At 34.3% G+C, this 138,948-nt stretch overlaps 3 protein-coding genes across 7 annotated transcripts in view; 2 read left to right on the forward strand and 1 right to left on the reverse strand.

Moving 5' to 3' along the window:
- LOC136811661 (uncharacterized) overlaps nt 1-833 on the forward strand; it is a 9,479-nt gene extending 8,646 nt beyond the window's left edge. For both annotated transcript variants that reach the window (XM_067068285.1, XM_067068283.1), the window contains 2 exons: nt 1-18; nt 265-833. The exon at nt 1-18 is cut by the window's left edge and continues 142 nt beyond it. In XM_067068285.1, the coding sequence (XP_066924386.1) occupies nt 1-18; nt 265-641 (395 nt within the window). In that variant the 3' untranslated portion in view covers nt 642-833. The remainder of the gene's footprint in view (nt 19-264) is intronic.
- Nucleotides 834-53,654: 52,821 nt separating this feature from the next.
- LOC136811657 (craniofacial development protein 2-like) lies at nt 53,655-54,379 on the reverse strand. The gene is made up of 2 exons (XM_067068280.1): nt 54,242-54,379; nt 53,655-54,152 (listed from the first exon to the last, which is right to left on the reverse strand). Exons 1-2 carry the CDS (start codon nt 54,377-54,379, stop codon nt 53,655-53,657), a joined length of 636 nt encoding a protein of 211 aa, XP_066924381.1.
- A 4,170-nt stretch (nt 54,380-58,549) lies between these two features.
- Nucleotides 58,550-106,269, forward strand: LOC136811662 (titin homolog). Of its 4 annotated transcripts, none has more exons than XM_067068286.1 (51): nt 58,550-58,694; nt 58,937-58,996; nt 59,239-59,307; nt 59,600-59,653; nt 60,318-60,386; nt 60,679-60,732; nt 61,395-61,463; nt 61,659-61,706; nt 62,208-62,255; nt 63,361-63,405; nt 64,690-64,758; nt 65,051-65,104; nt 65,766-65,834; nt 66,030-66,077; nt 66,447-66,494; nt 66,659-66,679; nt 66,967-67,029; nt 67,223-67,458; nt 68,675-69,296; nt 69,985-70,072; nt 70,726-71,247; nt 71,428-71,483; nt 74,698-74,982; nt 75,413-75,448; nt 76,428-76,487; nt 77,911-78,219; nt 79,200-79,250; nt 81,917-81,982; nt 82,937-83,080; nt 83,339-83,473; nt 84,703-84,867; nt 86,118-86,279; nt 87,331-87,471; nt 88,239-88,658; nt 88,929-89,069; nt 90,242-90,661; nt 90,931-91,071; nt 92,243-92,662; nt 93,456-93,692; nt 94,197-94,433; nt 94,944-95,180; nt 95,686-95,922; nt 96,428-96,664; nt 97,169-97,405; nt 97,911-98,147; nt 98,444-98,503; nt 99,554-99,600; nt 99,785-99,863; nt 100,037-100,202; nt 100,569-100,761; nt 105,017-106,269. In XM_067068286.1, exons 1-51 carry the CDS (start codon nt 58,574-58,576, stop codon nt 105,095-105,097), a joined length of 7,914 nt encoding a protein of 2,637 aa, XP_066924387.1. In that variant the 5' UTR covers nt 58,550-58,573; the 3' UTR covers nt 105,098-106,269. The 4 variants fall into 4 exon arrangements, with proteins under 4 accessions (XP_066924387.1, XP_066924388.1, XP_066924389.1 ...); XM_067068287.1 differs by having other exon boundaries at nt 83,354-83,473; nt 105,017-106,268; XM_067068288.1 differs by lacking the exon at nt 84,703-84,867 and having other exon boundaries at nt 105,017-106,268.
- Nucleotides 106,270-138,948: the final 32,679 nt, after the last annotated feature.

Consider the following 138,948-nt stretch of genomic DNA (forward strand, 5'->3'; position numbering starts at 1 on the left):
GCCCAGATGATGATAACGGTAAGTCTCAATCATTGTTACTTTTTTTACGACAAAGGACACCTTTGTGTAGCAACATTTGCACTTCGCATTTGCTCTAGCAGGCCAATTATACGCTTAATCTCGCAATTATACTGTTGTATTTGATGATTCATATTTAGCACATTTCGTTCTTACGTTTCTCATCACCTCTTTAATTTTGATCCAAGGTCGATCCCTAGTAACAACAATCGTTTACGTTTTTCTAGCTATTTACTATTTCTTTAGATTCAACCGTATCCTTGGAGCCGAAAGCAAAGAAAAAACGTTCAACTACAACGTCGAAGGAATGGCACGCTTGCAAGAAAACAAATCTCCTTAATGGTACACAGCTGAGACTTCTGTGCTTTGTCCACAGTAAGGTGATTATGGACTCGAGCCTACCACTCGTCCGTACTGAATATTCTGAATTGAATAAAAAGTATATTGAAGTGTACAACTTCAAAATGATTGATCAAATTTTTCTTACTGATGATCGACCTTGGGACAAAATCAAAGAAGTAATCAGAAACATCAGAACGAAATATGAAAAGGATCCTGATGGATTCAAAGACTTTATGTTGGAGGGAAAGGCGATGTGGCGGAAAAGCTTCACTGTTGAATGATTACGATGGCCAAAAGACTTTTTTGAAACTTAGTTGACATTTTTTCATTATGTTACAAACTTAGAGATTATTCTTTTATTTTTTCATTTCTTTTATTCTTGTATTCGTTTAGAAGGTCACACATTTTCAATCTAAGCTATAGCTGTGGAAAATATTATAAGAAAAATGAACTTTAAGAATGTGCTGTATTCCAGAAAAATAACAGGTTACCAATTAATATCCCAAATTTGGAGTACCTTTTATCCCGAATTTCAGGTTTTAAACTTTTTCGTAGCGGCTTTTCGGCGGAGCTTTTTTTGAACAATAAACAATGGTAATCTCTAGTCTATAATGAGCAAATATTTAGTCTAGAATCAATATTCGATAGAAAATATTGATAATCAATAGTAAGAAAAAATCGGAAAGAGGGTATTATATCCCGAACTCTTGGATACATTTAATCCCGAATTTAAGGTTTAAATTTATTCCGCCAACGACACCTACTTTATTGAAAAAAGAATGAGACTATCTAGTCTATAGTGAGCGGATATTTAGTCTAGGATCAATAGAATCAATAGGATCAATAGAAAATATTGATAAATAATCAATAGAAAAATTTAGAACGAAGGTACTCTATCCCGATCGAAAAAATTATTGAGGATCCCGAACTCAGGTTTAACTTTTGAACCTACTTTATTGAAAAAAGAATGAGACTATCTAGTCTATAGTGAGCGGATATTTAGTCTAGGATCAATAATCAATAGAAAATATTGATAACTAATCAATAGAAAAATTTAGAACGAAGGTACTCTATCCCGATCGAAAAAACTATTGAGGATCCCGAACTCAGGTTTAACTTTTGAACCTGGATAATTTTCGCTGCGAAGTAGCCTCGGGCATTTATTTTTAAAAATTTGGTGTAAAAGTGCTACTCTATTGATCAATACTAGTCTAGGACACTTTAAGCCTCGGGATATAGGTGGGTTAAAAAATGAAAAAGACTTAGCAATTTTTGAAAAAAAAATAGGGAGAAACACTATCCCCTCTTAAACCTGAACAGGGCGCTGAGAATCCCGAAAAACTTCTGGGATAATTCATACTCCAAAAAAATTTTTAAACCTGAGAACTTATAAATTTTTTCGAAAAAAAATAATCGGGAAAATCGGGATATAACACACCCTTTAGGGTGTCTATTATCCCAAATTCGGGACGCAATGGGATACACACCACTCTAAAATGTTCAAATCGGGATACGGTATAACTTCATTCGACACATAGTATAACTAATCGGGATATGATAGAGTTGACCAGAAATTTTCGGGATAGACCCTAACAATTTTTGGACGATTAGGGACATAGCAATATCCAAAATTTTCATTTGGGATAATCGCACCCCAGGTTTGGGATATAATATAACTATTTTTTTTAGAACCATAGCCCTAACCCTAACCCTAACCCTAACCCTAACCCTAACCCTAACCCTAACCCTAACCCTAACCCTAACCCTAACCCTAACCCTAACCCTAACCCTAACCCTAACCCTAACCCTAACCCTAACCCTAACCCTAACCCTAAACCCTAACCCTAACCCTAACCCTAACCCTAACCCTAACCTAACCCTAACCCTAACCCTAACCCTAACCCTAACCCTAACCCTAACCCTAACCCTAACCCTAATTATCTTTCTGACCCTCAAATGCGATATAATGCCAAATTGTCCATTTCATTTTTCCTTTTATTGAAAGTAGCTATAGCATCGCACTGTAGATCGTGGTATATTAGTTTGTATGAAAGGAATTTCAAGTTGTTTTTTCTCATATTCAATTTATTATTATCCCTTAATTTATGTTATAATAGACAAAAACCAAAATAATTTGTTCATTTTGGAATAAAACTTTCTAATTGCTCTAGAACTGTTCTTTTTTTATTTTCTTAGTTTTTAAAAAGGGAATCCCTTTAATTCAAAATTTTCATAAGTTCCAGATTTCCCTTTAAATGAGGATCAAGTGTAGTTGTTCCAAGCAATACTAAAGCAGCTTTATTTCCTCGTAACATTTCTTTTTTAGGGTTTTACAGCATAGTGGTTTCTGAAAATTTTCATAAAATTCAGGGTTTCCCCATGTATTTTCAAACCGCAATGTTATGCCTACTCTTTTTCCCCATGATTTCTAAGGGTATTTCTTAAATTAGCGAGACAATACCTACTACTGCTAAATAGTGACTACTTTTGCGATTTTCTGCCAACATCTCTCTATACAATGACTACTTTTTCGATGATATGCCTACTACTTGCTATACAATGACTATTTAGATATATGAGATGTGATACATACTTTTGCTAAAAATTTATGCAAAGGGTTTAGATTCACTATATCCTTCCAAAGACTTATTAGTATATTTCAATGGTGCTGAGTCAATTTAGAGGGGTTAGAAGTCACTGGGATACGTAGTTTGTTCAGAAAACGTGTATTTTAACCTCCAGAGCCGGCCAGGCTTACCCAATAAGAAATCTTTGAAAAACTCATCTCAAATCAGCTAAACGACCTTCTAGAATCTTTTTTCTCGGATGGACTCTGTGGTTTTCGCAAAAAGTATAGCACACAGAGTGCTTTACTAAACATGCTGCGAAAATGGTAGAACTCCTTGTCTAAATCGGAAAAGATTAGAGCGATTCTGATGGATCTGTCTAAAGCCTTTGACTGTTTACCTCATGATCTTCTGATCGCTAAACTACATGTATATGGAATGGATTATAGTAGCCTCACCTTCATGCAAAGTTATTTAAACAATATAAAGCATAGGGTCAGGGTTGGTTCATCATTCAGTAATTGGCTACCTTTACTATATGGTGTACCTCAAGGATCTGTTTTAGGCCTTATTCTCTTCAATATTTTTGTCAATGATTTGTTTTTCTTTGTAAATTAAGACGACCTTGGTAACTTCGCTGATGACAATGCTCTGCACAAATGTGCTTTATCACTAGATGAAGTCGTTGAAGCTCTAATCCTCGATTTAGATATTATTCTAGCTTGGTTTAGACACAACTCCCTTGTTGCTAACCCAGAGAAGTTTCAGGTGTTTTTTCCAGATACAAAAAAATGCAAATATAGAAATCGATGTAGGGAATATACTATTGAAGTCTTCTGAGAATGTGAAACTACTTGGAGTGTCTATTGACAGCAGCCTCACTTTTTATCCTCATGTGCAGGACATATGTAATAAAGCTGCTCAGAAGACTAAAACAATTTTTAGATTTAGATCCTATTTGAACCAAAAACAAGCAGATTTTTTAGTTAACAGTTTTATCTTGTCTGCTTTTAAATACTGTCCTCTCATCTGGAAGTTTTGTAGCAAATTGGCTCACAGTCCTTTGCGTGAAACTCATTGCAGGGCCCTTAGGGCCAAGCTTAATTCCTTCAATCTTAACTATAACGAACTTTTGAAGAATGCTAAATGTGAGTCAATTCATACCCAAAACCTTCAGCTTATGCTTGTGGAAGTTTATTGAATTCATCCAAAGTGCCACGGATGAAGCTGAAAATAAAAATGAGGACAAAAATTCCAATAAACGTCCTCAACTTAGGGAGCGTCTCCAAATATTGTTTCAATTTTTTCGTTTCAAATTGTTTCATGAAACGAATTAAAACGAAGCTCAAACGAAGTTCAAACGAAGCTCAAACGAAATGCATAATTAGCTCTAATTTAGAGATAATTATCTAATATTATCTCTAACTTTTTTCTTTTTCGTTTCATTTCGTTTAGAGAAATTTCTCAATTAAAATTTTGTGAAACGGATAGGACAAAGAGTTCATGTTTAATTTCACAAAAGCATATACTTTATTTTCAACAGAAAGATTTGGTTGAAGATCAATCCAAATTAAAGTCTGCTTTCGTATTTTATGATGTAGACTTTTCTGAAATATGTTTTTCTTATTGTTCGGGGCTATCTTAACAGGGATATAATTAATGAAACAATTTTAACAGGTCTTGACGGTGTTACCGACTCAATTTGTAATTAATTACCAACTCAGGTGTAATTAACTACGGTATTCCCGTATGAATTATATTGAAGTAATTTGCAAAGTGTTTCGGGTTGTTATGTCGGAAAGTATGATCTTCTTGATCCTCCTTTCGCAGCCTTCTATCATAATTTTTATTTTTTATCAGAACCAGGTTTAAAAGAATTCTTAAATCGAGGCCAAAAGATATTAGAAAACTTGTTAAGCTTGAAAGCAAGAAACTTCAGAAACTGAATCCCTTTAAACATCGAAAAAAATATTACGCATTTTGAGGAAGTAAGAACTATCTATTGTTGCAGTAACAAAATCAGACTATTGCTAAAAGTTCTAAAAAGCTTTGTATGACATGGAAATTATATGAAATTCAGAGAAAAAATTTATTTCGTTTCGCTATTCGTTTCAAAATATTCTCTTTTTTTCAGTTCAATTATCTTGTTTTTTTAAGTAATTAAAGTTAATCAGACATCATTATCTGAAACAAAGTCGAAACGAAGTCAAAACGAAAGCTAAACGAAACATAAACGAAGCATTCGTTTCATTTTCGTTTAAAAATGAAACAATATTTGGAGACGCTCCCTTAGGAGAGGCGCTCAAATTAAACTTCACACCCTAAGAACACAGTTTGTTTGAATTCTTTTGATTTCCGAGCTGGTCAAGCTTGGAATAGACTACCTTTGGAATACAATAATATTGACTCCTTAGAAGAGTTTATAAATAAAATCGCCAAAGCAAAAATCTATTGTTCATGCAAACTGTGTTCCATATTTTAATGTTTTTAAATTTTAATTATTTACTATCTAGTAAATATTCGAGGGTAATGTTGGATATAAATTGTACATGTAACTATTTTTCATTGCCAACGTAAAATAAAGAACAAATGAAATACATTCTTTGAATCGTTCGACTGCAATATTCTTCTGATGGCCTTTGCGGTGGATGAGAAAACTTTTGGCCAAAAAAGAAATGTTTTCCTTTTTCATTTTGAGGGAATTTGACTAAAGTCTGTTTCAAAAAGTGTGCAGTTCTATTGGTCTTCATGAGAAAAAAGTCTACGTAGTTAGACGAGCTCCCATGAGCCTGGTCTCACCCATGCTAACTAAAAAGGTATGGGTATGGTTTGGTTTGGGTATGTTGGAAGACTTGTAAGTCTTCCTCAAGGAATGCTTCTATTTTGAAGCCTGGCGCCCTTGCCCCGCAGAGCCAACACACTAGGGTTTTATAAGACAGTCAGTTAGATCGTACTGTTTAATAAAACTAGTGAAGACGTAATGTTAACCTGTACATAATAACTTTGTTTTACCTGTATATATGAATGAACTGAGAACTGTGTATATAAATGATGTATCATATTTTAACTAAACTATTTCTGATGGTTTATAAGCCTTTGCGGTGGATGAGAAAACCTTTGGCTAAAAAAGAAATATTTTCCTTTTTCATTTTGAGGGAATTTGACTAAAGTCTGTTTCAAAAAGTGTGCAGTTCTATTGGTTTTCATGAGAAAAAAGTCTACGTAGTTAGACGAACTCCCATGAGCCTGGTCTCACCCATGCTAACTAAAAAGGTATGGGTATGGTTTGGTTTGGGTATGCAGGAAGACTTTTAATTCTTCCTCAAGGAATGCTTCTATTTTGAAGCCTGGCGCCCTTGTCCCGCAGAGCCAACACACTAGGGTTTTATAAGACAGTCAGTTAGATCGTACTGTTTAATAAAACTAGTGAAGACGTAATGTTAACCTGTACATAATAACTTTGTTTTACCTGTATATATTAATGAACTGAGAACTGTATATATAAATGATGTATCATATTTTAACTAAACTATTTCAACACTTTTCCCATAGGTGTAGTTGGAACATCTCATAGCCCAGTTAAGGCAGTCCAAATAAGAGAAGGAAAACTCGGATATAACCAGTTTTTAAATCTCACTCTGTTGCAGGTAGAGTGATAGGGGCCACTAGGCAGTTAGCATCTAATAGTTAATCTGGTTTTTGTCCCTCTTCTGCTTAGTTCTTGAATTAAGGAGATATCTCTCGAGTTAGTTTAGTACTGCCCCACCCATGAGAAAATGGGTATGTAGCCGTTGCGCAGCACATACTATTTTAGCAATTGAAAAGATAATGGATTCTACACCAAACAGCACCAGGGTCCGGGTTCAATCGGTAGTCCTTCAGGACACGCCCTTGATCCCCGGACAAGCCCCTGATTTTATCGATCATTTTTCTCTCTTTGATACCATAACGGGATCCAATGATGGAGAGATCTTCACCCCCAGTTCCTTGGGGAGGATTTCTTCTGACAAGAAAGAACCTGATCACCCAAAACAAAACAAATTACTGAGATGTACCAATCTCTTGAAAATTAGTACTTTCAATGTTCTAACCTTGAATTGACCTACACAAATAAAGGAGCTCGTGCGTTCAATGTCTAAAAATTCCATAGACATGATTGCAATCCAAGAACATCGCATTTTTCACCCTGCTGATAACCTTATGTATTCTTCAAACTCTACTTTTCAACTTATTACATCTTCAGCAACCAAAAACTCTGTTAATGCTACGGTGGGAGGAGTAGGTCTTCTTCTTTCTTCCAAAGCTAAAAGTAACTTGATTAAGGTAGAATCTATCACGCCTAGAATTTTGATTGCTGAGTTCTCAAGCAATCCAGTTTTATCAGTTATTTGTGTCTATAGTCCACACAATAGCGCCCCCAAAGAGGAAGTTGAGGAATTCTATTTGGAACTTAAAAATGTAATCGACGATAGACCAAGACATAATTTCATAAGCATTGCGGGTGACTTTAATGCGCAGCTTGCATGTCCCGATGTCTCTTTCTCCTTTAATAAGCACACTAATCGCAATGGCGAATACCTCTTAGATCTGATTGATGAATACGGCCTTTTCTCCTCAAATAACTATTTCATGAAATGTGCCAATCACCTTTGGACATTCCAATATCCAAATGGCCATAAAGCTTAAATTGACTATATTCTCTTTCGTAAAAAATGGAGGAATAGTATTAAAGACTCTAGGGCATATTCCTCATTCTCCACTGTTAGCTCTGATCATCGTATTGTTTCCTCAAATATCAAATTGAGCCTTCGTGCATCAAAACACACACAACAAGCCACACCCTCTGAAGAAAATCGATTGGAAGGAATCTTCTCTCAATCCTGAAATCCGTAACAGATTTACTGTCGAAGTATATAACCGCTTTTCTCATCTTTTCATTGAGGATCTAAATAAAGACAACATTGAAGATGCTTATTCCAGTTTGATTGAAACCACTGAAAAATAGCTCTCGAGCAGCTTCCTAGGGAAAGAAAAGAAAACATCTCAAACTCGAAAGACATCCCGTCTGTCATTGCAGCAAGAGAAAATCTCAAACTTGCAGCATCTCTATACAACAATGTCCCTACGCGCAGGCGAAAGGCAAATTTAGATTCTTGTAAAGCTAAACTTGACGAGGCCTACCTAGAAGCCGAAATATCCTTTATAAACGGCAAGATAAACTCCATGTCTGAATACTTCTCGCATAACTCTCATCGAAATGCATGGAGCCTAGTCAGAGAGCTTAGTGGAAAAAATTCGAAACCCCCTATTCAATTAAAAGGCGGATCCACTGCGAAACGTCTAGATAATTGGCTCAATCATTTTAAAAATCTTCTTGGCAAAAAGCCAATTCTCTCTGAAAATAATTCTCTACCCAGGGAACAAATATCTCCGCATTTGGACATTCCTCTTTCTCCTTTCACTTTCAAAGAATTAACAAAGGTCCTTTCCCAAACTAAATCTTGTAAAGCTTTCGGTCCAGATAACATCCCACCTATTATCTGGAAAGACGAAATCTTCCACAGTTTCCTTCTTAATCTCTGTAATATCGCGTTCGAAGAAAATGTTTGCACAAATCATTGGCTAAAATCTCATATCATTCCTGTTCCGAAAAAGGGAGACCTCACTCTTGCTACTAACTATCGTGGTATATCTCTTCTTCCAATAGCAGCCAAGATTTACAACAAACTTTTATTCAATAGGATTAGGTCTAAAGTCGAACCCATTCTTCGTAAAAACCAAAATGGTTTTCGTAGTGGGCGCTCCACACTAACACAAATCCTATCCCTTCGTCGCATACTTGAAGAAGCCAGGAATTTCAATCTCGACGCTATACTTGTATTTGTTGACTTTAAAAAAGCTTTCGATTCAGTTGATCGAGATAAAATGTTTGATATCCTCTCACTATATGGCATTCCCTTGAAAATCATTAATGCCATCAAGCTTCTTTATACAGACACCAAATCTTCTATCCAGACTACAGACGGCGAGACTGATACTTTTCCCATCTTAGCAGGTATCTTGCAAGGTGATACCCTCGCCCCGTTTCTTTTTATTTTAGTTGTAGATTACATCATGCGTGTTTCTGTTGATAAAATTTCATAATGTGGTTTTCTACTTGAACATAAACTTGGGCCTCGTAGTCCAGCGACTTATCTCACTGATACAGACTTTGCTGATGATATAGCTCTAACCAGTTCTAAGCTTTCAGACGCTCAAAAATTACTAAATGCACTAGAATCGGCTGCAAATTCCATAGGCTTACATCTTAACGAATCAAAAACCGAGTTTTTCAGTCTCAATCCCATTGATCCTTCCGAAAGTATCAGAACTGTTGCAGGAATCAAATTAAAGGAATTAGACGATTACAAATACTTAGGCTCCTATATTTCGTCATCTGAAAAAGATTTTAAGATTCGCAAAGCACTTGCCTGGAGTGGGTGTAACAAACTACACAAAATTTGGACATCTTCTCTTCTTGACTCTAACCTTAAGATTAAATTTTTAGAATCCACCATAGAGCCTATCCTTCTTTATGGTTCGGAAACGTGGTCCTTCACACGTAGATTAGAAAAACAACTCGATGGAACATACACACGCCTTCTAAGAAGAGTTAAAAATCTTTCCTGGCGCGATCATCCCACTAAAAACACCATCTATGGTTCGATTAAGCCTATCTCAAACATCTTAAAGGCTAGACGTGTTCAGTTTGCTGGTCATTGCCTTCGTGCATCCACAGAAGTCATCTCCTCTCTCTTACTCTGGAAACCCAAGTGGCTGGTTCAAAGATCGAGAAAGTTAACTTTTACTGACGCAGTTAGCAGGGACACTGGACTTCTTTATAGTGACCTGGAGACTGCCATGCGCGACCGCGATTGTTGGCGCCAGGGGGTGGAATCCATAATGTCGACCGCGGTCGAAAGATGATGATGATGAACTAAAAAGACTGCATGACTTTTTGACACAGATTTTAATTGTCTTTTAAACATTTACATTAAGTATCATTTATCATAGCTTTACTTTTCTTTTAAAGATAAATAACTTTTCGAAATGTATGTTATAAATATTTTCCCTCGCCTCTCATATTTCACCGTAACTTATCCTCAGAGACTCACCCTTGGCCCTCCTGATGTGAACTTGCCCGTTCCATCTTCTGAGGTGTCCATTTTGGGTTTTAAGACACGTAGGGTTGCTCGTTCTACAGACTTTGGTAACTCTTCTTGAAAATCGATAGTTAAAAGCTCGCCAACAGTCAGCGAAAGAGAGGTACCTTTCTCGGTTTTGCATTGAGTTCTATGTGCTAAAAATTCGTCTTGACAAGCAAAAGACATTTTACATTTACAAACCAATCTTTAATTGTCAATTAATGAATGCCGAACTTTGAAAAGTACCACTTGCGTTGGAAGGAATTTTTGAAAGCAATAGGGACATTCCAAATGCTTTTTCCCCTCAAATTTCATAACCAAGCACCCCAAGCAAAATGAATGTTGCCAGCCTTCAATCATCATCGGATGTTTAATGACTCTTTCGCACAATTCGCATTTACACAAGGGTAGAGAAGGGTTGTATTCAGTATCAAAGTCTGAGATGTTCAAATTATCAATGTCGTTCCGTTGAGGGGAGATTCTAGCTCTTAGTTGCTCTGTTACTTCTCTAGTCCAAACGAAATCTGACGATCCATTGAGTGAATGCTTGTGGCATGTGAAAGATGTCTTTTTTGACTTTCTCCCTCCTTTTCCTCCTTGAATTGCCTTCAAACAAACGAGGCAGTTGCCACTGTGCTCTACCTATTTGAAAACGCTCGTTACAGAGTGAGTTTGTTTTTGTCACTATATTGTTCATATTATGATAGCAACGATGACAAAAGTTTGGTGGGTGGACATCTGTTTTGTCATTTTCAATATTGATCCAAAAAGCCAATTGCAGCTTGTAATTATTTTTGACAAAAATTTTACCTCCTCTTTTTAAAATTTCTCCACAGACCCTACATAGTTTGTTGAGATTCACAATATGGGGATTGTTTGAGGCCATGTTATTTGAGCCGAGACTTGAACATGCTTCCTTACTTAGTTCTTAGTCTCGTAGCTCGTGTCTACCATTTGTTTACAATCTTTTCCCGCCAGTTTTTGAGTAGCAACATGACGTAAGGTTTCAACAAAGTTGACATACAAAGAAACTAAGAATAGGGAAAGGTGGTAAATTTTGTTGGGATAATATATTTTTTCTACAAGGTATGTATTATTTAATGCTTTTACGTATATTTTTTCTTGTTTTTTTTCCAATTTTTATTGTTTTCACTGAAAACTATAACTTTTTAATGGGAAAAGATCGAACTCGGCTTTGTTTATGTGACCCAGTCCACTGAAAGCCGATCGACCAAAAAGGGGAAGTGACAGCGGTGTCGACCATATAATAGGCTGTCTTTGAAAAGCTGTTTCTTTTAATTAAATGATAACTACGCCCTAATTCTTTTTGCATTCACTCATTCAATCCTTTAGAAATGCAAAAAAAGTTTATGTGTTAGCATCAAAAACTTGCAAACAACAAAAATTTTAGAGATTTTTGGACCCTACTTTTCAATTTTTGCTTTTTTCAGGCAATGGAGGTTATGTTCAAAGTTTGAGAGAACTACTGAACATATGGATCTAATTTTTTTTGTGGTTGAATTTCAACCCATTCTGAATGCATTTCAATAAAAAATTTTAGTTGAATTTGATATATATACTCGTTTTTAGGCAAATGAATTAGGTTGGGTCATGGAGTTCGAAAACGAAATTGCTTTTTCGAATGCTTGTTTTCGGGATGTAAACACGCGCATGCGCATTCTCAATAGTCACGCATATTGCCCAGATCAAAAGCCCGTGAGCTTAAGCAATGCGTTTGTGCTTTGAGCATGCCCATGCAATCTCAAGTTGTCCGGTCAAAGTCCCGAGCTGTTAACTGAACCTAAAATAGCCGTAAGTTCGTGGGCACGGACGGTTAGTTTCGCGTCGCCGCGAAAGAAAATATTGATAATTAATAAAGAAAGAAAATTAGCTGTTGGGGCACCCGGACGAGCTTCCGGCGGGGCCTGCGGACTTGATCCGAGTCTGACCACATTAGAGGAACGGAGAACAAGCCGTCCGATTAGTTCGAAGGTTCTCGGGGGTTTGCTGGGAGCTTGTCGGGAGCCCGACTTTGAGCGACGTCGATATCGGCCGAAATCGGCTTTTTCGGTGATTTTGACGGTCTGGGTGGGCCCGCAACCGGACCTCAAAGGCTGGAGACAGTGGGGGGCAACGTATGGCACACGTTTCAGCCCAACAGAACATTAAGGAAGGCTTCTGGGCTTCAAGCGTGCCCTTGCGATTCATAATTTTAAAAAATCGAAAATTGCGCTTTGCCGGGCCGTTTTGGCAGTTTTCCGGGACTCCCGGGATGCCCAGTTGCGCCGCGTCAGACGCGGGCACACTTCTGCTTTGCATCTGGATAGGTCCCAGCCTTAAGTAAAGTGTTTTGGTTTCAAGTACCGTGGCTGAAAAGGACCTTCTGTTTACAATACAATGTGCGATCATCTTTGGCACCTGGCATTTGTGTTTGTCTATTTGGCATCGCTTCTGGCACCCGGTAGTTTTGTTAATCAACACGATTTAAACTCTGGCAACTCGCAACAGTTTTCTCTCTCAGCTGTCTCAGCTCTGCTTTGCCGATGACCATGAATGTTTCCTGTCAAGGAACATTGCTCTTGCCCCAAGTAGTGTCGTCTTCCGAGAAGCAGTCTTTCTAATGAATGATGATGATGATAAGTAATGATAATGTTGATATGAATGCTACTGCATCCGAGCAAACCGTTGCCCCATACCGTGCGGTGGTGGTGTAAAAAATGTGAAATCCGCACATTCGTAACAAACAAAATCTGAATATTGCCGCTTGGAGCGTTCAATCCACCAATGATTACCTGAATTCGGGTCGAACTGAAAGAGCTACCGCAATTAACTCTAGAGATGAATTTGGATTGACAACATTACACAACTCGTAACAAGCATTGAAAGATAATTGACCATGATCTCATCCAATTTTCAAGTTTATCTCATCTTTAAGGTTATTTTTGAAGTGCAGGTGATTCAAGCTGAGATTAAAGAAGAACTAACTCTTAAAATGGCTCTTCCTCTACCCATTTGTTTTTGAAATCAGCTCTAATAGCAGTATTTATTACATATAACAAACAAAATCGTTTATTTTTTCATTCTGAAAATGTTTAAAATATTTCCTGTCAGGAAATGGAATGTACTTGCCTATGGAGAGTCTCGATCCTTTTCATAACGTGGTCTTGTAGGTCAAATATAAATGACCAAGCAGTGTCTTTTGCTTTAAACGCACCACTACTTGTCTTTTCTAGGAACGAGTGCATCACGATACACCAATCGTCGCCACTGAGTTCTTTGATGCAGCAGCAATACCATGTGCAGCCAAGAGTCTAAAAATGATTTGGAGGAATTTTTTAGAATTTTTTTTATAAATAGAAATACATAACCAGGGTAGGATTTAAGCTTTAAAACCAAACACACCTATGCTTAAGGGAAAAAATACCTTCCCATGTACAATTTTCCCATGAGATTTTTAGTTTAGCCTTTAGTGCAGTCATTTCTTCTGGACTTATCGAAACGAATTTGTGATCTGCTATTTCTGAGATGTCCTTTTTCTCAGCCTTGGTTAGAGATTTGATTAGCAAACCAATTTGTTTGCTCGCTTTTGAGCCAGTTGAAAATTCAATGTTTTTTGCAAGGGACTTGTTTCTTCTTCGTCAGAGAAACTTTGTTGTTAATACAAATAGGAAAGCTAAAAAATCTTTCTTCAGCAAAAATGACCCGAAGCAATCTCCCAAAGGCTTTTGGGATACCTTCAAACCTTTGTTCTCAAACAAAGTCAATTTTTCTGGAGAGAGAATTCAGCTCGTTGAAGGTTGAGGTATTTTATCCAAAGATCTGGATATTGCCGAATCTTTCAATGATCATTATAACACTGTTACTGACAGATTGGACGTTCCACGTTGGAACTCTGTTACAGGTGAGAGCTCTGATAGTGTCAACTCCGCCATAATTAAATACTCTGATCACCCAAGTATTGTCAAAATTCTTGAAAGAAGACGCGATGTTGATAAATTTGAGCTCTCTCCAGTAACATATTCAGATATGCTAAAAGCCATCAAGCATCTGAATGAATCTAAGTCAGTCAGTGGTAGCATTCCTACTAAGATCATAAAGTTAGCCAAATTTGTTTGTGCTCCAACTTTGACATCGTGCTTCAATCATTCTCTTCAAACTCAGAATTTTCCTGACAGCTTGAAGCTGGCTGATATAATTCCAGTCCATAAGAAAAATAGTAAACATGACAAGGATAACTACAGGCCTGTCAGTCTCCTCCCATATCCTGCTAAAATCTTTGAAGAACTCATCTCAAATCAGCTAAACGACTTTCTAGAATCTTTTTTCTTCGATCGACTCTGTGGTTTTCGGAAAAAGTATAGCACACAGAGTGCTTTACTAAACATGCTGCGAAAATGGTAGAACTCCTTGTCTAGATCCGAAAAGATTGGAGCGATTCTGATGGATCTGTCTAAAGCCTTTGACTGTTTACCTCATGATCTTCTGATCGCTAAACTACATGCATATGGAATGGATTATAGTAGCCTTAACTTCATGCAAAGTTATTTAAACAATAGAAAGCATAGGGTCAGGGTTGGTTCATCATTCAGTAATTGGCTACCTTTACTATATGGTGTACCTCAAGGATCTGTTTTAGGCCCTATTCTCTTCAATATTTTTGTCAATGATTTGTTTTCCTTTGTAAATGAAGACGACCTCTGTAACTTCGCTGATGACAATACTCTGCACAAATGTGCTTCATCACTAGATGAAGTCGTTGAAGCTCTTATTCTCGATTTAGATATTATTCTAGTTTGGTTTAGACACAACTCCCTTGTTGCTAACCCAGAGAAATTTCAGGTGTTTTTTCCAGGTACAAAAAATGCAAATATAGAAATCGATGTAGGGAATATACTATTGAAGTCTTCTGAGAATGTGAAACTACTTGGAGTATCTATTGACAGCAGCCTCACTTTTTATCCTCATGTGCAGGACATATGTAATAAAGCTTCTCAGAAGACTAAAACAATTCTTAGATTTAGATCCTATTTGAACCAAGAACAAGCAGATTTTTTAGTTAACAGTTTTATCTTGTCTGCTTTTAAATACTGTCCTCTCATCTGGATGTTTTGTAGCAAATTGGCTCACAATCCTTTGCGTGAAACTCATTGCAGGGCCCTTAGGGCCAAGCTTAATTCCTTCAATCTTAACTATAACGAACTTTTGAAGAATGCTAAATGTGAGTCAATTCATACCCAAAACCTTCAGCTTATGCTTGTGGAAATTTATAAGAGCGTCAATAATATCGGCAATAAATTAGGCCATAATCAATTTGAATTCATCCAAAGTGCCACGGATGAAGCTGAAAATAAAAATGAGGACAAAAATTCCAATAAACGTCCTCAGCTTAGGAGAGGCGCTCAAACTAAACTTCCACACCCTAAGAACACAGTTTGTTTGAATTCTTTTGATTTCCGAGCTGGTCAAGCTTGGAATAGACTACCTTTGACTCCTTAGAAGAGTCTAAAAATAAAATCGCCAAAGCAAAAATCTATTGTTCATGCAAACTGTGTTCCATATTTTAATGTTTTTAAATTTTAATTATTTACTATCTAGTAAATATTCGCGTATATGTTGGATTTAATTAGTACATGTAACTTTTTTTCATTGCCAACGTAAAATAAAGAACAAATAAAATAAATTCTTTGAATCGTTCGACTGCAATATTCTTCTAATGGTTTATAAGCCTTTGCGGTGGATGAGAAAACTTTTGGCTAAAAGAGAAATATGTTCCTTTTTCATTTTAAGGGAAATTGACTAAAGTCTGTTTCAAAAAGTGTGCAATTCTATTGGTTTTCATGAGAAACATGCTAACTAAAAAGACTGCATAACTTTATGACACAGATTTTAATTGTCTTTTAAACATTTACATTAAGTATCATTTATCATAGCTTTACTTTCCTTACAAAGATAAATAACTTCTGGAAATGTATGTTATAAATATTTTCCCTCGCCTCTCACATTTTACCGTAATTTATCCTCAGAGACTCACCCTTGGTCCTCCTGATGTGAACTCGGCCGTTCCATCTTCTGAGGTGTCCATTTTGGGTTTTAAGACACGTAGGGTTGTTCGCTATACAGACTTTGGTAAATCACGGTACCACCGTGCACGGCCCCTGGGGGTCCCGGCCGGGTGTCCGGGGAGTCCGGCCGGTGCCCACCGGTCAGAGGGGATGTGAGGGTACAGACCTGCACCATTGGGGGTCCTTCAAAGTTCTTCAAAGTATCGTCAAAAGCCGGCAAAAATCGTTCTGGCTCGCTCCGTGGATCGATTTCGGGGCCTCCCGTACACCGAACGGGGGTCCCCAAACGGTCCCCCGGACCTGGGCCGAAAAGGGTGGCACACATGCTTTGCATATTGACCGGTTTGGATGTCTGGGAGGTCCCGGGGGTCTCGCTCTAAAGGGATTTCCGCATGCCCAAAAATCGCCATTTTGACCCGTTGGACGGCCCTGTCCGGGTCAGGACCGGGCCACCGGGGGTCGTACGGGTTTAGACTGATGCCCTGCGTCCATCCCAGCCCATCAGAACATTAAGGAAGGCCTTCCAACTTCAGGCGTGCCTTTAAGACCGGAGATTTAGAAAGTTGACATTAACGGTTTTCCGGATTCGTTCCGGACTTTTGCCGGGCCTTCGGAAGGCCCAGATTGGCTGGAATGGTCGAAAGCACCCTTCTGCTTTGCTCTCAGACCGTTTTCAACGTTAAGAAAGGCTTACAGGACTTTTGGGGGCCTCCAGACCGAGCTATGGTTACGGTACTCTTAAAAAGGGCATTTCCGGACTTTCCTGAGCCGGGAAAAGCCGTTATAATGCCCCAAACGACCCAAATCGTCGGTCTTTATGCCCGGACATCTTTTTTACTTTTTGAGTTCATTATAACAAGCCTTGGGGGCCTTGCAGGAGCCCCCAAAGCTTGCAGAAAGTTGAGAGTTCCGGAGGCTTGCCGGGGAGTTCCGGAGGGGTCTTAAAAGTCCGGAACACCTGGAAGGGGTCGGTCCACACCCAAGGAAGGTGTGGTCCAAATATGAAGCATAACGGACTAGTGGTTGGTGAACTACGGTCGATAGACCGTCCGGCTACTCTGGCTCTGCGATGTAGCCGCGGACATTTATCCTGTGAAAAGTATCTAGGTTAGTGCTCAATACTAGGCTAGAATAAATTCAGTCGGGTTGAACTAATTTTCCGTAAGCAAAATATACAAAGCATGCTGAGCCCGACTGGTAAAATGCGGTAAAAATGGTAGACGTTTACAGCGACATAAACGTGACAGGAATCGAAGATGTCGATGTGCTTGCTATGCATTGATTTGGTCGAAGGAAACTGGATTTTCTTAGTCAGAAAGAAAGTACAAGACTTTATTTTTATGTGATAGCCTTTTTTTGGAAAGTAGGCTTCTGTTTGAGTACCAAATTTTCTACTTTTTGCAAACAAAGACCATACAAAATACTTCAATGATGTGGCTGAATAGTTAATCAGAAATTTTTTTTTCTGTGACCCGTAACTTTTCTTATTCTTGCATTCAGTTCATGAAACTTTATACTGACCTTCATTTTAATATGTATTAACAGCATTTGAAGTTTGGAATAGAACGTAGAAGTATTTTTTACACTGCGGCCGGAAAACTTTATAATTTTTGTCTTATTGGAAATTTTTTTTTCCGTCACCCGTAACTTTTCTTATAGTTGCATTCAGTTCATGAAACTTTATACTGACCTTCATTTTAATATGTATTAACAGCATTTGAAGTTTGGAATAGAACGTAAAAGTATTTTTTACACAGCAGCCCAAGAACTTTATAATTTTTGTCTTATCAGAAAAATTTTTTTCTGTGACCCGTAACTTTTCTTATACTTGCATTCAGTTCATGAAACTTTATATTGACCTTCATTTTAATATGTATTAACAGCATTTGAAGTTTGGAATAGAACTTAGAAGTATTTTTTACACTGCGGCCAGAAAACTTTATAATTTTTGTCTTATCAGAAATTATTTTTTCCGTCACCCGTAACTTTTCTTATACTTGCATTTAGTTCATGAAACTTTATACTGACCTTCATTTTAATATGTATTAACAGCATTTGAAGTTTGGAATAGAACGTAAAAGTATTTTTTACACAGCGGACCGTAAACTTTTCAATTTTTGTCGTTTCGCAAGAAAATTTCTGGTTTACGCATAACTTTTTTTCTACTTGTAATTACATCATGAAAATATATATGCAGCTTCATTTTGATAAGTACTAGCTACTTGTTAAATTTGAAGTGGAACGTTTAAGTATTTTTTGCAAAGCAGACCGTAAACTTTTCAATTTTTGTCGTTTCGCAAGAAAATTTCTGGTTTACGCATAACTTTTTTTCTACTTGTAATTACATTATGAAAATATATATGCAGCTTCATTTTGATAAGTACTAGCTACTTATTAAATTTGAAGTGGAACGTTTAAGTATTTTTTGCAAAGCAGACCGTAAACTTTTCAATTTTTGTCGTTTCGCAAGAAAATTTCTGGTTTACGCATAACTTTTTTTCTACTTGTAATTACATCATGAAAATATATATGCAGCTTCATTTTGATAAGTACTAGCTACTTGTTAAATTTGAAGTGGAACGTTTAAGTATTTTTTGCAAAGCAGACCGTAAACTTTTCAATTTTTGTCGTTTCGCAAGAAAATTTCTGGTTTACGCATAACTTTTTTTCTACTTGTAATTACATTATGAAAATATATATGCAGCTTCATTTTGATAAGTACTAGCTACTTATTAAATTTGAAGTGGAACGTTTAAGTATTTTTTGCAAAGCAGACCGTAAACTTTTCAATTTTTGTCGTTTCGCAAGAAAATTTCTGGTTTACGCATAACTTTTTTTCTACTTGTAATTACATCATGAAAATATATATGCAGCTTCATTTTGATAAGTACTAGCTACTTGTTAAATTTGAAGTGGAACGTTTAAGTATTTTTTGCAAAGCAGACCGTAAACTTTATAATTTTTGTCTTATCAGAAATTATTTTTTCCGTCACCCGTAACTTTTCTTATACTTGCATTTAGTTCATGAAACTTTATACTGACCTTCATTTTAATATGTATTAACAGCATTTGAAGTTTGGAATAGAACGTAAAAGTATTTTTTACACAGCGGACCGTAAACTTTTCAATTTTTGTCGTTTCGCAAGAAAATTTCTGGTTTACGCATAACTTTTTTTCTACTTGTAATTACATCATGAAAATATATATGCAGCTTCATTTTGATAAGTACTAGCTACTTGTTAAATTTGAAGTGGAACGTTTAAGTATTTTTTGCAAAGCAGACCGTAAACTTTTCAATTTTTGTCGTTTCGCAAGAAAATTTCTGGTTTACGCATAACTTTTTTTCTACTTGTAATTACATTATGAAAATATATATGCAGCTTCATTTTGATAAGTACTAGCTACTTATTAAATTTGAAGTGGAACGTTTAAGTATTTTTTGCAAAGCAGACCGTAAACTTTTCAATTTTTGTCGTTTCGCAAGAAAATTTCTGGTTTACGCATAACTTTTTTTCTACTTGTAATTACATCATGAAAATATATATGCAGCTTCATTTTGATAAGTACTAGCTACTTGTTAAATTTGAAGTGGAACGTTTAAGTATTTTTTGCAAAGCAGACCGTAAACTTTTCAATTTTTGTCGTTTCGCAAGAAAATTTCTGGTTTACGCATAACTTTTTTTCTACTTGTAATTACATTATGAAAATATATATGCAGCTTCATTTTGATAAGTACTAGCTACTTATTAAATTTGAAGTGGAACGTTTAAGTATTTTTTGCAAAGCAGACCGTAAACTTTTCAATTTTTGTCGTTTCGCAAGAAAATTTCTGGTTTACGCATAACTTTTTTCTACTTGTAATTACATCATGAAAATATATATGCAGCTTCATTTTGATAAGTACTAGCTACTTGTTAAATTTGAAGTGGAACGTTTAAGTATTTTTTGCAAAGCAGACCGTAAACTTTTCAATTTTTGTCGTTTCGCAAGAAAATTTCTGGTTTACGCATAACTTTTTTTCTACTTGTAATTACATTATGAAAATATATATGCAGCTTCATTTTGATAAGTACTAGCTACTTATTAAATTTGAAGTGGAACGTTTAAGTATTTTTTGCAAAGCAGACCGTAAACTTTTCAATTTTTGTCGTTTCGCAAGAAAATTTCTGGTTTACGCATAACTTTTTTTCTACTTGTAATTACATCATGAAAATATATATGCAGCTTCATTTTGATAAGTACTAGCTACTTGTTAAATTTGAAGTGGAACGTTTAAGTATTTTTTGCAAAGCAGACCGTAAACTTTATAATTTTTGTCTTATCAGAAATTATTTTTTCCGTCACCCGTAACTTTTCTTATACTTGCATTTAGTTCATGAAACTTTATACTGACCTTCATTTTAATATGTATTAACAGCATTTGAAGTTTGGAATAGAACGTAAAAGTATTTTTTACACAGCGGACCGTAAACTTTTCAATTTTTGTCGTTTCGCAAGAAAATTTCTGGTTTACGCATAACTTTTTTTCTACTTGTAATTACATCATGAAAATATATATGCAGCTTCATTTTGATAAGTACTAGCTACTTGTTAAATTTGAAGTGGAACGTTTAAGTATTTTTTGCAAAGCAGACCGTAAACTTTTCAATTTTTGTCGTTTCGCAAGAAAATTTCTGGTTTACGCATAACTTTTTTTCTACTTGTAATTACATTATGAAAATATATATGCAGCTTCATTTTGATAAGTACTAGCTACTTATTAAATTTGAAGTGGAACGTTTAAGTATTTTTTGCAAAGCAGACCGTAAACTTTTCAATTTTTGTCGTTTCGCAAGAAAATTTCTGGTTTACGCATAACTTTTTTTCTACTTGTAATTACATCATGAAAATATATATGCAGCTTCATTTTGATAAGTACTAGCTACTTGTTAAATTTGAAGTGGAACGTTTAAGTATTTTTTGCAAAGCAGACCGAAACTTTTCAATTTTTGTCGTTTCGCAAGAAAATTTCTGGTTTACGCATAACTTTTTTTCTACTTGTAATTACATTATGAAAATATATATGCAGCTTCATTTTGATAAGTACTAGCTACTTATTAAATTTGAAGTGGAACGTTTAAGTATTTTTTGCAAAGCAGACCGTAAACTTTTCAATTTTTGTCGTTTCGCAAGAAAATTTCTGGTTTACGCATAACTTTTTTTCTACTTGTAATTACATCATGAAAATATATATGCAGCTTCATTTTGATAAGTACTAGCTACTTGTTAAATTTGAAGTGGAACGTTTAAGTATTTTTTGCAAAGCAGACCGTAAACTTTTCAATTTTTGTCGTTTCGCAAGAAAATTTCTGGTTTACGCATAACTTTTTTTCTACTTGTAATTACATCATGAAAATATATATGCAGCTTCATTTTGATAAGTACTAGCTACTTGTTAAATTTGAAGTGGAACGTTTAAGTATTTTTTGCAAAGCAGACCGTAAACTTTTCAATTTTTGTCGTTTCGCAAGAAAATTTCTGGTTTACGCATAACTTTTTTTCTACTTGTAATTACATTATGAAAATATATATGCAGCTTCATTTTGATAAGTACTAGCTACTTATTAAATTTGAAGTGGAACGTTTAAGTATTTTTTGCAAAGCAGACCGTAAACTTTTCAATTTTTGTCGTTTCGCAAGAAAATTTCTGGTTTACGCATAACTTTTTTCTACTTGTAATTACATCATGAAAATATATATGCAGCTTCATTTTGATAAGTACTAGCTACTTGTTAAATTTGAAGTGGAACGTTTAAGTATTTTTTGCAAAGCAGACCGTAAACTTTTCAATTTTTGTCGTTTCGCAAGAAAATTTCTGGTTTACGCATAATTTTTGTGAATGATGATCTTCTTTGCAGGGTTAGACTCAGTATTTTTCACAATAGAGGGTTGGCCAGCTTTTTTCTGCGGCTTATAGAAGGCTTGTCGTAACTGAAAATTATTTTTGTTTATAACTTTTGATGTAAATCATATTAGGTCCTAATTTTTCACATTTAACTTCATATTATTACTGTCTAGAAGTGTGTAAAGTTTTAAGATTAGGGAGTCAGTATTTTTCACTATAGAGGGCCGGCCAACTTTTTTCTGCGGCTTATTGAAGGCTTGTCGTAACTGAAAATTATTTTTGTTTATAAATTTTGATCTAAATCATATTAGGTCCTAATTTTTTACATTTAACTTCATCTTGTTACTATCTAGAAGTGTGTAAAGTTTTAAAATCAGGGAGTCAGTATTTTCCTTCTTTTGCAGATATAAAAGACATTTTAAATTATAGAAAATTCATTCATAAAAACTATGTGCCCACGGCAACCTCTCAAGCTTTTTTCTTCTCGTCCTGTCCACCCTGCTGTCAATAATGAAACTGTTGTCAATGTTCCTGCTCCTTTTAATGTTCCTGCTACTGTCAATGTTCCTGCTCCTGTCAATGTTCCTGCTCCTGTTGTCCCGTTGTCTTCTTCCGATCCATCTTTGTCATGGCCTTTTAGTTCAATTTATTGTTGTTTTGTGTTGTGTGCAATTCTCTTCTTTGTTTTTCTTGCTCCTTTTAATGTTCCTGCTACTGTCAATGTTCCTGCTCCTGTCAATGTTCCTGCTCCTGTTGTCCCGTTGTCTTCTTCCGATCCATCTTTGTCATGGCCTTTTAGTTCAATTTATTGTTGTTTTGTGTTGTGTGCAATTCTCTTCTTTGTTTTTCTTTTTTTGGCTTTAATACGCTCACGTCATTAAATAATTATGCAATACATTTTGTTTTGTTTATGTATCTCTCTTTTTTTTTTTTTTTTTTTTTTTTTTAATTTATTTGATGTGTTTGCTTTTGTATTTGTCCCCATTTTGTATGTATTTTGATGAACTTACGGAAGTGTGTTATCAAAAAAGTTTTTTGCAATTCATTGTTTCTCCACTATTACTTTTCTTCTATCTTTATTTGGATTAGGTTTTTCTTTCACATACCACTATTTAAATTCCCTTTAACTTTTTGCTAAATTACCCTCTGTTTCGGAATGATTAAAAAATAAAAAATACCAAAAAAATCGTAAATACACACAATTAACAAAAATATTCTTAACTTTTTTCGTTTTTATCAGTTTGAGTTATTTATATATCAATACTTTTCTTTTTCTAAAATGACAGATATTACATATCTTCACTATATATATCTCGTCTACATTTTTTAACTGTAAATAATCTAGATTTTTATTGCATATTTATATATATTATGTAAGTATTCTTCTCACACTACTCAAAATAATAACTTTTTTACATTCTTATGCAGTCTTATGTGTCAAAAAATGGCCTGTCAGTCAAAAGACTTTGCGTTAATTAGTGGGCGAATTAACGACCCGCACTGCTTTATTTTGGTTAAAGATGTTCATTTATGGAAGTTGTGTCTCATTTTCTCTTTTCTCTTTTCCTCTTCGGCCGCCCAGATACGGGATTCCGCACTGGCTTGCTTCGAGTTCTAGTAATGACTTTTTTATATTATACTTCTTGATGAGACCTAGGTTCCAGGTCGTCTAACTGATGACCAAGCATCTCTGTCTTGCCAAATATTGAACAATTCGTCCTTTGTTAGACCAGCCTCTTCTAATATTATCGACTTGAAGGTTGCGAAGGGTCTTTCTCTGTTCCTTTTTGAATCTGGGGACCACATATTGTAATCACACATATTGTAATCGGTAGTCACTACTTCGATGTTTTAGGTTTAGAAACTAGGAGAAAAAGATATGACTTTAAAAAATTTCTGTTTTTTTATTTTTTAGATTTAGAAATGGAAAAATGAAAAAAAAATATTCGATTATCGATATGTCTCAAATAGTTGACAAATGGCCTAAGTTGAAAGATGGACATTTCTCCACAAGCGGGACGACAGGGACTGTAGTGAATTTACGCCAAAACAAAGTGTACGTAGCACATGTTGGTGATTCTGCAGCTGTACATTGTCACGATTTAAAACTTTTTTCAACTTTGTATGGAATTTTAAAAGGCGTCCAGGTAGAAATAATGAGTTTGCTAAACAAGAAGCCGAAAGATTTACACGAAAAATAAAGAAAGATAAGAAAAAGCAAACAAAAAGAAAACACAAATCAAAGAAACAAGATCTATCGAATATACATTATTACCGGATAAATGAAAGGTATGTAACGGTTTACCTACTGACCTTCGAAAAATTAAATGCAAAGAAAAGGGTAAAACTTACCAACAATAGCTTATTATTCTTTCTTCGTCTTGGATACTGTTCTCGTTCTGTTGATAATGGCCCTTTGTGGAAACAATTTTTCAGGTGTCTAAAGGCTGTAGAGTTTTGTTCCAGCATGCCACCAAAAATTCATGTTATTAATTTTATATATATAGGTTCTCAAAGAAAGTTGACTTTTCCGAATCTACAAAATTGTCGCTGATAGAAAAAGTGAAAGAAAGACTAATGAAGGAGTTTGGGAGTATGATCCCGTGAAGGTAAGGGATAAGGTCTTGCTTTCATCCTTTTCGTTTTCACTTTCATGTCATCCTTGCATAATCTAATTTCTAATTTTATCTTGTCACTTCCGTTCTAGTTTTCAGTTTGTTTGTTTATTTTTATTTTTTTTATTTATTTGTCATCTTTCGCAGTGAACTGGATGAGACGGTGACTGAGTTGCTCAAAAAGAATAGTCCTTATTCCATGGCAGGTCACTTTAAATTTAAAATCTTGTTATTATTGTTATTACAGCAATACGTTACCCCTAAAGGACACAAGAAGCTGTACACGACATGTCCTTACCGAGGTTGCCCTACTGGGTTCTATGGAGTAAATATTGCTATTTACCTCACGAGCAAGCACCACTTGTGGGATAAGGAAATGGCTCAGATGGAGCAAAAATATCGCAACAGGTACTTCATTTTAATTTAATCGAAAACAGACACAGGTGGTATCGAGATAACTGTAATTTCTATTACAAATGTACTAATAACATTGGCGCCTCAGAAGTGAGCTCAGCGCTAATATTTATATTTATACAAAGAAAGAATGTAATCTCGATCTCCTTTGTAGGATAAATATTTCATATTACTGTATAAGATCATTTTTTTTCAAGATATATTTCATTCTTTACACAGGATGTACAATTGGTGCACGCGATTAAAGGCCTATGGTAGCTCAAGACCGAAGTTCTGCCGGAGCACACCACCGTCTTTATACTCATTTACGAAGCAAATACATAAAATCAAGGACGCAGCCCAGATTAACATTGAAACCCAAAGCCCCAAAGCACGATGAAGGATTTCCTCAACTTTCGTGATTCATTTCCAAGTATGAAACACAACACGTAAGTGTATGAATTTTCTTCATTTTCTGTTTCGCAGAATTTGTAAATAAACTTTTAAGAGTGCAGATGGGCTTGGTTTAGCTATTATTACTTTTTTTCCTTTTTCCAATGGAAAGTATTGAGTTAGTAACTGACCTAATATATTCATTGATCTTATTGGAAAGAAACACATTTTGTATTTTTAATCTTTATATAGGTTACCACCAACTCTATCTTCAATCGAAACAAGTACGTCTAGGCGTAGATCAATTTCAACGGCAAACGAACATACGTCAAGTCCAAAGAAAAGAAAGACTGGGTATGTCATAATTTAAGGGTCACTGCTTTCTTCTTATACAGTTCATTTAAATCTTTATCGACGGTAACATCAAGTTCGCGGTCATATCATGAACAAAAAAGCACGTCTCCATCTCCAAGATGTGGTTCAGCCTCACCAGAGTAAACGAAACATGGAATGGAAAATAAAAAACACATTCCGAATAAGTGCATCTTCTCAAGTTTAAAATTCAAATTATCACTTAAGAGCAGATGCACCTAAGATTCAGAAGGCCTCCATATAAAGTGGAATTAGGGGGGTCCTCAGATTTTGATGAAATTTGGCACATATGCGAGGAACCTTGAGCTGATCACATCCAGAAAATTTCAGCGTTCTAGCACCAGCGGTTCGAAAGTTATGCCCAATTTCGTAAAAGTCTATTTTACTGACCGGTAATTTACAGACCAGAATTAAAATTGCTATAACTCCTTCAATATTTATCCAATTGAGCTGAAATTTTGCACACATGAAGAACTTATGGATTACTTTCAGGTAAAGTCAAAAAAAAATTTTTCGAGACCACTGATGTTCCGCCATTATGGATTTTCGTTTGAAAATTCTAAAATCTTTGCGCAACTCGTGCCCAATTTCCCAAAAAAGGGGTTGTCAGAATTTTAAGTGTCATATATCATATGAAAGCTCAGACTGTCTTCTTTCAAGACAAAAAAGAATTAGGATGGAACTCTCATCTTAACTAAAGAAAATTTGATTTGAAGTGGGGTCACTTTTTTACCAAAAAATTCAAAATTTCCCTAGCAACCGTCTATGAATTCCTTAGTAACCAAGGTAAATATTAATTCAAATGATCTGATTCATTCATAGGAACATTTTCTTATGTGTCTTTGAGCATCAACAGATGTAAACACCCTACAAGTAATCATCAAGGTCAATTTATTTTCTATTTTCAACCAGAACTAGCAAATTTTCCCTAGCAACAAGCAAAAATTCCTTAGAAACCGCTAGAAATCCCCCTTTTAATGTTTTAATTTTTGCCTGTAGGTCCTATGATAAATCTTTTTGAGAGTGTACATGATGCATCCAAACATTTTTCAACCAATATCAAAGTTTTATTTTAAAATTTCCTTCAAAATATGCAAATTCTCTCAATCCTGAGGCAAAGAGATGGAGAGAAAAAAGTATTTAAAAAGTGGAATGAAGGAGTGAATGTATAGAAATAATGGTTTTTGGATACTATAGTTCTTGTCAAAATTAAAGAAGAATGGCTAATGAAATAATATCTATGTGATTGTTTTCGTTTTTCATCGATTGTTGACTTTGGTCAGTTGTGTGTTCTCTTCAATCATTGCGTTTGGCTCAAACCTGAAAATATAAAGTGCTGAAGTGCTTCGGTAAGATAGGTGTCGGGTGTTGGATTGGCACATGCTTTTTTCAATTTTTCTGCTTGGCCTGGTGCAATTGATTCAAACACGGTGTCAATGGCTGATAAACTTTTTCTGACAAGCATTTTCTGGTTCTTTTCATCCAAGTCATCAAAGTCTTTATGTAGTTGAAATCTCAATGGCTCCCATTCACTTGACATGCTACTCATGGATCGCTTGAAGATTTCTTTTTCGGAATATTGAGGCTCAGGTTCATAATCACTGTCAGCAGGTTCTGGTTCTGTTGAAACAATAGATGCATTTACGTGGTCAGGCTGATTGTCATCCATTGAGATTAAGGAAACATCCATCTCATTTGTGTCATGCATTTCAAGACATAGACAACACCTATGACCTAGGTCTATTTTGTTTTGTTCCATTAAAGAGGGGTGGCATTTGACTGGACAACTACTGCACCATTTGGAACCAACTTGAATGACTGTTTTCTCTCCAGCACTAGAAAAGAGGAGGTGGCACTGTGCTGCTGCTGAAATTGGTATTTTGCGCATATTCTTTGCTTTCAATTTGGAATTCTTGTGGCTGGGATATTGGCATGTCACTCACAGGATAAAAATCGTTAAATCACACTCGTGTGAAAACTGATTTCCAAGGGTGGGATTTGGTGATTACCACCCTAGGTGTTGACACCTTATTGAATCAATTATCAAACTAAACGCTCAATCTGCAATCACAATCTGGCTTGATTATTCTTAAATTTGAATTGTTTTAGTTTGATACTCAATTTAACATGGTGTAAACACTAAGGGTGTTATTTACGATTTCACACCTGTGTGAAAAACAAACCGAATCCCACCCTGTGAAATCAGTTTTCACACGAGTGTGATTTAACGATTTTTCCTGTGACTTCAGGTTTCCATCCTAATCTAAATTTTAATCGGTGCTTTGGGCATATTAGCGCCTCATCTGGGATTGTAAATTGAAGACGATGCATGATAAGCCATTGTTCATTGGTGTTTGGGCAGTGAAAGATTGTTTCATCTGAGAATCCCAATGATGAAAGATGGGTGGTAGGATCCTGACGACACTCACCAAAGTTTACAGGAAGAGAATTACTATCATTAGATCCAAACCAAGTCAAACCACATTCTTCATTAATAATCTCTCGCCAACAAAGCAACTCAACTTTTTTTTCTTAGATTGTGCCATCTACAGGGTGACCCCAAAAAAGTGAATTTTGACTTCAAGAAAAACCTAGAGAAGTACTGAACCAAATTTTGAAATAATATATGCTGAAATTAATTTTACCTTTCCTATTTACACTTTTTTGGGGTCACCCAGTAGAATTTTATATTATTTTTAGAATAGTTTAAAACATATTTTATCAAAATTGATCAAAAACCATTACAGCCACTTTTATATTTCAAATGAACAAAAAAATTTTGATAGTGCTTCTTCAAACTTTTTCTTCAAATGAGCCTTCATAGAAGTAACATTTATATATTTAAAAAATGAGAAAAATAAATAAAAACACTTATATTTACATAATGGACAGGCTTTGGAGTGGGATTAATAAAGGAATCATGTTGAATTGTGAGTAAAATAAATAGTTAAGCATTCCCAAAGTGAGGACAAGATTTTGGGATACCTTTCTCTCTAATTTTCTATCCTTGATACTTCAGTATACTTTTCCTCCTTTTTCACTTTTTTTACCAAGGAAAAAGATGAAATAGGTAAATAAAATAATAAAACAATAAATTACCTCTTTGGTTGCCTAGGACTGTCATTTGTTGCTAAGGAAAATTTGCTAATTCAGGTGGAAAATAGAAAAAAAATGACCTTGATGATTACTTGAAGGGTGTTTACATCTGTTGATGCTCAAAGGCACATAAGAAAATGTTCCTATGAATGAATCAGATCATTTGAATTAATATTTACCTTGGTTACTAAGGAATTCATACACGGTTGCTAGGGAAATTTTGAATTTTTCAGTAAAAAAGTGACCCCACTTCAAATCAAATTTTCTTTAGTTAGGATGAGAGTTCCATCCTAATTCTTTTTTTGTCTTGAAAGAAGACAGTCTGAGCTTTCAAATGATATATGACACTCAAAATTCTGACAACCCCTTTTTTGGGAAATTGGGCACGAGTTGCGCAAAGATTTTAGAATTTTCAAAACGAAAATCCATAATGGCGGAACATCAGTGGTCTCGAAAAATTTTTTTTTGACTTTACCTGAAAGTAATCCATAAGTTCTTCATGTGTGAAAAATTTCGGCTCAATTGGATAAATATTGAAGGAGTTATAGCAGTTTTAATTCTGGTCTGTAAATTACCGGTCAGTAAAATAGATTTTTATAAAATTGGGCATAACTTTCGAACCGCTGTTGCTAGAGCGCTGAAATTTTCTGGATGTGATCAGCTCAAGGTTCCTCACATATGTGCCAAATTTCATCAAAATCTGAGGACCCCCCTAATTCCATATTTCTGATCCTTAGCTGCATCTGCTCTTAAAATTTTTTCTGGAAGATTTGAATTTTAAAGTTGAAAAGATGCACTTATTCGGAATTTGCTTTTTGTTTTATATCTTGAATTTTTTTTGGCTGCAAAAAGGATTTTGGTTGTATCTGTTAAAAGTCAACTTTGTTTCTATACTTCTAGACTTTTTTCTGTATTGGTTCTTGTTTTATATCACATTTTCAACTCTGTACCAAAATTGATTCCATTATTTTTCAGTCAGTTAAGGCCGGTCTCCACTTGCGCGCGCTTCAGTCGCTCTCCTTCGAGCAAAGTTTCCACGCGATTGGTCAAAAGAAAAATGAAGCAACTCCATTAGTGCGATATGACGTAACGATCGCGCGCTTGAAAAAAAAGTTGAAATACATTCAACTTTTTTCCAAGCGCGCGCTGCGTTTTTATGACGTAATCTTTTCTCCAAGCAAAAATGAGTGAAGCCAAAGTTGCGATCGCAGCGCGCGCAAGTGGAGACCGGCCTTTACAGATATTACAATTTTATTCATAATATTGCAAAAAAAAATTTTGAGTTTGACCGGTTCCACCATTATGAAATTTTGGATTTTTAGGAAATGTTTTTTCCCGACACTAAATACATACCTATTTGTGAGTAATTACAGAAAACAGAAGTCAAAAAGCTTATTTTTTCAAAGTTCTATGCCTTTTTGAAAATACAGCCTTATTTTCCTCGATTTCGATCAATTTTTCGGCATTTTTGAATTTGTGTGTTACGTCATCACCCGAATAAAGGGAAATTTGAAAAGAAAAATAATGCAAACTTCTTTCCCTTTATACAAAGTCTCTATGTACCAAATTTCATGCAAAAACTCCAAACCAGTCTTGAGTTATGGGGCAACTCCAGACCCCTAATACCCCGGGGCGGATAGGGTTAAAGAACTTGATGGTTCCTACTGCTTCTTTTTACATGATGATTTTATTATCAACTTGCGAAGTAAAATTTGAGGAAAATTTTCTTTTTATTAAAAACATTTTTGATGTAAAGACAAACAAATTATTTTTCATACTCTCTGTTAGGTGCAGATTAGTATGGAAAATGAATCAAGAGAAACTGGAGAAAAGTCGTAAAATCACATACACATCATTGAAGTTTTCATCATGTCAGAAACGAGATGACTCACTAGATTAACTGCAAAACATCATCTTCAAATAAATTGGGAATTTATCATAGCTTGTATCACCAGATTTATATCTGGTTACATTTCGAGAGATACTTTTACCATTATCGAGTAAATAGGAGGGTGATGAAAATGCAATTGAAAGATGATTGTAACGCAGGTGTAAGGTAAATTTACATTTTGATGTTATGCGATTACTCATTATCTTTGTTTTTGTCTTTCATGTCTGTTTGAACGTTCAGTATTCATCATTTTCAACCTTTGCTCAACCCTATTTACTTTTTGTACTGGGGCTTAACGTTTGACCAGCTGAACTGAAATCTTCGAGATTATAACCAGGTTGTGATCTGACTTTTGTCTTTTATTTTGTACAGCATAGGAAAAATATGTTTAAGTCAATTTCATACCGTTAGGTAGATCTTTTATTTTTCCAACTGAAAAATATGAAATTTTTTTTTAGATTAAAATTAGTATGCCTAAAATTCAAGATTTTCCGCTTTAATAATGTTTTTTAATGTCTTCATAATCAATTGATTAAACATATCAAAAGAAAAAACGATTCAATTAGTTAACAAGGTTTTTACATAAGGATTTCAGATTATTTTACATTCTGATGTTAATTTTTCCTTTTTATGAAACAGTTTGCAAGGCTTATGAAAGCAAACTCCATATTTCAAGATCATTTGTCCTGCTGATGTTGGTCGTAAAATTGGTTTCATTTTGTGTTATGTTTCAGTTCATGGCATATGAAAAAGGTAAATAAAAAAGCTTCTGCAGAAAATGAATGTTGAGTACAAATATTGGAAAATGGTTCCGTGCAATTTCCTATGTAGTCTAGGGGCTAGCTCAGGTCCCGTCGGGGTTTTTATGTATAGTTATTTTGATACCTTGGAATTGATAGTAGGGGTCTGTAGGAGTAAAAAAAAAAACATAGGTGAGCATTTTTGGCGGAATTTAGCTTTCACCGCCTGCTGGAGCCCCCCTAGCCAAACGTAAAATATTTTTGGCTACATACATAAGCTTATTATACATCAATCGATCAGAAATTTCACGCTGATTAAGAAAAAGGTCAGAAAGATGGTCTGAAAATTTTACAATCTCGAGATACGAAGCACTTTCGTTTTCACACGCCTGTAACTTTAAAACACGAATAGGTACATACCTGAAATTTTCTGCAGATCTAGATCTAAACAGCGCAGTGCTGTTTTAAAATAAAATGTTCTGAATATTTTATCCTGACTATGAAATCCATATTGGCGGCGTCAATCGTGGGCTTGATTTAATGAAGTGGAACGGGAAATCTTTTTTACATTAGTAGGGTGTGGCTTCAAAATCCAAAGTCTGAAAATTCAAGATGTAGCATTTTTTAAATGAAATTTAAGCTATTGTAAGACATTTTGCACAATTTAAAAGGTCAGAAGTCCAAAATTGGTTGACCCCCCCTGGGGGTACTTTTATCAAAAATACATCCTCAAACAATGATATAATAAAACAAAGATATTTAACTAAAGTCTGTTCAGATATATTAATTGGCAGTGGAAGCAAGAATGTCTGTAACTTTTCATAGTCAAATACAAATGCAGACAAATGAGAAAACTTTTTTTGTTCGTTTTAAAGAATCTGATGGTTCACAGAAAAGTGCTACCAAGAGGTATTTCGGGTCCCATATCTCACGAAAGTTATCTGCTTGCCTTGAAACTTCACAGCCTTCTTTACCTAAGAGTATTCTACCCTTAGTACAAAAATGAACGTTATAGCATTAATAGAAAAAAGCTCAATTCTTTTAATCGCAAATTTAACCGCTAAATATTACAAATATTTCAACGAAGAATACATTCAAATGTAGCACTCTTGATTCTTTAAAACAAGCAAAAAATATTTCACAATTGTATTTGACTATCAATAGATACAGGCGTTCTTGCTTCCACTGCCAATTATATCTGAACAGACTTTAGTTGACTATATCTTGACTTTATACCGTGTTTATTATATACAGTGCCTTAAAGTCGGGGTTTAAAAAGAAAGAAATAAGGGGTTATTGATTTATTATTTTGGCACATGTCACTTACCGGAAATCTTTATTTAGCGCCACCCTCAAATAAGTGCCTACCTACATTCAGGATTTTGAAATAAATGCCGGCCTTTATTAAGCCCTCTAATAAGTGCCACATTTAGAATAAAGACTAAATGAGAATTAAATACCTTAACTCGAACAAGGGAAATGTAACAGATCATTGGATTCTATTTGCACAGTACAAAACCACGGTAGGACCCCAAATTTCCAAGTGAGAAATGCCTCCTATGAATCAATGAATCAATCTAATTTTTAGAAGAGGTTAAAACTTCAGAATCTTCAAATCTTAATTCTCAAAATAAGCGCCGCCCTCTTAAAGTGCCGCACCTAAAATCACGAAAGTTAAATGCGTCGCTTATTTGAGGACATACCGTAATATATCTGTTAATTATTACTTTTATTTTGATTATTTTTAGAACAAAATGTTGTGCATGTTATTACTATTGATGTAATTTTCATAATGGAATTCATCTTGCGGCTTCCCTGTCAAGGTTTGTTCATTTTGTTTGGAGATGTATATGATGGATTTTTTTTGGTTTTTATTCAATTTATTTCATTTATTATATCTTCAAGATAAACAACGAATCAAAGGGGAAACAGATAATCTTCGCACTAGATAATGTAAGGGGAACTTACAAAAAGCTGTTTTTTATTCAATATAAGATGTCTTTTTGAACAAAATGTTCAAGATGCTCTTTATCTTTTCTGTCTCTTCTTTCCTTTGTATCTTGTAAAATTTTTCGGACACGGTTGCATAATGTTGTCTTTATCTATTGTCTATTCGTTTTTCTTTGTCAGGAAAATACTTAATTGTTTCTATATATTTTTTTTCTACATTTTTTGTCGTTGAGTTTTTCTTTTTACAAATTCTTGGTTCAATGCCACTTTTCAGAATGTTCGTCAGCGGTTATTTTCGGCCTCAGATATTTAATGAACCTTTTTAATTGAGCGAACAAGTCTTTTCCAAGTAGCATCTTCTTTTCTCCATACAACAAACTTGTTTTGTAGTTGAAGTTAGGGTCAAGGCATCAAATTCCAAATCTTTTGTGGCTTTTTCCACATCCTTAATCGACATGTTAATTAGGTTGGATGCACGGGCTGCATTTTCCATTGTTATCACGATCATCAAGTGATTTCTCGCAGCTATTGCATATTTTTGAGAGAACTGGCTGCAATTATCTTCGTTGATTTTGTTCAAAACATCAGTAACATCTCGAACCGGCCGACTTTTTCCGTATACATCCATATCAGAAGGTGTAATAATCCTGCTTGATTGCATAAATCTGAAGTTAAAAATGAAAGATTGTTTGACTTTCACTTCATTGAGCACCCTAAAAAATTACGTCTGCCGAAAACAAGAAATAAATTATACAGTAAAACGTTTTTCAACAATAGCATCAAAATTTGAAATGATCTACCAAATGATGACCTTCATCAAATCAAATCTCTTGTTACCTTTAAATTGTTAACTTTTAAAAGTTAAAGCTCATTTCTTTGGTAATTAATTAATTATTCATTCATTGTTATCGTTCCTGTTACTTTTCATGCTGTGTTTTAAAAAAACTCACTTTCTCATCGGTGAAACCCTTGATACTCTTTAAAAACTTTCGAAGTGGCTCATCTTAGATATTTGAAAGACTTTGATTTTCATTCAGTGACTACCTTAACCTTTCAAAGCCGCTGTCTTTTTTTGAAAAAGGCCAAAAAGTTCATCATTTTTTTCTGGAAATTTATTCTTTCAAAGGCGATTTCTCGACCAGGACAAACTATTCAGATATCAACTTTGGTATTGTTGGAAAGCCCTTTCTCTCAGCTACAAAAAATAGCAGATTTTTTTTCTCTGAATCGCAAGTGGTCAGGAGTTATGACCAGAAGACTGTGTATCGGTAAAATGGCCTTTTCAAAACGTATATATACGTATTCTGGCTTCTAAGGGTTAAGGGAATAAATTAAGGCAAGAATAAATTATAATTATCAAACGCAAGACGGGGAAGTAAGTACAAAAATGAAAATACAAAAATTAGCATCAAAACGTCATTAAGTATCAGCATGTCATCAAGTGTGGATATTCTAGTTCATGTTTTGTCAAAATTCCTTACAATATAATCACAAGAAAAAGCGGAAAGAATCGATACGTAATAATTAATGGTCGAAAAAGTATTCTTCATATTTGACAAGAATAATAGAAAATCTTCGAGAAAAATGATCTGAGGAAAAAATCATTTGTTTTCTTCAAAGGAAAAAAAGTAAAGAAAATATACATCTGTTTTAAAATGAAACAGAGGCGCGGTTGTTAAAAAATGATGCGTAAAATATGTGAAATATTGACTATTTTCCGTACTGGCACAATCTTTCTTAAGGTTTCCCTTGCTTTTGCAATGTTCTATATTTGTCTTTAAGACTAACGTTGGTTCTTGAATCGTGAAATTCATAATGCTGGGCAATCTTAGCCCATTTACCAACACCGTAACGTTTTAGACCTTTTAACAGATTCTTAACTTCTCTCTTAGAAAAACGAACTCGAGATTTACGAGTTTTTTTTCCCCATGATTTTCCTTGGTTTAACAATCTGAATTTGTCCTTCAAACTGTTATTTGTCCTAGACGGATGAAAGTTGTACTCTTCTAGGATTTTTGACCAGTTACCAGCCCCGTGTACCTTAACACCATCCAGCAATTGTTGTTCTTCGCTTTTGGTGAATCGAATTCTTCTTGTAAGATCGATACTTGAGTTTTGAATTGAATTATCGATACTTTGAGCAGTTGTGACATCAGATTGACCTAATTAAGAAACAATTAAATTTTGATTACTACGACAAACTGCCTAAAAAACTTCCTCAACCGGCCTACCACTATTTTGGGGACAAAAGGCTCACAAAGGGTAGTGTATGCAAAATTTCAACTGAAAAGCAGTGATTAAGATACCGTATTAAATTCAAAGGGCGGTGGTATAGAACTTTGGACTCAAAATGCATTTGAGTTATTTTATGGGTCCCATCTTTTTGATATTGTATTCGACAAATTTATTCAAACCTTCCGCAAAACCTGTCTATTCTAAGACAAGAAATTTAACAAGGAAGAAAAAACTATTTTTAGACTTATCGAGCTTACTATCTTTCTTAGAGGTTTTTGTGGTTGTTTCTGAACATTTTTTGAAAGATACGTCACTCTTTGATGACTTTGATGACTTTGATGATGATGATTTTTCATCATTCTGAACAGGTTTCTTGTTCGTATCTTTTGAAAGATCATCCAATGTACGTTTTCTACTGAAAAAAACACGATAATAATAGCTAAAGTGTTACTTTTTCAAGCCTGAGAAACGAGTTCTTTCTAATACTCAATTAAAAACCTCCTCGTGGGAAATCTACTGCTATTGGAAAGATTACAACATATATGAACGAAAATTTATACCTAGGGATACTCATTGTAGAACCACTGGAATTTGTGGAGTTTTCGTCAGCAGATGATTTTTTCTTGGAACTTCCGAAGGGAAACTGGCCTTTAAACACAACATCTTGGATAAGACTATTAGAGAGAATTTAAATGACAAGTATGTTACAAATAACCATAAAATGTTCCCATCTTTTCGATATTGTATTCAATAAATTTGTTCAAGCATACCTCAAAACCTGTCTCTGCTAAGATAAGAAATTTAAGAAGGAAGAAAAGACTTTTTTTAAACTTACTATCGGGCTTACTATCTTTCTTAGATGTTTTGGTGGTTGTTTTTGGACATTTTTTTAACTTTGGAGATACGTCACTCGTTGATGACTTTGATGATGATGATTTTTCATCATTCTGAACAGGTTTATTGTTCGTATCTTTTGAAAGATCATCCAATGTACGTTTTCTACTGAAAAAACACGATAATAATAGCTAAAGTGTTACTTTTTCAAGCCTGAGAAACGAGTTCTTTCTAATACTCAATTAAAAACCTCCTCGTGGAAAATTTACTGCTATTGGAAAGATTACAACATATATGAAAGAAGATATATACCTAGGGATACTCATTGTAGAAACACTGGAATTTGTGGAGTTTTCGTCAGCAGATGATTTTTTCTTGCAACTTCCGAAGGGAAACTGGCCTTTAAACACAACATCTTGGATAAGACTATTAGAGAAATTTAAATGAAAAGTATGTTACAAATAACCATAAAATGTTTCCATCTTTTTGATATTGTATTCAATAAATTTATTCAAGCATACCTCAAAACCTATCTCTGCTAAGATAAGAAATTTAACAAGGAAGAAAAAAATTTTTTTTTAACTTACTATCGGGCTTACTATCTTTCTTAGATGTTTAGGTGGTTGTTTCTGGACATTTTTTTAACTTTGGAGATACGTCACTCGTTGATGACTTTGATGATGATGATTTTTCATCATTCTGAACAGGTTTCTTGTTCGTATCTTTTGAAAGATCATCCAATGTACGTTTTCTACTGAAAAAAACACGATAATAGTAGCTAAAGTGTTACTTTTTCAAGCCTGAGAAACGATTTCTTTCTAATACTCAATTAAAAACCTCCTCGTGGGAAATTTACTGCTATTGGAAAGATTACAACATATATGAAAGAAAATTTATACCTAGGGATACTCATTGTAGAACCACTGGAATTTGTGGAGTTTTCGTCAGCAGATGATTTTTTCTTGGAACTTCCGAAGGGAAACTGGCCTTTAAACACAACATCTTGGATAAGACTATTAGAGAGAATTTAAATGACAAGTATGTTACAAATAACCATAAAATGTTCCCATCTTTTTGATATTGTATTCAATAAATTTATTCAAGCATACCTCAAAACCTGTCTCTGCTAAGATAAGAAATTTAACAAGGAAGAAAAAACTTTTTTTAAACTTACTATCGGGCTTACTATCTTTCTTAGGTGTTTTGGTGGTTGTTTCTGGACATTTTTTTAACTTTGGAGATACGTCACTCGTTGATGACTTTGATGATGATGATTTTTCATCATTCTGAACAGGTTTCTTGTTCGTATCTTTTGAAAGATCATCCAATGTACGTTTTCTACTGAAAAAACGATAAAAACAGGCCATTCCAATATTTATGCGTGAAACTATGAGTGCCTCCTCATCGCTACCCTCATGCGGGGGCAATTACGACAAATTCGATTTTCAATTAACGTATGTTTCTGGCTGAAATTGCTAGATATATGCCGGAAAACGGGTTATTTAGCATTTTCTCAAGACTTCATCATTAATAGACCGTATTGCATTTAGATAAAAACGATGCATTGTGGGATTGCTATGGGAGTATTATAATAAAATTTCGAGGTTTCTATTCTAATACTCCGATAACAATCCCAGAATGCATCGCTTTTTCTAAATGCAATAAGGTCTATTCCGTCTGATTTTTTGCACAAAGATGTGTATTAGCGATGGCCAAGACATGGCCGAGTCCAACTTTTTAAGAAAAACTTTTTTCTGGCCGAAAATGACAGGAATTTGCCGCAAAAGGCTGTTTTGGCAAATTTTTATTGGGCTTTTTTTTTTTCTTTTTTTTCACATAAAATATACAATAGCAATTTTTAATGTTTTCAAATCATGAATTTTTTGCTCTATTATTTCACTCGCTCTTTCATTTGTTTTCTCGATTAATTGTGCAGACAATATGTCTGGAAAAGAGCGTGCAACAGAATTTTTATAAATGAAAACCCCCGAAAAACCTCATAATTCATCGCACTTTTTAATTTTTCAGAGATTTCCCAACTTATTGCCATAATTCCAAACTCAGTTAAAGAAAGTGTTGAGACATAATGTCACAGAGAATTGGTTTCAAAAGATCTAAAAATGTTCCGATCAATGTTTCTCCAGTTTAAGCTTGCGTGGCTTCACCATCGTCTCCAATTCCGTAAGCCTGTGTCGCCTCTCCGCCGTAAGCTTGGGTAGAAGCACCGGAGTATGCCTGCGAGACTCTTGATATTCTGAGGTGTGCCTCTGAGCCGAATCTCAGCCATATACTTACCCTTTCTAAACTGGCCCGGTAATGAAAATGAGTGTAAACAGGCCCGATATGTACTGTTTTGATCTTTCTCGATTAAAATTTGTGATACATAAATATCGGGCCATTTCCTACATTGTTATAGATAAGTTATTTTAAACTCTCCAAAGCTCGTTGATCCATGTTATAAATGTTGAGATAAAATAAACAATATTCTTAAAGATATGACGTTTTAAAGGTGGCCCGGTAAGTCATGGTTTACATATATTTACATGGTTTTTCATACTCCATATTGGCGTCATCATTGATATGACAAAAATGATACAAAATAACTTAAAATGACTGCGTAAAATTAGTTGTCAAGAGACAATAGACTCACGAAAAATCATCACCGTCAACATTCATGCAGAGCTGAATCACTCACCTGTTCATTCAAATCAATATCAACGCATGCTGCTCAGGCAGAAAAAACGTGTCAACTACAAGGAGCTGAGTTCATCCAAAGACGAAATGGATACTCCTCATCATGCACCGCACAACACCTCAGTAAATGAAGAACGCATTGCCATCGAAGTAATGTGTGACGAGATTCCAGATCTCATCAACGAACATTAATTCGAAAACGTACAACTAGAGGACCTCAGATCGTTACCGGCAAAATTCGAATTAATGCGTAAATCAATCCGTACCAAATCACGCAGAATCGTGTCATCGGGAGAAGCCTTATCGGACGATCTCCAACTTACAATCAAGACAGACCTGGATCAAATCACCAAATACATACAGGACTCTAAAGAATACAACTCCAAAATCACTGTCACCAAGGAAAAGAAACGAGTCGACGAGTTCATCGCGCACAAAGAACAAACACTGGAATTCAATATGCAATGGGCCAAAGGAGCCATCGATGAACTGGAACTGAAGTTTAAAAGGATCCCTGCTGATTCAGAATCAATCGTCTTCCTGAATTGGCGAAAAGAGATACCGTCAAACGAAACAAAGCTCAACAAGATTTCACATTCCTACAAGGAATGCCTCCAAACATCTACCACTAATGTACTGATCAAAACCACAATCAAACAACTTGGTGAGAGATATTTCAAATTAGACATTTTACGTCAAAATTTTATGAACAACTTGAGCATTGAAATAAGTAATCGTAAACTAGACGTACACGCAGAATTCAAACGAAATAAACTGAACATTCATCTTGACAAATTCACTGGATATGATTCCAAATCAGACTATTACACCTTTCGTTCTGATTTCGAAAAAGTTCATCTAACATCAACTCCTAGGAGCTATCTACCAGATCTGTTAGTCAACAATTACCTTGCTGATCCAGCATATACCATGGTCAAAAACCTTGAGTCGATTGACGAAATTTGGAAACACCTCGAACAAGCGCTCGGTGACACCAGGATGATGCTCAAGAAAAATATCAATCAATTCAAATCCCTTGAAATTTCAAAGAAAAATCCAGAGAAACTCGTATCTGATATCGGAAATCTCATCAGCATGATGCAAGAAATGGCAGCTCTAGCTAAAAAACATGATATCGAGGAACACCTTTATTATGGAGACACCCTCACTCACATTCAAAATCTTCTTGGTGATGGCAGAACGACGCGATTCCTTTCAGAAACCTATGAAGAAGACTTCACACCCAAAGAAACTTTTCGAATCGCAAGAATCGCATCAAAAGTATTCAGTCCGAAAACACGTCTTGGTTTCCGAGGAGCACAAGGAGGAGCCTGCCAATGTCGAGTTGCTCGAGAAATTCGAAGAGAGGTTCTTCAGAAATCCAGATCTTCCAAGCTTTACGAAAAACATCAGTTTATCATTTCACACTGAATCGTTCCAAACCGTTGAAGAAGATGGAGACAGAGGTATCTATATGCTCCAATAAATTCAAATCAATCAAAACAAGCTCCTCATTTTCTTTGATAATGGTTGTAGTGACTTTGTTGTCAGCCAAAAAGCAATCAAGCCACTTGGATCAAATGCAATCAAAGCGTCGTCAAAACCAGTCATTCTTGGTGGTGTTGGAAACAAACAGTATTACAAAATCAACACTTGGCCGTTATATCGTCAAGCTTCCACTGAGCAATGTAGAAATGGTTTCGTTTACCGGACCCTGCATCCCAAAAATCACATCAACATTTCCAACTTTTTCACTCATCGAAGCTCACAAAGACATTGACTAATCGTATTATTCACTTCAATCGAAGTTCCAAACTTTGTCAGTTTATTTCCGTGCACAAAACCGACTGACTCATTTTTAGGCCTGGCTGAAATGACGTAAAGTGAAGATATTTGATTTGTGATTGGTGCGTTATGTAAATTTAGCATATCATATTTCCTGTGCAGATAAACATAAAATTCAAGACTCTTCTAGTGCAATTACAATGTCCTTTCAACGTATGATTATAACCTATGCGGAATATTTTTTTCTTCGTCGGTCATGTTACAAAATATGTAGTTGTCTGAAAAAAATTCTGAATACTGTGCATTTACAATCACCAATTTAGCAAATATTGATGGACTGCGATGCGATGGACATTTTTTCGGCTAAAAGATCTCAAACAGGCTAACACGAAATTAATTGAGGTTTATACTGGTAGTCTTAACTTCATTTGTATTCTTGTAATTAGGAGATTTAGGAGAGTTCATCAGTCATATTTTGGAGGGATCCTATAAGATAAACCCAAAATTAAAAACGTACCTCCTACTTTCTGGTTTCCTTCCAATGGAATTTCCTTCGTGTTTTCCAAGCTATCACTTTGGAGCGCCAAAAACGCTAAATTTCTGGTTTTCTTCGCTGCTTTTTGTTGTTGTTATTCTAAGCTATGACTTTGTAGCGCCAAAAACGCTAAATTTCTATTCGCGTGGTCGATCTAGCTTAAAATCTCACCTGCAAGGCGATCTCTTAGATGTCGCCACTAGGTTACATCGTCCCGCTTTTTTCGTGAAGCAACAAAGCTCCCTTCAGGAGCAATAACTATATCTAATAAGTTCTACTTTTCTCTGGTAAAGAGTACTCTGTGCATTTATCCTTCTTTTATGTTACAGAATTGGAAATTGGAAATGGTGCTTCAATCTTTCTTTTACTAACATATTTGTGATTGACAAAGAAAACCATGAGAACTCTTAAAATCTTCATTAAATAAACCTGACGTAACCAAAGGTGTTTAGAAAACAAATAATATCACAGTCGCATCCATTTTATGATTGGTACCATTACAATTATGTGATTGTTGAAGAACGAAAATAAATATTCAAACCAAAACAGAAATCGAATCTTAAAAATAACATACGAATGTAACTCGATTCGTAACACCCTGAGATTTCAATACAAAACTATTCAGCTCATCCATAACCACCTTTGCAGCGTCTGGACGACCAATTACCAGAAGTGCAGTATACAACTGTTCATTCGTAGGGTTTCCCCCCGTAACATAGTCATCCAAAAACGCCTCTACAGGATCTTTCGAGGATTCAAGTTTCTTTATGAAAGCGTATATAACCAAGCTTATCCGTGATGTGCATGCAATTTGAACCCAAGTAATCCGTACCTTTATCTTTGAAGATCCAATTTCCAAAGTCAGAATCACTGAATATCAATGAAATTGGACCAGCAATTTCATTTTATTTTAAACTTTTCTCTTGACACTTACCTTGTTTACACATAAAAATACCAAAAAATGCAACTGTGTTCATCAAAACTCGTCACGGAATTTAAGAATATGGTAAAACAAGCTATATAAACAGAGATAATAAAATAATATTTTTGGAAAAGCTGAAATTTTTTTTTGAAAATCTCCAAGGTTTTGATGTTATGCTATGTGAGAAAATTTTTGTAAAAATAGATCACCATTCCTCGACTAGTTGTTCAAAGAACTTGGGTCTGCATTGAGTTTGATGGCGTTGGAAATGTTCATGACGTGCAAATAAGATGGGCAAATTGTTGGCAAAATATAAGATAAGAGAAAAAAGAATAAGAGAAACAATGGAATTGTTTTTTTGTTATTTTGTCTTATTTATAGCGTGATTGCTGTTTTTAATGATTTTTTGAAATTTCGACATTGAAAAAAAGTTAGTTTTTTGGAAATAACTTTCGAACTGCTTTTTCAAATTTAATGTATAATAGTTCAAAATTCAAGTTAGAGCATCCTCTATACGATAAAAAAATAATGAACAAAAAATATAAATCCTGAAACTCACAATATCTCAACAAAGTTGTATACTTTTTTTTGGTGCACCCGGTATTTTATTTTATTTAAGGGCTCTGACCATTGGGAATTTTTATTTACCATGCATAATATATCAGTTTCTGCCTGATATAACCAGCAAAACTACGACATGTTATACATGTTCTGTTAGACCATTATTCAAGATTCTGAAAATTTAAACTTTATGTAGAAGAAATATCTGTCGGCTTACCCTGGAGTGACATTGTTTATCATATAGATTCGAATATGATCTCATTCAATCAGGGGTAAACTCTGAAGGGGGGCTGACCATAACGGCCGACGGAACCGCGCCGATAGAGTATGAAAAGTGGACTCTGTTAAATATGATTTTTGATAAAATTATGACTCTGTAGAACGAAAAATCTTTCCCAATTTGTAGTAATGTAAACTTGACATGTTTTATGTGTAACTCTTTCTAAAATCCATGAATCTAAAACTTGGTCCTCGTTTGATGCCATGTTGAATCTTTTTCGCGCGCTTTACTGAACTTTTTTTGAAGTTGCTGTAACTTTGTTTGTCTTTGAAATTTCTCTTGTGAACCTTTCTTTCTGCCAAAGATCTGGTAACCCTATATCATGCATCAACTTGACTCACCACGTGAGACATGTAAGACAATATTATATCATAAAACTCTTCAGTGTCCAAATACTCAAGTTTTAGTATTATATCACTATCATAAGAAAGCGTAGAACTTCTTTATTCCACAGTTTTTTTTCTTTGTGTTTTTTCAACATCTTCCGTCAAGACGCTTGTGTCGTATTTTCTTAGTTGCAAAGGTACTAGAACACCCCAAATGTTCAAAGAAATGATTTATGATTTCAAAGGGTGTAAAGGTTGGAGGTATTTTTCAGGTTTTGACCCACTACATTTGGGTTAAAACATAGTACTTATGTTGCCTTAGCTTCTTTCTTCTTTCTTAATTTTTTTCACAAAGGGAGGGGCGAGAAGCACTTCACATTTTTTTGGGAACCTGTGAAAACGTTGTCAATTTAACAAACAATGGATGAGCTTCAAAGTAAATTTCAATTTTCAACCGTGATTGTTTTTCATTATTGCGCCTCTTTTGATCGGTGTTTGTTCCGTCTACAGCTTCCTTCATTACATCTTTTGGTTTATTTTCAATATTGAAATATGATTCACTTGTATTTTCATTTCCTATTACTCCTTACCATCTGAGGTTTTTGTTTGGGTAGATCTTTAGCTGCATTCTTGTATGTCTTTTAACATTACATTCGGCTAAAGTAATAAAATCCAATAGTAATAGCGACCGTCTTTCAGCCAAATTGTGGGGTTTGAGCGTCGTTTTGAATCATGCGATCCATAAATCTCACTGCTACTTTCTTATTACGTTGATACCGTTCTTGGCATATTGAACATCGAAATTCTGCATCTTTTTCATCCAATGGTCGTCATCTTTCTTTTACTAACATATTTGTGATTGACAAAGAAAACCACGAGAACTTTTAAAATCTTCATTAAATAAACTTGACGTAACCAAAGGTGTTTAGAAAACAAATAATATCACATTCGCATCCATTTTATGATCGGTACCATTACAATTATTTGATTGTTGGAGAACGAAAATAAATATTCAAATTAAAACAGAAATCGAATCTTAAAAATAATATACAAATGTGACTCGATTCGTAACACCCTGGGATTTCAATACAAAACTATTCAGCTCACCCATAACCACCTTTGCAGCGTCTGGACTACGAATTACCAGAAGTGCAGTATACAACTGTTCCTTCGTAGGGTTTCCTTCCGTAACATAGTCATCCAAAAACGCCTCTACAGGATCTTTCGAGGATTCAAGTTTCTTTATGAAAGCGTATATAACCAAGCTTATCCGTGAGGTGCATGCAATTTGAACCCAAGTAATCCGTATCTTTATCTTTGAAGATCCAATTTCCTAAGTCAGAATCACTGAGTATCAATGAAATTGGACCAGCAATTTCATTTTATTTTATTTTATTTTATTTAAGGGCTCTGACCATTGGGAATTTTTATATTTACCATGCATAATATATCAGTTTCTGCCTGATATAACCAGCAAAACGACGACATGTTATACATGTTCTGTTAGACTATTATTCAAGATTCTGAAAATTTAAACTTTGTGAAGAAGAAATGTCTGTCGGCTTACCCTGGAGTGACATTGTTTATCATATTGATTCGAATATGATCTCATTCAATCAGGGGTAAACTCTGAAGGGGGACTGACCATAACGGCCGACGGAACCGCGCCGATGGAGTATGAAAAGTGGACTCTGTTAAATATGATTTTTTTATAAAATTAGGACGCTGTAGAACGAAAAATCTTTCCCAATTTCACCCTCAAAGGTGACAATGGTCGAACGTGCGCAACGTACGGGCCTCAACTTCAGTATTTTTTAAATGATTTGTAGGCCCGGTTATAACATTGATATTCCAAGTTGAGTCGAAATTTTCAGCCGAATCTGAACGACTCTTGACATCTCCAGACTGCCCTGAAGTTGAAGCTCTCTGTTTAAGTCTTAGTATTAAGTATAAGTTTAAGTCTCTGCGAAATACCTGGGGAGGAAAGTTAAAATTTTAAGAAAGTGAAAAGAACATCTCTAGATATTCACTCAAGGATGTAAGTATGCAATTACTTCAGTTTAAAGAATTATTTTACAAGATTTTTCAAGTCTGACTGAAGATTGTTGTTGTCTTCATTTTCTGTTGATGATAAAATCTAAAGGAAAATTTCTTTGTCAATGTATTTTAACTTTATTAGAATAAAATAGACCATAGGTCATGGAATTTACATCGTTTCTTTTAATTTACTTTCGTGGACACAAAAAAATTTCATAGAGTCCGACAGCATTTTACCCCTCCCTATTTAGGGCTAAAATTCCCCGTCTGGCCTCCCCATGTACATTTTTTGAACTTTAGAGATACGCAACTCCTTGGGTGTCGAACAACTATACATTGTCGAACAAGTGATGTGTCGAACAAGTGGGGTGTCGATCAATTGGACGCCCATTTGTTCGACAACCCACTTGTTCGACAATTTTACGAATCGCCTTTAAAATGACCCCATGGCGCATTGGAATCTATTGAAATTCGAATGATCTGACCAAAAATATTCAATTTATTTACTTTCCCATATCGATATATATCTGGCTAAACATGAGTAACATGATTCAATGTAAACTTGACATGGTTTATGCGCAACTCTTTCTAAAACCCATGAATTTAAAACTTGGTCCTCGTTTGACGCCATGTTGACTCTTTTTCGCGCGCTAAATTAACTGGCGCTCGCTTTGCTGAACTTTTTTAGAAGTTGCTGTAACTTTGTTTGTCTTTGAAATTTCTCTTGTGAAACTTTGTTTCTGCCAAAGATCTGGTAACCCTATATCATGCATCAACTTGACTCACCACGTGAGACATGTAAGACAATATTATATCACTATCATAAGAAAGCGTAGAACTTCTTTATTCGACAGTTTTTTTCTTTGTGTTTTTCAACATCTTCCGTCAAGACGCTTGTTTCGTATTTTCGTGGTTGCAGAGGTACTAGAACACCCCAAATGTTCAAAGAAATGATGTATGATTTTAAAGGGTGTAAAGGTTGGAGGTATTTTTCAGGTTTTGACCCACTACATTTGGGTTAAAACACAGTATTTATGTTGCCTTCGCTTCTTTCTTCTTTCTTAATTTTTTTCACAAAGGGAGGGGCGAGAAGCACTTCACATTTTTTGGGGGACCTGTGTAAACGTTGTCAATTTAACAAACAGTGGATTAGCTTCAAAGTAAATTTCAATTTTCAACCGTGATTGTTTTTCATTATTGCGCCTCTTTTGATCGGTATTTGCTCCGTCTACAGCTTCCTTCATTACATCTTTTGGTGGCTTTTCAATATTGAAATATGATTCACTTGTATTTTCATTTCTTATTGCTCCTTACCATTTGAGGGTTTCAATAGTAATAGCGACCGTCTTTCAGCCAATTTTTGGGGTTTGAGCGTCGTTTTGAATCATGCGGTCCATAAATCTCACTGCTATTTTCTTATTACGTTGATACCGTTCTTGGAATATTGAGCATCGAAATTCTGCATTTTTTTCATCCAATCATCGTCATCTTTCTTAGAGGTTTTTATCATTGTTTCTGTGCATTTTTTGGAGTTTTGAGTTATGCCAGGCTTTGATGATTGATTAGGTATGAATCTTTCCTCGTTTTGAACGGGTTTCTTGTTTGTTTCTTTTGAAGAAACATGATTGAATGGAATTCATAATGGTACAATCTTGGTCAAAACAAATTGGCAAAATAACGCAAGTAGTTAAGGCTTTGAAGGCAAAAACTAAGGAAATTAAGAAAAGTGAAAACTAGATAATTCGTGAGACAGACTTGTACCCCTTTATTTAGTTTAGTATTAACCGTTTCAAGGCTCTCGTGGGAAATAAGCCCGTGGCAACCTGGAACGTGATTACTTACAAAAAATAACGTATCTACGAAATTATAAACCTTGATAAAAACACTACTTTCCATAAAAAAATTACTCTACTTCCCTTTAAAATTTACCCTACTTTTCGTCAAAAAATACCCTACTTTCCATAAAAACTTTCCGAAGATATACACTACCTTCCAAAAATACTACTTCCCTTTAAAAATTACTCTACTTTTCTTTAAAAATTCTCCTAATTTTCTTTAAAAATTTACCTTACTTTCCATAAAAATTTGCCACAGAAATAACCTACTTTCCAAAAATACAACTTCCCTTTAAAAATTACCCTACTTTTCTTTAAAAATTCTCCTACTTTTCTTTAATAAATTACTCTTCTTTCCATAGAAATTTGCCACAGAAATACCCTACTTTCCAAAAACACTACTTCCCTTTAGAAATTACCCTACTTTTCGTCAAAAATTCTCCTGATTTTCTTTAAAAATTTACCGTACTTTCCATAAAAATTTTCCACAAAATAACCTACTTTCCAAAAACACTACTATCCTTTAAAAATTACCCTACTTTAAAAAATGTTGCTACTTTCCGAATAAAATTACACTATTTTCCTTGAAAATAACACCACTTTCCTTAAAAATTGACACGACTTTTCTTTGACAAAAATACACACCTTTTCTTTGAAAAGAATCGCACTATATTCGTTTTCATAAAATGCAAACCTTTTATTTTGATCAATATCAACCACTTTCCTTTGATTATGCATGTGGGATCTGTCAAGATCGAATAAATATATACTTCTTTACAACAATAACCGTTATTAAAATAATTTTTCCTCTTAGGCACTTCTTTTTAGTTCATATCAAATTCACTACTTTAGCTTTTTATAGAAGACGATATATTACTGACTTAACAAACGGATTGAAGTCCCCCCCTCCGGACAAAAACCTCTCGACCCCGGTGGTCAAAATTGGGTGCCCAGGCTGTCTCAAAATTTTTGCTGAGCTGTCGTAGAGGAAACTGTAAGGGCCTCGAAAAATCCGTTCATTATACTCGACTTAGGTTTTCGTTTTGATAAGTGCCTTAAAGGAGCTAGTCTTTATTTACATAGAAACTTTCTACTGAAAATAATACTCAATGCACCTTCGCATTGTTATCTCTTGCTGCACCCTCACAGCATCATTCATAAATTCTTGCTGCACCCTCACAGCTTAAAATACAATAAATTCCTGCTGCACCCTCACAACGTAAAAATACATAAATTCTTGCTACACCCTCACAGCGTAAAATACAATAAATTCCTGCTGCACCCTAACAGCGTAAAAATACATAAATTCCTGCTGCAGCCTCACAGCATAAAATATATAACTCTGGCTGCACCCTCACAGCATAAAAAATATAAAATACTTGCTGCACCCTCACAGCGTAGAAAATATAAAATACTTACTCACATCGTAAATACATATATTCCTAATGTACCCTCACAGCGTAATAGAAGCCTTGAAGCAAACTCAGTATAAATTATCCTTACTTCTATTCGTTCAAAAACTAGCCGGTACCCGGCGTCGTACCCGCCGAGTAGGTGTTGCTTACGCACGATAAAGCCCTTTGGATGGTGGAGAGGGTAATAAAATTTGATTTATGTCAAAAAACGAAAAAACGAAAGCTTAAAACTGTTCAAAACTCAAAAAATCGTTTTTCATGCTTTGTGACGTGAATTGGGCCCTGAATGACATCATCTGAAGGGTAATAAATTTTTTACCTAACTAAAATTCTTCTTTCATTTATACAAGATATTCTCTTGGTGATTTCCGATTTCTGATCCAATGAGGTCATCTATTGCTTAAATCCTTCTCAAACACGGGATATTGTAATTTTCAGGTTTTGATGACGTCATCGGACCCAAAATGCCTCAGTTCGAATATATCTATTTTTGAAAGTCTCTTTCTACCCACTTTTAACTCTACTTATTCTCCATATAATTCCAGATCCAATGAGGGGTCAACCATCTCCAAACTCCTTTCCAATCTCGAGAAATCGTGTTTTTCCTGTTTTGATGACGTCATCAACTGAAAACGCCTGAAAATCAAACTTTTTAGTCATAAGCCCGATGATTTAGAGAAGCTTATCTAGCCACATAGACCCTTTTTCACGTGTTTGACATCTGCGTAGACTATTCTCTTTGATTGCATCACAAGATGCGAATAACAGTTCTCATCAAATAAATCACTACATCTTCTTGTAATGAAAAAGTGTACATACGTATGTTTCTATAGAAATACTCGGCTTGCTGTGTCGTAAGACCAAATCACAACATTAAGAGGAATTTGTACGTCAACGGCTCCAGCACATCCATTTAATATGCAAAATGTATTTTGATAAAATGGTCTTTTACTGTTTCATTCATACGGCTGATCACATTCTGAGGCAAAGAATCTGAATGAAAGAAAACAAAAGAAAAATTGATTTCCAAATCTTAGATCTGCTGTAATTTGATAATTTAAAAACAGCTATTTAGTAAAGTAAATGAAAGTAAACAAAAGAGTTTTAAGTACTGGTACAAAACGACATGTAGCCAAAATACCATAGAAATCAATTTTGAAACCCAAGAACTTTGTTTGAAATTAATGACATAATAAAGCAATAAAGAAACGTACAATTTACGTGAAAGCCAATATCTTTTTTGGTTATTGCTTTACCGTCAATCTCGTATGTTTGTGTTGATTTGCGATGGAAAAGATTATGTCGCCATGAGAATGTTTTGTTCTCTATTATTTTGACCAAAGCTCTTTTTATCTGGGGCCAGTGTTGATCGAAGGTTTCAATGGTAGTTTCTTTCAATGCAGTGTCACAACTCTTCATGTCCTCCTCGGACATTTCAGATGCTATGGAAGATTGATTTGAAATATCAACGGTTCAAAATTTAGCTTAAAATATTCCAAAAGACTACAAATTAAGAGATCGGATTAAGTGAATGGAAAGTATGGGGACTGCTCAGACTAAGATTGTGTATACAAAGGGGTTTTAATAACGCTAATGAAAATTTGTTGACAGAATCAATTTTAAAGTAACATCACTTACCCTCGAACTGATCAGAAAGGCCTCGTGACGGTACATCATTTTTTTCATGTTCTTCAGTCGAAGGAAGTCGAGTAGAAGGGGATGGTAACGTCGTGTCCTCTGCAAGTAAAAGACAATTTTTATTTAAAAAGCTCTGAATACTTATCAAGTCAACACAGTGACGGATGTTAATCTAGTGGATCGGAACTTTTCGAACTAATACCCACTACCTTCCTTCCAATTCTTAACCGTTATTGGTTTAAATGGGAGAATTGACACAAAACATGACCACTTGAGGTTGATTAAACATTCGATCCTAAAGTAGTCATTGAGGCGATTTCGATGCCTTGACTACTTTCGGTTTGTCTGAATCGTTGTATGATACTTCGAGGGCTATGTATTTCTTTGCCATGCAAACAGAGTGGACGCAACCCCTTTTATATAATATTGATCTGATATAATTCTCAATTCTTATTTCGATATCTGAATATTCTTGGTAAGATACTTGATGCGATCTTTCACTCGGTGATCGTGTTAACTTGGCTGGTTTAGAGCCGACATCAACTTGGTTTTTGAAAGTCTTAAATAATTGGTCTTTCTTCAAACTTTTCTTTGTGTCTTCATTGTCCGATATTTGTCTTTGATTGATGCATTTTTTCGTTTGGAAAGACAAGGATTATTTTAATATCTTTGCCCAATAACCTGAGCCATATTTCTTTCATTTAATATTTTAACTCTGAGAATTTCCAAACGGGATGTTGATCTTGGTATTTTCCGTATATTTTCCAACTAGATATCATGATCTATAATAAGATTACGAATTTGGTGCTGTCGCGCTAGATCATCTGACTGCACATGCATCGAGCCTTCTAGTTCTACTCTGTTCCATTATTTTGCTCTTCCTTTGAGTCTAAACTTTCCTGACTTTTCTTCTTGTCTATTGGTCTTCGAAATGTCATTTGAGCAGCACAAAAAAAAAAACGATTCCTATCAGGGGTTCTCTTAGACCAGCTTTTACAATGTCTTTATAGTACTGTGTGTAGTTAACAAAATCACAACGCTGCCACAATTTTCTTTTACAAAAAATTACAATATTACGGTATCTGAGGTAACAGTTGGTACCATTATTTTAACTTTAAAAGATTAAAAAGAAAATTTAACAAAAAAAAATATGAATGGAAACGTACACCTTTCTCAAGCCAAAGATGCAGCTTTTACAGAACCTGTGACCACATAATTCACCTTGCATTGGTTCCCTCAAGACATACAAACAAATTGCACAAGTCATTTTCAGTTCTTCGTTGACAAATTCAACATCGTAGCCAACCTTAGCATCTTCCATTACTTTTTTTTTCTTTTTGTTAGTAGTATTGTGTTAATATTGCATACTGTAAAAAACAAACAACGAAAAGTAATATTAATAATAAGTATTATTACCCGAGTGAGAGGGAAATACTCGATATAAACAAAATTACGTCATTAGATTTGCGCAAATCATATAGATCAAAGTGACGTCAGAGTAATTTATATTCCACGGTATAGACCGGGTGTAACGTCAATTTTTGTGCAATGCAATGTTTGCGTCAATCTTTCCAAGCAAAAACACAGGGGAAAGGAAGAATTTACCATCGTGAATTAACAAGGTTCCTACACACATAAAACGTCAAACTCGGGTAATAATCCCTTTACTGACTTTAATTATTATAACAGTTTCTGCTTTGCGCTAGATTAACCAGTTTTTTTTTGTAATTTTTAAAGATTTTGAGTAAATCCTAAGCTTGATTGTTTCAGAAAATGGATTTTCAATTAACTGTCGAGGTAAGATCGACCTCTGTGAAACAAATTTACTTTTTAAAATTTACAATTTGTCGAGTTCATCCTCCCATTCAGATAACAGTTCTTCTTTGAAACTTGCAACAGTTTCTGCTTCGCGCTAGATTAACCAGTTCTTTTTTCTAATTTTCAAAGATTTTGAGTAAATCCTAAGCTTGATTGTTTCAGAAAATGGATATTCAATTAACTGTCGAGGTTAGATTGTATCATCATGGTCAATGTGCAATGTAGCCAAATTTTGCATGTTTTGCCAACATCGTTTATCTTCAATGTCATCTTCTATTGTTCAATTCCATCTTTTTTTTCTGCGTTCAATCTAGTGTCTTTTTCGGATTAGAAAAGTGAAAAAAAACAGTTATTGTACTACTGCTGTGCCGTATATTCTAAAAACTATAATTCCTGCCAGATAAGGTAGACGCATAACATTTGAATCAAACATAAATTCATTTAGTTACCGAAAGATCCTAGAAGCGACTCTGTAAATGTTGGATTCCAATCACTGCGGTTGCTCAAGGGAAATCAAGCAAAACAATCTATACGCTCTTTTACTATTTCAAGATTATCCGCCTTCAAGCTCTGTGCTTCTTTTAAATCATGCCTATTATCGTTGCCGCGACTTCTACATGGGTTTTGATATACCGTTAAGTAAAATAAATAAGTAAATAAATAAATCTTTTGACATCTCTATCATTGTTTTAATGATTAATTCTTCGATTTGTATTTCTTAAAGATATCAACCCATTTACCACTGTCACACTTTGTGGATAAGTAGGTTTTCTTCCAAATAAGACAAGGTGAAGATGTCATCTATGATATGAAATAATGATTTGAATTTAAATGAAAAGATATTTTTTTGCTTATGTTTTCTTCCATTATTGAGTATAGATTGGACAGCTCAGCTTCTTGTTCATTAAAAAGAGGACAATCATTAGTATAATATCAGTGGTATGTTGACTATCTTCCACAGTTTCTTCCACTGCCTCTGAGGTGATTATTTTTGGAAAAAAAACTTTGTCTTGATTGTTCAACATTCGCTATTTATCTTTTACTGAGACATTCCTTCGATTTGGATGGAATTTGTAATTTTCAAGATGTTTATTTATTTTCCAACACCTTATGTTTTGACACCGTTAATTACATTTTCCTCTTCAATTTCGGAAAACTTCATCCTTACGGGTTTCCTTTCAATGGCAGTTGTTTTGATATCCATCAGCTGCGATATCCATCCCGTCGTATTCTTATTCTTGACGAAGAGTGCTTGCATCTAATAAGCTGCTATTCAATCCTTTTACATAGGTCGTTTTTCCATCAGGTGAATGCCAGGTTATCTTTCGGCATTTTTTATGGGTGAACCAAGTGTTCATGACGGATAATTTTGATTCGGTGAAAAATTCGTTGAATCGTTCTCCGTTGTCGTTAACTTCGGCGTCATTGATGATTACGTTTTCTCTAAGTGGCGAGGTGTACCAAGCTGCCGATGTGGTCGCGTTGAAGTCTCCAATACATAGAACTTTTTGAGGGGTTTCTACTTTTAGTTGTTTTTTAAGGGTAGAATAAAACGAGCTTTTACTATTTTCGCTAGAGTCTTCGGTTGGAGCATAGCAATTAATTATACGTAGTGAGCATCCTTTTACGTTGATGTCGGCGACAATAATTCGAGCATCAACGTTAACAATCACTTCGATGAGAATATCTTCATCTACTTTAATCGCTATTCCAACCCCACGGATACGTTTCTGTGAATATCCTGACCAATATATTTCGTATTTGACATTTTCGTCTTTTATTTGAGCGAATAGAAAATACTAAAATAAAAAAAAGTTACCTCGTGCACAACTTCTTGCTCAATGTGCACTTTCGTGTCTCTTTCACGCCGACCACTGCTTCGCGCAAGCTTGTTTGGCAAGTCTTGTGAAAACCAACATGTGTTGGTCATGGTCAACATACACGAGTGTGCTATCATTACGTCTTTTGTGTCGTTTCATTGACATGGACTGCTTCTGACGGGTTACTTTTAGAGACGACGATGGGATGTTGTACTAATGGTGGTGGACAAGTGTTTTATTTCCAGGATATGATGGATATGGAATAAGGAATGGGTCCAGATAGTAATAAATCAACTGGAATAATAATTAAAACAAAACGCGACGTCGACATCATTTTATGATGTGAACTGATTTCAATGATTGTTTAAGTGTTTCACTTAAGAAAAATCGGTGTTGGTGAAACCATAGATATATTTATCAGGTTATCGGGGAAGGAGACATTCTTGGGCAGTGTATTGGCTTTCAACAGCGCCCTTCATCACAATAATATAGGCCAAGCAATTGGAAACGAAGTTAGTAAAAATTTTAAAGATAAATTGTTGTACTTAATTACCAACAGAATTATTAGATTGAATTGGTTTTGTTCAACAAATATCTATTGTTTGAATTAAGTCAAAATTGTGTCGTTCAAAAGTTGAAAATAAACCATTTGAAACTGGAAGGAAGTTCGATTCTGTGTTTTTGTACGTTCACAAATGTTCAAAACGTTCCATTTGAATTTTGATGACCAAATTAGAAAAGAAAGTTAACAAAATCAATTGAAAAAGTTTGACATAAAGCCTGGAAGAATAATCTTTTCTGTCTCATATTTCCTTTTTTCTTTCAAGACTGAGCATGGGTGCTGTATTCTTACTATTCATATGCTACTTTGCTACAAATTCAAGGATGACCATTATGAATAGTTACCACTTTACCAGTATCTTGACCCGATTGCCAATAATAAAATTTCTGACTCCTGTAATGATGATCTTTTCTTTTTATTCAGTGAATATTATTCTTTTTCCCCTTTTTCTCATCGTTGTCATTTGAAAGGTAAAATAGAGATGAAAAGATAAAGAAAGTCAAAATTCGCTTTAAGAATTTCTATATGATGGAGTCGCCAAAACAAGTTCCCCTTAACAATAATTTCTTATAATAATTTTGCAAAATCAGTTAGGAAATTTTCTTACTAAAAGAATGTGTTTATAATTTATAATTTAAGTTTATATTTTCAGCTATAAGAATATTTATTATCATGGATCAATGAATTTAAGATGCACAAAAATATATGTTTATGTTTATGGTATTTGTAGTTGCTGTACGTGGTTTCATTTTACTTAAAACTTTCTCATTTCATTTTGCTCCAGTTTGTTGAATTTTTTCCCTAGCATTAAGGCCATGATAGACAGTAACACAGTATTCCCTTAACATTTTCATAAAATTTCTAAAAATAACCAAATTTAAATATCACTCATAAAATGTTAACTGGTGTTACACGATAACATTTTTACTGATAATCCTGTGATTTTCTATTTTATTCAAATGAGCACAAGCTCACCATCCGCAGCTGCCTCACTCCCAATCTATTGTTAAAAGTTGTTTATTGAGGGGATTAACTTTTTAACAACAGAAATCTATTGATGAAAATGTTAACGAAAGATTTTGGAATCAATTTTTTTTGATTCGAAAAATTTTCCACAACATATTCCAAAATGTGCAAACATATTCATTTTTTAAATGTTAAAACAGTTATTGTACTACTGCTGTGCCGTATTTTTTGCTGATTAGTAAAAACTCTAATTCCTGCAGGATAAGGTAGACGCATTACATTTGAATCAAACATAAATTCATTTAGTTGCCGAAAGATTCTAGAAGCGACTCTGTAAATGTTGGATTCCAATCACTGCGGTTGCTCAAGGGAAATCAAGCAAAACAATCTATACGCTCTTTTACTATTTCAAGTATATTCGCCTTCAAGCTCTGTGCTTCTTTTAAATCATGCCTATTATCGTTGTCGCGACTTCTACATGGGTTTTAATATACCGTTAAATAAAATATATAAGTAAATAAATAAATCTTTTGACATCTCTATCATTGTTTTAATGATTAATTCTTCGATTTGTATTTCTTAAAGATATCAACCCATTTACCACTGTCACACTTTGCGGATAAGTAGGTTTTCTTCCAAATAAGAAAAGGTGAAGATGTCATCTATGATATGAAATAATGATTTGAATTTAAATGAAAAGATAATTTTTTGCTTATATTTTCTTCCATTATTGGGTATAGATTGGACAGCTCAGCTTCTTGTTCATTAAAAAAAGGAGAATCATTAGTATAATATCAGTGGTATGTTGACTATCTTCCACAGTTTCTTCCACTGCCTCTGAGGTGATTATTTTTGGAAAAAAAACTTTGTCTTGATTGTTCAACATTCGCTATTTATCTTTTACTGAGACATTCCTTCGATTTGGATGGAATTTGTAATTTTCAAGATGGTTATTTATTTTCCAACACCTTATGTTTTGACACCGTTAATTACATTTTCTGCCATGATAGACAGTAACATAGTATTCCCTTAACATTTTCATAAAATTTCTAAAAATAACCAAATTTAAATATCACTCATAAAATGTTAACCGGTGTTACACGATAACATTTTTACTGATAATCCTGTGATTTTCTATTTTATTCAAATGAGCACAAGCTCACCATCTGCAGCTGCCCCACTCTCAATCTATTGTTAAAAGTTGTTTACTGAGGGTTTATTCGTATTTCTATTTTTATTTAGCAGGAAAGTAATAAACATCTTATTATGACTTATTATGAGTTCGATTATTAAACTATTGATTTTACGAAAGCCTTAATCTTTAAAAAATAACATTAAGTACCCTAAAATTAAGCTCATTCTTTTGTAAGTTATAGCTGATGAAGTGATGTCAATGTGACGAAAATTCCTAAAGAAGCATTTTTCTGTTTTTATCATTACTCAAAACTTTTGATAGGGCATATTTAAAGCTACTTTAGGGTTTTTTATTTTACTTCTCTTAAAGTAAGGAATTTGTTTATATATTGCATATTTTTTATGGAGAAGCAATCTTTACAAGTTTTGTATCGACTTAGCGCATAAAATTTGAAAAATGTTGATTTTATAATTTTTTTTATTATCTGACTGAGCTAAGTAAAGCATTCTGATTGGCTAAGAGCCGGTCCATTTGACGTCGAATGGACCGGTTGCAAGAAAAGTCGAAATATGGTTAGAAAAAATACTCAATCGGATGATAAATTATTAAGAAACTGCTTAGTCGTTCAATTCGTGAAAAAATGGACTTCTGTCGGCACTTGAATGGACCTCAATGCGTTCGTTCCATTCTGCTCCGACGTCATTTCATTTTTTCCCGAATGGACCTCCTAAACAGTTACTTAGTAGTATGAAGCTAAAGTTTGTTTTTTATCCAGAGGTAAAAACTTGTGGTAGTGCATATTTACCGCTACTTTAGGGTGTTTTATTTTACTTCTCTTAAAGTAAGAAATTTATTTACATATCGAATATTTTTTATGGGGAAGCAATGTTTACAAGTTTTGTATCGATTTAGCGTATAAAATTTGAGAAAATATTGATTTTATATATTTTTTATCATCCGACTGAGCTAAGTAACGCATTCTGATTGGCTAAGAGCCGGTCCATTTGACGTCAAATGGACCGGTTGATAAGAAAAGTCGAAATATGGCAAGAAAAAATGCTCAATCGGAAAATAAATTACTAAGAAACTACTTAGTCGTTCAATTCGTGAAAAAATGGACTTCCGTCGGCACTTGAATGGACCTCACTGCGTTCGTTTTATTCTGCTCCGACGCCAGTTCGTTTTTTCTGGAATGGACCTCCTAAACAGTTACTTAGTAGTATTAAATATCCCCACGGAACCCATCCATTTTAACCCGTTTTAACCCTAGTCAAGGTGCCCTTTTTTATTTCTGAAATGCAAGGGGGATTTTTGGCCCGCGTTTGGAATTATGCCATAGTTCCTGTTCTGTTCATCAAAACCCTTTAGAATTTTGTCGACATATTCTTCAAAGTATGTAAAATATAAATATAAAAAAGTATTTAAAAATTATTGATGACGTCATTAAACATAAAAGATATCGATGACTTCATCCATCAATCAATACCAAAAAAAATAATTGAATTTTGGGAGAGCAAGTTTTTAACGTATTATAAGCCCCCAACCTGGACTAGGGTAATCTAACCTCGCCGAGAGTTTCCTATTTGGTATTATTATTATTATCATTATTATTTTGATCTATATCATCTTCATACATTTCAATTTAGTCGAAAATGAAAAAGTATAGCAATGGATAATTGTATAAAATGTGGTAAAAAGTGCGAAATTAAAAATCTTCGACAGTTATGCTCAAAATGTCACCATCTCAGGACACCAAACGTCAAGCTAAAAAAAAGAGCCAAACTTCAAGGTAACTTTTACATATCCTTATAAAAGGGAGAAAATTCTTCATTGTGCAATATGTTAGACACGATTAAATTCTCGGATGTGACGTAACCAACGGGGAAAGTTATAAAGACACTGAAAAGGAGACTTTATATGTTTAAAACAGGCATTTTACTGTCCAACACATGTTTTGTGTTTCTTTCCGATAGAAGATTTGGACAGGTATCTTATGATACTTAATTTAATCTTTCAATCCTTATTTTTCAGAAGTTTCGGACAACAGCAAAGACTCCGATTATTCTCCTTCGTCTCCTTCTTCTGGAAGTGGTAAATGATTAGATTTTGTCATTCTAAAATTTTATATTGGAACATTTTTCATTGAGATATGCCAACTGAAAGGTATATTTCCATATCATGACTCAGTTTTATAAAATTTTATACTTGCCATGATCTCTGATTTTTGGAATTGTGAACTTTTTCTTTGGGCCTTCAAAATTTTAATCAGAATTCGAAAAAGACAACTGAAAACTTGAATGTAAGTTTTTTTCATCAATTAACTTCTATTTTAGCAACCGTATCAGAAGAAAAACGTCATCGTGATACCGATGCAGACTCTCTTTCTTCCTCTACTGACAATGGTGAGTAGACGACGAGCCGACGAGCCACTTTTTAAGGAATGTTTGTTTAGGGGATAGTACTTTCCGAAAGAGGGGAAGAGATCGTAATTTCCAGGACTGTTATTATAGAGACAAAATTTGCAAAGAATTGCATTACTGTTACTCTAACTTAAAACACTTGATTTGGTGTATTGATATTTCTCTGAAAGTGGATAAGCACCTAAATTTCAACAGTCTTCATATTTTTAACGAAAAAGCTTCCGTGTGGGCTTTTGTTTCCGTCTATAATTAAATTTGTCATTTGTTCTTTTAGAAGACGGAAAAGTCAACGAAACGCGAAAGAAAAAGCAGTTTCACAAGACAAAAGGTATTCTTTTGTATTAACCTTATCAGCACTTTGGGGTTTAAATGACCCCTGTGCTGTTGGTAGCTCTATATCTCTGAGAAGATTTTTGAAACAATCTGAAACTTTGTGACTTATCCAATCGATTTCAAATTTGTATACATAATATATTGACAATCCAATTAAGAAAATTTGTACAAATCTAAGTATGATGACATCATCTGATATTACGTCATCAATTTTGGAAAATTTCACTAGTAAGCAGCATTATTTAATTAGTTATGTCAAAGACTAGTGAAAACTGTATAATGACGTCATTAGTTTTTCGATGACGTCAACGCGTCCCCCCAAATTTCGTTTTATGATAGAGAAAATCTGTACCAATTTTCACGAACATAGCACAGCTTGATATCAGAAATTATAAGGCGTGGTTTTTTACACCCTTTTGAGAATAAAGAAGCCAAAAAGGCTTGGTATTAATACGGCTAATAAACTGATTAAAAATTATGGAGAACTTTGTGCAAAACCTTATTTAGTCACGTTGACTTAACCAGCCCAAAATGTTTATGAATGAAGGAGGGAAGGGTGGAGAATAGTCCCTGTTTTTGTTCTGGATGGCGTTTTTAGCTTTCAGGGTGATGTCAATTCTCCTGATGAGCATGTTAATGTAATAATTTTGTTTTTTTAGCAATCAAATCATCAGAACAACGTTATCATGATACCGATGCAGACTCTCTTTCTTCCACTACTGACAATGGTGAGTTGACGACGAGCCAACAAACCACTTTTTAAGGAATGTTTGTTTACGGGATAGTGCTTTCCGAAAGAGGGGAAGAGATCGTAATTTCCAGGACTGTTATTATAGAGATAAAGTTTGCAAAGAATTGCATTACTGTTACTCTAACTTAAAACACTTAATTTGGTGTATTGATATTTCTCTGAAAGTGGATAAGCACCTAAATTGCATCAGTCTTCATATTTTTAACGAAAAAACTTCCGTGTAGGCTTTTGTTTCCGTCTATAATTAAATTTGTCATTTGTTCTTTTAGAAGACGGAAAAGTCAACGAAACGCGAAAGAAAAAGCAGTTTCACAAGACAAAAGGTAATCTTTTGTATTAACCTTATTAGCACTATGCAGCTTAAATGACCCCTTCGCTGTTGGTAGCTCTATATCTCAGGAGAAAACTTTTGAAACAATCTATAACTTTGTGACTTATCCAATCAATTTCAAATTTGTACACATAATATTTTGACAATCCAATTTAAGAAAATTTGTAGAAATCTAAATATGATGACATCATCTGATATTACGTCATCAATGTTGGAAAATTTCACTAGTAAGCAGCATTAATTAATTATGTCAAAGACTAGTAAAAACTGTATGATGACGTTATCAGTCTTTCGATGACGTCACCACGTCCTCCCAAATTTTGTTTTATGATAGAGAAAAATCTGTACCAATTTTCATGATTATAGCACAGCTTGATATCAGAAATTATATAGCGTGGTTGTTTACATCCCCTTTAGAATAAAGAAGCCAAAACGGCTTGGTATTAATAGGGCTAATAAACTGATTAAGATTATGGAGTACTTTGTGCAAAACCTTATTTAGTCACGTTGACTTAACCAGCCCAAAATATTTATGAATGAAGGAGGGAAGGGTGGAGAATAGTCCCTGTTTTTGTTCTGGATGGCGTTTTTAGCTTTCAGGGTGATGTCAATTCTCCTGATGAGCATGTTAATGTAATAATTTTGTATTTTTAGCAATCAAATCATCAGAACAACGTTATCATGATACAGATCAAGACTCTCTTTCTTCCTCTAATGACAGTGGTGAGTAGTGGTAGAGTAAAGTGTTGAGCCATTTTCTAAGGAATATCTATTTTTCCTTAAACTTAATACACTTAATTTGGAATATCGATATCTCTCTAAATGTCAAAGAATCATTCGTCAGTCTTTATATTTTTAAACTTTTCCATGTGTAATTTTGTTTTCGTCAATTATTAAATTTGTGATTTGTCCATTTAGAACACGGAGAAGAAAAGAAAGTGACAAAGCAGTCATCCAAGACAAAAGGTTACATATTTTATAAAGCTTTATAAAAAAAGATGAAAATGTTTCTCCATATTGGAGGGTAGAATGCATTTCTTCATGATTGATGTGTTAGATCGAAACAAAACTTACAACGTATTATAATCGTTCGAATCATTAGGTAACCTTTTAACGCAGTTTTCAAAAATAGTTTTTGTTGTGACATAAGTCATGTCAGGTAAATGGGGTTGAAAGAATCTTTACTTTTACAATTTGCATAGTTGCTTATTGCTTCCTCTATACCAATTTTAACGTTGTTAATTATAGTCCGTTCAGTCTAACTTGGTTAATGACTTTTTTACAAACACTCAATTTCTATTGTTTTTGATAGTTGAAAGAAAATAATTCCACTTGAAAGTCATTAGTCATTAACCAAGTTAGAGTGAACGGACTATAATGAATTGTTACTTCTTATCAAATTCTATCGATCAAATTCTCTTCATTATCTCTGCTCAGAGTTTAATTTTTATTTATTTCCTCTCGTAGCAAACGAACACGGAAATCCAAGAAAGAAGTCCATAAGAAAAAGAAAAGGTATATCTTACATCGTGGATTGTAGTTGTGACAGTTTGGTGTCACCAGACTCTTTGTTATGGCCGGTCAGGCTTGTAATTTTATGTTTATTTGATTTATCTTTTTTCCTGTAGCGTTTGTTTGTACATCCATATTAAAATGTATTTTGTATGTAAAACGTTTATAATTGTCACTTAATTATTATTACTAAATGTCCCATGTGTATTCGTTTATGTCAACTGTATTGGGAATTGTAAAGTATTTTATTATTGTACTCTATTAATCATTGTTATTCCCGTGATAGTTCTCTATCATTCAATGTTATGTTATAAATGTTCAGTAAAGTAATGTGTTTGTCAGTGCGTTGTTATGTAAGCTGTAGTGAGTTCATGTGGTGTTTGTGGACAGTATTTTTAGTAAGTTTGATATTTGTTATTATTGCATTTCTTGTATTTCTCTTATAAACTTGTCTCCATTCTTGTATCTCTTTGCAATAGTTTACCTATTTCTTGTACTTTTGAGCTACTGTTTCTAAAATTATTTGTTTTGAAGTATTTCATTTACTTATAAATTTGTACAAATATTCTGTTTGTATTTTGCTTTGTAGCCGTATTTCCAAAGTTTGAAAGACGCGTTAGAAACCTGTCAAACCTTGATGTTAGTTCTTTTTAGTTGATCGCCTGGCATTAACATTCTTTACCTTTACAATTATATATCCCGCATTTATTTTTCTTTGGGCCTTCAAAATTTTAATCGGAATACGAAAAAGACAACTAAAAACTTGAATGAGCTGGAGTTGATTCAAGACCCTTAGATCTTTGTTATTTGAAGATTAATTTATTTACATCACTTAAATTTGCATTTTTTAATATGATGCAATATAAAATACCAGACAGTTCTTTGGTCCTATGTGGGAACAATAGTTCAGCTGCCTAAATGCTGAAATTTAATTTCATACCACTTAAAATTTTTTATTTTTAAGAAATGTCGAATGACTTAAAGCTGGAAATGAAAAGCTTAGAAACATCATAGAAACATATGCAAAGTTACGGATTACCAAATTCTTATTTCTTATCAAATCTTTATTATTTTTGCCCTGAGTCTAATTTATGAATTCTTCTTGTAGGAAACGGACACGGAAGTCGAAAGGAGCCTAAAACAAAAAGACAAGGTATATCCTACGTCAGGGTTTTTACAGGGAAAAAATGCCATATCTACAGACTTTGGACAAATTGAGACTCAACTCACTGTGATTTCAGAGTTCAGGACAAAATCTTAAGCGATTTTTGAGAATTTTGCCCGAGAAAAGGGCCATTTTACTGAAAATTTTCGCATTTTGACATATAAAAGATTTTTTGGGCCACCATCATGTTTTGGATTTGAAAAAAAACCTTTCAAACCTAAAAAATAGCTTTTCCTAAATACACAACTGAAGAGCTTCAAATCCAAAAATTTCAAGTGTCTAGCTTGGGATTGGGAAGTTCAGGATTTACGGGTCTGCTAAAACAGTACTTTGCTACCCAGGGCCCGGTTGTTCAAAAGTGGATTAGATTAATTCCCGATTAGCGCTAATCTCAATTAAACTTGGATTAGTTAATCTGCGCGATTAAATTCTGATGTTCGAACGTCAGATTAGCTAATCCTTGACTTTTGCCTGTGTTTTCAAAGCTTTTAATCTTGACGTAACTTTTCGAATGTTTTGAAAACATTCGAAAATCTATTTTCGTTGAAAAGTATCACGTCAATGCAGCGACTTCGTCTTTTTTGTTGAAAAAGGCTTGCTAATCTGCGCTAATCCTGCCTCGGAGCAGGATTAGAATTTGTCCTATTTAATCGTGATTTAATCCAGATTTAATCCTAATCTTTTTCGAACAACCGACGGCCCCGCGCAAACCCGCGCTAATCAGAATTTAATCAAAATTTAATCTAATCCGCCGCTAATCCTCTTTTGAACAACCGGGCCCAGCATCGGATAGTATTGAAACTTTTTAGGCTAATTTACATGTTAAGATTGACCCTCAAAATTGGATAAAAATTCTGAATTTTTTTAAAATTGCAAGCATTATTGAAACACTCGGTTAAGTCTCAACTTGTCAAAAATCTATCATTATGACATTGCTTTTCCTTCAAAGTACGAGAGTAAAAGTGGTTTCCAAGGCAAAATTATGACAGTAGGAACTGATAAGTATGAAATATTTGCTTATATTGAAGTTTGAAGTGAAAACTTTTGTACTTCTGCCTAAGGGGTCGCGAGGTCATCAGGCTTGGCATTCATGGCAAATCCATCATGATGGAAAACTCACCATGACCCAAATTTTGCTGTCAACTTATTCTAATCCCTTTAGGTCTATATAATCAGGAACAAAAGTCAAAAGAAATATACGCTGATGAGAAAATTGGCCCTAACTCAGTACCCAGTCCAAATTTATTTTCATCAATTAACTTATATTTTTAGCGACCGTATCAGCAGAAAAACGTCATTGTGATACCGATGCAGACTCTCTTTCTTCCACTACTGACAGTGGTGAGTTGACGACGAGCCGACAAACCACTTTCTGAGGAATGTTTGTTTACGGGATAGTATTTTCCGGAAGCGGGGAAGAGATCGTAATTTCCAGGACTGTTATTATAGAGATAAAATTTGCAAAGAATTGCATTACTGTTACTCTAACTTAAAACACTTGATTTGGTGTATTGATATTTCTCTGAAAGTGGATAAGCACCTAAATTTCATCAGTCTTCATATTTTTACCGAAAAAACTTTCGTGTAGGCTTTTGTTTCCGTCTATAATTAAATTTGTCATTTGTTCTTTTAGAAGACGGAAAAGTCAACGAAACGCGAAAGAAAAAGCAGTTTCACAAGACAAAAGGTAATCTTTTGTATTGACCTTATTAGCACTATGCAGCTTAAATGACCCCTTCGCTGTTGGTAGCTCTATATCTCAGGAGAAAACTTTTGAAACAATCTATAACTTTGTGACTTATCCAATCAATTTCAAATTTGTACACATAATATTTTGACAATCCAATTTAAGAAAATTTGTAGAAATCTAAATATGATGACATCATCTGATATTACGTCATCAATGTTGGAAAATTTCACTAGTAAGCAGCATTGATTAATTATGTCAAAGACTAGTAAAAACTGTATGATGACGTTATCAGTCTTTCGATGATGTCACCACGTCCTCCCAAATTTTGTTTTATGATAGAGAAAATCTGTACCAATTTTCATGATTATAGCACAGCTTGATATCAGAAATTATATAGCGTGGTTGTTTACATCCCCTTTAGAATAAAGAAGCCAAAACGGCTTGGTATTAATAGGGCTAATAAACTAATTAAAATTATGGAGTACTTTGTGCAAAACCTTATTTAGTCACGTTGACTTAACCAGCCCAAAACGTTTATGAATGAAGGAGGGAAGGGTGGAGAATAGTCCCTGTTTTTGTTCTGGGTGGTGTTTTTAGCTTTCAGGGTGATGTCAATTCTCCTGATGAGCATGTTAATGTAATAATTTTGTATTTTTAGCAATCAAATCATCAGAACAACGTTATCATGATACAGATCAAGACTCTATTTCTTCCTCTAATGACAGTGGTGAGTAGTGGTAGAGTAAAGTGTTGAGCCATTTTCTAAGGAATATCTATTTTTCCATAAACTTAATTCACTTAATTTTGACGATCAATATCTCTCTAAATGTCGATGAATTATTCATCAGTCTTTATATTTTTAAACTTTTCCATGTGTATTTTTCTTTTCGTCAATTATTAAATTTGTGATTTGTCCATTTAGAACACGAAGAAGAAAAGAAAGTGACAAAGCAGTCATCCAAGAAAAAAGGTTACATATTTTATAAAGGCTGATCAAAAAAAGATGAAATTGTTTCTACGTATGGGAGGGTAGAGTGCATTTCTCCATGATTGATGTGTTAGATCGAAACAAAACTTATAACGTATTATAATCGTTCGAATCATTAGGTAACCTTTTAACGCAGTTTTCGAAAATAGTTTTTGTAGTGACATAAGTCATGTCAGGTAAATGGAGGGATGAAAGAATCTTTACTTTTACAAAATGCATCGTTGCTTATTGCTTCCTCTATACCAACTTTAAAGTTGTTGATTACTGAATTGTTATTTTTTATCAAATTCAATCGATCAAATTCTCTTTATTATTTCTGCTCAGAGTTTAATTTATGATTTCCTCTCGTAGCAAACGAACACAGAAATCCAAGAAAGATGTCCATAAGAAAAAGAAAAGGTATAGCTTCCATAGTGGATTTTAGTTGTGCCAGATTGGTGTTAACAGACTCTTTACCTTTACAATTATATATCCCGCTTTAGTGCATTTATTTGCATATATTTTATGGTTATTGTATTTTCTTTTGTTTTTTTATAGCATTTGTAATTAATTTCCTTTTTTAGCGAAAGAATCAGCAGAATCACGTAAGCCTTCTATCTCCCCTACTGACAGTGGTGAGTAGATTTACAAACAGCCTACGAGCCACTTTCTAAGGAATATTGGTTTAGGGGAGAGTATTTAGAATTTGTCCGAAAAACAAGAGCAAAGCATTACATAAATGTGCACACAACAATTAATGTTCAATGTCTTAAAGCCACAGATCTGAAATTTGTTCTCTGATCAAATAGTATTTTTATTGCATATATTTATTTTATTGCAAAAAGTGTACGATTGTTTTTTTCCAAAATCGATTCGTTATCTCTTATTTAAGGAAACAAAAAGGACAATCAGGTTAAGAAGCCAAAAGTTGAAAATCAACCGTGCAGTAGTAAAGGTATGTTTGAGCTGTTTGTTTTCAGGATAACATGAAATTTTTTTTCCTGACATGCTAAAACAAAGATTTTGATTAAAAACATTAAAAATAAATTTTTTTCTTGAATTTGTACAAAGCTGTTTTTCATATTTCTTTAATTTCTAAAAGTTGTTTTGCTGGGCTTCTAATGATTTCTAGCTATTTTTCCTCATAGTTACCGAAGACATAATAAATTATTTTGGAGTTGCAAATCCATTAACACCCAACAAAAAACAGTACAATTACAAATGTCCGTTCCAGGATTGTTCCTATGACCAGAAGGACCTAAAACGCCACCTAATGACGGTCCACTCCTGGGTTGAAAATAGGGCCAAGCTTGAAGTATCCTGCCGGTTAAAGATGTTCCGATATCTTAGCAATTCCAGCAAAGCAGGGACTTACAAACCAAAAGTAAGGATTTTAAAGATAAATGTTCTCAATAAGATGAGCATAATATGAGCAATTTATTTGTATCGGGAGGTCCATTTCGTCGCTATTATTGTTCTAATTTTTAAAACCAGAAAATAGGTTTTCTTCACCAGCCAAACTATTTTTTTTTTGAAATAACATTTAAATCCATCTACGGACAACCCACATAACAAGAACCCTTCGCTTAGGGACCGTCTCCAAATGTTGTACCATTTCTATACGCGTGCTATACGGATCTTCGCGTATCGAAAACGTATAGAACTCGTTTAGAGCGCGTATAGCGTAATTGCCGAAATTCGTGTCCAATATCTTTTGACTGAAATGTTTTTTTTCGAAAAAATTTTTCACAGCTGACATGGGCAAAGATTGAAGTTTCTCAAGTCCAAAAATGGTGGTTATAGCATTGCTAGAAAAAAAGCTGATATTTTTCTTCTTCGTTTTTCTTCTTTGTTTTTGAATATTTTAGAAAAATTTTATACGCGTAATATTCCACTCCGGATTTGTCTTTCCAAAAAGTATAAAGTCGCTATCTGATTCAAAATCTATCAAAAGCAATACGAAATTGAAAATTTACTGTCAGCTAATTTGAAATGTACTTTAATTAAAATCCAAAGTTTGTCTCATTGAAGAGTACTTTAATTCCTAAATTACACGCTTTTTTATAAGAATAGTGTACTTTGGCTGAGGGTCAAGTATTCTTATGAAATTGCCAAAATTGAGGGTTAAATATTCTTAACGTATTCTTACATTTTCAGACGTGACCTTTATACAAAAATGAAAATTGACCTTTTTGAGAGTTTGAGACTTTTTAGTGCAAATTTGGGAGCTAAAGTTTTATTTCTACCTTTTTACAAAATGGAAAATTAATATATTCCTATCAAATTCTGTGAAACTCACCCTGGAGGTATTCTTGGGGTATTCTTACGATTTGGCCTATTTTCACCCTGATTCTTATAAAAAAAGCGTGTAATACGATCATAAACATAGAAAAGACTTTATGTAGGGGCTATGTAATCAGTCTACTGCCTCATTTTAAGACTTAGATGTGGCGGTAACGATGCTAGCCTAGCTGACTACAAAGAGACAAGAATTTATGGATGTTTAGTAGTTTATAGTTTTATGGTACTATTAAGGTACCCTCAGTGAAGGTCATATTCATAGGGCACTTGACTAATTAACATACATATTTCTTTTATAGGTTTGCAAGAAATGCAACATATGTGTTGAGCGTTTTTCAAAACATTTAAAAAACTCCCATCAAAATGAGTTGAAGAAGGTCAAGTGCATAAAGAAGCTGACAAAACGTTTAGCGGAAAAACCAAAGATAAGCATTATTGGAAAACAAAACAATGATGATGAGGAATCAACTCTATCTTCGAGTTCGGAATCTGATGACTCTGGTGATTATGGAGGGTATTTGTCGATTATCCGACACTCCAAAAAGCTTACAGAAAGAAAACTGCGAAATTATAAAATCGAAAAGGAAAAATTCTCTTTTATATATCTGACATTCCGCAATCTGAAGGCAGATTTTTTGAGATGGGTATCTCTCATAAAAACAGAGGATGGCGCTAAACAAGCTGCATCCAATCTAGAAAAAGTGTGGCTATGTGTCGATCCAAAGTTGTCGTTACTTCCAAACATGCTGGCCAATCTGGCTATACTTGAAGACAATTTCTTCCTCCCAGCATTCTTAAAGATCAAAGCGAATAGCAAAAAGGGCATCCCGAATAAAGATCTCAAGCCGTCCACTGTCATGGGCCGTCTTTCAAGTCTAAAGCTTCTCCTAGACTTCGTATCATCAAGGCGTCTTTACATAGGTATGCTTTAGTTTTTGGGTTGAAAAGCCATTTTATGTAACCACTAGACAGAGATAGACCTAGCAATTATTTTCGCCAGATTTTCAATTTAAACAAAATATAATAATATTCCAGGGTCTTTTTGCATGAGCTTTTGAAGAAATGGCCATTTTACATATCTCAATTTATGTAGGATTTAACGACAGTTTCCAGCTTTGAATAGAAATCATTTTACAGCCTCTATGCGCTATACTATTAACTTGTATATTATATCTCGTAGATACAGAATTTCTTTCCTGGATAGTGTAAATTTTCTTAAGAGTAAAGATAAAGTGCATATAAAAGTGATTTTTATTTCTAAGCTAAATTTTAAACACCGCCACTTTGTTTACAAACCGATTGAATTGTCGCGCGTCTAAAGTGGAACTCGATTGCGTTTTCAATTTTTAATATTGACATCACTTTTTTACACTGCTGCGTCTTCATTTCGAACATTTCTTACGTTATTTAAAAAAGCTCCTAAATGGAGCATTGCTGTAAGTTTTTTTGGAGCCTTCTCCAGGTTCTATCGTATTATTTTTTGCTGGAAACAACATACAAGAAAATTCAGAAGGACCACCAAAGATTTAGACCGGGTTCTTCTAGTCAACAAACTACAAATTGACGGATTGGTTCTCATTTTGAAGTTTGCGTTTCTCTTTATATTCAGGATTGACATGGCATGATATCGAAATGCTGAGGATCAAGCTAAAAGAATTCCATAACAGACTGAAACCATTTCACAAAGCAAGAGAAAGGTAGCAGATGTGTCTCCTTTGTTTTCCCCACAATTTACTTCAGAATTCAAGTTTCGTCCGAAACGTGCATTTAGATATCTTTTTCTGGAAAAATTAACTCTTCCCAGCGGTCAGGGAAAACCTGGAAAAGGTGCTGTTTTTAGAAAAAAGTCAGGGAAACCCTGGAAAAGTCAGGAAATATTTGTAAAATTTCCAAAATTTCTCAGAAGTCAGGGAAAAGTCAGGGAATTTTGTTCCAGAATGCCTTGAATTTGATGCTTTTTAGTCAATCTTGGAATCTCTATTTTTCAAAACTTTTCTTGTGGGACCCAATCATGGTGGGTCCTCCAAATAATCATAATACTCACTAAAATCATCACACTTGACTATTGTAAAGCTGACAGGGGTACCTATATTTGAAGAGCGCAACAATTTTTTCTACTACAACATTTGAAATTTATCGTTTTTGATCAGGGGAAAAAGGTCTATTTTCATCTTCAGAGAAAAACAACCCTTGTTCAGCACTTTTGTCAGGGAAAAAGGGTGTGTTTTTAACCAAAAATCAGGGAAAATTATTCTAGGGAACTGCTGGGAACCCTGTAAATATATTTCGACAGTCATAGGCAACTTGAATGAGGAAATGGCAAAATATGTTTTTAAAATTTTAACCTTAGATTCATGCAGACATTTAAATCCACTCGGATACTTACACCATCGGACATGAATGTGTATGGTCAAGCGCCACAAATCCAAGATATTGTTGATGTTCTTAACAACATCAATGATAATAATAGTCACCATTATAGTCAAAAAGATGCTGTAGCTGCCAGAAACCATTTGATGGTGATGATAACAATGGGAAATGCAGCCCGTGCTTCAAACTTGATAAATCTTTGTCAACAAGAGGTCAACAATGCAGAGCTAGAAGAAGAATTCGATGCTTACGCAATATCTTCAATAAATTACAAAACAAGTCTTTTATATGGAGTCAAAAAGCTATTGCTTGGCAAAGATTTGTTTCAGCAATTAAATAACTATATTAAACATCTCAGGCCCAAAATAACCTGTGACCCTGATAATGATAATTTGCACGTATTTACCTCGTCCAGAGAAAAAGGGCCCATGTCCCACTCCGCTATCTCAAATGCAATGACAACTATTTTTAAATCGATTCCAGAATTTGCAATGCATGAGAGGTAAGTCTTTTTTTTCTTTACAGTCAATGCTTTTTAAAGGACGCTTGCACCAATCGCTTTTTTAAACCTGTTTTTTTTTCAGTGTTGTCAATTTAGGAATCCTGGTATCGTTGACTCAATTAACGCTACTATCAAAGTTAGTGCAATTTATTTCAACAATATCTTTGTATTGATTTTAAGGTTTCAAAGGATTTCACCAACGAAGTTGAGGCATTCCATCGCAACTCAGCTTGCAGGTAAGTTTTACACCCTTATTTTTCTAGTTTGATTGTTTTGAAAGAAAAACTTGGAAAAGGATATCTTAAAAAAGCAGTGTACCGTTGAGGGGTTCAGTGTCTTTCTTTAATTAACAGGAAACAATAAATTAAAACAAAATAATAAAACTTATCAAAAATAAATTCACTCTTTGATTCACTAATAGCCATAATATTGTGTCTCTCTGTGACGTCTTTGGATCTAAAAATGGTTTCTAAGAAAAAACTTTGGCACCGTTGGAAAGCTCTTGGCTTCAGCCTCAGCAAACTGCTGTAGTTCTGAGCTAAAGCTTGTCAATGGAGGGCCGGTAATTAGGCATCTTCTGACCGTATATATCTTCCTTATAGTTATTTAAGATCACGAATTTTGTATTGATGGACTTCTATGTCATCATATTTCCTTTTTCACTCCAACATGATTGAGAATCAGTGAATATTAATTCTAGATTTTTGTTGCAATTTGTCTCGTCTTTTTGTCTTGTGGGTTTTGTTCTTGATGTTTCCATTTTGAATAGTTGAAGGTTTTATGCTTCTAGACTATATATATTTCGAAAGTGGCCGAAATCCTGTGTAGATCGAAAACTGAGGAACAGATTGTGTGTTTCCTTGAAATATTTCTTGACACATATTGAGTCACTTCTTTCCATCTTGACTGATATTGAGTTGTTTTCTTCTTTTGATCGTTATAGACCACTAGTTTTTTACTTTGATGGACCTATATTTCATCATTTTTTCCTTTTCAACTCCAACCTGATTGATTTTCTGTGAATGTTCATTCTAGATTTATGTTGTAAACTGTCTCGTCTTTTTGTTTTTTGTGTTTTTTCCTTTGTGTTTTTATTTTGGATAGTTGAAGGGTTTATACTTCTAAGGGTTGAACTTAAAGACACTTGCTTAATTAAAGGGAAACTATGATAGTTATCATTTTTTAATCGCACGATGGATTATTTTTCTTATTTGGCGCGCCTTCAAAGAGAGCAATTAATCGTGAATTGCATTCTGTAGAGAGCAATTAATCCTTAGTCACACTTTCGATGAAGCGCCAATTTCTTCAAAATTGAAATTATAATGTTTTTCACAATTTTCTTATATCAAAAGTGTTTTTTTAATTCGAATGTTATTTTGTGAAAGAAAAAAAACTATAAAAACAACAAAAGAAAAAACATAGAGAGAAGAGAAAAATAAAACTTCCACTGTAATTTTCTTTCATTATATGAAAAGTTGTTCAAATCATTGTGCGATTAGCTCGTAATCACACGATAACTCGTGCAATTTGAAAATTGCACTCGTGATTTTTTTGTTTCGAATTTTACTCGCCCTTACATATACGAATTTTTATTTGTATAGGGCAATATTTTAACCAAATAAATTATTTAAGCTATGTCTTGAAAAATTCGCTACAGTTTTAAAAGTTCCGAACGTTTTTTCATAAAATTTTGATGTTAAAACATCAACTTGTTTAAAATATTTTAGCCTGATCAACGTTAGAAAATAGCGAAGCAATGTGTTTACACAGACTTCAATCGCACACGTCGCCTCGTTTTGAGGTTGTAACGGTTTAGATAGATTAACGTTCACACTATTGATGATGTGCACCACTGCTATGTCCTCCGAGATTTCGGCGAAACGTTTTTGATTTTTCAATTCTGTGATTGACGTTTTTTGAAATGCGACCCAATAAAATCTTTTAAATCCATTGCAGTGGTGCATATCCTGAATACAGAAGCGATATACAAATTTTCAAAACTGTCATAGAATCCCTTAAAGTATTAGACCAGGCAATGACTGACCGTCGTGCCACATTTTGGTAGAAAATGTGCCATATTGATTTTTTTATATAGTATATATGAAAGCAGATGTTTTACGGGCTAAATCAGTGGCTTTCACGTTTTACAGGGGTATTTTAGGGGTCGGTAGCACAAAATGGTCGCTCTCTAAAAAATGTTATTTCTTGCAAATGACTCATCTGATTGTGTTCAAATTTTACAAAAAGGTAGTCGTACAACCAGAAATGATTTCTGAAAATTTTGAAAGAAAAATCTGTATTAAGACATATTTCACAGACCAGAACACTCCAATTTTGAGGTTTTTTCAAGATTTTGACATGATTGTAAAAATCAATGGTGAAACAATCGTGCAACATAGGGTTAAAACAAAAAGTTTTTGCAGAGACCGAGTTTAGACCTAACCAAATGATTTGGGCCCAGGAACCACTCGAATTTCTCTTTTTTGCCAAATTTTTGGGCCAAATTATGATGACGTCATCTGAAAAATTTCGGTTTATAGGTCATCACAGAAAATATGGTCGTATCATATACCGTTGAATCAGAATTTCGACGTAAATTCTGAAAAAAAGGATTATCTCATACCGTACAAATCAATCCAATAAAATTTATTTGTCCCCAAAGTGGGTGATGACGTCATCAAATTTCCTGGTCTAGAGGTCATCTCTGCAAATATGGTCATATTATATATCGTTGGGTCGGAAATTTAATGTGGATTCTTAAAAAAGGATCATCCAATACCGTAAAAATCAAGTCAAGAAAAGTCCTTCGTCCCCAAATGAGGGATAGTTTCATCATAGAAGGCTTTGTTTAGAGGTCATCTATGTTAATATGATCATATCATACATTGTTGGATCCGAAACTTTACGTAGATTCCAAAATAGATTATCTTCATCGTAAAGATTAGGCCAGTTATCAGTTATCTACAAAGTGATGCAGCTATCCAATATATTCTGACCAAGATGTCATAAGCGTGTTCCACACGAGCTTGAGTTAGGAGTTTGAAACGGGGGCTTTGACCTCAAAAGCAATCAAAATGTTCATTGTCATCATTGTCAGGTTGACTTTGTCAACAAAAAATTATAATTTGAACCAAACAATACTTACACACACATACAATTTTTCTTGTGTTGATATTGATTCAGATCAAAATTCACAATTCGCCATCAGTGATTAGACGAGCGTTGGTTATGGTAAACAGTCTAATCAACTTGGGAATACAACCGACATGTAGAAAATGAATTGATGTCAGTCGACAGTATCTAAAGCTGTTGTCTATAAGCTATGTATAATTCACTTTGCTGCTGCTGCTTTTTCGACTATATGACAATTTAAATGACAATTCTTAACTAATGGAACTTTGCTCCGAGTTGGCTGAAACCTTATGTATGATTATTTTATTTTTTAATTAGGTGTTGAAAGAGAGGATTTAAAGACGGTTGCTATGCAATTTATGAAAAATCGGCCAGCGACTACGTCGCGGTACTATGTTTGTATATGGGCACAAAGGGAGGCGTCTAGGCTGTCAATGAAGTGCTACGGATCTTTCAATATCTCGGACACCGCCATAAAAAAGGCAAAGGTGCCCACTCCTGAAGAGACTAAAGCTTGGTTTGTGAAACACAAAGCTGCCATCCAAGACGATTTCGGAGAAGTCATCAAAGATGATGAGCTGGTAAAAGCAATTTCAAACGACGGTATGTTTATTCAGATTATATCTAAGAAAGTTAGAAAAATCTCATTCGGATCAAAACACGAGTAATTTCTTTTTTCCAAAAACATACAACCATCAATTCACCTATCTCTTGACCATACACTATATATGGCGCGTGACGCTCTTGCCGTCAATAACATGGTGTTAACACAGTTCCCGATATAATTTACATTCTTTATCAATATCAATCGAAGATAGTGAATCTGCAGTTGATCTGTCAGTCGAATAGCACTGCTCCTACATATTTACCCTTTCCAAGCTGCTCAAGAATAAAATCAGACACAGATATGACTCCTTTCTTAAAGACCGAGATAACCCGTTTTCTTTTCCAGTATTTCGGAACTGTAACAATGAAAGAGAAAGAAAAGGTTTCCCTTAATTTTTTCTGAGTATCCTTTACTTTTTCATTTCAGATGGACTTGATGAGTTAGATGAAGGTTATCTCTCAGGTAACGGTTAAACTTTTTCCTACTTTTATTGTTCCTTGTTTTTGTATTGATAAACGGCATTGAGTCTAATCCTTCTTAACCCTTTGCACATCTTTGGGCGGGGGCTCAAAGATTTTTGATGATTTTTGAAATACTTAACCAATCAAAATGAAATCTTGCTAGTGTGCACCAAATATGAATTGCATCTCTGGTGAAAATTTCAGTATGATTGATGACGTCATTGCCACCTGGTGACGTCATCATTAGAATCAGCATCCAAAAAACGTCCAAAAACAAATAATCCTGGCCAAAGTAGGGATTATGTCCCCCTACTATTAACTTGGAATTTTGACCAGTGTTAGGTATTGAGAATACAAGCTTACTATCAAAATTTCAACAAAATTGGACCAGTGATTATGCAGAAGGTGAGCATTTTGGGTAAAAAACTGACTGGTCTGTAAAATATGAACCACGTAATTTTACACATCATCTCAGGTGGTCAAGACCTATGACTGGTGAAAATTTCAAGTCAAAAGTTCCGGAGGGGTGTCAACGTGTATTTTACAGCCTGGTCTGCAAAGTACCAAATATACATATGGTCAAATTCTTTTGTCACTCGTCACTTTTTTTAGGCAAATAAGCCATCAGAACAAATTTCAGTAAAATTTACCATGTCAATCAGTTAATTCGTCGATTTAGCCGAATTTACATTCTTATCTATGAAATACCAACCAAAGAAGTGGCGGAACTGAAATTTTGTAAACCATCTCCGCTTATCCATTTCTACTACTGGTCAAAATTTCAATGTCATAGTACTTGTCAATCTTGAGATTTTAATTGAGGCCTCGAGCCGCCCCCAAGATGCTTCCCTCATTAAAAATATAGGAAGATGCACGAAGGGTTAAAAGCTCTTTGTTGTCATGAGAAACAAAACAAAGATTATTTGTTTTCAAGGTTGCTCTAAGCTGAGGATGAAATATCAAGTAAAATAATTTTTTAGATACAGATGAAGTTCTAGCCCCAAATGTTGGAGAAGACTCTGTTAAAACATGTAAAACAGGTATACTCTTCCTCTATAACTTTTCACGCCCATTCACAAGGTTTTAGCTTTAGAACTTACGCTATGGCATATTTCTCTTAAGCCTACTGTCCACTAGGCTATTTTTAGCTATCGCGAAATGATCATCTATAAATAACACTGTTTATCGCGAAATAAACCTGTCTATCGCGTTATTTTGTTTCGCGATAGGGAGTGAAAAAGTTTTAACTCAAGATTTTTATCCAATCGCGAAACATTTGTTTCGCGATAGTTTTTGACAATAGAACCACATGCATGTCTTTTATTTTAATGTTTACACAAGATCAAATTACATGTGATCGAAGAAAAAAAGAGTGAATTTGTTTTCTCGATAAAGCTTTTTGAGTTCTTGTGTATGGAATGTTGATATCAACATCTCACAGCCATTTTTTCGTTTTGCCATGTAATTTTTTTCCAAATTTATTTTCGCATTACCAAAGGTTCGTAAATTAAAAAATTACATGTCATTTCATAGCCCTATTTTGTTCATGGAAAGCCCCGAACTCTCATTATTTTCAAACCTGTTTTTTTTTTCAAAATTAGGTCGGCAAAATCCTAGGTCCCACCAGGTCTGTTGACAGATACGATATTGAAAGAAATGAAGAATAATGAAAAATTGAAAAAGTCAGGGCATCAATCTCTATGAAAAAAATTTATAGTGTCAGATACATACTAATTTTTGACGAAATTTCGGCTACGTTAAAAACGAACAATTTTCCTTACTTTTTTGAAACAAAGTGCTAAATATGAGACACAGATCTTGTTAGAGAGAGATATTTCTTGAAGATGAATTGGGAAATCGACGCTGAGATCTCAGAATGGTCTCAGAGGAGGAAGAAAACGAGCCCAGTCTCTCGGGAAAAATCTCCTTTCATATTTTAGAATTCACGCTGCGTTCACTCAAATTCTTTCTTGAAAAAAGGGAGAATTTGGTTAAAGCTCTTACAAAGATTTGATGGAAATCGGGGTGAAAAGAAAAATTTAATGTTGATCCTAAACATCAAGCAATTTACCCAAATTCTACCCAGTTAACTTTTTAGACCTACTGTTTACTTAATAAATCTTTTGTCAGAGGATGAGAATAAACCCAAGATTCTACCCTCCTGTTCACAGAATGGAGCTGGATCCATTTTAATTTTGCAGATATCGCCGGAATATCGCTCGTGTTGGGAGGAAATATTATTCATTTCGCGATTATCCTGTTTTATAGGGGACATGAAAAATCTAAAAATAACTTCAGACATGCGATAAGGTTTTGAAATAACATTTCGCGATAACTAAAAATAGCACTAGTGGACAGCAGGCTTTAGAAATTACGCAACGACATATTTTAATTAGAAGTTATGACAAATCTTTCTTTTAAATTGGGGTAAATTTCTTTTAAACTGGACTTGATCTAATTTAGATAAAGATGAGATCAAAGACTTACCCCAACACTGGTATCGTCCCCGAAACATCAGGCCGGAAGTATTTTTCAAAATTATTTACTTATCATCTAGTTCGATTACTGGAGTAGATAAGATAAGTGAAACTGAGTGGAAAACAAAAAAGATGGTTTTTGATGATGATGATGAGTTCCAAAAACTTAACTGGTCAACAATTAACGAGCTGCTCAAGTCAATGCGAAAGAAATTCAAGAAAGAAAAAGATCACGGCTCTTTCAATTTGCTGGTTGAATCTTCTGTGGCATACATCAAGGATTTGAACTACCAAGGTATTTTTTATATTGGACTTCGTTACTCGAACTCTTTTTAAGAAATACAGAAACCTAATCTACAAAACAAAGGTGTTTTTTCGGGGTCCATTTCAAATTAATGTGTGGCGTTTTACATCGAAAATTTGCGCTACCAAAATTTAATCATTTAACCGAGTCTGATAAATGACGTGCCCACAAGCCCCAATTCATTTGACGTGGCTGAAGTGCCTTGGTGATCGTCAAAAAGTGAAGGCAAGTCGGAAATCGACGGCAGGTCAACATTTGGAGGGCACGAAAGCACGAGAACACGCCAAGGCACGCAAGGATGAGAATTTTGCATCTTTCAGCAGCGAAATTTTCTACATAAAAATTATGGTTATTGCTGCGAACGATATTCCTATTTCATGATCACCAAGTTTTCGTTAGTTGTTTATAACCTCCGGTTTGTAGATTAGTTACCTGAAATAAATTTTCGTCATATTTTCTATTTCTGATTCCTTAGACGAGGAAAATCTGAATGATTAATAATATACTATTATAATTAAATAAAGTGTAATGAAGTGTAACAGCAGTCAACTTAAAAACTATCGATCCTAGGTTTGCGCACACATAAGTAAAGTAATTCTCTTGTATTGTTTATGTTCATGCTTCCCTTTCTTCTATTAAAATCGAAATCGAGACTAAAACGTTCGAAAAAAATCGAATATTAATTTAAAAAGAAAGCTTCATCCTAATTTTTTTGTTTAACTACATCTAATGTTACATATAAATTAAGCACAATCCACAGATTAACATTTTCTTATTTTGAAATTCACAATGAATTAAGAAATGTAAACATTTGGTTTCAGGAATATTTTGATTACTTTATTGAATCATCGTCCATCTAGCATCTAATTTCATTTCTTAACATCTAATATCATTTCATTCATTTTTGGATCTCTCTCAACTTTATTGCTTGGCGAAAATGATGATTATTATTCTATCACTGTCTTCATTAGATGACGAAACGATTATAAAAGCAACACAAGACGATTCTATTCTATCGCTTGGTGAGTTTAAATTGAAATTTTATTTACTTAACTTTGTTGGACTTTTTGTAGCTATAATGGAATAAAGTGAGTAGTCATCTTAATCACACAACTCATTAGAATTTTCTCATCACGCCTTTTTTCATTGAAAACAGCCAAAATCACGCTTAAAACTCTCACCACGCCACGTCAAAAATCACGACATCTGATATACCGCTAGAGGCATCATCTGTCTTACTTTGTTTACATCGCTTGCTTTGCTTAACCTTTCCAGCCCGAAAGACGTGTCTCGTACGTCTTGCTTACGTTCTGAAAGACGTGTCTCGTACTTCTTGAGAATGACCTATAATATTTGGTCGTATTACGCCCGCCCCAACTGTTTGAGATACGGTAAAATGGATTAAAAAATTCGAATCTACATCAAATTTCCTAAAACTTTTGATTACAAATCTAAATGATGTGAAGTTACAGGACATCAAATACTGTTTCTTATTAGAGTCTCGGCCATTTGTAAAAAAGTTACTTAACATCCAATTTACCATGAATGAAGCAAACCAACAACTCATCAGACTCATCATATCTCTTGATTTCACCACGTGTTTCACAGGGTAACCAAAAAGCCAATCCACAAGAAGAGTTGTAATTTTTTTTCCTTGTTATGTGCTCCAATACCTTTGTTGAGTTGTTTTGAAAAAAAGAAAATTACCCAGTTTGATTGATTTGGAAATTTGATTAAACTTGAAAACAAACTTCACATTGCCAGCATAACTTTTCGTTTCAGCCTGCTGTTGAAAAGTTGTCAGTTGAGTGGGCTTGTAACATACATTGTTTATTTTTTGTTATTCTGGTTGTAAAACCACAGAAAATAGGATGTTTTAATAAGAAATCCGTCAGTTTCTAATTTCCCGATAAAATGTTATAATCTAGAAGGAATTCATTCCTGTTAAGTTACGTAACTTCTTCGATAATGGCGGATTCGAAGAGGAGATCCTTTACGCAATTCGAACAATTCGAATGTTTTCTTCCATCATGGCGGCAAGTTTACGTAACTTAACAATTTGTGCAAAACCTCTATATAATAATTCAAAAGAATGCGAGTTTGGAAATAAGACAACAAGAAAAGATACGGTGTGTCATTTTTAAGAGGAAACGCGAACTAATTGATATTTGTGTTAGCATTTATCTTGTGAGAGCCAACGGTTCATTGACTATGATGATTATATCTGAGTAATTATTAAGGTATGTCATGGGGTTGAAATTCTTTTTTTTTCCAAAAAACGTTTTTTTGGCCGATCAAGAAAAGAATGCTCCAAACTTTCTTTTTGTCTAAAAACTGAATTAAAATCTTAATTATTTCCCAAGATATATTCGTTTTTAAATTTAAACATATTTGAACTTATAATTGGATATTTGCAAAAGACAAAGAGGAACATTATAATTTCTTTTCGCACCTTTTGAAAATCCATGTCTCCGCAATTACTAATCAAACAGCCAATTATCTCTCTCAAAATTTCAAATCACTGTAGAAAAAAATCAGATTTTGCCATACCATGGTAACTTTAAAAGACTTAAAGTCACCCATAGCTTTAAGCTACCGACTTTATTCTTTTTTTGATATATTCCCAGAAGATTGGTCTAAAAAACCGTCTTAGGATTTTCCTTCTAATTGTCTCATTATCTTTTAATTTGCAATTTAGTAGAAAAAAAGAGAAAATTATAGCAATTTTTCGGTTTTTTTTATGTTTATTGAATAAGTCGGGAACAGACCAATTAGAATCCTAAGACAGTTTTTTTGACCAACCAATCATATAAAAAAGAATCATCTCGATAGCTCAAAGCTATGGGTGACTTTAAGTCTTTTGAATGTAACTAGGTCAAAATTTGGTCTTTTAATAATTACTCTTATTCAGTATACCAAATAAGATTTTAATGAACACCATCATTTAGGAAATTTTATGGGCTTTCAGAAAATATATACTTTTATTGCTTGGAAATTTCTTTTTCGGAAGTTATTAACAAAAGAAAAGAAGGTGTCAATGAAGCTTATGACATACTTTAACACTCTTCGGGAATCTTATTATAATTGGTCTCTTTATAACTGCTCATGTACAACCCCTTAAGACGAGATAGTCATTCGATTTTATTCCCTAGTATGTTTATGTAAGAAAGCTAATTAAAAGCTAGTCTTACCTACGAAGAAGAATCTGACATCGAGACCATCCGTCATGCTTTTAAATTTTATCGTACAATTATCCAAAACATTCTCACAATATTATCCATTGTAAAAAAGAAACACGACTTTTCAATCAAAATTGTTCAAGATTTTGCATTTAGAAGGATAACGTTAAATAACGTACGGGCAGCTACATGTCATAAAGCCGGAATATTTTTTTCAGTTTACAAAAAATATAAGTGTTAGAATAAAGGATTTTACCACGCGAAAATGTATGTTAATAAGCCATATTATTGAAAGTATGTCCACATTTTTGTTGTAAAGTTTTTTATGTTGGTAAAGAATTTTTACGAGTAACGGAAATTTAGTCTGGTTCATTTTTTTTTCTTATCAGAAAACACACATTTTGACTAATTCTGTCCTGCTTTAGCTAATACTTTCCTATGGACATAAAATAATTTTCTTATTTTGTTAAACATCAGACAGATAAACATCTGTATTTTAACCCTTTTAGCAGAAAATAACGAGATTGACTTCAACATGGATGATTGTGCCGAAGAAGGTTCACAAAATGAAGTGGGTAAGTTATCAACTATTATTGTTATGGCAATGACGTTTTTACAGGCCGGCTTCAACTCAAAATTTCGAAAATAAATTTCGCTAGCGAAATTAAAATATTGGATCAGAAGTTGGCCTTAAAAGGCAGAAAATAGTAAGTAAAGCTTTGTTTTTTCTATTAATTTGTAAAGTATATGCTATAGAAAAAATAGTCCATGACTAGTTTCCCTCGACTGAAATAAGTAGCAAAAAAGAGGCAAAAATGATACTTAAACATTAAATGCCATATTGCACTCTGCACCATGCAATAGCAAATACTTTGTTAAATCTTACAATTTATTAAAATTGGAACGAATTGGGAAGCTGTGTGGACCTGAAACAACAAAAACGCGATTCACGTTGAAAAGCATCTATTCAGCCCCATATCGAACCAAAACAAAATAAATCCATTATTTAACTAAAATCATAATAAATTTGACACTTTCGAAAATGTAATCACTAGGGGAATATTTTAAACTTCAATATTTTGATGGGCTACAGGCAAGAAACAACAAAAATTTATTCATTTATTGATAAATTTTCTGGCAACTCTATGGTAAATAAATGATAGATAGAAAATTAATGAAGTTTTAAAAATCTAGGGAATAAAAGAATTTTTTAATCAAATGTCTGAATTTGTAAATGCTACATGTTATATGATGAGTTTTTTATGAGAGTTATGATAGGTTTGACGATGAGAGTAAGATAGAATATAACACTTTCAAATATTGAAGTTTAATAATGAAAGGCAATCAATGAAGAGTTTTATAACAGGAATATTTTAATTTCACATCCTTTCGAAAAATTCGAAAAAAATGAAATTAAAAGAAAGAATAGAGAAATATGACTACTTTTCTTTACAAAATTAAGTTTAAAAAGTTTTTTTGTTTGCACAAATTAAGTCAACAAATTAAGTTAACTTTGATTTCATTTACAGACCAGGAAGACAAAGTAGACACGGAAAACGAGGAAGCAATTGAAGAATCTGCCCAAGTCCTCAAAGCAGAAAAGCAACAAAACCTCTCTGAACCTCTGAATACAAACTTGTCATCATCCTCGTCTATTCAGGAACCAAAACAAAGTAATTCAATTATTTAACTAAGATAACGAAAGGTATCTTAATAAGATAAGATAACGTAATTCAAATAAAGAAATGAATGTTGCTTGAAAAATAACAATAAAATATATTTCTTAAATACTGTGAACTATTTGAGAAAAAATCAGCTTTTGATTTCAGTTACAGAGCCAGTTGAACAAAAAGAGAAAGGCATTATTTTACCTGTAAAATGTATATCAACATTGAAAACAAACGTCTTGTCATCTTCCCAACATAAAGTAGCTTTTACAATTTTAGAATCTGTCAAAGTCACCGGGTCAAAAGAAGAGCAAAAACACACGAGCCCGGCATCTCCAAGAACAAAGAAATTTGATCATCCAGTAAAAAAATCAAAAAGGAATCTGTTAGCTTCCTTTCGTAAGTTAAATCAAATACAGTAGGATATACCCCCCTTAACAAATAAATTCGAGTCTCTGATAGCTAAAACTGCTTTACAAACCAAAAAGTTTTTCATGTAAACTTCTACTTTTATCGTTTCACTTGCCTTTTCAACCCTGTAAGTGCCAATGTTGGGTATACCCGACATGGGCTATAAAGGAGGGCGAAGTCCTCCTTCAATGCCCAGTTTTAGTTAGAAATCGTCATTTTTGGTCTACCTCGTAGAAATTGGATTGTGCTTCGTGGTCAAAGAAAAAAAATTCATGAGGGTGTGTTTCCAATGAGATTTTAAACCAAAAATTCAAAAAGTGCAAGAATTTGACAAAAATCCACGTTTTTGAGGTTTTGACCGTTTCTCGACAATTTGTGGGGCCTTCTTTTACTTTTTCTGCCCTCTAGAGAATTGTATTGAAGTTTTACCACTGGGAAACTGTCAATGGATTTCAATCGATGCTTTAATTTCCCTTACGTACACTGTCCCTCAGTCGCTACCCACCCTCTATTTCCTAAACCGGGCGCCCCCGAAGGTGTCAAAAAGAAAGACGAGACTCTACTCTCGGGTACCTAATGAGCGTCCCCCCGCTAATAAAATTTTCGAAAATTTTCCACCGAGGACATTCCTATTCCAACCCCGCTTATTAATTTTTGGGAAAATATTTTTGAAAGTTCCCTGTTTTGTTCTAATTCTTCCGTTTTTAGCCTCCTTTTCAAAAATTTTCTACATAGGACATTTTTTCCAACACCCCCCCCGCTTATTAAGTTTTGAGATTTTTTCCATCCAACCCGCTTATTGCAAACCCCCCGTTTATTTGGTACCCGAGAGTAAGCTATCCAATGGGCTATAAACGAGCTTCTAACTCCCTTTAGATCAGGTGACATTGGCCTTTAAAGTTTGAAGTAGAGATTTTTTTTCAAACTCTAAGAAAGAAAGGACCTTGGCACTTAATGGGTTAATCCTATTGAATTTTGGTTCGATCTACAGAGCAGCAAGAAAGACTGCGTAACCTTGAACTAATTATGCATTGTTATTAGCGTCATCTATGTCAACCAGCATCACTTCAAATCTAGATACTGCGTTTACTGCATATTCTGCAATCATCGAATCTATATCAACTGTATAAATGAAATTCAACTTTGGAAATAAGGGTAGTTAGTTCAAGATTTAGCACTCGAAATGTTTAAACAAATGAAATCAATTTTGATTTCAGTTACAGACCAAGAAGACGATTCTTCGTCTTCTGACGACGAAGACGAAGTAGAGGAAGCAATTGAAGAAACTGCCCAAGTCCTTAAACCAGAAAAGCAACAAAACCTCTCTGAATCTTTGAATAGAGACTTGTCATCATTTTCATCTATTCAGGAACCAAATCAAGGTAATTCAATTAATTAATTAAGATAACGCAAGGTATCTTACTAAGGTAAGATAACGTAATTCTAATAAAGAAATGTAAATCTCTCCAATGAATGTTGCTTGACAAAACGACAATAAAATATATTTCTTAAATACTGTGAACTATTTGGAAAAAATCAATTTTTGATTTCAGTTACAGAGTCAGTTGAACAACAAGAGAAAGGCATTATTTCAAAATGTATAGCAACATTGAAAACAAACGTCTTGTCATCTTCCCAACTTAAACTAGCTGTTACACATAACAAATAAATTCGAGTCTCTGATAGCTAAACTGCTTTACAAACCAAAAAGTTTTCCATGTAAACTTCTACTTTTATCGTTTCCACTGCCTTTTCAACCATGTAAGTGCCAATGTTGGGTATACCCGACATGGGCTATATAGGAGGGCGAAGTCCACCTGCAATGCCCAGTTATAGTTAGAAATCGTCATTTTTGGTCTAACTCGTATAAATTTGATTGTGCTTCATGGTCAAGGAAAAAGAATTCATAAGGCTGTGTTTCGATTAAGATTTTAAAGCAAAAAGTAAAAAAAATGCAAAAATTTGACAAAAATCCAATTTTTTGAGGTTATGACCGTTTCTCGACAATTTGTGGGGCCTTCTTTTACTTTTTCTGCCCTCTAGAGAATTGTATTGAAGTTTTACCACTGGGAAACTTTCAATGGATTTCAATCGATGCTTTAATTTCCCTTACGTACACTGTCCCTCTAATTTTCTACATAGGACATTTCTTCCAACACCCCCCCCCCGCTTATTAAGTTTTGAGGTTTTTTCCACCCAACCCGCTTATTGCAAACCCCCCGTTTATTGGGTACCTGAGAGTAAGCTATCCAATGGGCTATAAACGAGCTTCTAACTCCCTTTAGATCAGGTGACATTGGCCTTTAAAGTTTGAACTAGAGATTTTTTTTCAAACTCTTAGAAAGAAAGGACCTTGGCACTTAATGGGTTAATCCTATTGAATTTTGGTTCGATCTACAGAGCAGCAAGAAAGACTGCGTAACCTTGAACTAATTATGCATTGTTATTAGCGTCATCTATGTCAACCAGCATCACTTTAAATCTAGATACTGCGTTTACTGCATATTCTGCAATCATTGAATCTATGTCAACTGTATAAATGAAATTCAACTTTGGAAATAAGGGTAGTTAGTTCAAGATTTAGCACTCGAAATGTTTAAACAAATGAAATCAATTTTGATTTCCGTTACAGACCAAGAAGACGATTCTTTGTCTTCTGACGACGAAGACGAAGTAGACGAGGAAGCAATTGAAGAAACTGCCGAAGTCCTTAAACCAGAAAAGCAACAAAACCTCTCTGAATCTTTGAATAGAGACTTGTCATCATTTTCATCTATTCAGGAACCAAAACAAGGTAATTCAATTAATTAACTAAGATAACGCAAGGTATCTTACTAAGGTAAGATAACGTAATTCTAATAAAGAAATGTAAATCTCCCCAATGAATGTTGCTTGACAAAACGACAATAAAATATATTTCTTAAATACTGTGAACTATTTGGAAAAAAATCAATTTTTGATTTCAGTTACAGAGTCAGTTGAACAACAAGAGAAAGGCATTATTTCAAAATGTATAGCAACATTGAAAACAAATATTATTATATTGAAAACAAACATCTTGTCATCTTCCCAACTTAAACTAGCTGTTACACATAACAAATAAATTCGAGTCTCTGATATCTAAACTGCTTTACAAACCAAAAAGTTTTCCATGTAAACTTCTTCTTCTTCTTCTACTTTTGCTGCCCTCTAGCGAATTGCATTGAAGTTTTACCACTGGGAAACTTTCAATGGATTTCAATCGACGCTTTAATTTCCCTAACGTACACTCTCCCTTAGCCGCCACCTACCCTGCCCTTCCTAAATCGGGTGGTGCTGAAGACACCAAAAAGAAAGAAGAGACTCTAAGCTATCCAAAAAGCTATAAACGAGCTTCTAACCCCCTTTAGATCAGGTGAAATAAGCCTTTAAAGTTGTAACTAGAGATGTTTTTTTCTAAAAGCTAAGAAAAAAGGACCTTGGCACTTAAACGGGTTAATTCTATTGAATTTTGGTTTAATCTACAGAGAAGCAAGAAAGACTGCGTAATTTTGAACTAATTATGCATAGTTATTAGCGTCATCTATGTCAGCCAGCATCACTTTCAATCTAGATACTGCGTTTACTTTATATTGTCCAATTATTGAATCTATGTCGACTGTAATAAAGAAATTCAACTTTGAAAAAAGAGATCTTGCCGTCTGTCCGACAAGAAATCTCCTCAATGAAAGAATCTGCAACGTGTTATGTCCATTGTCTGAAACGATTCATAGTCAACTTTGTGAACATAGGTGACGGTAAGAAATAAGGGTAATAAGATATTGCACTCGAAATGTTTGAACAAATGATATCAACTTTCATTTCAGTTACAAACCAAGAAGACAAAGAAGACGAGGAGGCAGTTGAAGAAACTGCTCAAGTTCTCAAATCAGAAAAGCAACAAAACCTCTCTGAATCTCTGAATACACACTTGTCATCATCGTCATCTATTCAGAAAACAAAAAAAAGTAATTCAATTATTTTAGTAATCATAGTAATTTTGGAACTGTCGAAAATATGATTATTAGAGAAATATTTGAAAATTTCGAATAATTGAAATTAAAATAAAGAAGAAACGAAATAAATAAAGAACAAATAAAACTTCAATTTTAGAGAAGCAACACTCTCAAAACAAATTAACCTTTTTTCCTGTCAAAAGACATTAAACTAAATTTTAATTAAAATTTTAAAAACATTCTGACGTTCTAAAGTTTAGGAAGCTCATTCCCATAAAAAGGATAATTTCCCACCTGTAAGATGACGTCACAAACTTGAAATTTTTGCCATAAGTTCTCATTATAGTAGTGAACATTCCTACCAAATTTGATTTTCATAGCACACCTCGATCAAAAATTATTGAGGGTGGTGCAAGACACCCCCTTGACAATACAAAACTTTAAAAAAGCCTGATAATAATAGGGTTGAAAACAATTATCATTTCAAATTATTCAAATCACTAATATCTTTCTGATTGCATAAAAGGTTTTAAGATTAAAGACACGTAAAATAATGTGTCACCTGTCCAGAAAGAGCAAGGTACTGAAAAGTGTCTTGCATTTTATAATAGACACCAAGAGTGAGACCTAAAATATCTAAATTTTAAAATCAAAGCACCGACCTTCTGGAGTAATCACACTCATTTAAATAGGTTTTGGAAAATTTATTGTCACCCCTAATTAGCACCTGAAATAATCCATACAGAGTTACATTCTATTTCTTATTTTGTTCAATTCAGGTGGTGCTGAAGATGACAGCAAGATTGAAAACACATCCAACAAAGATTGGTACATATCACGATTATATAACAGAAGAATTACTCTCAAGTTAGTTCATCTTGGAACAGATGCAATAACTGGCAAAACGAACATTAATCAAGAATTTTGGGATTCCAAGATAGAGATGGAGAAAGATCTACCCGAAGGTCTAGATGAACTTGGATGGCCAAAGATAAGAGAGATGTTGAAAACTATGAGGAAGAAATATTCTAAGGAAAACAATCATGATTCATATAACACTTTTTTGAAGGAAGCCTCGATTGGATTGCAAGCCTTACAAATCAACAAGAAAAAAAAATATACTTCAGTATCGCCAATCTGCCACAAAAATACAGCCAACATTGTAGATCAAGATTTGATAAGTGAAAGAGAAGAATTCGGTAAGAGTGTATTAATGATGAATTTTATTCAATTAATTTTATTTCAACTCTGAGTTTTATTTTCACAGATCAATGGTTTACTGTGCAGTTAAAAAATCCATTCCTTAGAATAGACTACCAATGTTCGCGTCAATGAAGTAGTTATCCATTACTATCCTACTTTTCTGGTACTTACAATGGGTAAGGAAAAGGTTAAACTTAGGAAGAAATAAGGGTAATTAGATCTTGCACTCGAAATGTTTGAACAAATGAAATCAACTTTCATTTCAGTTACAAACCAAGAAGACAAAGAAGACGAGGAGGCAGTTGAAGAAACTGCTCAAGTTCTCAAATCAGAAAAGCAACAAAACCTCTCTGAATCTGAGAATACACACTTATCATCATCCTCATCTATTCAGGAAACAAAAAAAAGTAACTCAATTATTTAAGTAATCATAGTAATTTTGGAACTGTCGAAAATATGATTATTAGGGAAATATTTGAAAATTTCGAATAATTGAAATTAAAATAAAGAAGAAATAAAAGAAATAAAGAACAATTAAAACTTCAATTTTAAAGAAGCAACACTCTCAAAACAAATTAACCTTTTATCCTGTCAAAAGACATTAAACTAAATTTTAATAAAAATTATAAAAACATTCTGACGGTCTAAAGTTTAGGAAGCTCATTCCCGTAAAAAGGATAATTTCCCCTCGGTTTTAAAGGGAGTTTATTTTTATTTGCTTCATTGCCGTTTTTAATTATTGAAATTTTTAACCCTATTTTTTATCAGGGGGTGCTTTGCACCACCCTGGTGTTCTTTTCTTAATATCTCAGCGAAAAAAATTTTACATGCTTTGAAATTTTGTGACTTTTGATAAAATCCTATTAGTAACCAGTATACCGAATTGCAGGATCATAGACCAGGTAGATCAGGTTTTATGACTTTATTGTGCCGAGACATCATAAAACCTTGCTTAAACCCTGTAAAACCTCAAAATCTTAAAATCAGCATAACTTTAGTTATCCAAATGATTCAAATTTGGACAGGTTTTAGATATCAAATAGAAGTTTAAAAGTTTTTCAAAATAATTTAGAATTTGTTTCATTCGTCATCACCTGTAAGATGACGTCACAAACTTGAAATTTTCGCCATAAGTTTTCATTATGGTAGTGAACATTCGCACCAAATTTGATGTTCATAGCACACCTCGATCAAAAATTATTGAGGGTGGTGCAAAACACCCCCTTGACAATACAAAACTCAAAAAAAGCCTGATAATAATAGGGTTGAAAACAATTATCATTTCAAATTATTCAAATCACTAATATCTTTCGGATTGCATAAAAGGTTTTAAGATTGAAGACACATAAAATAATGTGTCACCTGTCCAGAAAGAGCAAGGTACTGAAAAGTGTCTTGCATTTTATAATAGACACCAAGAGTGAGACCTAAAATATCTAAATTTTAAAATCAAACCACCGACCTTCTGGAGTAATCACACTCCTTTAAATAGGTTTTGGAAAATTTATTGTCACCCCTAATTAGCACCTGAAATAATCCATACAGAGTTACATTCTATTTCTTATTTTGTTCAATTCAGGTGGAATTGAAGATGACAGCAAGATTGAAAAAACATCCAACAAAGATTGGTACATAGCACGATTGTATAGCAGAAAGATTACTCTCAAGGTAGTTCATCTTGGAACAGATGCAATAACTGGCAAAACGAACATTAATAAAGAATTTTGGGATTCCAAGATAAAGATGGAGAAAGATCTACCCGAAGGTCTAGATGAACTTGGATGGCCAAAGATAAGAGAGATGTTGAAAACTATGAGGAAGAAATATTCTAAGGAAAACAATCATGATTCATATAACACTTTTTTGAAGGAAGCCTCGATTGGATTGCAAGCCTTACAAATCAACAAGAAAAAAAAATCTACTTCAGTATCGCCAATCTGCCACAAAAATACAGCCAACATTGTCGATCAAGATTTGATAAGTGAAAGAGAAGAATTCGGTAAGAGTGTATTAATGATGAATTTTATTCAATTAATTTTATTTCAGCTCTGAGTTTTATTTTCACAGATCAATGGTTTGCTGTGCAGCTAAAAAATCCATTCCTTAGAATAGACTACCAATGTTCGCGTCAATGAAGTAGTAATCCATTACTATCCTACTTTTCTGGTACTTACAATGGGTAAGGAAAGGGTTAAACTTAGGAAGAAATAAGGGTAATTAGATCTTGCACTCGAAATGTTTGAACAAATGAAATCAATTTCATTTCAGTTACAAACCAAGAAGACAAAGAAGACGAGGAGGCAGTTGAAGAAACTGCTCAAGTTCTCAAATCAGAAAAGCAACAAAACCTCTCTGAATCTGAGAATACACACTTATCATCATCCTCATCTATTCAGGAAACAAAAAAAAGTAATTCAATTATTTAAGTAATCATAGTAATTTTGGAACTGTCGAAAATATGATTATTAGGGAAATATTTGAAAATTTCGAATAATTGAAATCAAAATAAAGAAGAAATAAAAGAAATAAAGAACAAATAAAACTTCAATTTTAAAGAAGCAACACTCTCAAAACAAATTAACCTTTTATCCTGTCAAAAGACATTAAACTAAATTTTAATAAAAATTTTAAAAACATTCTGACGGTCTAAAGTTTAGGAAGCTCATTCCCGTAAAAAGGATAATTTCCCCTCGGTTTTAAAGGGAGTTTATTTTTATTTGCTTCATTGCCGTTTTTAATTATTGAAATTTTTAACCCTATTTTTATCAGGGGGTGCTTTGCACCACCCTGGTGTTCTTTTCTTAATATCTCAGCGAAAAAAATTTTACATGCTTTGAAATTTTGTGACTTTTAATAAAATCCTATTAGCAACCAGTATACCGAATTGCAGGATCATAGACCAAGTAGATCAGGTTTTATGACTTTATTGTGCCGAGACATCATAAAACCTTGCTTAAACCCTGTAAAACCTCAAAATCTTAAAATCGGCATAACTTTAGTTATCCAAATGATTCAAATTTGGACAGGTTTTAGATATCAAATAGAAGTTTAAAAGTTTTTCAAAATAATTTAGAATTTGTTTCATTCGTCATCACCTGTAAGATGACGTCACAAACTTGAAATTTTCGCCATAAGTTTTCATTATGGTAGTGAACATTCGCACCAAATTTGATGTTCATAGCACACCTCGATCAAAAATTATTGAGGGTGGTGCAAAACACCCCCTTGACAATACAAAACTCAAAAAAATTCTGATAATAATAGGGTTGAAAACAATTATCATTTCAAATTATTCAAATCACTAATATCTTTCGGATTGCATAAAAGGTTTTAAGATTGAAGACACATAAAATAATGTGTCACCTGTCCAGAAAGAGCAAGGTACTGAAAAGTGTCTTGCATTTTATAATAGACACCAAGAGTGAGACCTAAAATATCTAAATTTTAAAATCAAACCACCGACCTTCTGGAGTAATCACACTCCTTTAAATAGGTTTTGGAAAATTTATTGTCACCCCTAATTAGCACCTGAAATAATCCATACAGAGTTACATTCTATTTCTTATTTTGTTCAATTCAGGTGGAATTGAAGATGACAGCAAGATTGAAAAAACATCCAACAAAGATTGGTACATAGCACGATTGTATAGCAGAAAGATTACTCTCAAGGTAGTTCATCTTGGAACAGATGCAATAACTGGCAAAACGAACATTAATAAAGAATTTTGGGATTCCAAGATAAAGATGGAGAAAGATCTACCCGAAGGTCTAGATGAACTTGGATGGCCAAAGATAAGAGAGATGTTGAAAACTATGAGGAAGAAATATTCTAAGGAAAACAATCATGATTCATATAACACTTTTTTGAAGGAAGCCTCGATTGGATTGCAAGCCTTACAAATCAACAAGAAAAAAAAATCTACTTCAGTATCGCCAATCTGCCACAAAAATACAGCCAACATTGCAGATCAAAATTTGATAAGTGAAAGAGAAGAATTTGGTAAGAGTGTATTAATGATGAATTTTATTCAATTAATTTTATTTCAGCTCTGAGTTTTATTTTCACAGATCAATGGTTTACTGTGCATTTAAAAAATCCATTCCTTAGAATAGGCTACCAATGTTCGCGTCAATGAACAAGCTATCCATTACTATCCTACTACTGTCCTTTTCAGGGACTTGCAGGTTGCATTGAAGTAGGGAAAAAATTTGTTTTCAAATTCTTAATCCTTATATTAACATTTGTCATCCGTTGTTAATTTGAAGTCAATAGCATTTGTCAACAAGTTTTTATTGACGGTTTTGGAATATCGATTTTGAATCCCTAATATTGAACTCGCGAATCTGCAAAACAGTACAACGTCTTCTATTCCATTTCCGGAGATGGGGGGCGCACAATGTGCACAACTTTGGTTTGTTCCGAAACAAATCATATTACTAAAATCATAAAATCCTTTTTCCCCTTCCTATTGAAGAATATTTCATAGTTAAATGGAATGAAATACATTTGGTTGGAGGATTCGTGAGACAGGGGTGGAGTATGCACATGACGCAATATGATAAAAAGGGTTTTTCATCGATTTTCAGAGATTTCAGGTATTTGACGTTTTGGGGGCTGGGTGGGTGGGTTAACTTTAAAAACGTCAATTGACGTTTTTCTAACCTAAAATCGATTTGTGACTGACCCCTTAACAAAACAAAAACAATTGTATCAAATATTGACATTGTTCCTAAGGACTCAAAAAAACTTTCAATCGATATTGATATTGATATTGATATAATATTGATTTTAGATGATGAAGGAGATTGCGGCAATACTTCTGTTGAAACATCATACGACAAAGAGCATTGCAAAGATTTAAATAATCCTATTTTGGTGGCAGCTTCAGATTGTTCCCAACCTAAATTTTCGCCGGTCAACACAGAAACAAAAGCTGTTCCAATCCCTTCAAATGTTCACACCTCATCAAATGGTCTTTCTTGTCCACCTATTGCCACAACATCACCTTGTAGTTACGGGAAAACAATCGGTAAGAAAGTCTTGATAATGAATTCTATTCGACGGATTATTTTCTTTGCAGATCCTGTTTTTGAAAACGGGTCGAAAGCTTCATAATATATTGAACAATGAGGATGTAGAAAATTTCAGAAAAGATGGGTACAATATAGGAACTAATTTTGCCTTTTTACAAAGACATGTACTAAATTTGTTCACAATGATTAACAAAATATTAAAAAACCACTTTCCGTTATTATGAAATCTGTAAACGGAAAATTTAGTGGACTTTGTGCATTTTGTTTCATTTTTTTTTCATGATCACAAAGTTTTAAGTACAGCTTGGCTTGGTTTTGGGGGCTGGGTGGGTGGGTTAACTTTCAAAACGTCAATTGACGTTTGTCTAACCTAAAATCGATTTGTGACTGACCCCTTAACAAAACAAAATTAATTGTATCAAATATTGACATTGTTCCTAAGGACTCAAAAAAAATTTCAATCGATATCGATATTGATATTGATATAATATTGATTCTAGATGATGAAGGAGATTGCGGCAATACTTCTGTTGAAACATCATACGACAAAGAGCATTGCAAAGATTTAAATAATCCTAATTTGGTGGCAGCTTCAGATTGTTCCCAACCTAAATTTTCGCCGGTCAACACAGAAACAAAAGCTGTTCCAATCCCTTCAAATGTTCACATCTCATCAAATGGTCTTTCTTGTCCACCTATTGCCACATCATCACCTTGTAGTTACGGGAAAACAATCGGTAAGAAAGTCTTGATAATGAATTCTATTCGACGGATTATTTTCTTTGCAGATCCTGTTTTTGAAAACGGGTCGAAAACTTCATAATATATTGAACAATGAGGATGTAGAAAATTTCAGAAAAGATGGGTACAATATAGGAACTAATTTTGCCTTTTTACACAAAGACATGTACTAAATTTGTTCACAATGATTAACTAAATATTAAAAAAACACTTTCCGTTATTATGAAATCTGTAAACGGAAAATTTAGTGGACTTTGTGCATTTTGTTTCATTTTTTTTTCATGATCACAAAGTTTTAAGTACAGCTTGGCTTGGTTTTGGGGGCTGGGTGGGTGGGTGGGTTAACTTTAAAAACGTCAATTGACGTTTTTCTAACCTAAAATCGATTTGTGACTGACCCCTTAACAAAACAAAAACAATTGTATCAAATATTGACATTGTTCCTAAGGACTCAAAAAAAAATTCAATCGATATTGATATTGATATTGATATAATATTGATTTTAGATGATGAAGGAGATTGCGGCAATACTTCTGTTGAAACATCATACGACAAAGAGCATTGCAAAGATTTAAATAATCCTATTTTGGTGGCAGCTTCAGATTGTTCCCAACCTAAATTTTCGCCGGTCAACACAGAAACAAAAGCTGTTCCAATCCCTTCAAATGATCACACCTCATCAAATGGTCTTTTTTGTCCACCTATTGCCACAACATCACCTTGTAGTTACGGGAAAACAATCGGTAAGAAAGTCTTGATAATGAATTCTATTCGACGGATTATTTTCTTTGCAGATCCTGTTTTTGAAAACGGGTCGAAAACTTCATAATATATTGAACAATGAGGATGTAGAAAATTACAGTAAAGATGGGTACAATATAGGAACTAATTTTGCCTTTTTACAAAGACATGTACTAAATTTGTTCACAATGATTAACTAAATATTAAAAAACCACTTTCCGTTATTATGAAATCTGTAAACGGAAAATTTAGTGGACTTTGTGCATTTTGTTTCATTTTTTTTTTCATGATCACAAAGTTTTAAGTACAGTTTGGCTTGGTTTTCGGGGCTGGGTGGGTGGGTTAACTTTAAAAACGTCAATTGACGTTTTTCTAACCTAAAATCGATTTGTGACTGACCCCTTAACAAAACAAAAACAATTGTATCAAATATTGACATTGTTCCTAAGGACTCAAAAAAAATTTCAATCGATATTGATATTGAAATTGATATAATATTGATTTTAGACGATGAAGGAGATTGCGGCAATACTTCTGTTAAAACATCATACGACAAAGAGCATTGCAAAGATTTAAATAGTCCTATTTTGGTGGCAGCTTCAGATTGTTCCCAACCTAAATTTTCGCCGGTCAACACAGAAACAAAAGCTGTTCCAATCCCTCCAAATGTTCACACCTCATCAAATGGTCTTTCTTGTCCACCTATTGCCACAACATCACCTTGTAGTTACGGGAAAACAATCGGTAAGAAAGTCTTGATAATGAATTCTATTCGACGGATTATTTTCTTTGCAGATCCTGTTTTTGAAAACGGGTCGAAAACTTCATAATATATTGAACAATGAGGATGTAGAAAATTTCAGTAAAGATGGGTACAATATAGGAACTAATTTTGTCTTTTTACAAAGACATGTACTAAATTTATTCACAATGATTAACTAAATATTAAAAAAACACTTTCCGTTATTATGAAATCTGTAAACGGAAAATTTAGTGGACTTTGTGCATTTTGTTTCATTTTTTTTTTCATGATCACAAAGTTTCAAGTACAGCTTGGCTTGGTTTTGGGGGCTGGGTGGGTGGGTTAACTTTAAAAACGTCAATTGACGTTTTTCTAACCTAAAATCGATTTGTGACTGACCCCTTAACAAAACAAAAACAATTGTATCAAATATTGACATTGTTCCTAAGGACTCAAAAAAACTTTCAATCGATATTGATATTGATATTGATATAATATTGATTTTAGATGATGAAGGAGATTGCGGCAATACTTCTGTTGAAACATCATACGACAAAGAGCATTGCAAAGATTTAAATAATCCTATTTTGGTGGCAGCTTCAGATTGTTCCCAACCTAAATTTTCGCCGGTCAACACAGAAACAAAAGCTGTTCCAATCCCTTCAAATGTTAACACCTCATCAAATGGTCTTTCTTGTCCACCTATTGCCACAACATCACCTTGTAGTTACGGGAAAACAATCGGTAAGAAAGTCTTGATAATGAATTCTATTCGACGGATTATTTTCTTTGCAGATCCTGTTTTTGAAAACGGGTCGAAAACTTCATAATATATTGAACAATGAGGATGTAGAAAATTACAGTAAAGATGGGTACAATATAGGAACTAATTTTGCCTTTTTAAAAGACATGTACTAAATTTGTTCACAATGATTAACTAAATATTAAAAAAACACTTTCCGTTATTATGAAATCTGTAAACGGGAAATTTAGTGGACTTTGTGCATTTTGTTTCATTTTTTTTTTCATGATCACAAAGTTTCAAGTACAGCTTGGCTAGGTTTTGGGGGCTGGGTGGGTGGGTTAACTTTAAAAACGTCAATTGACGTTTTTCTAACCTAAAATCGATTTGTGACTGTCCCCTTAACAAAACAAAAACAATTGTATCAAATATTGACATTGTTCCTAAGGACTTAAAAAAAATTTCAATCGATATTGATATTGAAATTGATATAATATTGATTTTAGATGATGAAGGAGATTGCGGCAATACTTTTGTTAAAACATCATACGACAAAGAGCATTGCAAAGATTTAAATAGTCCTATTTTGGTGGCAGCTTCAGATTGTTCCCAACCTAAATTTTCGCCTGTCAACACAGAAACAAAAGCTGTTCCAATCCCTCCAAATGTTCACACCTCATCAAATGGTCTTTCTTGTCCACCTATTGCCACAACATCACCTTGTAGTTACGGGAAAACAATCGGTAAGAAAGTCTTGATAATGAATTCTATTCGACGGATTATTTTCTTTGCAGATCCTGTTTTTGAAAACGGGTCGAAAACTTCATAATATATTGAACAATGAGGATGTAGAAAATTTCAGTAAAGATGGGTACAATATAGGAACTAATTTTGCCTTTTTACAAAGACATGTACTAAATTTATTCACAATGATTAACTAAATATTAAAAAAACACTTTCCGTTATTATGAAATCTGTAAACGGAAAATTTAGTGGACTTTGTGCATTTTGTTTCTTTTTTTTTTTCATGATCACAAAGTTTCAAGTACAGCTTGGCTTGGTTTTGGGGGCTGGGTGGGTGGGTTAACTTTAAAAACGTCAATTGACGTTTTTCTAACCTAAAATCGATTTGTGACTGACCCCTTAACAAAACAAAAACAATTGTATCAAATATTGACATTGTTCCTAAGGACTCAAAAAAACTTTCAATCGATATTGATATTGATATTGATATAATATTGATTTTAGATGATGAAGGAGATTGCGGCAATACTTCTGTTGAAACATCATACGACAAAGAGCATTGCAAAGATTTAAATAATCCTATTTTGGTGGCAGCTTCAGATTGTTCCCAACCTAAATTTTCGCCGGTCAACACAGAAACAAAAGCTGTTCCAATCCCTTCAAATGTTCACACCTCATCAAATGGTCTTTCTTGTCCACCTATTGCCACAACATCACCTTGTAGTTACGGGAAAACAATCGGTAAGAAAGTCTTGATAATGAATTCTATTCGACGGATTATTTTCATTGCAGATCCTGTTTTTGAAAACGGGTCGAAAACTTCATAATATATTGAACAATGAGGATGTAGAAAATTTCAGTAAAGATGGGTACGATACAGGAACTAATTTTGCCTTTTTACAAAGACATGTACTAAATTTGTTCACAATGATTAACTAAATATTAAAAAAACACTTTCCGTTATTATGAAATCTGTAAACGGAAAATTTAGTGGACTTTGTGCATTTTGTTTCATTTTTTTTTTCATGATCACAAAGTTTCAAGTACAGCTTGGCTTGGTTTGGAAGAGACCATGAAATTTTTATCTAGTGGACACGGTAACTATTTCCTTTATTTTTGCTAACAATATTTCCGTAATGACATCATATAGATTGTTGATAATTATTAATAGTCAGGGTGGATAACTCTTTAAGAGGTGCCGTTTTTTTAATTAACAAATCTGTTGGACAGAATTCGATACCTTAAAGTGAATTAGGGACGAACAGAAGACCTACCTGAAAATAATTTTTTATTTGTGATGAAAACCTAGGTAAAAGCCTTCAAAATAGCTTAATTTACAATCATGCTAGAGCTTAGTGCTCGTGCCACGCCCTATTAAAATATCTGTTGAACGGAATCGATAGAACGTGTTTTTTGAACTCTTAACTTTAGCACCACTTGGAGCATCGTTAGAGAAATGTAAACCTAACGGTTATTGTTTTTTTTTTACCTTAACCTTTTACCTACTAGGAGAAACAAGATTTACATTGTTAGGTACAATGCCTTCTATGTAAGAGCCTCACAAAGTTACCTATCAATCTGTTGGACGGAACGGTTTCCGCTATCGATTTTAGCACGTATAGCGTTTGAAATTTTCCTTCAAGTAGATACTTTTTTGAACGGCTAGGCTTAAACTTTCAAACAAAACAAGTTAGAACAACTGAAGTAATTTCAGAAACGAAATGATTAGGGTTAAATATATGTTGGACGGAACGATTCCGTCCAACAGATTTGTGGTTTTCGGCTTATAACTTGCGTCAAAACAGTTTTATTGCTGAATTAATGTTTCTAAATGATGCTAGATAGGATAACCGAAAATTTGAGACACTTCGGGCCATTGTAAAAGCTCTCAATCAAAAGAAAAATAATAAAAAAGTGTGACTAATTAAAAAACAGCACCAAGAAGAATATTAATGAGAGAAAACAATTTCAATACATCATAAATATTTATTAAAATATGTTAGTTTGAATCATATAATGAGCCTCTTTGTAGTAATCACCTTTTAACGCATGCAATCCGACAGAGTCACTCTATTCTATGTTAAGTTTAGGATCTCGCATGCAAATATCTTATCGAATCGATTGAAGTATTAGTTTTAAATTTTTAGATACATATCATACCAGATCGAAATCTGTTTCTTTGGAGGAAAACAAGGTAAAAATAGTTTCTAAACTTCCATGATATGCACTAGAATTTGTCTTTCGCACTTTACATAAGCACTAAAACCATGTACCTTTTAAAAAAGTATTGATATACTAAAAGTTTCTAGTTCCTGAAAGTTTTTGTTGGAGTGTGTTTAAATGGTCAGGGTATCTTTTTTGTTTCCTTTCTTTTTTAGTTCGCGCTTGCACAACAGGTTTGCAGAAACAAAGAAGATCCTGAGTATTTGATCAAATTATGGATCGATGAATACATAGGTAACTTTGAAGAAGAAAAATTTAGCCATAAGTTATGAAGTAGCTCCTCCTCAACATTCAATTGATTATGGTATTCAGGATTTGTATCGGGTCAGACTCACGTGAATATGAAGTTATTCTGAAACTTCCAAGGAACTATTTGTGATTAACGTATATATTATCATTTTCTAAAGGTTATGGTGTATATGTATTGAAAGACTTGGTCAAGGGTGAGTTCATCTGTGAGTATCCAGGTGAACTCATTTCTGACACAGAAAGAAACCTACGTATTGAACAATATGACCAAGAAGACTTGGGTTCCTATATCTTTGATGTTCAGATCGAAAATAAGAAGTATATGTGAGTGAATTAACTAATCTTAAAACACCTATTATAATACTTAATGTGCTGATTTTTGTTTGTCTTCAAGTACGGTTGAGAATCATGGCCCAACATTAGACGATCCTGAAACTTTAGGGAAAATTGAAAAACTGGTAATCCGATTCATCACTCTGAAAACCAGGATTAGAAAAGGAAATTTCACTGTGTAACTCCAAATACTGTCCATTATCTTTCAAGACCAAATTTAGGGAATGAAATCTACAAATAAATTCATTTACGACCAAGATTAGGAAAAGAAATCTTACCGAGCATTGATTTGAATGAATTGAATATACAACTGTTAGTATTGTGCTGGAATTATCTTTTGGTTTTCAATCTTTCTAGTCTCGATGCAACACGATCAACAAGGATAGGGAGATATATAAACGATAGCCCTCCAAGACACATTAATGCTCTTCCAAAGGTTATCCATGTCGACCAGAAAGTATATTTGTGTTTTTTTGCGGCCAAAGACATACCCAAAAACACAGAAGTGAGATATAGCTATAGCTCCAAAAATCTCACCTGGAGATCGAAGGTAATTTACTTTTGTAATACTAGAAATGATTTTCTTATACCATTTTTTAGGTGTCTTTTTGCTAGGATGTTGATAGTTTGTATCTAAATCAAGCTGGAAGATTTAAACTACTCAAATTGAATAGAGAGCTGATATGATTGCTACTTTTCAATATATTTTAAAGCTAGTTAAAATTGCGATAGGAGCTACCTACTAGAAACCAGATTTTGATCGATGCATATTATATTTCTTTCACGGCCCTTTTGGCGAATTGCTACCTATAATATCAAATAAATCAGGAATATATCTTTTCCTTTCATGAGCATTGTACTTATAAGCACCGGACTGAAAATGATCCAAATGTTAAGCATACCGGATGCGGCAAGAAAAAGTATACAAGTTTTTCAAGATATTGGAGCTTTAGGATAAGAGTTGTTAACTTATTGTCTTTTCATTGTTCAGAGGAAAGACTAACGCAAATTTTTGTGTATAAGACAAAAGTTAATAATAAGGTAAATCGATAAAATTGCATTTTTTGGTAAATATTCATCTTAAAAGTTGTCCCCGCCTCTAAAAATATAAAGATTATCTAAGAAAAGGCGCAAAATCAGGGAGTCAAAGTAGAGTTATGGTAGCATTTTGAGAGTTTTACTAGAGAATTGGATGTTTTTTTGTTGAGTTTTTAGCTATTTAGCAAAAAATTTGGTAGTTTTATGGAAAATTTCACTTTCTTCGCAAAGTTTGAGCTTTAGTGAACTTAAATCATCCATTTTACAGTTACCAGTTGAAAAATCTATTCTTTTTAAGGCTATTCTACTGTTTAAAGGGCCACACCACCGAAAAACTTTTTTCCAAATATGTTTTTAATGCACTCAGGGATCACGAAACAAAAAGTCCTTTTTAGAATTGGGCTCTGGACATACAATTAAAGTCGAAATAAATTGAGAATTTTGCATATTTCCACGTTTTTCGAATTTTGAACTTCGGGCGAGAGGGTTGATTTTGGGCTATCTCTTGAATGTAATCGAATATTTCAATTTTGGCGGTTTTGGCAGACTTCCAGGTTATATTCTGAGCCTTATTGGACCATTTTTGAACTTTCGGATCCTCAGATCCTAAGCTCCTCAGTCTTAAGTCTAGCGTTAAAACTCAGAGGTAAAACTCTACCCTTCCAACCTACTTTAGAGCAGTTCCAAATCGTTTGTGGTTATGAATTTTCGAGGGTTAATTTCCCTTTTTTCTCAAATATTATGACTTTGTTGATTCTACCCAAAAGTCAATTATCAAACTTTGCATCAAAACCTTACTCAAAGTATCAATTTTGATATTTAGCACAAAACTGCGTTTACAGAATTTCTTGTAATGACTTCGTTCAATTGCAAAACACAAAAAGTAATTAAAAACTTAAAAACTAGAAAAAAGTTATACATTAATCTTTTTAAAATGTAGAAATTGCCATTTAAGTTGGGGTAAAATCAAAAAATAAGGTTTATCTAGAGCCGATAACTTCTACTTTTTTTCACAATCTCGTCTCAAAATTCACAAAAAAGCTTCAAAAAACGACCCCTTTTGAAAAAAATCTTTTTTAAAATTAAGTCAAACATAATAAGTCAAGATAAAGTGTGAACGCAGTAAATCAAAACAGAAAACACATTTTTCTTTTAGAACGATATTTCGACATACGTTTTTCAAGTAAGGAGAAGTACATGAAAAAGGAATGTAAGTGTCGAAATATTGTTCCAAAAGAAAAATGTGTTTTTTGTTTTGATTTTTTAAAATTAATGTATTCTGACGACACACTGAGGATAGAAACTCTCTCTATTTTTTCAAACAAGTGTTTTTGCAGTAGTATTAGTGGTAGTAGTAGCAGTAGCAGCAGTAGCAGTAGCAGCAGTAGCAGTAGCAGTAGCAGTAGCAGTAGCAGTAGCAGTAGCAGTAGCAGTAGTAGTAGTAGTAGAGAAATTATGCCCTTTTGCTTTGCTTCTTATGTTCCTGGGGAAGGTACTAGGCAAAAAGAGGGTACAGGTATATGCTGCCCTTGAGTGTCCCTTTTTTTACCTTAAAAATCCCACTGAGAATCGCAAAAATCACGAACTTTAAATCCAGTCCCTCTAAGGGTTGTTAAAACAGCTAAATACAATTTCTCGACCCTCAAGTTAAATATTCCAATAAAGGGTTACATAATTCGTAAAAAGTTGGGTTTTTCCTGGCTTTCAGTCCCATTAAGCTCTGTTTTAGCTCCTCTATGGGCCTAATCACCAAAGGTCGGACGGCACCTTCCCATTATCTTGCAAAACTAGTACTTCTTGTGCTTATGGCTTCATCTATCAAGAGTTATCAAGACTTAAAATGATTCGGTACTGTTCAGCTTTCAGTTACAAAAAGAAATGGAAAAGGAATATAGAGTTTAAATTTTTTCAACTTCCAAATGAAACGGGATTGCGAAAAATGGCTTTATAACATATCTGAAGGGAAGGTTCTTAAAGATGAGAAAAACTTTTACATTTGCTCGAATCATTTTGAGGAAAGCTGCTTTAAACGAGATTTACAGTTAAATGTTCATGTTGTTGCTTGTCTTCTTTTTCTTCTCTAGACGGATTTGATAATTAGACAGGACTGTGTCTTTCTCATAAATATTAATTTACGCTGATTTCTGATTTCTCTATCAATGCCAAAAAATTCCTCCGAGTCTTCTTCTAGGCTGAGTTATTGGGTGAGAATTAATAACACAGCGAAATCATCGCACAGATCTTGCAGCTCATTGAAATTGTCTTCAGTGTCACTGATCGTTGTACTAGAGGAATCACTAGAACTATTTTCATATTCCTCTGACATATTTTTACAATTTATAACACTTAAAATCTCACAATTGAAAACTTGAGAGATTGATTTCCTCAGAACTTCAACTTTTGAACATTTTTCAAAAACCCTTTAATCTTTCTCTCTATACATGTCGCCAAATAAAAGATCTTTGATATCCTTTTAAGTCTTGTTTACAGGTTCGTTTATTCAACAATTTAATAAATAATGTAATTTAATGTTATTCAATTCTTCTTTTTTTATTTAATATACTCTGGACATCTTTTCTGCCTGTTTAGTGGACTTTTTACCAATCACATAGCCACATATATAACAATTTCAGACAGTTTTAGCTTAAATATACTTAGATATACTTTAGTTTAGATATACTTTGTAGAAAAATTAGATTTTCAAATCTACGTCACTCGTACCGAGACTCCCATTTTCCGCAGCCTTGCGAAAAAAGCTTAGATTTGAGAAATCTTTCATGCTCGATATCAATAAAAATAGAATCATTTAAAACCTTTTATCTTAAAGCTCAGGACATCTTGACAAACTTGTATACTTTTCTTGGCGCACCCGATACACCTAGCATACCTTCAATCATTGAACCTCGGAGCTATTTGAATGAAAAGAAACGAATAAGCACGGCGATCTTGTACGCGTACCTTTAGCGGTTGCATTTTGAAATACCAAATGGCCAAAAATAATCTTACATACATTTGACCAGTGCATTTAATCCCTAAATATGTTTACGACCATTGTACTATATAAATTTCATCATTCCTCCCATAAGAACGAAATGGCATCAAAATTTAAATTCTCCAAATAGTGATTTTAGGTAGGGATATATCCTCCCCAGTTCTTCCTCATTCGGGATATTTATCTTTGGGAATCAACTAAGAATAGAAATTATCACTGGGAAATAATTTTTCTTGCAGGAGTTCCAAGAGCATTGTTGTGAATAAATGTCATCGATTGAGACATTGTTTTGAACCAAATAAAAGATACTTTTGCAATTTTCTAACATCCATACTTTGAAATTTGAGAAACTACGCAAATGTCTTGCTTGCGTGTGGTAAAACCAAAGATCGCCGTGAAGATTGAAAAAGAAGTTTTTTTCTTTTAAAATACATCAAACATAATATAGTGCGATACTGAACTTTTCTAAAAGATGTCACGAATGTTTGAAATGGTCGTGTCACTATTCTTCGCTTATATCGTAATGGTTTTTTCGAAAGCAAGGCTTAATCCTATTCTTTCACTAACTGGTTACCTTAAAAGAATAACTTTATGCAAGAACTAATAAATGCGGAACTAATTAAGGATGTACTTAATTAATCCAATTACAATCCAGGCAAACGATAGAACTTGTGCTAGGAAGCGATGCATTCCATTCCATTATATTTTCCGGTTCCAAACTTATTTTTTCATATTTATCAATTTTTTTTCACAGTTTATTCTTTTCTTTTCTTAGGCACGTTATGCTCGACCTATCAATTTGAAAGAATCACCTGAGACGACAGATGATATTACTAAAAACTCCATGGCTAATTGAAAATGCGCTATACTGTGAAAGATATATTTTATGTATGGTAATTTTATGTCACATATTTTGTAAAACAAGATCTGTACTGACATATAGGCAGGTTTTATATGTTATATATGATATTTCTATGTATTTACCACCACAGGTGATTTAAGTCCAATATCAAGTCGTAAATTGAAAACGTGACGTCTTGAAAACTTCACCAAATTTGGAGCTAAAATGCATGTCGTTGAAATTTAACTTTGAACAAAAGATTTAAAATTTTAATGACCTAGTTCATAGTTCAAAATTAACAGTTTTCAAGATATCATGTTTTCAAGATTTATGATATCATCCGGTTATGACGCCAATTTTTACTTTTATGTTGATCATTGAATCTTGAGGTAGTATTTAGTTAGGTCACAAACCGGATCCTGAAACTACATATAATTGATCATTTAAAGGTTACTAAGTGGTTCCCTGGGTACGGGTTCCATTTATTTACTTTTTGCCATTTAGGGTTTTTCAAAAGTTTGGACACGCCCTAACTCACCTGAGGCGACAGTTCTTAACTGATTATTTCATGTCACATATTTCAGCACTGTTTTAAAAAAAGATATACGTAGGTCATATAGAAATTTTTCTTACATTTGGTAGGTTTATGTACATACCACGACAGTTCTTAACCCTTTGGCTCTATACCAGGTCAAATCTTACCCTAACTAATTGAGAAGTTATGAAAACTGACTTAGCTTGAGTTTTATAATGAAATTGTGACTGAGAGTCCTCTAGGTTGTATCATCTTGTAAACATGAAAATAGTAAGTTGTGAGCTAGAACTTCAAATGAAAATAACTCCAGCTAAAGTTCTAAGGCGAAATTCGCCATTTTCCCCTTAACCCTAACCCCCACAAGGATTTGTAAAGAAATACAAAAAACCAGATGATATACGCATTAGTAATTTGAAGTTATTATGAGGTTAAAGAAGCCGTTCGATTCTTAATAATACTTTTTATGAATGCCCTTTGTTGCTTTTCTTTATTGAAATGCGTATGCGTGATATGTTCATATTCCTATCTTTATGTTTCTTAACTGATGTTGATATTTTTTAATAAAACATGATTTTTTTAATCAAACATGTTTTATTTGCAAAACAAGAGAAAAAACGTACTTTTTAATATTTTATTTTGCTGAGATAATATTTCATTGTATTTTATCAGATTTTATCGTTGCTAAGTGCTCAAAAATATTCTTCTGCATTAATAGAAAATCGATATTCTGTTTTTTGTTTTAAAGAGCTTGGTAAATGAGCTATCTGACCCTGGGGGATGGGTTCTGGGAACCTTCTTCTTGATTTTTCACCACTGAATTTTACACCTTTCACCAAGTCTAGCTTCTCCACAAATCTACCCTATCATATGAATTTATAATACATACAACATTAGGCATTACTTCTTAAATAAAACGTAATTTAAAAAAAATTATGATAAGAAAGGAGCAAGAGTATCACCCTGAAGGACTCCTGCAAAAACATCAAAGTATCCGAGTCATATGTAGAGTGCTTTAATGGCCAAAAAAATTGTAGCTGGTGGATCGTATAACTTAAGAATTTCGAATATTTTTTCTCAAGATATGAAACAAAGGCTTTCTTAATATCAACAAGCAAAATATATGTATCGTTGTTGAGTTTTCACATTTCTTCCAGAATACGCCTCATAGCTAAAATTTTGATAATAGTGCTTCGACTTTTCTCTATTTGGTTCTTCTTGCTTCTTGGGTAGAAAGGAGAGGCTGATTACTTCATTGGCCTTAATCAAGTTTGGTACTCAGTAGATCAGAAGATCAGAGTTGGTATAGACTTGTTGGAAACAAATGGATTTAATTGGATCAATTTTTGACTTTTTAGAAGATCTAAGACCGAAATTGACATGGCAAGAGACAACCCTATTATCTAAACCTATAGAAGAAAAGGAAGAATAAGACTGAGAGTTTTTCGGAGACTGTTCCTCCATTAATTTCGTACAAGAATATTTCGATCATAAAATCACCCAAACCATCAAAAGAGGATGTTAGATTATTTACTCAACATTAAAAATTGATGTTCTAAATTTACTACCGTGATGACATTATGAAACAAATCCTAATCCTAACACTAACCCTATCCTTAACCCTAAAAAAAGAATCCTCATAATAAGCAAAGTTTTTCTCAATTTCCGATATAAGATCTACTTAAAATTCCCCTTTCCATAGGTATTATGACGCTAAACTTATATACCCCGATACAAACCCTCTGCCCTAAAATTTACCCTTTTCAAAAAAAAAAAAAAAATTGACTCTAATCTTAATTAAAGGGTGATATTCATATTTTTAAAGCAATTGTTAACTTAAATCGATTGAAGCACAACTCAAATGAAACAAAACATCTAAAAAAGGGAGTTACAATGACTACTTTTCAAATAAAATACGGTACATAAAACGAGCGCAAAAAAAATATACGGTATGTTACAATGCCTACTAAAAAATATAACTTTAACGCGATAAAAAGATGAAAAGAGCAATATAATGAAACAAAGCAATATAATGCCTACAAAACGTTACAATGCCTACCTTGAAGTAGGTATAACATCGCAGAAGGTGGTTAAACGATACAGAGCCTACCGCGATAAGTTGCCTACTTTAGTAGGTATTATAGCGCCATTTTTCAATGGCGCTACAATACCGACTTTGGCGATACAAAACCTACTTGATACGATACAAAGACTACTGGATGCGATGCAATACCTACAGGAAACATACCCTAACCTAAACGAACCCTAACCCTAACCCTAACCCTAACCCTAACCCTAACCCTAACCCTAACCCTAACCCTAACCCTAACCCTAACCCTAACCCTAACCCTAACCCTAACCCTAACCCTAACCCTAACTAACCCTAACCCTAACCCTAACCCTAACCCTAACCCTAACCCTAACCCTAACCCTAACCCTAACCCTAACCCTAAACTAACCCTAACCCTAACCCTAACCCTAACCCTAACCCAACCCTAACCCTAAACCCTAACCTAACCCTAACCCTAACCCTAACCCTAACCCTAACCCTAACCCTAACCCTAACCCTAACCCTAACCCTAACCCTAACCCTACCCTAACCCTAACCCTAACCCTAACCCTAACCCTAACCCTAACCCTAACCCTAACCCTAACCCTAACCCTAACCCTAACCCTAACCCTAACCCTAATTATCTTTCTGACCCTCAAATGCGATATAATGCCAAATTGTCCATTTCATTTTTCCTTTATTGAAAGTAGCTATAGCATCGCACTGTAGATCGTGGTATATTAGTTTTGTATGAAAGGAATTTCAAGTTGTTTTTTCTCATATTCAATTTATTATTATCCCTTAATTTATGTTATAATAGACAAAAACCAAAATAATTTGTTCATTTTGGAATAAAACTTTCTAATTGCTCTAGAACTGTTCTTTTTTATTTTCTTATTTTTAAAAAGGGAATCCCTTTAATTCAAAATTTTCATAAGTTCCAGATTTCCCTTTAAATGAGGATCAAGTGTAGTTGTTCCAAGCAATACTAAAGCAGCTTTATTTCCTCGTAACATTTCTTTTTTAGGGTTTTACAGCATAGTGGTTTCTGAAAATTTTCAAAATTCAGGGTTTCCCCATGTATTTTCAAACCGCAATGTTATGCCTACTCTTTTTCCCCATGATTTCTAAGGGTATTTCTTAAATTAGCGAGACAATACCTACTACTGCTAAATAGTGACTACTTTTGCGATTTTCTGCCAACATCTCTCTATACAATGACTACTTTTTCGATGATATGCCTACTACTTGCTATACAATGACTATTTAGATATATGAGATGTGATACATACTTTTGCTAAAAATTTATGCAAAGGGTTTAGATTCACTATATCCTTCCAAAGACTTATTAGTATATTTCAATGGTGCTGAGTCAATTTAGAGGGGTTAGAAGTCACTGGGATACGTAGTTTGTTCAGAAAACGTGTATTTTAACCTCCAGAGCCGGCCAGGCTTACCCAATAAGAAATCTTTGAAAAACTCATCTCAAATCAGCTAAACGACCTTCTAGAATCTTTTTTCTCGGATGGACTCTGTGGTTTTCGCAAAAAGTATAGCACACAGAGTGCTTTACTAAACATGCTGCGAAAATGGTAGAACTCCTTGTCTAAATCGGAAAAGATTAGAGCGATTCTGATGGATCTGTCTAAAGCCTTTGACTGTTTACCTCATGATCTTCTGATCGCTAAACTACATGTATATGGAATGGATTATAGTAGCCTCACCTTCATGCAAAGTTATTTAAACAATATAAAGCATAGGGTCAGGGTTGGTTCATCATTCAGTAATTGGCTACCTTTACTATATGGTGTACCTCAAGGATCTGTTTTAGGCCTTATTCTCTTCAATATTTTTGTCAATGATTTGTTTTTCTTTGTAAATTAAGACGACCTTGGTAACTTCGCTGATGACAATGCTCTGCACAAATGTGCTTTATCACTAGATGAAGTCGTTGAAGCTCTAATCCTCGATTTAGATATTATTCTAGCTTGGTTTAGACACAACTCCCTTGTTGCTAACCCAGAGAAGTTTCAGGTGTTTTTTCCAGATACAAAAAAATGCAAATATGAGAAATCGATGTAGGGAATATACTATTGAAGTCTTCTGAGAATGTGAAACTACTTGGAGTGTCTATTGACAGCAGCCTCACTTTTTATCCTCATGTGCAGGACATATGTAATAAAGCTGCTCAGAAGACTAAAACAATTTTTAGATTTAGATCCTATTTGAACCAAAAACAAGCAGATTTTTTAGTTAACAGTTTTATCTTGTCTGCTTTTAAATACTGTCCTCTCATCTGGAAGTTTTGTAGCAAATTGGCTCACAGTCCTTTGCGTGAAACTCATTGCAGGGCCCTTAGGGCCAAGCTTAATTCCTTCAATCTTAACTATAACGAACTTTTGAAGAATGCTAAATGTGAGTCAATTCATACCCAAAACCTTCAGCTTATGCTTGTGGAAGTTTATTGAATTCATCCAAAGTGCCACGGATGAAGCTGAAAATAAAAATGAGGACAAAAATTCCAATAAACGTCCTCAACTTAGGGAGCGTCTCCAAATATTGTTTCAATTTTTTCGTTTCAAATTGTTTCATGAAACGAATTAAAACGAAGCTCAAACGAAGTTCAAACGAAGCTCAAACGAAATGCATAATTAGCTCTAATTTAGAGATAATTATCTAATATTATCTCTAACTTTTTTCTTTTTCGTTTCATTTCGTTTAGAGAAATTTCTCAATTAAAATTTTGTGAAACGGATAGGACAAAGAGTTCATGTTTAATTTCACAAAAGCATATACTTTATTTTCAACAGAAAGATTTGGTTGAAGATCAATCCAAATTAAAGTCTGCTTTCGTATTTTATGATGTAGACTTTTCTGAAATATGTTTTTCTTATTGTTCGGGGCTATCTTAACAGGGATATAATTAATGAAACAATTTTAACAGGTCTTGACGGTGTTACCGACTCAATTTGTAATTAATTACCAACTCAGGTGTAATTAACTACGGTATTCCCGTATGAATTATATTGAAGTAATTTGCAAAGTGTTTCGGGTTGTTATGTCGGAAAGTATGATCTTCTTGATCCTCCTTTCGCAGCCTTCTATCATAATTTTTATTTTTATCAGAACCAGGTTTAAAAGAATTCTTAAATCGAGGCCAAAAGATATTAGAAAACTTGTTAAGCTTGAAAGCAAGAAACTTCAGAAACTGAATCCCTTTAAACATCGAAAAAAATATTACGCATTTTGAGGAAGTAAGAACTATCTATTGTTGCAGTAACAAAATCAGACTATTGCTAAAAGTTCTAAAAAGCTTTGTATGACATGGAAATTATATGAAATTCAGAGAAAAAATTTATTTCGTTTCGCTATTCGTTTCAAAATATTCTCTTTTTTTCAGTTCAATTATCTTGTTTTTTTAAGTATTAAAGTTAATCAGACATCATTATCTGAAACAAAGTCGAAACGAAGTCAAAACGAAAGCTAAACGAAACATAAACGAAGCATTCGTTTCATTTTCGTTTAAAAATGAAACAATATTTGGAGACGCTCCCTTAGGAGAGGCGCTCAAATTAAACTTCACACCCTAAGAACACAGTTTGTTTGAATTCTTTTGATTTCCGAGCTGGTCAAGCTTGGAATAGACTACCTTTGGAATACAATAATATTGACTCCTTAGAAGAGTTTATAAATAAAATCGCCAAAGCAAAAATCTATTGTTCATGCAAACTGTGTTCCATATTTTAATGTTTTTAAATTTTAATTATTTACTATCTAGTAAATATTCGAGGGTAATGTTGGATATAAATTGTACATGTAACTATTTTTCATTGCCAACGTAAAATAAAGAACAAATGAAATACATTCTTTGAATCGTTCGACTGCAATATTCTTCTGATGGCCTTTGCGGTGGATGAGAAAACTTTTGGCCAAAAGAAATGTTTTCCTTTTTCATTTTGAGGGAATTTGACTAAGTCTGTTTCAAAAAGTGTGCAGTTCTATTGGTCTTCATGAGAAAAAAGTCTACGTAGTTAGACGAGCTCCCATGAGCCTGGTCTCACCCATGCTAACTAAAAAGGTATGGGTATGGTTTGGTTTGGGTATGTTGGAAGACTTGTAAGTCTTCCTCAAGGAATGCTTCTATTTTGAAGCCTGGCGCCCTTGCCCCGCAGAGCCAACACACTAGGGTTTTATAAGACAGTCAGTTAGATCGTACTGTTTAATAAAACTAGTGAAGACGTAATGTTAACCTGTACATAATAACTTTGTTTTACCTGTATATATGAATGAACTGAGAACTGTGTATATAAATGATGTATCATATTTTAACTAAACTATTTCTGATGGTTTATAAGCCTTTGCGGTGGATGAGAAAACCTTTGGCTAAAAAAGAAATATTTTCCTTTTTCATTTTGAGGGAATTTGACTAAAGTCTGTTTCAAAAAGTGTGCAGTTCTATTGGTTTTCATGAGAAAAAAGTCTACGTAGTTAGACGAACTCCCATGAGCCTGGTCTCACCCATGCTAACTAAAAAGGTATGGGTATGGTTTGGTTTGGGTATGCAGGAAGACTTTTAATTCTTCCTCAAGGAATGCTTCTATTTTGAAGCCTGGCGCCCTTGTCCCGCAGAGCCAACACACTAGGGTTTTATAAGACAGTCAGTTAGATCGTACTGTTTAATAAAACTAGTGAAGACGTAATGTTAACCTGTACATAATAACTTTGTTTTACCTGTATATATTAATGAACTGAGAACTGTATATATAAATGATGTATCATATTTTAACTAAACTATTTCAACACTTTTCCCATAGGTGTAGTTGGAACATCTCATAGCCCAGTTAAGGCAGTCCAAATAAGAGAAGGAAAACTCGGATATAACCAGTTTTTAAATCTCACTCTGTTGCAGGTAGAGTGATAGGGGCCACTAGGCAGTTAGCATCTAATAGTTAATCTGGTTTTGTCCCTCTTCTGCTTAGTTCTTGAATTAAGGAGATATCTCTCGAGTTAGTTTAGTACTGCCCCACCCATGAGAAAATGGGTATGTAGCCGTTGCGCAGCACATACTATTTTAGCAATTGAAAAGATAATGGATTCTACACCAAACAGCACCAGGGTCCGGGTTCAATCGGTAGTCCTTCAGGACACGCCCTGATCCCCGGACAAGCCCCTGATTTTATCGATCATTTTTCTCTCTTTGATACCATAACGGGATCCAATGATGGAGAGATCTTCACCCCCAGTTCCTTGGGGAGGATTTCTTCTGACAAGAAAGAACCTGATCACCCAAAACAAAACAAATTACTGAGATGTACCAATCTCTTGAAAATTAGTACTTTCAATGTTCTAACCTTGAATTGACCTACACAAATAAAGGAGCTCGTGCGTTCAATGTCTAAAAATTCCATAGACATGATTGCAATCCAAGAACATCGCATTTTTCACCCTGCTGATAACCTTATGTATTCTTCAAACTCTACTTTTCAACTTATTACATCTTCAGCAACCAAAAACTCTGTTAATGCTACGGTGGGAGGAGTAGGTCTTCTTCTTTCTTCCAAAGCTAAAAGTAACTTGATTAAGGTAGAATCTATCACGCCTAGAATTTTGATTGCTGAGTTCTCAAGCAATCCAGTTTTATCAGTTATTTGTGTCTATAGTCCACACAATAGCGCCCCCAAAGAGGAAGTTGAGGAATTCTATTTGGAACTTAAAAATGTAATCGACGATAGACCAAGACATAATTTCATAAGCATTGCGGGTGACTTTAATGCGCAGCTTGCATGTCCCGATGTCTCTTTCTCCTTAATAAGCACACTAATCGCAATGGCGAATACCTCTTAGATCTGATTGATGAATACGGCCTTTTCTCCTCAAATAACTATTTCATGAAATGTGCCAATCACCTTTGGACATTCCAATATCCAAATGGCCATAAAGCTTAAATTGACTATATTCTCTTTCGTAAAAAATGGAGGAATAGTATTAAAGACTCTAGGGCATATTCCTCATTCTCCACTGTTAGCTCTGATCATCGTATTGTTTCCTCAAATATCAAATTGAGCCTTCGTGCATCAAACACACACAACAGCCACACCCTCTGAAGAAAATCGATTGGAAGGAATCTTCTCTCAATCCTGAAATCCGTAACAGATTTACTGTCGAAGTATATAACCGCTTTTCTCATCTTTTCATTGAGGATCTAAATAAAGACAACATTGAAGATGCTTATTCCAGTTTGATTGAAACCACTGAAAAATAGCTCTCGAGCAGCTTCCTAGGGAAAGAAAAGAAAACATCTCAAACTCGAAAGACATCCCGTCTGTCATTGCAGCAAGAGAAAATCTCAACTTGCAGCATCTCTATACAACAATGTCCCTACGCGCAGGCGAAAGGCAAATTTAGATTCTTGTAAAGCTAAACTTGACGAGGCCTACCTAGAAGCCGAAATATCCTTTATAAACGGCAAGATAAACTCCATGTCTGAATACTTCTCGCATAACTCTCATCGAAATGCATGGAGCCTAGTCAGAGAGCTTAGTGGAAAAATTCGAAACCCCCTATTCAATTAAAAGGCGGATCCCACTGCGAAACGTCTAGATAATTGGCTCAATCATTTTAAAAATCTTCTTGGCAAAAAGCCATTCTCCTGAAATAAATTCTCTACCCAGGGAACAATATCTCCGCATTTGGACATTTCCTCTTTCTCCTTTCACGGTTCAAAGAATTAACAAAGGTCCTTTCCAAACTAAATCTTGTAAAGCTTTCGGTCCAGATAACATCCCACCTATTATCTGGAAAGACGAAATCTTCCACAGTTTCCTTCTTAATCTCTGTAATATCGCGTTCGAAGAAAATGTTTGCACAAATCATTGGCTAAAATCTCATATCATTCCTGTTCCGAAAAAGGGAGACCTCACTCTTGCTACTAACTATCGTGGTATATCTCTTCTTCCAATAGCAGCCAAGATTTACAACAAACTTTTATTCAATAGGATTAGGTCTAAAGTCGAACCCATTCTTCGTAAAAACCAAAATGGTTTTCGTAGTGGGCGCTCCACACTAACACAAATCCTATCCCTTCGTCGCATACTTGAAGAAGCCAGGAATTTCAATCTCGACGCTATACTTGTATTTGTTGACTTTAAAAAAGCTTTCGATTCAGTTGATCGAGATAAAATGTTTGATATCCTCTCACTATATGGCATTCCCTTGAAAATCATTAATGCCATCAAGCTTCTTTATACAGACACCAAATCTTCTATCCAGACTACAGACGGCGAGACTGATACTTTTCCCATCTTAGCAGGTATCTTGCAAGGTGATACCCTCGCCCCGTTTCTTTTTATTTTAGTTGTAGATTACATCATGCGTGTTTCTGTTGATAAAATTTCATAATGTGGTTTTCTACTTGAACATAAACTTGGGCCTCGTAGTCCAGCGACTTATCTCACTGATACAGACTTTGCTGATGATATAGCTCTAACCAGTTCTAAGCTTTCAGACGCTCAAAAATTACTAAATGCACTAGAATCGGCTGCAAATTCCATAGGCTTACATCTTAACGAATCAAAAACCGAGTTTTTCAGTCTCAATCCCATTGATCCTTCCGAAAGTATCAGAACTGTTGCAGGAATCAAATTAAAGGAATTAGACGATTACAAATACTTAGGCTCCTATATTTCGTCATCTGAAAAAGATTTTAAGATTCGCAAAGCACTTGCCTGGAGTGGGTGTAACAAACTACACAAAATTTGGACATCTTCTCTTCTTGACTCTAACCTTAAGATTAAATTTTTAGAATCCACCATAGAGCCTATCCTTCTTTATGGTTCGGAAACGTGGTCCTTCACACGTAGATTAGAAAAACAACTCGATGGAACATACACACGCCTTCTAAGAAGAGTTAAAAATCTTTCCTGGCGCGATCATCCCACTAAAAACACCATCTATGGTTCGATTAAGCCTATCTCAAACATCTTAAAGGCTAGACGTGTTCAGTTTGCTGGTCATTGCCTTCGTGCATCCACAGAAGTCATCTCCTCTCTCTTACTCTGGAAACCCAAGTGGCTGGTTCAAAGATCGAGAAAGTTAACTTTTACTGACGCAGTTAGCAGGGACACTGGACTTCTTATAGTGACCTGGAGACTGCCATGCGCGACCGCGATTGTTGGCGCCAGGGGGTGGAATCCATAATGTCGACCGCGGTCGAAAGATGATGATGATGAACTAAAAAGACTGCATGACTTTTTGACACAGATTTTAATTGTCTTTTAAACATTTACATTAAGTATCATTTATCATAGCTTTACTTTTCTTTTAAAGATAAATAACTTTTCGAAATGTATGTTATAAATATTTTCCCTCGCCTCTCATATTTCACCGTAACTTATCCTCAGAGACTCACCCTTGGCCCTCCTGATGTGAACTTGCCCGTTCCATCTTCTGAGGTGTCCATTTTGGGTTTTAAGACACGTAGGGTTGCTCGTTCTACAGACTTTGGTAACTCTTCTTGAAAATCGATAGTTAAAAGCTCGCCAACAGTCAGCGAAAGAGAGGTACCTTTCTCGGTTTTGCATTGAGTTCTATGTGCTAAAAATTCGTCTTGACAAGCAAAAGACATTTTACATTTACAAACCAATCTTTAATTGTCAATTAATGAATGCCGAACTTTGAAAAGTACCACTTGCGTTGGAAGGAATTTTTGAAAGCAATAGGGACATTCCAAATGCTTTTTCCCCTCAAATTTCATAACCAAGCACCCCAAGCAAAATGAATGTTGCCAGCCTTCAATCATCATCGGATGTTTAATGACTCTTTCGCACAATTCGCATTTACACAAGGGTAGAGAAGGGTTGTATTCAGTATCAAAGTCTGAGATGTTCAAATTATCAATGTCGTTCCGTTGAGGGGAGATTCTAGCTCTTAGTTGCTCTGTTACTTCTCTAGTCCAAACGAAATCTGACGATCCATTGAGTGAATGCTTGTGGCATGTGAAAGATGTCTTTTTTGACTTTCTCCCTCCTTTTCCTCCTTGAATTGCCTTCAAACAAACGAGGCAGTTGCCACTGTGCTCTACCTATTTGAAAACGCTCGTTACAGAGTGAGTTTGTTTTTGTCACTATATTGTTCATATTATGATAGCAACGATGACAAAAGTTTGGTGGGTGGACATCTGTTTTGTCATTTTCAATATTGATCCAAAAAGCCAATTGCAGCTTGTAATTATTTTTGACAAAAATTTTACCTCCTCTTTTTAAAATTTCTCCACAGACCCTACATAGTTTGTTGAGATTCACAATATGGGGATTGTTTGAGGCCATGTTATTTGAGCCGAGACTTGAACATGCTTCCTTACTTAGTTCTTAGTCTCGTAGCTCGTGTCTACCATTTGTTTACAATCTTTTCCCGCCAGTTTTTGAGTAGCAACATGACGTAAGGTTTCAACAAAGTTGACATACAAAGAAACTAAGAATAGGGAAAGGTGGTAAATTTTGTTGGGATAATATATTTTTTCTACAAGGTATGTATTATTTAATGCTTTTACGTATATTTTTTCTTGTTTTTTTTCCAATTTTTATTGTTTTCACTGAAAACTATAACTTTTTAATGGGAAAAGATCGAACTCGGCTTTGTTTATGTGACCCAGTCCACTGAAAGCCGATCGACCAAAAAGGGGAAGTGACAGCGGTGTCGACCATATAATAGGCTGTCTTTGAAAAGCTGTTTCTTTTAATTAAATGATAACTACGCCCTAATTCTTTTTGCATTCACTCATTCAATCCTTTAGAAATGCAAAAAAAGTTTATGTGTTAGCATCAAAAACTTGCAAACAACAAAAATTTTAGAGATTTTTGGACCCTACTTTTCAATTTTTGCTTTTTTCAGGCAATGGAGGTTATGTTCAAAGTTTGAGAGAACTACTGAACATATGGATCTAATTTTTTTTGTGGTTGAATTTCAACCCATTCTGAATGCATTTCAATAAAAAATTTTAGTTGAATTTGATATATATACTCGTTTTTAGGCAAATGAATTAGGTTGGGTCATGGAGTTCGAAAACGAAATTGCTTTTTCGAATGCTTGTTTTCGGGATGTAAACACGCGCATGCGCATTCTCAATAGTCACGCATATTGCCCAGATCAAAAGCCCGTGAGCTTAAGCAATGCGTTTGTGCTTTGAGCATGCCCATGCAATCTCAAGTTGTCCGGTCAAAGTCCCGAGCTGTTAACTGAACCTAAAATAGCCGTAAGTTCGTGGGCACGGACGGTTAGTTTCGCGTCGCCGCGAAAGAAAATATTGATAATTAATAAAGAAAGAAAATTAGCTGTTGGGGCACCCGGACGAGCTTCCGGCGGGGCCTGCGGACTTGATCCGAGTCTGACCACATTAGAGGAACGGAGAACAAGCCGTCCGATTAGTTCGAAGGTTCTCGGGGGTTTGCTGGGAGCTTGTCGGGAGCCCGACTTTGAGCGACGTCGATATCGGCCGAAATCGGCTTTTTCGGTGATTTTGACGGTCTGGGTGGGCCCGCAACCGGACCTCAAAGGCTGGAGACAGTGGGGGGCAACGTATGGCACACGTTTCAGCCCAACAGAACATTAAGGAAGGCTTCTGGGCTTCAAGCGTGCCCTTGCGATTCATAATTTTAAAAAATCGAAAATTGCGCTTTGCCGGGCCGTTTTGGCAGTTTTCCGGGACTCCCGGGATGCCCAGTTGCGCCGCGTCAGACGCGGGCACACTTCTGCTTTGCATCTGGATAGGTCCCAGCCTTAAGTAAAGTGTTTTGGTTTCAAGTACCGTGGCTGAAAAGGACCTTCTGTTTACAATACAATGTGCGATCATCTTTGGCACCTGGCATTTGTGTTTGTCTATTTGGCATCGCTTCTGGCACCCGGTAGTTTTGTTAATCAACACGATTTAAACTCTGGCAACTCGCAACAGTTTTCTCTCTCAGCTGTCTCAGCTCTGCTTTGCCGATGACCATGAATGTTTCCTGTCAAGGAACATTGCTCTTGCCCCAAGTAGTGTCGTCTTCCGAGAAGCAGTCTTTCTAATGAATGATGATGATGATAAGTAATGATAATGTTGATATGAATGCTACTGCATCCGAGCAAACCGTTGCCCCATACCGTGCGGTGGTGGTGTAAAAAATGTGAAATCCGCACATTCGTAACAAACAAAATCTGAATATTGCCGCTTGGAGCGTTCAATCCACCAATGATTACCTGAATTCGGGTCGAACTGAAAGAGCTACCGCAATTAACTCTAGAGATGAATTTGGATTGACAACATTACACAACTCGTAACAAGCATTGAAAGATAATTGACCATGATCTCATCCAATTTTCAAGTTTATCTCATCTTTAAGGTTATTTTTGAAGTGCAGGTGATTCAAGCTGAGATTAAAGAAGAACTAACTCTTAAAATGGCTCTTCCTCTACCCATTTGTTTTTGAAATCAGCTCTAATAGCAGTATTTATTACATATAACAAACAAAATCGTTTATTTTTTCATTCTGAAAATGTTTAAAATATTTCCTGTCAGGAAATGGAATGTACTTGCCTATGGAGAGTCTCGATCCTTTTCATAACGTGGTCTTGTAGGTCAAATATAAATGACCAAGCAGTGTCTTTTGCTTTAAACGCACCACTACTTGTCTTTCTAGGAACGAGTGCATCACGATACACCAATCGTCGCCACTGAGTTCTTTGATGCAGCAGCAATACCATGTGCAGCCAAGAGTCTAAAAATGATTTGGAGGAATTTTTTAGAATTTTTTTTATAAATAGAAATACATAACCAGGGTAGGATTTAAGCTTTAAAACCAAACACACCTATGCTTAAGGGAAAAAATACCTTCCCATGTACAATTTTCCCATGAGATTTTTAGTTTAGCCTTTAGTGCAGTCATTTCTTCTGGACTTATCGAAACGAATTTGTGATCTGCTATTTCTGAGATGTCCTTTTTCTCAGCCTTGGTTAGAGATTTGATTAGCAAACCAATTTGTTTGCTCGCTTTTGAGCCAGTTGAAAATTCAATGTTTTTTGCAAGGGACTTGTTTCTTCTTCGTCAGAGAAACTTTGTTGTTAATACAAATAGGAAAGCTAAAAAATCTTTCTTCAGCAAAAATGACCCGAAGCAATCTCCCAAAGGCTTTTGGGATACCTTCAAACCTTTGTTCTCAAACAAAGTCAATTTTTCTGGAGAGAGAATTCAGCTCGTTGAAGGTTGAGGTATTTTATCCAAAGATCTGGATATTGCCGAATCTTTCAATGATCATTATAACACTGTTACTGACAGATTGGACGTTCCACGTTGGAACTCTGTTACAGGTGAGAGCTCTGAGTGTCAACTCCGCCATAATTAAATACTCTGATCACCCAAGTATTGTCAAAATTCTTGAAAGAAGACGCGATGTTGATAAATTTGAGCTCTCTCCAGTAACATATTCAGATATGCTAAAAGCCATCAAGCATCTGAATGAATCTAAGTCAGTCAGTGGTAGCATTCCTACTAAGATCATAAAGTTAGCCAAATTTGTTTGTGCTCCAACTTTGACATCGTGCTTCAATCATTCTCTTCAAACTCAGAATTTTCCTGACAGCTTGAAGCTGGCTGATATAATTCCAGTCCATAAGAAAAATAGTAAACATGACAAGGATAACTACAGGCCTGTCAGTCTCCTCCCATATCCTGCTAAAATCTTTGAAGAACTCATCTCAAATCAGCTAAACGACTTTCTAGAATCTTTTTTCTTCGATCGACTCTGTGGTTTTCGGAAAAAGTATAGCACACAGAGTGCTTTACTAAACATGCTGCGAAAATGGTAGAACTCCTTGTCTAGATCCGAAAAGATTGGAGCGATTCTGATGGATCTGTCTAAAGCCTTTGACTGTTTACCTCATGATCTTCTGATCGCTAAACTACATGCATATGGAATGGATTATAGTAGCCTTAACTTCATGCAAAGTTATTTAAACAATAGAAAGCATAGGGTCAGGGTTGGTTCATCATTCAGTAATTGGCTACCTTTACTATATGGTGTACCTCAAGGATCTGTTTTAGGCCCTATTCTCTTCAATATTTTTGTCAATGATTTGTTTTCCTTTGTAAATGAAGACGACCTCTGTAACTTCGCTGATGACAATACTCTGCACAAATGTGCTTCATCACTAGATGAAGTCGTTGAAGCTCTTATTCTCGATTTAGATATTATTCTAGTTTGGTTTAGACACAACTCCCTTGTTGCTAACCCAGAGAAATTTCAGGTGTTTTTTCCAGGTACAAAAAATGCAAATATAGAAATCGATGTAGGGAATATACTATTGAAGTCTTCTGAGAATGTGAAACTACTTGGAGTATCTATTGACAGCAGCCTCACTTTTTATCCTCATGTGCAGGACATATGTAATAAAGCTTCTCAGAAGACTAAAACAATTCTTAGATTTAGATCCTATTTGAACCAAGAACAAGCAGATTTTTTAGTTAACAGTTTTATCTTGTCTGCTTTTAAATACTGTCCTCTCATCTGGATGTTTTGTAGCAAATTGGCTCACAATCCTTTGCGTGAAACATTGCAGGGCCCTTAGGGCCAAGCTTAATTCCTTCAATCTTAACTATAACGAACTTTTGAAGAATGCTAAATGTGAGTCAATTCATACCCAAAACCTTCAGCTTATGCTTGTGGAAATTTATAAGAGCGTCAATAATATCGGCAATAAATTAGGCCATAATCAATTTGAATTCATCCAAAGTGCCACGGATGAAGCTGAAAATAAAAATGAGGACAAAAATTCCAATAAACGTCCTCAGCTTAGGAGAGGCGCTCAAACTAAACTTCCACACCCTAAGAACACAGTTTGTTTGAATTCTTTTGATTTCCGAGCTGGTCAAGCTTGGAATAGACTACCTTTGACTCCTTAGAAGAGTCTAAAAATAAAATCGCCAAAGCAAAAATCTATTGTTCATGCAAACTGTGTTCCATATTTTAATGTTTTTAAATTTTAATTATTTACTATCTAGTAAATATTCGCGTATATGTTGGATTTAATTAGTACATGTAACTTTTTTTCATTGCCAACGTAAAATAAAGAACAAATAAAATAAATTCTTTGAATCGTTCGACTGCAATATTCTTCTAATGGTTTATAAGCCTTTGCGGTGGATGAGAAAACTTTTGGCTAAAAGAGAAATATGTTCCTTTTTCATTTTAAGGGAAATTGACTAAAGTCTGTTTCAAAAAGTGTGCAATTCTATTGGTTTTCATGAGAAACATGCTAACTAAAAAGACTGCATAACTTTATGACACAGATTTTAATTGTCTTTTAAACATTTACATTAAGTATCATTTATCATAGCTTTACTTTCCTTACAAAGATAAATAACTTCTGGAAATGTATGTTATAAATATTTTCCCTCGCCTCTCACATTTTACCGTAATTTATCCTCAGAGACTCACCCTTGGTCCTCCTGATGTGAACTCGGCCGTTCCATCTTCTGAGGTGTCCATTTTGGGTTTTAAGACACGTAGGGTTGTTCGCTATACAGACTTTGGTAAATCACGGTACCACCGTGCACGGCCCCTGGGGGTCCCGGCCGGGTGTCCGGGGAGTCCGGCCGGTGCCCACCGGTCAGAGGGGATGTGAGGGTACAGACCTGCACCATTGGGGGTCCTTCAAAGTTCTTCAAAGTATCGTCAAAAGCCGGCAAAAATCGTTCTGTTCTGGCTCGCTCCGTGGATCGATTTCGGGGCCTCCCGTACACCGAACGGGGGTCCCCAAACGGTCCCCCGGACCTGGGCCGAAAAGGGTGGCACACATGCTTTGCATATTGACCGGTTTGGATGTCTGGGAGGTCCCGGGGGTCTCGCTCTAAAGGGATTTCCGCATGCCCAAAAATCGCCATTTTGACCCGTTGGACGGCCCTGTCCGGGTCAGGACCGGGCCACCGGGGGTCGTACGGGTTTAGACTGATGCCCTGCGTCCATCCCAGCCCATCAGAACATTAAGGAAGGCCTTCCAACTTCAGGCGTGCCTTTAAGACCGGAGATTTAGAAAGTTGACATTAACGGTTTTCCGGATTCGTTCCGGACTTTTGCCGGGCCTTCGGAAGGCCCAGATTGGCTGGAATGGTCGAAAGCACCCTTCTGCTTTGCTCTCAGACCGTTTTCAACGTTAAGAAAGGCTTACAGGACTTTTGGGGGCCTCCAGACCGAGCTATGGTTACGGTACTCTTAAAAAGGGCATTTCCGGACTTTCCTGAGCCGGGAAAAGCCGTTATAATGCCCCAAACGACCCAAATCGTCGGTCTTTATGCCCGGACATCTTTTTTACTTTTTGAGTTCATTATAACAAGCCTTGGGGGCCTTGCAGGAGCCCCCAAAGCTTGCAGAAAGTTGAGAGTTCCGGAGGCTTGCCGGGGAGTTCCGGAGGGGTCTTAAAAGTCCGGAACACCTGGAAGGGGTCGGTCCACACCCAAGGAAGGTGTGGTCCAAATATGAAGCATAACGGACTAGTGGTTGGTGAACTACGGTCGATAGACCGTCCGGCTACTCTGGCTCTGCGATGTAGCCGCGGACATTTATCCTGTGAAAAGTATCTAGGTTAGTGCTCAATACTAGGCTAGAATAAATTCAGTCGGGTTGAACTAATTTTCCGTAAGCAAAATATACAAAGCATGCTGAGCCCGACTGGTAAAATGCGGTAAAAATGGTAGAGACGTTTACAGCGACATAAACGTGACAGGAATCGAAGATGTCGATGTGCTTGCTATGCATTGATTTGGTCGAAGGAAACTGGATTTTCTTAGTCAGAAAGAAAGTACAAGACTTTATTTTTATGTGATAGCCTTTTTTTGGAAAGTAGGCTTCTGTTTGAGTACCAAATTTTCTACTTTTTGCAAACAAAGACCATACAAAATACTTCAATGATGTGGCTGAATAGTTAATCAGAAATTTTTTTTTCTGTGACCCGTAACTTTTCTTATTCTTGCATTCAGTTCATGAAACTTTATACTGACCTTCATTTTAATATGTATTAACAGCATTTGAAGTTTGGAATAGAACGTAGAAGTATTTTTTACACTGCGGCCGGAAAACTTTATAATTTTTGTCTTATTGGAAATTTTTTTTTCCGTCACCCGTAACTTTTCTTATAGTTGCATTCAGTTCATGAAACTTTATACTGACCTTCATTTTAATATGTATTAACAGCATTTGAAGTTTGGAATAGAACGTAAAAGTATTTTTTACACAGCAGCCCAAGAACTTTATAATTTTTGTCTTATCAGAAAAATTTTTTTCTGTGACCCGTAACTTTTCTTATACTTGCATTCAGTTCATGAAACTTTATATTGACCTTCATTTTAATATGTATTAACAGCATTTGAAGTTTGGAATAGAACTTAGAAGTATTTTTTACACTGCGGCCAGAAAACTTTATAATTTTTGTCTTATCAGAAATTATTTTTTTCCGTCACCCGTAACTTTTCTTATACTTGCATTTAGTTCATGAAACTTTATACTGACCTTCATTTTAATATGTATTAACAGCATTTGAAGTTTGGAATAGAACGTAAAAGTATTTTTTACACAGCGGACCGTAAACTTTTCAATTTTTGTCGTTTCGCAAGAAAATTTCTGGTTTACGCATAACTTTTTTTCTACTTGTAATTACATCATGAAAATATATATGCAGCTTCATTTTGATAAGTACTAGCTACTTGTTAAATTTGAAGTGGAACGTTTAAGTATTTTTTGCAAAGCAGACCGTAAACTTTTCAATTTTTGTCGTTTCGCAAGAAAATTTCTGGTTTACGCATAACTTTTTTTCTACTTGTAATTACATTATGAAAATATATGCAGCTTCATTTTGATAAGTACTAGCTACTTATTAAATTTGAAGTGGAACGTTTAAGTATTTTTGCAAAGCAGACCGTAAACTTTTCAATTTTTGTCGTTTCGCAAGAAAATTTCTGGTTTACGCATAACTTTTTTTCTACTTGTAATTACATCATGAAAATATATGCAGCTTCATTTTGATAAGTACTAGCTACTTGTTAAATTTGAAGTGGAACGTTTAAGTATTTTTTGCAAAGCAGACCGTAAACTTTTTCAATTTTTGTCGTTTCGCAAGAAAATTTTCTGGTTTACGCATAACTTTTTTTCTACTTGTAATTACATTATGAAAATATATATGCAGCTTCATTTTGATAAGTACTAGCTACTTATTAAATTTGAAGTGGAACGTTTAAGTATTTTTTGCAAAGCAGACCGTAAACTTTTCAATTTTTGTCGTTTCGCAAGAAAATTTCTGGTTTACGCATAACTTTTTTTCTACTTGTAATTACATCATGAAAATATATATGCAGCTTCATTTTGATAAGTACTAGCTACTTGTTAAATTTGAAGTGGAACGTTTAAGTATTTTTTGCAAAGCAGACCGTAAACTTTATAATTTTTGTCTTATCAGAAATTATTTTTTCCGTCACCCGTAACTTTTCTTATACTTGCATTTAGTTCATGAAACTTTATACTGACCTTCATTTTAATATATGTATTAACAGCATTTGAAGTTTGGAATAGAACGTAAAAGTATTTTTTACACAGCGGACCGTAAACTTTTCAATTTTTGTCGTTTCGCAAGAAAATTTCTGGTTTACGCATAACTTTTTTTCTACTTGTAATTACATCATGAAAATATATATGCAGCTTCATTTTGATAAGTACTAGCTACTTGTTAAATTTGAAGTGGAACGTTTAAGTATTTTTTGCAAAGCAGACCGTAAACTTTTCAATTTTTGTCGTTTCGCAAGAAAATTTCTGGTTTACGCATAACTTTTTTTCTACTTGTAATTACATTATGAAAATATATATGCAGCTTCATTTTGATAAGTACTAGCTACTTTTTTAAATTTGAAGTGGAACGTTTAAGTATTTTTTGCAAAGCAGACCGTAAACTTTTCAATTTTTGTCGTTTCGCAAGAAAATTTCTGGTTTACGCATAACTTTTTTTCTACTTGTAATTACATCATGAAAATATATATGCAGCTTCATTTTGATAAGTACTAGCTACTTGTTAAATTTGAAGTGGAACGTTTAAGTATTTTTTGCAAAGCAGACCGTAAACTTTTCAATTTTTGTCGTTTCGCAAGAAAATTTCTGGTTTACGCATAACTTTTTTTCTACTTGTAATTACATTATGAAAATATATATGCAGCTTCATTTTGATAAGTACTAGCTACTTATTAAATTTGAAGTGGAACGTTTAAGTATTTTTTGCAAAGCAGACCGTAAACTTTTCAATTTTTGTCGTTTCGCAAGAAAATTTCTGGTTTACGCATAACTTTTTTTACTTGTAATTACATCATGAAAATATATATGCAGCTTCATTTTGATAAGTACTAGCTACTTGTTAAATTTGAAGTGGAACGTTTAAGTATTTTTTGCAAAGCAGACCGTAAACTTTTCAATTTTTGTCGTTTCGCAAGAAAATTTCTGGTTTACGCATAACTTTTTTTCTACTTGTAATTACATTATGAAAAATATATATGCAGCTTCATTTTGATAAGTACTAGCTACTTATTAAATTTGAAGTGGAACGTTTAAGTATTTTTTGCAAAGCAGACCGTAAACTTTTCAATTTTTGTCGTTTCGCAAGAAAATTTCTGGTTTACGCATAACTTTTTTTCTACTTGTAATTACATCATGAAAATATATATGCAGCTTCATTTTGATAAGTACTAGCTACTTGTTAAATTTGAAGTGGAACGTTTAAGTATTTTTTGCAAAGCAGACCGTAAACTTTAATTTTTGTCGTTTCGCAAGAAAATTTTTCTGTTTACGCATAACTTTTTTTCTACTTGTTTAGTTCATGAAAATATATATGCAGCTTCATTTTGATAAGTACTAGCTACTTTTAAATTTGAAGTGGAACGTTTAAGTATTTTTTACAAAGCAGACCGTAAACTTTTCAATTTTTGTCGTTTCGCAAGAAAATTTCTGGTTTACGCATAACTTTTTTTCTACTTGTAATTACATCATGAAAATATATATGCAGCTTCATTTTGATAAGTACTAGCTACTTGTTAAATTTGAAGTGGAACGTTTAAGTATTTTTTGCAAAGCAGACCGTAAACTTTTCAATTTTTGTCGTTTCGCAAGAAAATTTCTGGTTTACGCATAACTTTTTTTCTACTTGTAATTACATCATGAAAATATATATGCAGCTTCATTTTTGATAAGTACTAGCTACTTGTTAAATTTGAAGTGGAACGTTTAAGTATTTTTTGCAAAGCAGACCGTAAACTTTTCAATTTTTTGTCGTTTCGCAAAAAAAAATTTCTGGTTTACGCATAACTTTTTTTCTACTTGTAATTACATCATGAAAATATATATGCAGCTTCATTTTGATAAGTACTAGCTACTTGTTAAATTTGAAGTGGAACGTTTAAGTATTTTTTGCAAAGCAGACCGTAAACTTTTCAATTTTTGTCGTTTCGCAAGAAAATTTCTGGTTTACGCATAACTTTTTTTCTACTTGTAATTACATTATGAAAATATATATGCAGCTTCATTTTGATAAGTACTAGCTACTTATTAAATTTGAAGTGGAACGTTTAAGTATTTTTTTTGCAAAGCAGACCGTAAACTTTTCAATTTTTGTCGTTTCGCAAGAAAATTTCTGGTTTACGCATAACTTTTTTTCTACTTGTAATTACATCATGAAAATATATATGCAGCTTCATTTTGATAAGTACTAGCTACTTGTTAAATTTGAAGTGGAACGTTTAAGTATTTTTTGCAAAGCAGACCGTAAACTTTTCAATTTTTGTCGTTTCGCAAGAAAATTTCTGGTTTACGCATAATTTTTGTGAATGATGATCTTCTTTGCAGGGTTAGACTCAGTATTTTTCACAATAGAGGGTTGGCCAGCTTTTTTCTGCGGCTTATAGAAGGCTTGTCGTAACTGAAAATTATTTTTGTTTATAACTTTTGATGTAAATCATATTAGGTCCTAATTTTTCACATTTAACTTCATATTATTACTGTCTAGAAGTGTGTAAAGTTTTAAGATTAGGGAGTCAGTATTTTTCACTATAGAGGGCCGGCCAACTTTTTTCTGCGGCTTATTGAAGGCTTGTCGTAACTGAAAATTATTTTTGTTTATAAATTTTGATCTAAATCATATTAGGTCCTAATTTTTTACATTTAACTTCATCTTGTTACTATCTAGAAGTGTGTAAAGTTTTAAAATCAGGGAGTCAGTATTTTCCTTCTTTTGCAGATATAAAAGACATTTTAAATTATAGAAAATTCATTCATAAAAACTATGTGCCCACGGCAACCTCTCAAGCTTTTTTCTTCTCGTCCTGTCCACCCTGCTGTCAATAATGAAACTGTTGTCAATGTTCCTGCTCCTTTTAATGTTCCTGCTACTGTCAATGTTCCCTGCTCCTGTCAATGTTCCTGCTCCTGTTGTCCCGTTGTCTTCTTCCGATCCATCTTTGTCATGGCCTTTTAGTTCAATTTATTGTTGTTTTGTGTTGTGTGCAATTCTCTTCTTTGTTTTTCTTGCTCCTTTTAATGTTCCTGCTACTGTCAATGTTCCTGCTCCTGTCAATGTTCCTGCTCCTGTTGTCCCGTTGTCTTCTTCCGATCCATCTTTGTCATGGCCTTTTAGTTCAATTTATTGTTGTTTTGTGTTGTGTGCAATTCTCTTCTTTGTTTTTCTTTTTTTGGCTTTAATACGCTCACGTCATTAAATAATTATGCAATACATTTTATGTATCAATTTATTTCTTCCCATTTTGTATGTATTTTGATGAACATCCCAATAAATCTTACTATTACTTACTTTATGATTAATACCAACCCTTTAACTCTAACAATTAAAAAAATCTTAAGTACACAAATAACAAAACTTAACATATATATATATCGTTCTACATTTTTTAACTGTAAATAATCTAGATTTTTATTGCATATTTATATATATTATGTAAGTATTCTTCTCACACTACTCAAAATAATAACTTTTTTACATTCTTATGCAGTCTTATGTGTCAAAAAATGGCCTGTCAGTCAAAAGACTTTGCGTTAATTAGTGGGCGAATTAACGACCCGCACTGCTTTATTTTGGTTAAAGATGTTCATTTATGGAAGTTGTGTCTCATTTTCTCTTTTCTCTTTTCCTCTTCGGCCGCCCAGATACGGGATTCCGCACTGGCTTGCTTCGAGTTCTAGTAATGACTTTTTTATATTATACTTCTTGATGAGACCTAGGTTCCAGGTCGTCTAACTGATGACCAAGCATCTCTGTCTTGCCAAATATTGAACAATTCGTCCTTTGTTAGACCAGCCTCTTCTAATATTATCGACTTGAAGGTTGCGAAGGGTCTTTCTCTGTTCCTTTTTGAATCTGGGGACCACATATTGTAATCACACATATTGTAATCGGTAGTCACTACTTCGATGTTTTAGGTTTAGAAACTAGGAGAAAAAGATATGACTTTAAAAAATTTCTGTTTTTTTATTTTTTAGATTTAGAAATGGAAAAATGAAAAAAAAATATTCGATTATCGATATGTCTCAAATAGTTGACAAATGGCCTAAGTTGAAAGATGGACATTTCTCCACAAGCGGGACGACAGGGACTGTAGTGAATTTACGCCAAAACAAAGTGTACGTAGCACATGTTGGTGATTCTGCAGCTGTACATTGTCACGATTTAAAACTTTTTTCAACTTTGTATGGAATTTTAAAAGGCGTCCAGGTAGAAATAATGAGTTTGCTAAACAAGAAGCCGAAAGATTTACACGAAAAATAAAGAAAGATAAGAAAAAGCAAACAAAAAGAAAACACAAATCAAAGAAACAAGATCTATCGAATATACATTATTACCGGATAAATGAAAGGTATGTAACGGTTTACCTACTGACCTTCGAAAAATTAAATGCAAAGAAAAGGGTAAAACTTACCAACAATAGCTTATTATTCTTTCTTCGTCTTGGATACTGTTCTCGTTCTGTTGATAATGGCCCTTTGTGGAAACAATTTTTCAGGTGTCTAAAGGCTGTAGAGTTTTGTTCCAGCATGCCACCAAAAATTCATGTTATTAATTTTATATATATAGGTTCTCAAAGAAAGTTGACTTTTCCGAATCTACAAAATTGTCGCTGATAGAAAAAGTGAAAGAAAGACTAATGAAGGAGTTTGGGAGTATGATCCCGTGAAGGTAAGGGATAAGGTCTTGCTTTCATCCTTTTCGTTTTCACTTTCATGTCATCCTTGCATAATCTAATTTCTAATTTTATCTTGTCACTTCCGTTCTAGTTTTCAGTTTGTTTGTTTATTTTTATTTTTTTTATTTTTTTTATTTATTTGTCATCTTTCGCAGTGAACTGGATGAGACGGTGACTGAGTTGCTCAAAAAGAATAGTCCTTATTCCATGGCAGGTCACTTTAAATTTAAAATCTTGTTATTATTGTTATTACAGCAATACGTTACCCCTAAAGGACACAAGAAGCTGTACACGACATGTCCTTACCGAGGTTGCCCTACTGGGTTCTATGGAGTAAATATTGCTATTTACCTCACGAGCAAGCACCACTTGTGGGATAAGGAAATGGCTCAGATGGAGCAAAAATATCGCAACAGGTACTTCATTTTAATTTAATCGAAAACAGACACAGGTGGTATCGAGATAACTGTAATTTCTATTACAAATGTACTAATAACATTGGCGCCTCAGAAGTGAGCTCAGCGCTAATATTTATATTTATACAAAGAAAGAATGTAATCTCGATCTCCTTTGTAGGATAAATATTTCATATTACTGTATAAGATCATTTTTTTTCAAGATATATTTCATTCTTTACACAGGATGTACAATTGGTGCACGCGATTAAAGGCCTATGGTAGCTCAAGACCGAAGTTCTGCCGGAGCACACCACCGTCTTTATACTCATTTACGAAGCAAATACATAAAATCAAGGACGCAGCCCAGATTAACATTGAAACCCAAAGCCCCAAAGCACGATGAAGGATTTCCTCAACTTTCGTGATTCATTTCCAAGTATGAAACACAACACGTAAGTGTATGAATTTTCTTCATTTTCTGTTTCGCAGAATTTGTAAATAAACTTTTAAGAGTGCAGATGGGCTTGGTTTAGCTATTATTACTTTTTTTCCTTTTTCCAATGGAAAGTATTGAGTTAGTAACTGACCTAATATATTCATTGATCTTATTGGAAAGAAACACATTTTGTATTTTTAATCTTTATATAGGTTACCACCAACTCTATCTTCAATCGAAACAAGTACGTCTAGGCGTAGATCAATTTCAACGGCAAACGAACATACGTCAAGTCCAAAGAAAAGAAAGACTGGGTATGTCATAATTTAAGGGTCACTGCTTTCTTCTTATACAGTTCATTTAAATCTTTATCGACGGTAACATCAAGTTCGCGGTCATATCATGAACAAAAAAGCACGTCTCCATCTCCAAGATGTGGTTCAGCCTCACCAGAGTAAACGAAACATGGAATGGAAAATAAAAAACACATTCCGAATAAGTGCATCTTCTCAAGTTTAAAATTCAAATTATCACTTAAAATTTTTTCTGGAAGATTTGAATTTTAAAGTTGAAAAGATGCACTTATTCGGAATTTGCTTTTTGTTTTATATCTTGAATTTTTTTTGGCTGCAAAAAGGATTTTGGTTGTATCTGTTAAAAGTCAACTTTGTTTCTATACTTCTAGACTTTTTTCTGTATTGGTTCTTGTTTTATATCACATTTTCAACTCTGTACCAAAATTGATTCCATTATTTTTCAGTCAGTTAAGGCCGGTCTCCACTTGCGCGCGCTTCAGTCGCTCTCCTTCGAGCAAAGTTTCCACGCGATTGGTCAAAAGAAAAATGAAGCAACTCCATTAGTGCGATATGACGTAACGATCGCGCGCTTGAAAAAAAAGTTGAAATACATTCAACTTTTTTCCAAGCGCGCGCTGCGTTTTTATGACGTAATCTTTTCTCCAAGCAAAAATGAGTGAAGCCAAAGTTGCGATCGCAGCGCGCGCAAGTGGAGACCGGCCTTTACAGATATTACAATTTTATTCATAATATTGCAAAAAAAAATTTTGAGTTTGACCGGTTCCACCATTATGAAATTTTGGATTTTTAGGAAATGTTTTTTCCCGACACTAAATACATACCTATTTGTGAGTAATTACAGAAAACAGAAGTCAAAAAGCTTATTTTTTCAAAGTTCTATGCCTTTTTGAAAATACAGCCTTATTTTCCTCGATTTCGATCAATTTTTCGGCATTTTTGAATTTGTGTGTTACGTCATCACCCGAATAAAGGGAAATTTGAAAAAGAAAAATAATGCAAACTTCTTTCCCTTTATACAAAGTCTCTATGTACCAAATTTCATGCAAAAACTCCAAACCAGTCTTGAGTTATGGGGCAACTCCAGACCCCTAATACCCCGGGGCGGATAGGGTTAAAGAACTTGATGGTTCCTCTACTGCTTCTTTTTACATGATGATTTTATTATCAACTTGCGAAGTAAAATTTGAGGAAAATTTTCTTTTTATTAAAAACATTTTTGATGTAAAGACAAACAAATTATTTTTCATACTCTCTGTTAGGTGCAGATTAGTATGGAAAATGAATCAAGAGAAACTGGAGAAAAGTCGTAAAATCACATACACATCATTGAAGTTTTCATCATGTCAGAAACGAGATGACTCACTAGATTAACTGCAAAACATCATCTTCAAATAAATTGGGAATTTATCATAGCTTGTATCACCAGATTTATATCTGGTTACATTTCGAGAGATACTTTTACCATTATCGAGTAAATAGGAGGGTGATGAAAATGCAATTGAAAGATGATTGTAACGCAGGTGTAAGGTAAATTTACATTTTGATGTTATGCGATTACTCATTATCTTTGTTTTTGTCTTTCATGTCTGTTTGAACGTTCAGTATTCATCATTTTCAACCTTTGCTCAACCCTATTTACTTTTTGTACTGGGGCTTAACGTTTGACCAGCTGAACTGAAATCTTCGAGATTATAACCAGGTTGTGATCTGACTTTTGTCTTTTATTTTGTACAGCATAGGAAAAATATGTTTAAGTCAATTTCATACCGTTAGGTAGATCTTTTATTTTTCCAACTGAAAAATATGAAATTTTTTTTTTTAGATTAAAATTAGTATGCCTAAAATTCAAGATTTTCCGCTTTAATAATGTTTTTTAATGTCTTCATAATCAATTGATTAAACATATCAAAAGAAAAAACGATTCAATTAGTTAACAAGGTTTTTACATAAGGATTTCAGATTATTTTACATTCTGATGTTAATTTTTCCTTTTTATGAAACAGTTTGCAAGGCTTATGAAAGCAAACTCCATATTTCAAGATCATTTGTCCTGCTGATGTTGGTCGTAAAATTGGTTTCATTTTGTGTTTATGTTTCAGTTCATGGCATATGAAAAAAGGTAAATAAAAAAGCTTCTGCAGAAAATGAATGTTGAGTACAAATATTGGAAAATGGTTCCGTGCAATTTCCTATGTAGTCTAGGGGCTAGCTCAGGTCCCGTCGGGGTTTTTATGTATAGTTATTTTGATACCTTGGAATTGATAGTAGGGGTCTGTAGGAGTAAAAAAAAAAAACATAGGTGAGCATTTTTGGCGGAATTTAGCTTTCACCGCCTGCTGGAGCCCCCCTAGCCAAACGTAAAATATTTTTGGCTACATACATAAGCTTATTATACATCAATCGATCAGAAATTTCACGCTGATTAAGAAAAAGGTCAGAAAGATGGTCTGAAAATTTTACAATCTCGAGATACGAAGCACTTTCGTTTTCACACGCCTGTAACTTTAAAACACGAATAGGTACATACCTGAAATTTTCTGCAGATCTAGATCTAAACAGCGCAGTGCTGTTTTAAAATAAAATGTTCTGAATATTTTATCCTGACTATGAAATCCATATTGGCGGCGTCAATCGTGGGCTTGATTTAATGAAGTGGAACGGGAAATCTTTTTTACATTAGTAGGGTGTGGCTTCAAAATCCAAAGTCTGAAAATTCAAGATGTAGCATTTTTTAAATGAAATTTAAGCTATTGTAAGACATTTTGCACAATTTAAAAGGTCAGAAGTCCAAAATTGGTTGACCCCCCCCTGGGGGTACTTTTATCAAAAATACATCCTCAAACAATGATATAATAAAACAAAGATATTTAACTAAAGTCTGTTCAGATATAATTGGCAGTGGAAGCAAGAATGTCTGTAACTTTTCATAGTCAAATACAAATGCAGACAAATGAGAAAACTTTTTTTGTTCGTTTTAAAGAATCTGATGGTTCACAGAAAAGTGCTACCAAGAGGTATTTCGGGTCCCATATCTCACGAAAGTTATCTGCTTGCCTTGAAACTTCACAGCCTTCTTTACCTAAGAGTATTCTACCCTTAGTACAAAAATGAACGTTATAGCAGCATTAATAGAAAAAAGCTCAATTCTTTTAATCGCAAATTTAACCGCTAAATATTACAAATATTTCAACGAAGAATACATTCAAATGTAGCACTCTTGATTCTTTAAAACAAGCAAAAAATATTTCACAATTGTATTTGACTATCAATAGATACAGGCGTTCTTGCTTCCACTGCCAATTATATCTGAACAGACTTTAGTTGACTATATCTTGACTTTATACCGTGTTTATTATATACAGTGCCTTAAAGTCGGGGTTTAAAAAGAAAGAAATAAGGGGTTATTGATTTATTATTTTGGCACATGTCACTTACCGGAAATCTTTATTTAGCGCCACCCTCAAATAAGTGCCTACCTACATTCAGGATTTTGAAATAAATGCCGGCCTTTATTAAGCCCTCTAATAAGTGCCACATTTAGAATAAAGACTAAATGAGAATTAAATACCTTAACTCGAACAAGGGAAATGTAACAGATCATTGGATTCTATTTGCACAGTACAAAACCACGGTAGGACCCCAAATTTCCAAGTGAGAAATGCCTCCTATGAATCAATGAATCAATCTAATTTTTAGAAGAGGTTAAAACTTCAGAATCTTCAAATCTTAAGTTCTCAAAATAAGCGCCGCCCTCTTAAAGTGCCGCACCTAAAATCACGAAAGTTAAATGCGTCGCTTATTTGAGGACATACCGTAATATATCTGTTAATTATTACTTTTATTTTGATTATTTTTAGAACAAAATGTTGTGCATGTTATTACTATTGATGTAATTTTCATAATGGAATTCATCTTGCGGCTTCCCTGTCAAGGTTTGTTCATTTTGTTTGGAGATGTATATGATGGATTTTTTTGGTTTTTATTCAATTTATTTCATTTATTATATCTTCAAGATAAACAACGAATCAAAGGGGAAACAGATAATCTTCGCACTAGATAATGTAAGGGGAACTTACAAAAAGCTGTTTTTTTATTCAATATAAGATGTCTTTTTTGAACAAAATGTTCAAGATGCTCTTTATCTTTTCTGTCTCTTCTTTCCTTTGTATCTTGTAAAATTTTTCGGACACGGTTGCATAATGTTGTCTTTATCTATTGTCTATTCGTTTTTCTTTGTCAGGAAAATACTTAATTGTTTCTATATATTTTTTTTCTACATTTTTNTCAATAATAGAGACTAGTTTATTTTCCGATACTCGGAGTCTCGTGCAGAAGACTGCCTGAAACGGCACGAAACTCCGAGTATCGGAAAATAAACTAGTCTCTATTATTGACTGATATATCGCTCTACCGATGGTATAGAGCACTTTCTTGAATCACAAGTCAGATTTGTAAATATTTGATGGAACCAATGAAAATAGTTTCAGTTCAAAGAGATTCAGTTCGACCTTATTGCCCAAAACTTAGTTGGCCCTATAAGTGACTAAATTTTGGCTTGGTGACTAAAATTAGGGCCGACTAAAAATTTAGAAATGGTCAAAACTTAATTATTAGTCGGCCCTTAGTGACTAAAATTTTGACGAGGTGACTAAAATTAGGGCTGATAAGGTAAATGACTCTTTTTGTACGAAAAATTGGTAAAAAACCACTATTTTCAAGGTTTTGAGACAGAGAAGCTGTTACAAAATTTTCCGAAAATCTAAAATGTTTTTTCTTCATCGAAAATATGGTCCTCAACTGAAAGTTGAAATTAGCCTCCGTCTCGGAAGAGGACTGGGCACGAATTTGCGGACGTTTTCACAGTTTCACTTTCGTTTTCGGCTATACGACAGCGTTTTCAAGCAGAAAGCAGAGGAAATCTGTGAAATTATGGCAGGGAATGCTAACCTATTTTTCCAGTATTTCTCAAGATTGGAGCAAGATTATTGTTCTAGAAAGTTCATCAAGGCCTTATAGTTTCAGATTAGTATGATTTCATCAGAAAAAACATTTACACCAAAGCTCCTTATTGATATGTGAAGGCTACCAAAAATAGCAATGTCCTCCATCAGAACAACTTTAACATAAGGGACAAGGACAGTCAAGAAGTCTACTTTGTTGAAAATTTGCACAAAATACTTAGAGAAAATGGTACTATGGAAGCCCATTCTATACTCCTAGATGACAGCTGAAAGATCAGCAGTTGAGAGGGTTGATTAAAATAGAACTCAAAGCACACAATAAAGTATATTTGTCCAGAAAGAACTGGCATGTTGTTTGCTTTGTTTTGGTGTTTAAAAATATGTACTTATCAGTCCTAAAAAAATACAAATTCGAATATAATGAGGGCAATGAGTCTGGTTAAATGTTACTATATTTACAAGAAAGGATTATATACTGAAAAAATACTACTGTATGTACTACTGATGAACTAAACTCAAAAACTAAAACTTTACCATAAATTTACATTACAGCAATTTAAAAATCTATCTTTAATAGCAACAAAGAAAAATACATGGTTCAAAGTTTTAAAAACAAAGCTAGTCAGAGCTTTCAAAATTTGAAAACAGACACTGCATTGGTTACTACAAGACATACTATCCACACGGTTTTTTCGATTCATGAAAAAAATAAAGCATTTTATCAAAAAAAGGTTCTCTTATTTTTTGGTAATCAATTCCAACAAACAACAATCAATATAACAGTTTTTTGAAAACCATCCCACAGTGTAAACATTATCAACCAACTAAACCCACACCGCCAAAATTGTAAAAATAAGTCAATATAATTTCTATCATGTATATATCAACAATTTCTCGTAAAATGTTTTTTTTCCAACATTCTGATACCAATCATGGCTGGAGGCATCATGTGTAGAGTGACTGTGTGGCATTTCATTGCTTTTAATGATCACGATACCAAACATCAACCAAACAAAACTGACGCCAAGCCAAATCTGTCGATTAAAAATTTCCATGAAAATTATAATTGAAACTTATCTCGTAAAATACTTTTTTCAACATTCTGGAGGTGTTCAAAGTTAGAGGTATCATATGTAGAGCCAAGCAATACATAAAAAGTCATTTGCTATCCCATTTGCCATGAGATAGGTGAGTCACTCAACAAATCAAACAAAAACCAACAAATCATGTCTCTTCACTTTCATGTCACATCGTGTTTATATGGGGTATCAGAAAGCCAATTCACAAGAAGAGCCATCTTCCTTTATTATGGAGTGTTCCAAAACTATTGGTAGGTTGTTTGGAAGTAAAGAAACCCACACAGTTTGTTTTATTTTGAAGATTTAACTTGAAAACAAACTGCATCTTTCCAGTTGAAACTCATGTTTCAACCTGCTACATAACATTGGTCAGTCGGGTCTGCTACTAACATGTAATAGTTTTATTATAGCCGAGCTTGAGAATCCGTAGGCAGAACTTGTAACATGTATTATGTGTATAATTATGTCAGTCGACTTGAATCATGATATATTACTTACATTTCACTGGATGCATTTTCGCTGTGAAATTATCCGCAAAATTTTCTGACCGCGTTCTGAGACGGAGGCTAATGAATAGCATTCTCCAGGACAGAGAATATATTCTGAAATAATTTTCAATTTTAGGGATTGGTATGGACTGGACCAGCCGCTTGATAATATTATTCAACGCATCAATATCGACTTTCCTTGAATACAGTAACGAAGGTGTACGAGAATGTCTTTTGTTGTAAACGTCTTTATCAACCGAAAATAAACACATGACTGTTTTACATTTTATGGGGATAATCAAACGAATATAATGACATTTAGCTCACAGGCGCCTCATTAATTCAAATAAACCTCTTCGATGCGTTTTCAGAGTAAAATTTTGAGATTAAGATTTACATTTTGAAAATCGTACATTTCACGCATACAAGATTTTAGATTTAGGACCATGAAAGGTGTCTAAAGGCGAAAAATCATTTTCAGATGATTTATCCTTTAATAAACTGTAAACTTTTTAAATTATTTTGTTAGTATATATGTTTCGGAAATCTATGATAAATTCAATTTTTGGAAAAAGGAGAATTACATTAGAAATTTGGAAGCCTACTGTAGTCAAGAGAACTTTACAGCTTTTTACACGAGTCTCGAATGGAGTTATTTTATACAATAAATAGTAGTTTCTTGCCTTTGGGTACGAAAAGGACTTGTTCGAGCATTAAGTGGACTAGTTCGGGTACTAAGCGGACTTGTCGTTGGGTATCAAGTGGACTTGTCTTAGGCTATGAAAAGAACTTGTTCGGGCATCAAGTGGACTAGTTTGGGTACTATTGGGTACGAAAAGGACTTGTTCGGGCATCAAGTGGACTAGTTCGGGTATTAAGTGGACTTGTTCGGGCATCAAGTGGACTAGTTCGGGTATTAAGTGGACATGTCTTTGGGTATTAAGTGGACTTGTCTTTGGGTACGAAAGGGACTTGTCTTTGGGTACCAAGTGGAGTTGTTTTTAGGTACCAATTGGAGTTGTCTTTGGGTACTAAGAGGACTTGTTCGGGCATCAAGTGGACTAGTTCGGGTACTAAGTGGACTTGTCTTCGGGTAGTAAGTGGACTTGTTTTGTGGGTACTAAGTGGACTTGTCTTTGGGTACCAAGTGGAGTTGTTTTTAGGTACCAATTGGAGTTGTCTTTGGGTACTAAGAGGACTTGTTCGGGCATCAAGTGGACTAGTTCGGGTACTAAGTGGACTTGTCTTTGGGTATTGAGTGGAGTTGTCTTTGGATACGAAGTGGACTTGTTCGGGCATCAAGCGGACTAGTTTGGGTACTAAGTGGACTTGTCTTCGGGTAGTAAGTGGACTTGTTTTGT

The sequence above is a fragment of the Clytia hemisphaerica genome, unplaced genomic scaffold (assembly GCF_902728285.1).
Source record: "Clytia hemisphaerica strain Z4C2 unplaced genomic scaffold, Clytia hemisphaerica genome assembly, whole genome shotgun sequence".
Classification (NCBI taxonomy): Eukaryota; Metazoa; Cnidaria; class Hydrozoa; order Leptothecata; family Clytiidae; genus Clytia; species Clytia hemisphaerica.

Bases quoted from the DNA above. Each gene is read 5' to 3' on its own strand.
- LOC136811662 (XM_067068286.1), top strand. From the start codon at position 58,574: ATGGATAATTGTATAAAATGTGGTAAAAAGTGCGAAATTAAAAATCTT. The intron at 74,983-75,412 runs GTATGTTTATTC...TTTTCATTTCAG, and splicing joins AAAAGCAATTTCAAACGACG to ATGGACTTGATGAGTTAGAT. The intron at 92,663-93,455 runs GTAAGAGTGTAT...TATTGATTTTAG, and splicing joins AAGTGAAAGAGAAGAATTTG to ATGATGAAGGAGATTGCGGC.
- LOC136811657 (XM_067068280.1), bottom strand. From the start codon at position 54,379: ATGATAGCACACTCGTGTATGTTGACCATGACCAACACATGTTGGTTT. The intron at 54,153-54,241 runs GTAACTTTTTTT...GGATATTCACAG, and splicing joins AGCAAGAAGTTGTGCACGAG to AAACGTATCCGTGGGGTTGG.